Genomic DNA, 137,404 nt, shown 5'->3' with positions numbered 1-137,404 from the left:
CTGTGTTCTATTGACCCTCTTGGACCTCTCTAAAGATCAGGCCTCCATGATTATCACACTGAACTTGCCCTCGTCACAGCCATAACTTCAGCGAACCAGGTTCTCTGCCCGCCTCTTTTGGCATCAGTCCTGGCCTGCAGGGGAGGGACACCAGTGAGCAACTTACTCATGGCCTTGGTGAATGGTGTGTTCTTCAGTCTCCCCTGAGAACATTGTCTTCTTGCCTAACGTACCATATCCATTCCAGAGTGCCCGCTCATTTCCCTGAGCCTTTCAGCCCCTTCCTCTACCATCTTTCCTGGCAATTCAGACATTTCAACCTCCCTCAGCCTGAGCTATGGCCTTTGCCTGGCTTCAAGAAGCCATCCTAGCAATAAGCTTAGCCCTTCTCCCGGGGTCCTCGGCAGGATGTGAAGTCCTGTGTCATGCAGCTCCCTCACCCAGTCCTGCAACTCTCCACAAATCCAGGCCCACCAGCACCCCCAGCCCCTGCTGGTGTATGTGAACCAGATCTCCCAATTCCTCTGGGCTCTAGTCCCCTTCATTCTCCATCAGGTCAGCATGTCCCCAGCCAAATTATGCAGCGACTTAACTCTGGCTGTCAGCTGGCAGCCAGGAAGGGAGTTAGAGGTGGAAAAGAATTAGGGACCCCTGTTGCCTTGTGTGAGGGGGAAGACCTCGGTATTGTCTACCCCCATGGGGCTGGGGGCTCACACTCTTGATGTAGCTGGTGAGCCACCTCTGCAGGCTCTGAGGGCCAGAGAATTTCAGGGATTCAGAATCTTCCAGAATATCCACCCGGAAGTCCCTATCCCACATGTCACGGTCCTACCGACCCGCATTGGCTGAGCATTCAACCATCTTTGGTGCTCAGCCCCCCAATTAAATCCTGGGCTTCATTTTCAGCTCTTTTTTCTTTACCAACCATGCAAAATGAAGGCTTCTTTGTAAGGTGCCAAAGAAACCCTCTGGCTCTTCCACTTAGCTTTCAATTTCTGTTAACTGTTCTCAGATTTTCATTATGTACCTATAGATCACCAATGCAACTATCCATTTCCACTTATCCACATGTGTGTATACACTTATAAATATGTTACATATAACATATATTTATCAGTTACATATATATGATTCTCCTCTGCATACCTTCCCAGTGCCAATCTTCCCAATAAGAGAATAATTCTTCTCCACCCACGTTCCCCCAAGTCACCACCAGCTCATGCCGGGCTGTCCATACTCACCTAACTCCTGGGATGTGGCCCCCATTGACAGCTGGGTGATGGGGTGATTGGTCCCCAAACTCCATCTTTATTTACTGACTGAGTTGGAGCTAGGAGGGCCAGTGTCTTGGGGCAGGACTTGTGAGAAGGCAGCAGACGCCAGAGAGGGCGGGGAGAACTCGCCGACTACAACGCAGACCCGCTCTGGTCTCAGCCTGCCCAGCAGGGAGCTCTGGAGCACAGACGCCCACTAGAGAAGGCCAGCCTTGTGCCAAAATGGCCAGCCTTGTAACGCCACCTGAAAAGATGTGGCCTCAGCTGAAGACTGAGATTGGTTCTGAAGGAGGCTACAGCTGAAGCTGTCAGCTCACCACACTCTTGGCAGCGGGGTGGTGAGTGTTTTCTCGAAGAGCTGACAGGAACGTCTCCAAGCAGCCACACAGACGATGGCAAGACCATCTGACAGCTGTTTCTGTGCAAGCCTGTGCAGGGTGCAGTCAAACCATGGGGCCATCTCTCCTGTTGTTAAAGTGGTGTTGGGTAGAAGTTTACCAAGACGATAAGGTGGGGAGGGGATTTTGCAGACAGAGGGAACCAAATGTTCACAAACCAACGCAATGTAAAACATGGGAATATTCTCGAAAAATACAGAGAATTTAGTGGAGCTGAAGCATAAATGTTGGCAGGAGGTAGAAATGACTGGAAGGAGTGACTCACTGACTGGGGGATGAAGGAAGGGAGGAGCCTAGGACGATGCCCTGCTTTCTGGCTTGGTCATCCCTTTTAGCTGCTCACCTTCTCCCAAAAGACACTGGTCCATGTGCTTTGTCTTTCTCCACCAATTTCCTCTTCCCCATGACCTATGGTCTCTTCCCCCCTCTGGCCCAGGTCCCTTACACCATTAGACATCCCTCATCCTCTACCACCTAATGCATAAGTATGGGAGACAACACAGGAAATAGGCCCCCCAGCAGAGACTGCCCTGCATTGTCTGGGGGGAGGTGTGGGGTACAGCTCACTTGTTCAGCCCCTGCCCAGACCATCACTTATCCCTGATCTGTGGGGCTCTCAGTCCTATAGAAATGGGTGGTCCAACAGGTAAGGCCCTCCCCAGTCTGCCCAGACCTGCCTGTCTAGCCTCCCCCTCTGCCCATTGTTCTCCTCTTATGATTTCCCACCCCAGGGCCCCCCCTCTGCTTGCAACATCCAAAGCTTCAAGGCCCAATTCAAATGGCACCTCCCCACTGATGTCCCCCACTGTAAGTGTCTCTGTGCCTGATCTGTACTGGCTTCCCACGTTGTCCTCTCCACTCCCAGCTCTGTGTTGTGGGCCTCTTATGCCCTTGTTGGTATCCTTTGCCAGATGTCAAGAACCCAAAGACAGTGTCCGTTCCAGGCAGGGCCGTGCTCTGAGTGGGGGAAGGGGAGTGCACAGGCAGGGGCACGTGCAGAAAGACAGGTCCTGGCCTCTTGGGGCAAGAGAAGCCGAGTGTCAGTGGCCCCACACCACTACCGCCCACCCAGAGATATGCCCAGCCCAGCCCAGCGCCAGCCTCATGGTTCTTAATATCTACAGGGATCAGTGCTCTCCCTTCATGATTAATCACTGCAACCAAGAGCCCATCTCGCCAACAGGTCACACCCTTCCCATGCAGGGCTTACCAAATCCTCTCGGCTGCCTTCCCAATGGCCCCTGGTCGTGCCCTCTTCCAGACTGAGGGTCCCAAAGGATGTGCCTCGGTGTGATCCCAAGGAGCTCACTCACCAAGGTTTGGTTCCCAACCTCGGGGGTGACAAGGCCCCAGGACATCCTTGCACCAGAGGACACCAAGTGACAAAGCATTATGTGGGGTCACTTCTAAACTGGGCTCAGGAGTTTCTCAGAAGGAGAAGTTGACAGAGAAAGACAGATTGTGGCTGAAAAACAGGCACCAGGTTATGTAGCATATTTGCAGCTATGTTCTTTCTTTTTTCTGTTCTTGCAGAGGGGAAAAGATGCAGAAATAAACAGATGCTAGGTATGGGAAGCCCTCCCTTGGAATAACGGACAGTGGCCCAGGTGAAGTCCATACTAACCAGTGACCTCGGGCAGGTTACTACTCTGGGCTTTGCTCCCTCACCCATGAAACGGGCATCAAATGGGTTGTTGTGAAGATTAAGTGAGGTGATGTATATACAAAGTGCTTAGAACAGTGTCTTGGCACGTAATAATTGCCATTATTATTTGTATTGCTTTTCCTAGGATGATTAGAATTGCGGCAACGTGTGTGTGTTGACATATTTAATTAAAGGCCCAGAAAGGTATTGAGAGCATTCGCTTTCAGATCGAAAGGATGATTTAATCCACTCTAGCCTTGTGCAAACCATGAACAATTAAGCAGTAATTGAGAAGGTTAGCAAGAAAGATAATTGAGACTCTGCATGTTTGTGTTCCTTACAATCCTGTGTGTAATGATAGGTTTTTATATTTAGAGCAGAAAATTATATGCTTTCTAATTTTAATGAAAAGTAATTTGTAATTTAAATGAAAATCATATTTGGTGAGGTCATGAGCTGTGAGAAATAAATTAAATGAGTTTAGAAAGAAAAAACGATGAAAAAAATTGAATGGATAGCATGACCCCAACTACCTAATGTTAAAGCTCCTACATTTACATCTGGAAAGTACAGCACGGTTTCTGACTGGTCCAGAGCTAAGGCGCATATATATCAAGAGTCATCTGACATCTCTTCTACAAAAAGATCTATTTAACATGAAGAATGAGAGGCTTGTAATGGTTAATTTTTATGTGTCAACTTGACTGGGCCACCAGCGCTCAGAAATTTGGTTAAACATTACTCTGGCTATGTCTGTGAGGGTGAGACTAGCATTTGAGTCCACAGGCTGAGTGAAGCAGACGGCCCTCCTCAGCATGGTTGGGCCTCATCCCATCCAGGGAGGGCTGAAATAGAACAAAAGGAAGGAGGAATTCACACTCAGTCTGTTGAGCTGGGACATCTCTCTTCTTCTGCCCTGAGACTGGGACTTACACCATTGATGCTCCTGGTTCTCAAGCCTTCAAACATGGACTGAAGCTACACCACCAGCTCTCCAGTTTGCAGATGGAGATCATGGGACTTCTCAGCCTCCATAGTCACATGAGCCAATTCCTCATAGCAAATCTCTATATGCATATATATATGTACATAGTGTGCATATGCTATCTATATAGTATAGAATAGTATATAGTGTGTCTGTATAGTATACAGTATGCTATATGGGGGGGTGTATGTACCATACATGTATATAATACTAACGGTTCTGTTCCTCCGGAGAATCCTGAGTAATACACCTGTGTACCTGTGTGTGCATGTGTGTGCATGTATACAGACATATATGTAAAAACACAAAGAGATGTGTTTTTTATATTATCATTGTTTTCTAAGGTGGAGGTTTAAACATCTGTGGACATTTTAGACAGGGCAGAATGGCTAACAAATGCTGAAATGTGCCAAGGAAATAGGCCCACTCAGAATTTCCCATGATGGAGAAAAAGACTGGTAGAGCAAACCAGGCCTGAAATGATCCCCAAAGGTTGGTAGTGGCTCTGGGTACAGCATTCATGATACCTGATACTCAAATACACCCCAGCGCAGTCCTCCTGGCCTCAGGGAGATACATCAAGACAAAAAAAAAAAAAGTCTGTGCAGACTAACTGAGTGGATGGTCTACAAAACTCCCATTCCCTTTGGAGTCCCAGCGACGGCTCACACGAAGACAGCACAGGTGGGAGAGGCTCTCCCCATCACTGGTCGGAGTAATGAACCTGCCCGCGGCAGAGGCCGGTGTCCAGCGCTTTGCCCCGGCAGGAGCTTTCTGACACAGTGGGGCCCGGGGCAGCTGGGGCGTGATGCCCGCCATCAGATGGCAGCAGGGGCGGTGTGCCTTGGCATGGGCAGCCTGGCCAGAGCTGTCAGGGCTCGCAGCCGCAGAATCAAGGCTCAGAAGCTGCACCCCTGCAGAGCAAATTGTGGCCCAGTGCCTAGCCACACCTCTGCCCTTACAGACACTGAAAGACCTGGGGAAAGGCGGCTACCCAGGGGCTCGGGAAGGGTTGGGAACTTGGCTGTGAAAGGTGGTGCGCCTGAGTTGTCTTCACGGGCCCGTGAAACCTGGCACTCCAGTTAGAGTAGTGAGAAATGATAAGTACTGTCGAGTCCCGTTCACGGAGTCCTGCCTGCGTGCCAAGTCTGTCCCCTGCATTCTTCCGCGGCCGAGGCTGCCGGAAAGGTCGCGGCTGAGGAAGGGAGCAAAGTCGGGCTGTGAAAGTATCGCTCTATCCTGGGGCCCTGCCTGCCGCGTCAGAGAGGAGCCCAGCCAGTCCTCAGCCGCCTGAGAGCAGACCTGGCCCCCCACCCACACCCCCCACGGGGCCTGTACGCTCCTGCTGTGTGATCTGCAGAGCCAGGCCAGTGGCCTATGCCAACAGTGGAGGGGTGCACATGCCTCGGAGGCAGAGTCACTCGCATTGTCACTCCTACCCCCAGGCCGAAGGCTGGCCAAGGCAGGGGCACTCTGTGGGACACCTGACTCCAGGACTGGTCATCCGTTACATGGGGCTCTACTGTGCAGGGATGGTGTCCCAGGCCCTCTTCAGGGGCCAGAGGCTCCTCTTCCTCCATACCACCAAAGGGGCGGGGCCCGAGGTAGTAGTGACAGGTCCGTGTAGAGGGAACCCTATAGGTGAGAGCTGGCTCTCTCCGAGGAAGAAGGCCTACTCTGCTCTACAACTCACCCCTCATACCTATGGGGGTGATTTCAGCTGCTGGATCCAAAGCTCAAGCCACACTGCCTCAAACAGGAGACAGGATTTAGTGACCTGAATCACCAAAAGGTCTAGGGCAGAGAGAATGTCCATAGGACGTTGATCCCCAGGCCCTTACTCTGTTTTCCACCATTTCTTTTCACGACATGTGGCAACACTTGCCACTCACATTTTGAATAGGATAATTGAAAGGAAAAACCCCTCGGTATCTTCCAGGATTGCACATATCTGTCCAACAGCATTAGCTAGAGCTGGATCCATGCATCCCTCTTTTGTGTATACGTCTATCATTTCCTGTCTCTTGACTTTCTGTCTGGTTCTCAAAAGAATCCAAGACCCCAAAGAGGTTACAAGCCATTGCCTAAAGTGGAAAAAACATTAGTTCATGATAATTGTCCTTAATTCTAAATGTTGAGCAAATGCTCAAATTCTGTTTATAATCATAAAAATCTGGATGTGGCAGAAGGCTCATTCTGACTCCTGTGGAGGCTGGAGAAATTCTCAGAGCACAGAAAAGGCAAGACAGGGGGCCCTGCTGGAGCAGAGGGAAGACAGAACTGAACACATGACCAAGTAGATTTACTCCTCTTGGGCCTCAGCTAGCTTCCGATGGGAGCCAATGCTTAAAGAGGAAAGATTCAGAGTAGTTTATCAGAGCTCATTCATTATTTGCGCTCCTTGTAATACATAAGTATTTCTGTTTATTCTTAGGGCAACTGTATGGGCAGAATAATTCTCAACTTAGCTTTCTTGTTATGTTTGTGAAACCCTAAAATGAAAGAACTCCACATGAAATGCGAATTAAAATCACATTGAGATCTATCTGAATATCTAAAATTAGAGAGACAGGCTCTACCAAACACTGTACCAAGTGAGGATGTGGCAGCAACCAGAACTCTCTACATTGCTGGTGGGGATAGAAAATGAACCAACCACTTTGGAAAACATTGGGACGTTTCCTCAAAAATTAAACATACACCTATTATCTCTCTCAGAAATCTACATTGGAGAAATGAAAGCACATGTCCCTACAAAGACTTGTACACAAATATATATAGCCACTTTATTTGTGATAGCTGAAACCTAGAAGCGACCCAGATGTCTACCAACAGATGAAAGAATACTATTGTGCAATGAAAGGGATGGACGACCGATACAACAGCATGAATGAATCTCAGAATAATAATGCTGAGTGAAATAAGTCAGACAGAAAAAAGAGTACATACTGCATACTTTCATTTACATAAACTTTTAGAAAATCCAAGCTTTTCTATAGTGACGGAAAGCAGACCCATGATTGTCTAGGCACGCGGGATGGGGGGTGGGGTGGAAATTACAAAGGTCCACAAGGAAATTTGGACGGTGATGGATACATTCAATATCTTGATTGTGGTGATGGTATCAAAAGTACATCCATACTTCAAAACTCATCGAGCTGTAGCAGGCACGGGAGCCAGCCTCCGAATGCTCCCCAGCCCCGCTCAGGACCACCCTGGATCCCTGCCCACTTGTGCTTCTCATCCTACCTCTCTGGCCTCCTGCCTCCTCCGAGCAGCCCTCCCTCCGTGCTCGACCTCGTTCCCCAGTGCAAGACGTTGGCCTGATCCACTGCGATGCAGTGCTGAAACTAGATGATGGGCATTTAAACAACTACTTGGGCTCTCCAGTAAGAGATTGTGGTACTTCCCATGACTGATAGTTCCATTTGGTGGGCACATTAAAGCTGGCATGAGACCAGGCAGGAAGGTGTTGGTGGTGGGCACCGTAGACCTCAAGCCGGAGTGCTTTCCATCAGATTGACTTCTGGTGACTCTGAAAACCCTCCCACCAATGTGGCAATTGAACGCAAAGCTGTGTTCAAAATACAAAAATTCCTGAATATCTGAGGAACAGTCAGCCATCCCTTACTTTCCATCCATCCCAGACCAGCCATTCAGGGTGGAAATTCTTTGTGAACACTTACGTTTCAGAGTGTCTGTGGATGGACACCAACTTTTTTATTTTTACCACCGCATTCAAACGTTATCTGCAGTTGATACCATAAAGATAAACGGGGACCTCCAGATCACTAAGCTTGGCTGATATCGTTTAAACCATATCTGTTTCAAATAGGATCAGGGGCAACAACTATCTGCCTGTAGGTCCAGAGAAACTGGCCTTGCAAGATCTGGAGATTTTAAAAGAAAATAAAAACAAAAAGCAAGTTTCACTGTCTCTTCCTTCTGTGCAGCTTAAACCCAAAATGACAACTTCAAACTGTGGTTTGCCCTTAGGAAGCTGTCAGAACAAAGACACTGAGCCATTATTTCCAAAACAAAGCAATACATTTATGCTGAATTTTATTCAGACTAAACTAAAAAGAAAAAAACCTTATCAAATTGTATACTTTAAATATGAAGTTTATTGGCTATATATTACACCTCAATAAAGCTGTTTGTTAAAAAAAAAAAAAGAAAAAAGAAAAAACCCCAAGAGTGGGGAAAACGGGTGAAGGGGTTAAAAACTACAAACTTCCAACTATAAAATATATAAATCATGGGGATGACACGTACAGCATGGTCACTATAGTGAATAATATTGTATTGAATACTTGAAAGTTGCTAAGAGAAGAGATCCTGAAAGTTCTCATCACATACACAAACACATAATTTGTACCTATGCGTAATGATGGATGTTAACTAGACTGATTGTGGAGATCATTTCACAGTATATACAAATATCGAATCATGTTTTACAACTGAAACTAATATAATGTTACATGCCAACTACATCTAAATTTTTTTAAAGGAAAAAAATAACTCCTGGGGCGCCTGGGTGGCTCAGTCATTAAGCGTCTGCCTTTGGCTCAGGTCATGGTCCCAGGGTCCTGGGATCGAGCCCCGCAGCGGGCTCCCTGCCCTACGGGAAGCCTGCTTCTCCCTCTCCCACTCCCCCTGCTTTTGTTCCCTCTCTCTCTCTGTCTCTCTCTGTCAAATAAATAAAATCTTTTAAAAAAGAAAAGAAAAGAAAAAAAGAACTCCTAATGTCCACTCTACCTGTCCCCTTTTCCCTCTCGGAACCTTGCGTTTAGGGTCTTGTTTTTAAATTTCCCCCTTTTCTGCCCCATCACTCCTTCAGTTTAAATCATCTGCCTAAATCAGGCAGGACTGTCCTCTCTGGGCTGGGCAGTAATGTCCTTCTTTCATAGCAATGAGAAGACAGTTTCAGGACTCAGTTTCCAGTCACAGGATTCCTTCACCCTCTATGTCCTCTCATTGCACCAAGCAGTACCCGGATGTTAACCCCACCAATTTGGCCCTATGCCAAAGCAGTTGTGCATCTCAGAGCTGGGATGGTTTTCCTGGTGGCAGAGTAAACAGAAAGGAGTCTTTTCTGGAGAGCAGGGTCAAGCTCTGAACAACAGCGATATACCTGTTCCAAGAACAGAAAGTGTTACTGCACCTGTTATTACTTTCCCCAGGGCAAAAATTGTGACACCTAATTGTGCATTTCTTGCATCATTCAATGTCAAATGGAAACATGTCCCCTATTCATGAAAACTAAGAAAGTAAACAAAGACTGCTCCTAAACAAAGATGGATTTATAAGGGGGAATTACAAGTATTTCCACTATGCCTCTTGCTATACACATTTCAAATAGAAACAATTATCCACTCTGCTAATTCCATCCGCTTCCTATAAAAAGGACAGATTCCGTACATGTGGGTATCAGGAGCCCTCAGGTCAACAGAGGACATTTCCCAAGGTCCACCACCAGAGCCCCCACCCGGCTGGTTTTCATCCTCTGCAAGTGCCCCTCCACTCTGCCCGCCGCCCTCCACCGCGGGGACTTGAGCTTTCTCTTCACCCCAGCCCCGCCCCGGCTCCTGGGGCCTTGGCCCCGCCCCTCCCCTCCAGGGATGCAACTCGCGGAGGCCGCCGGCAACCCCAGGGTTGCTCTTGGGACCTCTTCTCAGGTCCGGTCCTGCCACCCGTCTGCAGTCTTCCCCCTCCTCCCCCCTCTGCCCTTCTCCCAGTCTCCTTCCCATCGGTTCCTTATTTTATCCCAACTTGGTAAGTAGGGGTAACTTCCTAAATTCTCTCCTTGGCTGGCTTTCCCTCTCTGTGTGCACAAGTTCTTAGTATCTTTTTCCCTCCCCTGCTTCAAGCTTTATGTTATTCAAATGACTCCCAAATCCACAGGGCTAACCCTAAGCTCTCTTTCGAAGCTTGAGATTCACAGATGGTGGACTATAAATAAGGTACATTCCTAAGAAATGAAAGACAAGATATTCTTTTTAATCTGCAACTCAAAATCATGAAGCGGTCCCTTGGGGGATCAGAAACTGGAGAATTCCTGATGGGGTCGGTCGGAAGAAAGAAAACACAGAACAAAACGTGGAAAGGAGAGCCCCATGCCAGAGGAAGGGGTGCCTGGGAGCTGGACGGGGCCAGGGCAACTCAAAGGGAGAACTACCCAGAAGAACAGTGTTTGGTCTCTATAAACCAGCCCCTGCCCACATAAATACAAAGACTCAGCCAGTCAGAGGCCAGCCGGGGAATCTCCCTCCAGGCACCTTGATGTATATGGGCTTGGGTCAGAGAGACAAGGCATTGTGCCATGACTGCCAGAAACCAGAGTGCCCACACCCACCAGACCAGCCTCTGCCGCACCCTGTCCTCAGGGGACACCCCCCCCCCCGCCCCCGCTCCTATGCACTCCCGCCCCAGGCCTGTAGCACACACACAATCTGGGTGACCTCTCAACCCCAACGGCCAGCATAGGCAAAAGTCAGCAAACATTTGAGTAAGGCCAACACCGTGAAAGGAGAACAGACAATAAAAAGGAACTTACAGAAGCAAAGTGTCATCATAGGGAGACTTATATATCATCCAGATCCTCAGAGGAATAAGTGAGGGTCTGGCATTCAAGAAATAAAAGTAGACAGGCTGTGAGGGAAAGGAACAATGGGAAAGGAAGAATTAAAAAGACAGAAATGCAACAATGGAAATAAAAAACGAAGCCAATGAGCTGATAACAAAATAATTACAGTTTACAAGAGCTGCTGAACTGGAAAATTGGGCTGAGGGATTCTTCTGGAAGAAGAGAAGAAGAAAAATACAAATTAATCTATTTCAGAGATTGGGACAATAAAATCTGAAGTTCCAATAGCCCTCTAATAGATGTTCCAGAGGAAGAAAACAGAACAGAGGGGAATTTTTAAAGAAATGTTAAAACTACAAAATGGAACCGAAAATAATATGATACTGTGTTCCCATCAGTCACTACTGACAACTCATACTGTTTTACCAGATGTGCTTCAAGTAATTTTTTCAAAGAAATAAAACTAAAGATAAAGCTGATGATCTGATGGTCCTTCTGACCCTAATTCCTCACCCCCTCTTTGTTCCTGAGGGCAGCCATCCCATCATGAATTTGTCTGTTTATTTCCAGCCTGTTATATATACAAAATGCATGAGGCTTTTGTCTGTGGCTTTAAATTTTACTTAAATTATAGTATATGTACCTAAGTTTGTGCAGTTCGCTATTTTTCACTCAACAGTATGTTTTAGTGCTCTCCGGTTAATTCCCCTGGACTGCTGTAGAATATTTCCTTGTATTACTGACTATACCACATTTTTGAAAGAGCACTTTAGTTATAGATGGACTTAAGCAGTAGTTCCAAATATTTACTATCATGAAACAATGAAACAATGTAATGATATGTGCCTTAGGCACATGGGTGAGGGTTTTCCAAGCATACATCTAGAAGTAGAATTGTAGGGTGATAGGGCGCCTGGGTGGCTCAGTCGTTAAGCGTCTACCTTCGGCTCAGGTCATGATCCCAGGGTCCTGGGATCGAGTCCCACATCGGGCTCCCTCCTTGGTGGGAAGCCTGCTTCTCCCTCTCCCACTCCTGCTGCTCGTGTTCCTGCTCTTGCTATCTCTGTCTCTGTCAAATAAATAAATAAAATCTTTTAAAAAAAAAAGAATTGTAAGGTGATAGTATACGCACATGCCCAATTTTACTAGATTCTGTCAAATTGCTCCTCAGTTTATACTCCAGCAAGCAGGATATGGCTGTCCCCATTTTCCATCAACCTCACCAAGACTTAATATTTTCAGACCTTAATTTTGCCAGTCTGATGGATGAGAAATTACACCTCTTCATAATTTGTATTTGCATGGCCCTGATTTCTCTTAAGTTTGACCATCCTTTCATAGTCAGTTGGCCATTTGGGATTCCTCTTCTGTGATTTGTCTCTTTGAATCCTTTTTTTTTTATTGAGCCATAACTGTCATATAACATTATATTGGATTCAAGTATATGATTGGTGATTTGATATTTGTATATATTGTGAAATGATCACCACAGTAAGTCTAGACAATATCTGTCATCACACAGTTAACAAATATTTTTTTCTTGTGTTAGGAATTTTCAAGATCTAATCTCTTAGCAACTTTCAAAAATGCAAATCAGTATTATTAACTATAGTCACCCTGCTCTACGTTACATCCCGATGACTTATTTATAACTGGAAGTCGGTACCTTTTGACCACCTTCACCCATCTTGTCCACCCACCCCTCACCCCCCCCGAATCATTTTTCAATTCCATTTATAGTGGAGGCTTTTTGGTACAAAAGTTTCTAATTTTAATCTAGTCAGATTTTTTCAATCTTTTGCAAGAGATACTTTTTAAAGAATGGATGAGTATTTGTCAAAGCTGAAAAACTCAAGTCCTCAGAATTGAGAGGCAACACCTAGCACTAAGCAGGATGAATATAATAAATGCCAATGTAGTTGGACACATTGTAGTGAAACTTCCAAATATGATCGTAGGAAGGTGTTGTGTTTGGGGTGGGAAGGGCCTGTGGTTTGTACCCGTGTTTGCGGTGAGACCAGAGGAGCGGGTACCCGGAGATCTTGCACATTGGCTGGTGTCGAGCTGTCTGTGGGCAGCCGGCCTTTGAGCCAGTCCTGCAAACAGAATTCTGGAGACTCATTAGGGAACATGGATGGAAGGCTTGTGTTTTGTTTAACACAATAACTAACAATTTAGAGTTCACAAGATACTGTTTACATATTAGGGCAAACCATCTGAAATTGCCATTTTTGGACAATAAGGAACAATTGAATGTTGACCATTTCCTAAGATTCAATCTAACACACGATTTCCTTTCATACTCTCAACTCTGTGAGATGCACATTAACTTTTTTTACAGATGAGCAACCAGTGGGGCAGGGAGCTTGAGTCTGCCCATGGGGGTCTTTGAAGACCTAAATGGCCCAGGTTAGTCTGTCTGGCTCCTTCCTGCCGGCAGGACTCTGGGCAGCACTGCCCCCATCTGGGCAATGGGAAAAACACTACATGTTCTCTCCCGCAAGAAGATTAACAGTCGCAGGGGCCATCTCTCTTCTAGGGAGATTAGGCTCAAGATAATCAGTGGCAAGAACTGGTTTTCACCGAGAGAAGCTGGTCCTGACATTCTGACAGCAAACTTCAGGCATAACATATGAGCTGGAGAGGTGTGTCAGGGCCAGAGAGCACAGTGCACCAGAGCCCACCCCGTGAGTGAGCGGGGAAGGGGGAGATGGTTGTGTGGGTCCCATGGCTAACTACGGTGCTCAGAGCCCTAAGTAACTGGTGTGCTGTTTCCTTGCACCACGAGCCTTCCAGGAGGGACCCTTCAGCCTGGATGACAAGTCCGGCAGGCCCGATGTTTTCCTTCTTAGGAGAGGGCCTGTGGTCACTTTGGGTTGCAAACACAGCCTCAGTTCAGAAATGAGAATACTAATGCCAGGTATTCATCAAAACTCTGGACTTATTTTTACCTTCTGTCCTCTCCTCCCCCAGCCCGGGGCCTGACCAGCTGGGAGCCTAACGTGGGGACAATGTAGAGGACTTGGCTTCTTCTCTTTTTCCAGCCAGCCGCCCCAGCCGGTTGCCATGGCTACGACTGCTGGCGGTCTGTGGGAGCAGTCGGGGAAGGGGCAGCAACAGCTGTACACTGACTTCAGGCTTTCTTGCCAGACAGATGTTAAGCTCTGCCTTTTTCTCACCGAGTGCTTGAATGCCCTCCCCACAGCTTCCCCACTTGGCTTCTTTCTCCTGAGCTCTCTCTCGTACTTGGGGATGTGCCTCAAGTTCAGTCTCATTTCCGGGGTTCATCCAAGGCCCTTTCCTCAGCCCCTTGGCATGCAGCTAAAGCCTTTAGCTAGTTCCCGTACCCCATGCTTCCTGTAGCCCCCAAAACCCTGGGTAGTAAGCTGGTCCCCACATGGTAACAGCAGCCCTACCAAAGCAGCTAGTGAGAGCACCTTCCAGATCTCCCAGGTGGGACCAGAGCCCAGGCAGCCACACCTCAGCTGCAGAAGTTACACATTCGGCTCTTGGAGTAGCGCCCCGCTGACACTCACCCTCACTAGATCTAAGGTATGGGACCAGGAACTCACCCCGTCCAAGATGGCGCTCCCGGCACAGCTTTCTTTCCAAGATGGCGTTCCCGGCACAGCTTTCCTCAAGGAAATGCCCCTGCCTCCTCTATCTCTACCTTCTCAGAGTCTCAACGTGAGCAAGGGGTTTCAAAAGTCTTGGGACAGAGTTTTTGTTATTTCCCTAGAAAAATTTCTCCATGAGGTGACTTGGCATCTTGCTTTGGATTTTCACAACCATAATACATATTAGTGCCTGGTAAAACTTTTAGTTTTAAGGCTCTGTTACATTTATATGCATTGACTCTTTATGTTCATAAGTACAGATAGTATTTTCCACTTTAAAGATAAGGAAAACTCATCTCTAGGGCTTAAAGAGGTAATGCCAAGGTCATCCAAGCCATCAGGGACGTAACTGGGATTCCAATCAGGTCTGACTGGTGTCATCTGGGAGGGTATGCGCTCACTAGCCCCAAGCCCAAGCCCAGATGTAGAATTCAGAGACATGGAGGGAAGTATTTCCTTCATTTAGGACCCAGGCCCCAGGTCACCACAAGAGGTTCCTACCTACCATAGAGCTGATGGAGGTCAGGTCCTGTGGCCTGGCCCTGCCCACGTCGTCACAGGACACATTCTGGGACCTAGTTTCCGAGAGAAGGCTGGGAGGACTTGGGTTGTGGGAGAGACCGATAATTATACTGATCTGGCAACTACCCCATCTCAATGTGACTTTGACTCGAAGTAGGGTGCCAGGAGAGCTGACTCACCTAGTCTAGCATCCAAGCCAAACACTGCAAGGAAAGGGCTCAGCTCAGCCAAGACTGTAACTGCAGGAGGACGGGGCTCTGTGCTGGGATCCCAGCCATGCCTCTGCCTCTGTGTTTTCTCAGTGTGCTTGGGCCTCCTTTTCTCGGTAATTCTGTGAGACTCAAAGCCAGGCATGCTGAGGCTTCAACAGGTGGTCCAGAACCACACAGGAAGGTGTTGAGAGGTGAGCGATGGAGGAACTGACTTAGCTGGTCCTTATAGGAGCAGGAGGATAAAACCCTGGCCATCTCCCAAGATGGGCTTTGTTTGGTCTCCAAGGAGGTTCAGTCTGTTGGGAGTTTCCAGCACAGGGGATTAGTTCATAAACCACGGTCCATCCACAATGAAGTGGTGACTGAACACCATGACATAAAACACCGGATAACATGGAAAGATATTTACAATATATTATTCAATAGTGAAGACTGTGTAGAGCAGAATCCTATCTTTATAAAAGCAGCTTTCTTGGGCGCCTGGGTGGCTCAGTCGGTTAAGCATCTGCCTTTGGCTCAGGTCATGATCCCAGCATCCTGGGATCAAGTCCCATGTAGGGCTCCCAGCTCTGCAGGGAGTCTGCTTCTCCCTCTGTCCCTCCCCCCACTCATTCTCTCAATCTCTCTCTCTCTCTCAAATAAATAAAATCTTAAAAAAAAGAAATATATATATATATATATATATATATATATATATATATATATATATATATAAAAGCAGCCTTCTTGCTTGAACAAGGACTTCTGAAGGACTGGCTGGAAATGTGCAGTTTGGGTGCTTGGCTCCATTGATCACTCTCCCTATTTATCCTCAGGCTGACCCAACATGTAGGGTCAGGACACGGTCCAGCCCCTTCCACTTCCTAGAATCAGAGCCACTCACCCCCATCTCCCCTACATCCTCTCCCAGGGATCTGTTGGCCAGTCTTCTACACCCTCCAGATACAAATGGGATTGCCATACCCTGCGCCATGTTCCCAGACAACTGGGCCACTCACTGGACACCCATTAGTTGAATGCTCCCTTTGGTGATTCCAGGAAGCCCCATCCAGTCCCACCCTCATTTCTGTTGGGGACTACATCCCTGAAGCCAGAATGTGTTTTGACACTTCCTGAATGAAGAAAAGAAACACACACACACACACACACACACACGTTTAAAGTAGGGCAATCTACCTTGAAACAAAAACAAAAACACACATATAAATATTGTTTTGTTTTTGTTTTTGCAGGCAACTGGCTCATAATAGGTACGTTACTCTGCCACTAGGATTAAGCGTAATCCATACTTAGGTCTGAAACATTTCTCCAAGGAAACAATCTGCAGAGATGCCTCACAGCAAAGGTAACCTTTCAATACTTGGTGCATGTCTGCCTGGCTTCTTCCAGTCACAAACCTTGGCACTCCAGGAGAGGGTCTTGGCAAGGCTCACATAACTAAAAACCTGTAGGGAGATTTCTCAGGAGAGGGGAGAGAGGTCAAACAGCCAGCTACTACACACAGAACTGTTCTGATTGTAGCTCCAAAATTACAGGGTTTGGATTCTGTTGGGTTTGTTTATTTTTACTCTTATTCTCTCCATCAGAAGGAAGAACTGACTTCCCCAGATATGTTATGCTTGTATATGTATGCTTAGAAAACATTTTGGAAGGAAACACAACGAAATGCCTAAAGTAGTTATGGCAAGGGCTTGGAATTCTTTTTTTTTTTATTTTTTTATTGTTATGTTAATCACCATACATTATATCATTAGTTTTTGATGTAGTGTTCCATGATTCATTGTTTGTGCATAACACCCAGTGCTCCACGCAGAATGTGCCCTCCTTAATACCCATCACCAGGCTAACCCATCCCCCCACCCCCCTCCCCTCTAGAACCCCCAGTCCATTTCTCAGAGTCCATCGTCTCTCATGGTTCGTCTCCCCCTCCGATTTACCCCCCTTCATTCTTCCCCTCCTGCTATCTTCTTCTTTTTTTTTTTCTTAACATATATTGCATTATTTGGTTCAGAGGTACAGATCCGTGATTCAACAGTCTTGCACAATTCACAGCACTCGCCATAGCACATACCCTCCCAAGTGTCTATCACCCAGCCACCCCATCCCTCCCACCCCCGCACCACTCCAGCAACCCTCAGTTTGTTTCCTGAGATTAAGAATTCCTCATATCAGTGAGGTCATATGATACATGTCTTTCTCTGATTGACTTATTTCACTCAGCATAACACCCTCCAGTTCCAACCACATCATTGCAAATGGCAAGATCTCATTCCTTTTGATGGCTGCATAATATTCCATTGTGTATATATACCACATCTTCTTTATCCATTCATCTGTTGATGGACATCATGGTTCTTTCCACAGTTTGGCTATTGTGGACATTGCTGCTATAAACATTGGGGTACACGTACCCCTTCGGATAAGGGCTTGGAATTCTTATTTTATTGTTACCTGTGTTTTCCACAACGAATGTGTTCCTCCTCTACTTTGCCAAAGAAATCGAGGCCATTGGCCTGAACTGTCTTGAACTCGTGTTGCCTTCTCTCCTTGATGTCCACACCCATCTCTGTATCCACATCCACCTTCCCCCTCCTTCCCTCCAGAATCAGAGACCAAGGCAAACTCTCCTGCTGTGTCCTTACTGTCGTTGTGTTCTTCCTCTGCCTACTAGGTAGAACTGCTCTATTAATACATTACAGAGCTGAGATCAGCAGCAATACTCTTGACAAATAAAAATAGCTCAAGAAATGGTAATGATGATATGGTTTGGCCTTCCATTGCCTCAGTTTCCTCATCTGTGAAATGGGGTAAGGATCGTACTCCCTCATCGAATTGCTACAAGCATTAAATGAGTTAGAGTTATGTTAAGCACTTAGAAGAGCATCTTGTACATAATAGGTAGTGTATAAACGTTTGCTAGTATTATTATTCCTAGTACCAATTAGTATCGTTTGTATTAGTATTAGTACATTCCTGCCAAAACCTTGATTCGTCAATTATGTCCCCCTCCCTCCCACATGTTAAACCTCTCTCTCTCTTCGGATTCCCTCCCTATTCAAAGCCAACTCTGTCCAAACCCCCACCCCAGCCTGTGATTTCAGTGACCTATCTCTCCCCACCCTTCAAGTCCAGGCACCTGGGGAAAGTGGGTTTCGAGATTCACTCCATGTTTGCTCACATTAGCTCACCATGGCTCAGGGTACAATGCAATCTGTGTCCCCTCCCGCCTCTCCAATGACCACAACTGGCCTTCTTTCACCAAATTCAAAGGACCCTATTCAGTTTTTATCTTTCTGGACCCTTCTTCCTTATCTGACCCACTCTCTTTCCTAAAACTTGTTTCCTCACCTCTCCTGTTCACTACCTTCTCTGGACTCTCGTCTCAGCCTCCGTGCCTGGATTCTTTCTCTCCACTCAGTCCTTAGATGTTTGATATCTAGTTCATAAACCACGGTCCATCCACAATGAAGTGGTGACTGAACACCATGACATAAAACACCGGATAACATGGAAAGATATTTACAATATATTATTCAATAGTGAAGACTGTGTAGAGCAGGATCCTATCTTTATAAAAGCAGCTTTCTTGGGCGCCTGGGTGGCTCAGTCGGTTAAGCATCTGCCTTAAGCATCTGCTCCCAGGGGTCTGTCTGCAGCCACCAGCCCTCCTCATTCTGCTGGCCCTCCCCGGGGAAGCTTATGCACTGCCACACCACGTACCTACCGTCTTTCTCCTACACAACCAGATCTTCGCTGCGGCCCTGGCCTCTCTTCTAAGCTGTAGACCCAGATATCCTAGTACAAGCTGGATCATTATACCTAGGGGTCTCACAACGCTGTCCAAAATTAAACTCATCATCTTCTTAAATCTATGTGTCCTTCAGGGCGCCCTTTTTAGACACATCAAATGTCAGGTGGTGACTCACCAGCCCCATCCCCCAGGGGAGAGGCTCAGAAACGTCCTTGGCTTCTCCCTCCAGTCATGCCTCGGGTCCGGCTGGGTTCCTATCCCTGGCTTTTCTGAAGCCCATCTCCTTCTCTCCACAGGAGACTACGTCAGATGCAGGCAGTCAAAGCATCATCTTGGTCTCTCCGTCCACCCTCCTCCCAACCTTCTTCCTTTGGCACTCCCCTCTTTCTCCATTTACACATTCAGTCCATCCGTCAGTCAGTCAGTCAACAAACACGGTTGAACATCCACACTATGCTAGGCCCAAGGAATATAGAAAGGAAAAAGACAATGCCCCTGAGGGAGCTCAGGATTTAGGGGGGAGCCCCAGTGTCATGAAATAGGCACACACAAGGAACTCAAGGGTCGTCGTATCTGAACCGACATTCACGCAGATCTGGATTATTATGATTTTTACTGTAACAGTTCAAAGAAGTAAAGACACTAACATATCTTACATTTAAGCCTCCAACCCCCAGTTCTATCGAATTCTGACATGTATCTTTCCCTTGTATGTTTATACTGTGTAAGATATATGTGTAACTATATATAATATCCATGTTTTCAACTTCATGTAAAATGTATCACACTCCATATGTCATTTGACAAAGTGGTTTTTTTTCTTTGACATCAGATTTTTAAGATTTTTCCATGTTTATACATGTAGCATTTTCACTGCTCTGTAGTATCCCCTTTATTTATTCATTCTCCAGTTGATGGATTTATAGATGATTTCCAGTTTTTCCCTAATATGAGCAACATTATAATGGATTCTCACCCATGTACATTCCTCCTTGTGCGCACGTGAGGATTTCTCTAGAAATTGAAGAGCTGAGGGACAAGCACATCTGATTTATTAGACATTGCCAAATTGCTCTTCAAAGTGATCATACCAGTTTACTCTCCCTCCAGCAGCCTGTGAGAATTTCTGTTTATCTACTCTACGTCCTTGTAAATGCTTGTAGTATTCCTTTTTTATTGTTGCCAATCTAATGGGTGTGTAATGGTATCTCAGGTGGTTTAAATTTTTATTTCCTCATTTATTAGTGAAGTTGCCCATTCAGATCTCCTTTTCTCTTAGTTGCCTCTTCATTCTCTAGGCATATTTCCCCGTTGTATTGTTGATCTCTTTCCTATATGATTTGTAGGATGTTTTTACAAATTGTAGATACTAATCTTTTGTCAGTTCTTTGTGTGGCAAATACCCTCCCCTGGTCTCAGCCTTGTCTTCGAGTTTATTTAAAATGTCTTTTTTGAAAAGACATCGTTTGTTTGTTTGCTTGTTTTAAAGAGAAGGAGAAAGGAGGGAGGGGCAGAGGGAGAGGGAGAAATAGAATCTCAAGCAGGCTCCACACCCAGCGCAGAGCCCGACATGGGGCTCGATCTCACAACCCTGAGATCATGACCTGAGCCAAAATCAAGAGCTGGACACTTAACCAAGTGAGCCACCCAGGCACCCCAAAAAAGACATTGTTCATTTAAAATAGGTAAAACGTGATTCATTCCTTTTATGATTTATTTTTGTCTCCTATTTAACAAATCATTACCTGCCCAAAGGTCATAAAGAACTCTCCATATTTCTTCTAAAAGTTTTAAAGGTTAGCTTTCTGGTTATTTATTTTGGAGTATGGGACTAGGAATCTAATTTGATGTTTTTCTGTGTGGATAATCAATTTTCCAAGCATCACTTATTTTTAAAAGTAATTTCTTTCTCCTGTGGATTTAAAATGCCAGCTAGTATTTCCATATGTGCGTGGGTCTCTTCCTGGGCTCTCTGTTCTGATCACCACCCCACTCTTTAATTACTATTCCCTTGTAACACCACAAAGTCTTGTTATCTGGTAGGTTAAGCCTTCCTTCCATCCCACCTCCTTGTGTTCTTTTCCAAAATTATCTAGTTCTTGTTCCTCATATGAATTTTAAGATCGGTTTGTCAAATACCATAAAAAAAAACTTCATTGGGATTTTAATTGAAATTTAGTTGAATTTATAGATTATTTGGGAGACACTGGAATATTTAGGACACTGAGTCTTCTGATCCATGAACATATGTCTCTTCGTTTATTTTCAGGTCTTCTTTTGTATCCTTCCCACAATGCTTTATAATTTTCTCCATAAAAATTCTCCTATCTTCCATTAGATTAAGCACTGGGTACCTCATACTTTATCTCCATTATGAAGGAGATCTTTGCTTTTCCCATTACATTTTCTAACTGGTCATGATTGATGAATAGGAAGACCAGTAATTTTTCTCTGTTGACCTTGTGTCCAACAATATTGCTGAATTCATTTAATACTTCTAATAATTTCTCTGTAAATTTTTTAAATTATCTATGTAGACAGTTATAGTCTGTAAAAAAGAACACTTGCATTTCTTCCTTTTCAATTCTTACACCTCTTCTTTTTTTTCTTTTACTGTTGCATAGGCTAGGTTCTCCAATGTGGAAAATGCGTGATGAGAGCAAGCATCCTTGTTTTATTCCTGAGTTTAAAAGAAATGCTTTGAAATTGTGCCATGTGAGTATGCTTGCTATTAATTATTGGTGGATAACCTTTATCATGTTCAAATAATTTCCTTCTATTCCCAATTTGGTAAGTTTTATCATGAATGGGTGTAAAATTTTATCAAATGCTTTCTCTGCATCTGTTAAGACAATTGTGTATTTTCTCCTTTAATTTTTTAATATGGAAAATCACAATAATAAACTTTCCTAGGTTAAACATTCTTACATTCTGGGACAAACTCTAACTATACTTTACTTAATTCATCTTGCTAGTATTATATTTATGATATTTGCATTTAGGTTCTTAAGTGATGGTATCAGTTCTGTGTTACTGCATAACAGTTATCCCAAACTAACTTACTAAAACAATAAGCATTTATTATCTCTCAGTTTCTGTGGCTCAGGAATATGGAACAGCTTAGCTGGGTGGTTCTGTCTTGGGGTCTCTTATGACGTTGCAGTTAAGACCATTGGCCAACGCTGCAGTCATCTGAAGTCTCGACTATGGCTGGAAGATCCACTTCTAAGATGACTCACTCGCATGAACAGCAAATTTGTGTTGGCTGTTGGCAAAAGGCTCAGTTCCTCATGGTGTGGCTCTCTCTGTAAGGATATTTGAATATGCTCATGACATGAACTGTCTTATTCTAAAGTGGACTATCTGAAAAGGCAAGGCAGAGAGACTTTAATGTTTTTTGTTTTTTTATGAACTAGCCTCCAAAGTTACACATTGTCACTTCCATCATGTCCTGTTGGACACACAGGCAAGCCATGATTCAGTGTGGTGGAGTACTACAGAAGGATATTAATACGAGGAGGTGAGGGGTCATTGGGAACCATCTTGGAGGCTGGCAACCAGCGAGACTGGTTTATCATTTTCTTTTCTTGACCTGACCTTGTTTGGTTAGTATCAAGAATATACCTGCCTCAAAAATTAAAATCCCTGGTTTAATTCTCTGAAGCAGGTCTTTGAAGCTTCAGAAAAATCTTCCTGTAAAATTCATGTCTTCTGAAGGGGGAGACGTTTGATTAATTATACAATTATTATTGGTTATTTCAAACTTTCTATTTCTTCTTGGGTCAAGTTTGATATTCACATTTTTTATTATGTTCAGTTAGCCAGCATATATTACATTATAAGTTTTTAGTGTAGTGTTCAAGATTATTCACATTTTTTTCAAAACATATCCATTTCCTCCATGTTTTCAATTCCATTGACATAAAGTTGTTCTTTCTCTTACTATTTTTTAAAATTTCTATTCTATTTCTAGTTATGCTAATTTTTGTTTCTCATATTGTCTATTTATAACTGTTTCCTTTTCTTCCTTGATAAGTCTTGCTGGAAGTTTATCTTTTTGTTATTTTTTCTTTTTCAATGATCCACATTTGGGTTTTTTTCTATTTCATTAATTTCCATTATTTTTACTATTCTCCACACTCTCCTTAGGTTTACTCTGTTATACTCTTCTAGCTCCTTGTACTGATCGCTTAATTAATTCTAAATCTGTCGTTTGTAATAAATGCCTTAAAATTTAGAATTACTTCTGTTTCACCCTACAAGGTTTGACATGTAGTACTTTTGTTATCATTTGCTTCTGAATATTTGGTCATTTCCATTGTGATATCTTAACTCATTTACTTAGGAGTGACTTTTTATAGTTCTAAACATGTGGAATATTTCATACTATTTTTATTGTTAGTCTCTGATTTACTTTAATTTACAAAGAACACAATTTGCATGATGTTGACTGACATCCTCTCTCATGTGGGTATGCAGCTATTAGTTCATAATTTTTCCATGAGTACTTAAAAATATATATGCTCTGAATTTGTTGCACATATTAGACTAAGCTTAATAATTTTGTGGGGAAAATCATCCATATACTTACTACATTTTTGCCTACCAGATGTAGCAGTATCTGAGAGAAATGTGTTGAATTCTCCTGTTATGAACAAAAAAGACAAAGGAAAAAAAAACCAAAAAATTAAATTTTTTAAAAATTTAGAAAAGGAAAAGCAAAAAAAAAAATAATAAAATAAAATAAGATCTCCTGTTATGGGATGTGTTCATTTCTCTTCATAATTCCATCAATCTTTGCTGTACTGTTGAGAGCATAGAGGTTCGTGATTGTCATATCTGCTTGGCAAATTGTTTCTTTCCTTACTGTATAATAGGAAAAAATAATGTCCTTTTATTCCTTCACTATTTATGCTCTTTGCCTTGATTTTTGTCTGATATTAACATGACTACACCAACTTCCTTTTGAATAATATTTGCATAATACATGTTTGTTCACCGTATTATTTTTAACCTTTCTGTTTGGTTCCGTTTTGATGTGAGTCTTATAAACAGCCTGTGTTTGGTTCATCTGCTTTTGCCCATTCTGATCATCTCTGAATTTAATTGGTCAACTTAATCCGTTTATATAAAAAGTGGTTACTTAAGTATTTTAATGTATTAATACCATTTTATTTTGTTTCTGTTTAATAACTTTTTCTCCTTTTCCCTTTCAAAAATTCTTGCTGTTTTCTGCTAGACTGATGAATGTTTTTTATATTCTCTTATTTTTCTTCTTTTGTTTGAAAGGTATATATTGTATTTTAATTCTTCAGCTCATTCTTAATTCTTAATTTTTATATCTAATCATAATTTATTCTAACAAATCTAAAATTGTTCCAATTTCTTCTTCCTGTACATCAAGGACATTATCACACTTTACCTGATTATGACACGTGTCCTTAATCTTTTGTCATCTAGAACAGTGCTGTCCTATAGAAATAAAAAACAATCCATATATGTAATTTTATATCCTCTAGAAACCACATTTTATTTATTTTTTTAAGATTTTATTTATTAGAGAGAATGAGAGAGAGAGAGAGAGAGCATGAGAGCGGGGAGGGTCAGAGGGAGAAGCAGACTCCCCGCCGAGCAGGGAGCCCGATGTGGGACTCGATCCCGAGACTCCAGGATCATGACCTGAGCCGAAGGCAGTCGCTTAACAAACTGAGCCACCCAGGTGCCCCCACATTTTATTTTTATTTTATTTTAAAGATTTTATTGATTTACTTGACAGAGAGAGGGAGAGCACAGGCAGGGGGAGTGGCAGAGAGAGAGGGAGAAGCAGTGTCCCCGCTGAGCAGGGAGCCCAATGCAGGGCTTGCTCCCAGGGTCCTGGGATCATGACCTGTGCCAAAGGCAGATGCTTAACCAACTGAGCCACCCAAGCACCCCTAGAAGCCACATTTTAAATAGTAAAAAAAAAAAAAAGTGAAGAGAAAGTTACTAATATATTTTATTTAACCCAATATATCTAAAATACTTTTAATTTCAACAAGCAATCAATATTGTAAAATACTAATGATATATTTTACATTCTTTTATTCATAGTAAGTCTCAGAAATCCAATGTGTAAGTGTAATACATCTCATTTTTGACTAGCCACATTTCAGTTGCCCAATAACCATATGTGGCTAGTAGCTACCATACTGAATAGTAAAGGTCTAGGTTTTAGTTTTACCTATTATTTAGGGGGAAAAATTGCATATTTCCATTTACCCCAACTCCTTTCCAAATCTCTATTTTAGAACCTTCTAAAATTGTTTTTTTAAGGAAATAGAATCACAAAAGGAGGGAGACAAAGGGACATCAATAATTTGGAATCTGAAAAGCAGGTGGACAAGGAATAGCAGACCCAATATACAAGAAGAAGCTGATACCAAAGTCAACTATATAGGAAATGCTGGAGCAAACTGAAACAGTGTGCACGATCCTGAAAATTCCTAGTAACTGGGGACACTAGGTGTCTCTGAGAGTAGGGATGTGGGTGGGACTAAATATAGGATGATTGGTTTAAAATCTGTACGAGAGGAATTATCCCAGTGGGCTTCGAGAACGTGACAGGCAGGCTGACATCTAGAATACTCTCCTCTGGGGAAGCTGCCCAACCACAGAGAAAAGACTTGCATATTGACATTTGTGGGCCCATGGGAAAATGACCTAGCCAGACATTCTAGAATGAAACCCACCCAGACAAACCCCTCCCATGTACACATGGCCTCCAGTCAGCTGTTCAGTGCTTTATCCTAAATATTGACAAGCAAGGATTACCAGACATGTGAGCTTCCTCTGTGAAGACATATACATACATACATACATACATACATACATAAATTGAATTTGGGGAAATAAAGGCAATTGGGAACAGGGGGGAAAACTGCTTTAAAAATCTATAATTAATATCCTTAGGGAGATAGGCAGAGATATGAAGGTAATAAAAATATAAGAGAAAAAAATGAAAAATTCAGAAGGAGTTTTGGAAATAAAGCCAAGGAATCTTCCTGAAAGTAGAACAAAGAGAGAGAGATTAAAAATAGGAGAGAAAAATAAAATCTTTAAATGATCAGTCCAGAAGACCCAACATCCAGATAATAAGAAATTTACAAAGAGAAAATGTAGAGAGAAAAGTATCAAAGAAATAATTCAAGTACAACTCCTAGGAAGAAAGAACATGAGTTTCTAGAATAAGAGTCTCCATGTTCTCAGGACAATTAATTTCAAAAAGACCCCGCCAAAGCTTATAATCATTACATATCAAACAATAAGAATAAAACAAAGAGTCTAGAATTTTTCCAGGAGGGAAAAAAATGTCCTACATAGAAAATCTGGAATCGGGGTGCCTGGGTGACTCAGTCAGTTAAGCGTCTGCCTTCGGCTCAGGTCATGATCCCAGGGTCCTGGGATGGAGCTCCACGTTGGGCTTTCTGCTCAGTGGGGAGTCTGCTTCTCCCTCACCCTCTGCCTGCCACTCCACCTGCTTCTGCTCTCTCTCTCTCTCTCTCTCAGATAAATTAATAAAATCTTTTTTTAAAAATCTGGAATCAAAATAGCAATGAATTTCTTAACAGTAACACCAGAAGCTAAAAGATAATGGAGCAGTGTCTTCAAATTCTGAGAAAATTATTTCTGACCCAGAATTACATTTACAGCTGAACTGTCACTCAAGTGTGACCATGGACTAGACATTTCAGAGATGAAAGCTCTCAAAAAACGTGCCTAGGTCTTATACACCCTTGCTCAGAAAGGCACTGGAGAATACACTCCATCAAAATGAGGGACTAAACCAACAAACAAAAAGACACAAGATACAGGATGTAGGCTAAGGGGTTCCCCAGGGTGATAGAGAATGGATGTTCCAGGAAGACAGCTGTACAGCAGACCTAGAGTGTAGCCAGCCCAGACAGAAACAGGAGAACAGATGGTTCTAGGAGATGTCCCCAAGAAAAAAGAGGAAGTTCATACATTACCTGACATGTTCAGGCATATTGAGAGGAAATGAGTCACCCATGAAATGTAAACAAACAAAAAGATAGACCATTATTATCACCAGAGAAAACAAAAAGTTATACAAGAAAAGAAATGTTATCATAACTCAATACAAGGTTTACAAATAGTATTGATATGGTAATACCAATATGAGCACTGAATAACCAGAAAGTATGAAGGAATTACCTTGAAAGGGAAGGGGTTGGGGATTTGGGAGGGAGAAAAATAATACCATCTTCCATAATAAGAAATCAATATATAATATCTAAAATGAAAAAATAGGGGTGCCTGGGTGGCTCAGTCAGTTAAGTGTCTGCTTTCAGCTCAGGTCATGATCCCAGGGTCCTGGGATCAAGCCCTGCACTGGGCTCCCTGCTCAGCAGGGAGTCTGCTTCTCCTTCCCTCTGCCTCTGCCCCCTCATTCATGCTCACACTCTCTCTCTCTCGAATAAATAAATAAAATCTTTAAAAATGAAATGAAATGAAAAAAATGGGGTGCCTGGTGGCTCAGTCCATTGAGTTTTGGCTCTTGGTTTCAGCTTGTGTGGTGATCTCAGTGTCATAGGATCGAACCCTGTGTCAGGCTCCATGCTCAGCACTGAGCCTGCTTGAGATTCTCTCTCTCCCTCTCCCCCTGCCCCTCCCCCTCAATCAATCAATAAATAAAATCTTTTTTTTAATTTCGTTAAAAAATAAATAAAAAGAAAAATAGGAAAAATATAAATAAGGTATATAGAAATATAGAGGCAAATAACAACAAAATACTAGTTAAAACTGTTTGCCTTTAGGGGTTGGGAACTGGGGTGGGGTTAGATGGGATAGGGAGCTGCAATTTTTCTTTTTTTTAAGATTTTATTTATTTATTTGACAGAGAGAGAGACACAGCGAAAGAGGGAACACAAGCAGGGGGAGTGGGAGAGGGAGAAGAGAAGCTTCCCGCTGAGCAGAGAGCCCGATGTGGGGCTCGATCCCAGGACCCTGGGATCATGACCTGAGCCGAAGGCAGACACTTAACGACTGAGCCACCCAGGCACTGGGGGCTGCAATTTTTCATTCTAAGCTGTATTAATCATCTATTGTTGTACACCAAAACTAATCAGCTTAAAATAACAATAAACATTTCTTCTGTCCCTCAGTTTCTGTGAGTCAGAAAATTCAAGAGTTTCGCCAGGTGGTTCTGGCTCAAAACATCTCCTAGGATTGCCAGGGTTGTAATCATCTGAGAGCCTGACAGAGGCTTGAGAACCCTCTTCCAAAGTGGTCCACTAACATACCTGACAATGAGTGCTGGTTGTTAGCATAAGGCCTCAGGCCCTTGCCATACAGACCTCTCCTTGAAGATGCTTGAGCACCCTCACCACTTGGCAATTGCCTTCCATCAGAGAAATTGAGCCTAGAGAAAACCAGGTGGAAGCAGCAATGCCTTTCATCATTTAACCTCAGATGTCACACCTGTGATATGCAGTAAATAAGCAATATGTTCTGCGACATCCTATTGATCACAAAGGTCAGCCTTATTCCGTGTGAGAGGTACAACACAAGGGCATGACTACCAGGAGGCAAGGATCACTGGAGGCCATCCTTAGAGCCATAGAGAACTAAGTGAATTTTAAAAATGTGTGTATCTTTAAGTAAAAATGAGAATTTTTTGTTTTTGTTTACAATCTATGCTCATTTAGATTTATCAACATATTTTTATCAATGTCTATACTTAACATTGTTTCTTGTATTCTTTCTTTTCTCTCAGGGTTTATTTTTCTTCTTGAAGTACATCCTATAATCCTTCAATAAAGGTCTGTACTCTTTATGAATAGAATGTCCCTTTCTGCCTTTCATTTTAATTATAAGTTAGCTGGGTATAAAAGTCCAGTTGGCACTTTGAAGTTACTCCTCCAAAATTTCTGGCCTTGGTTTCTGCTGAGGCCAGGAGTTCCTCTGTAAGTAATCTGTCTTTTCTCTCGGGTCTATTGTAATGTCTTTCTCTCTTTGCCTTTGATTTTCTGCAATTTCCCAAAGAAAATTTCTCTGCTACTTCTTCCTCATAGACTGCTTTGCTGTGGTTCCTTTCATTTTCTTCTTCTGAAACTCCTATTGGATATACATTGTTTGCATACAAGCTATCCCTCATGTTTCATAACTGTTCTTATATATTTTTAATCCTTATTTTTGTGTACTATGTTAGTATTAATTCTTAAATAATGTTTTCCAACTCTCTACTTCTCTCTTGTGTCTAGTCTACAGTTTATTCTGTCTACTGTGTTTTCTTTTATGGTGATCAAAGTTTTGATTTCCAAGATTCTAGTCAATTCTTCTATATCTACTTATTTCCTTTCTGTCTGCCTCCTTCATTTCCTGGTAATTTCCAAAGGATGTTGAGCCTTCATTTGCCTTTTTAAGCATCCTAAACATTATTTTTAATTCTTTATAAGACTTTCACAAAAATAATTTAATGTAGAATGAATGAATTCATATTCCAAATGTTGACTGTTTTTCTTACCAAAAGTATTTTTCATATATTTTGGTTTACAACCTCGGTGAGTTGGAGAATTTTTTTTAATTTTGTTTTTACTTCAAATTTTTGCTCTGTTCCCGTCCTGAGCTGGGACCCCAGGCCCAATTGAAAACCAGGTCCTATAATAGCATTTCAGGGCTCCCACTCTGTTGTGGTATGAGATCACAGATCCAGGCACATAGCCAGAGGGTGGCTTGGCTCAGCTCCTAGTCAAGAGTCTGTCTTAGTCTTCCCACATTTCAAGCCCCAGGCTATACATAGACAGCTGGCTTTTTTTTTTTTTTTTAACTTGCCTCTTTTCACAAGCAGAGGGAGCCTTACCCCACCCCTGGCTTCAAGGAACCTGGCTGTTCTCTGTCTCACACGGAGCCTTTTGTTCATTACCAGGAGCCATGCCTCTGGCTGCTATTGCTGCTTCTAGACCCCAAGTCCTCCAGGCCCTCAAACCCCACTCACCACTTTGCATTTCTGATCTGCTTCTGATATACAGAGATAGCCATCTTGGTTTGGGGCGCAAGTATGTCCTGCTGTTTATCATTTTCTTTCTATTTTATTTATTATTGCTATGTATTTAGAACAGAGGGAGTAGGCCACAGCGTGACTCACAATGGCATCTCGGCTAGAAACTGAGAACTGAACTGCATGGCTGCCATACCTATAGAGAAGTCCCATGTCTCCTTCTTGTAAATGGAAGAAGAGAGATCATTTTATAAAAACTCAGTAGGCTTTTATACATGAACTTTGCTGGGAATACTGTCTGGAAACGAGGGGTCCTGAAGGAACACATTTCATCCTCCAGATAAAGGAGTTGGAGTCCTCAGAGCAGAACCGGGCCTGGAGATAAGAGCAGGGAGGGGCCCTGGGACCAGTGGGCCACTGAAGGGGAACCGAGGTGCACCTTCCCCTGGTGGCCATGAGAGGAAGCTGCAGTGTTTACGCCAGGGAAATACCACAGGAGCTAAAGTTTTCCACCCACATCCCATCCAGGCAGGCCTGGGACCTGTGGAAACGGCAAAGGCAGCCCGAATATGTCAGTTAGGCCCCAGGGTGGACTTCTCCCTGCTGTCTCCTCAGCTGTGCCAGAACAGAGCCCATCCTCCTCAGTGCTGTTCTGGGAAGGTCGCTACTTCCTGGCTGGCCCTTCAAAGTATCAGAACCTTAACTCTAGGGGATACTTGGTCTGGAGAGCTCTTTGAATGGGTTCCTTCACTCCAATGTCCCAACCCCCCCATCAAGGCCACACAGAGGACTATGGGAATACAGTCTGTGCAGTGGTCCCAAACCTGAGTTTGGGAATTTGATAGACCTGACTCTGAATCCCACCTCTGTCACTTACAAGCTGTGTGTCTCCAGGCGACTTACTTCACCTCTCTGTGTCTCTATGTCTTCATCTGTAAAATAAGGGTAATACTGTATGTACCTTAATGTGTTGCCGTGAGAATAGAACCAGATAATCAGATAACTCCCTGTCTCCCCGTATGAGGCCCCTGTTTCGGAGGTGCCTGGGCTCTTCTGGCCCCTTCCTATCCCATTCCTGAGACCTGCAGGCTTGGATCAGCTTCCTCTGGGTCTTGGGCAGCAGGAAAGGGGGGAATTTTTGAGCAGGAGCCAGGCCCAGATGGAGCCCACGCTGCAGAGGCCCCACACAAAGGCCAAAGTCCTCCAGCCTAAAGCTGTCCCTGAGAACCACAAACTCACAAACATACCGCTGGCTGCTGGTTGCCGAGGTGTCTCCTGGTTAACTATTTCTCACTCAGGGGACTGCAGACATACTCTCAGAGAATATACATGAAATTCTGGAGCCCCTACCAGAGGCACAATTCCAGCACAGCCAAGCTGGGCGTACAGCAGGTCAGGGAGTAAATTATTAGGCACCTGCCCTGTGTTTGGCGCTGAGGCTCTAAAGAGAAGGAAGGGACTGCTGCCCTCAGGGCATTCACGGCAGGATGGGAACAGGGACCAGCACGCTCTTTGATAACTTCTTTAAAGAGAGTTGTGTGGGGGCGCCTGGGTGGCTCAGTCTTTAAGCGTCTGCCTTCGGCTCAGGTCATGATCCCGGGGTCCTGGGATCAAGCCCCGCATCGGGCTCCCTGCTCAGCAGGAAGTCTGCTTCTCCCTCTCCCACTCCCCCTGCTTGTGTTCCTTCTCTCGCTGTGTCTTTCTCTGTCAGATAAATAAATAAAATCTTTTAAAAAAATAAAAATTAAAAAAAATAAAGAGAGTTGTGTGTAGCAGGAGCATAGATCAGGGCCAGCCTAGAATAGTCAGGGACAGCTTCCCCGAAGAGGGGTTTCCAACTAGGTACTTGACTAGGGAATAAGAATTTGCCAGAAACAAACGTCACCAATTCATGCAACATGTTTTTATTCAACACCTGCCGCCCTCTCCTCCAGTTTCAGTTCTGTGCACTAGGATTCCATGATGATGAAGAGAAAAGCAGTCCCTAAATCTTGGCCTGGCACTCACAGCTAGGCTGTGGTGTTCTCCTGTTGAATATAAACAATTTCACAGAACATCAACATCAGACAAGGCCACTCTGTGACCATGATGAATCTAGACAAAAACAAGCCCAAACCCTATGAGCCCTTTCTGACATCCCCATCCTGAGAAGCCCACATGCCCCGTGGTCTGTGTTCTCCTTCACTGCCACCAGCCATAAATCCAACGTGCCCCACTGCAGATGGGTTCCCGGTGGTCTCTGGGTGGAGGGCACTGACAGTGATGACCAAGAGGTAGGATCTGAGGGAAGACAATGGAAAGAGGGGCGGGCCAGGTGGAGACATGTGGGAAGAATATTCCAGGCAGATAGAATAGCTAGTGCAAAGACTCTGAGGTGAGAATATGACTGGCATATTTGGAAAATAGCAAGAAGGCCAATCCAACTGGAGTAGAAAAATCAGAGTAGGCATTCCAGGCACAGGTAATAAACTGGGCAAAACTTCAAGTTCATAGGCCATTTCCTGGCAAGTATGGGCAGTTCCATGTGGTCCAACTAGAAAGCCAACATGTTTTGTTTCGGGGAAGAGGGACAGGTCCAAGGGAAATACAGAATGAAGAGCTTTCATTGCCTTTCTTGAGAGTCTTAGTAAGATAACCATGGATCCTAATGCTCCGCTGGAGCCAGTCCTGATGGCATTTTTTCTTTGGTATGGTAATAAGGTACATAGATTGATACATTCTCTTTTTGAACAAGGGCTACCAAAGGGAATTCCCCTTGTTCATGATGCCCTACTCCTGTTATCACCAAGGGAGAGGAGAAAATAGAGGCCAATTCCCGGGCCTTTCAGGTGACCCTGTCAGCTCATCCTGTGGATGTGTGTCCCCTGATCCACCTGTCCTTCGGCTATAGGTCGAATAGGATTACCCAGGCCAAGCATTTGTGTGGTCCAATGTGATTTAGTAGTGAGGGATATTGAACAGATTTTATCACCAGCTGCAATTTATGCCCCAGAAAGAATACCAGAAAAAAAGAGTCTGCCTTCTTGTTGCTGGCAAAGTAAACCGGAAATTCCCTACAGCAGCTCAGGGCTGCAGACCACAGGTGTGAAGACACACACACACACACACACACACACACACACACACACACACACACACACACACACACACACACTACACCATCACTGAGCCCCAACCCTAAGCAGCCCAGGGCTCAGGACCGCTCAACAATGAAAGTTTCCCAGAGAAAAGGGGCTGAACGTGATGAGGTGGTAACCAGTGCTGTTTCAGCATTGACATTTAACTGAGAACAAAAGATACCACATGCCTTCTCTCACCAATCTCTTCCTCCTGACTTGTGACCTTTGCCTCTTCCACTCCAGGTCTCTTAAGCCATCATGTGTCTCTTCCCCCACCCCGCCCGGTCCACCCGGTGCATGGGGCCAGGAGGCAAGCCCACAGGCACGGCATACAGGCCTTGGGTCCCAGGCGAGGGCAATGACCATTCAAGGCCAAGATGGATGGAGTTGCCCACGGGGGTGAGAGGTAAGGCCTGTGGTCTCTCAAGTACTGCCCAAGGCAAAACCACCCCTACAGTAGGCAGACTCTGGGCAAATAAATTTTATGGAGCCCTGTCAACATAAGGAGTTTGATTTTATCAGGTATTACCAAAATGCTGGGGATGAGCTATACTGATTATTGTCCAGTCAGAGTCCATGAAGATTGCCCATAATATACAGGCACCAGCCCTTCCTGTCCAGCACAGGAACCTTCTCGTCATGTTGTTCATGGTCAAAGTTGTCATTCATGGCTAACTTCACGAATCTTCCTGGGAGGAAAAATGTAGCAAGGCTGGTATTTCTCACAACGCCTTGGCTCCTCAGAACCTGTCTATATTGACACAATATAAACCTTCCTGCCTCTGCCATTCCCTAATACCAGGTATTTAATGCCACCTCCATCACCACTCAGGACACTGCGTCAACCACAGCACAGCGCTGTGTGCTGGCTTCCAGTGACTCTCTCAAAGGTTGGAATGCTGTTTCCTCAAACGTGGTCACAAATACGAGTCTCACCCAGAGTATGCAAAAAAAAAAAAAAAAAGAGCAACTATTAATTTTCAGATTATGTTAAATTTGCCCCTGGGGATTTTATAGCACAAACAGAGTAGCACATCTTGCAACCACGACTTCTCTAGAATTCTTTAGGCCATATTCACTGAATTCCTAGAACCCTATCTTTTTCCCCGATTGACCACGCCCCTGCCTTCCACACACCATGGGAAGGAAAGGTGAGGAGCCCCATGGCCAGAGTGAAAAGAATAGTCTCATTCACGATCACCATAACCAGCGCAGCAGGTAAAGACTTCCATGGGAAAGGCTCCTTGCGGTGAGCTGGTACTGAAAGTCCTTGGAGGAGATGAATGACATGGGGTGTAGAGGTCCACAGAAGGCTGGGGGGGGGGGTGATGACCTAGTGCCATTGGTAGGGTGCCCAGGGAACACCTGCTGCCACGCCCACCACCCTTGGGTGCTGCAGCCCTGAGGCAGCCCCGGGACTGGAGTGCTGCTGGACAGGTGAGCCCAAGGGTTGGCAGTTGACCATCGGTAGCCCAGAGCCTTGAATTTGTCTTGTGTCCCAAGTGACTCAAACTCATGCAATCCCACAAAAAAATACTGTGCTGGCTAGCAGGAGGCACCCGCTTACCAGGCTGCCCTCCTAGAAGAAGGGCCCATAGGACACCATTGGTATGAGTTCTGGAGCTCTTCAGGGCCTCTGGTTCACCCACACCTGGAGTAGAGGGTCAGAAACACCACAAAGGAGAGTAATAGGAGCCAGGGCTCCTCTGGGTCCTGGTCCAGGCATGGAGTCTACCAGGAGGGGAGCTCTGGCTGTTCTTGGTCTTCAGAGGGAAACAGGCTTCTGGATACCCTGACCTACACAGGCCTAGTCCCAGCTCAGGGCACCAAGCCCAGTCCAGACACCCAAGCAGGGGTTAAAACATTCTGAGGAAGGCATTCAAAAGCACTGGGCCCTCTGAGGCCCCACCGGGGGCAGGGAACTGCTTCCCCACATCTAAGGGCAGTACTGGCCCAAGGAGAGAGTTTACCTCCAAGCCAGGCTGCCGCGGCCTATCTGTCCAACCTCATACCGCCACCTCATATCCCTTCTCCAACCCCATTCTCCCCCTTGCAACTTTCCACCCCAGGGCCCTGAGGCCTTCCCTTCGATTGCAATGTCTAAAGCTTAGAGATCCTCCAAGGCTCCGTTCAAATGCTACCTCCTCCGAGGTATGCTCTGTTGTCCCAGCTGGGAGCATGTCTCTCCCCAGATCTCCACGGACCTCACATGTTGTCCTCATCACTCCCTGCTCCATGTCATGGGGATTTTAAGCACACCTCCAGTCTCTCTTGCTAGACGATGAGAACCCAGAAGGCAAGATCTCTACTGGGCAGGGCCTTGGTTAGAATGGAGGGTGGGGAAGAGCCCAGGAAAGGAGCAGCAGGGCCCAGAGGACGGAGACAGGAGCAAGGGTACATAGTGAAAGACAGGCCCAGGCATCTGCAGGACAAGAGAAACCAAGGCATCCGTGGCACCCATACCACTGCTGCCCACACAAAAACGTGCCCGTCGCAGAAGGACACTGACCCCTGAGAAATACTTCTGGAGTGCCTGCCTGGCTCACAATGGTGCTCTCTATCTGTGAATTTCTCTGCCCACCTACTTACCCACAGCCCACAGAGGGGGATCCCCAACAGCCACCATTTCCCCCTGTGACTCCATTCTCTGGCTGAATTCCCTCTGCAGTGATTTGGGGCTCACACACAGCCAGGGAGTCTCTGAGCATGGCTGGGACTGAGTATTTGTAACACCTACCCCCCCCGAGCAGTGGGTACACCACCCCGTACTTGGAAAGGCAGCAAAGACCAGTATCCAAAAGAGGGAATTAAAGCAGATGGGCCCAGATGGGGGTATCGGTCAGGTCTCACACAGAAACAAGTGACAGAAACCCAGTTCAAACCAGCTGGAGCAAAAGGGACACTCTGGCTCATCAACTGTGAAGCAAAAGAAGGCTTTGCTTCAGGCGCAGCTGTGCCCATGTGGCAGGGCTCTGTCCCTCTCTTCACCTCTTGACTCTGTTTCGCTCTAGTTCTTCCCCATCAGAGGTGCAAAGGCCCTGGGTAGTGCCAGGGAAAGGAGGATTCCTCCCCTCAAGTCCACAGATCTGCCCACAGGAGGCCAGCCGACAACCCTGCAGTGACCTCACACTGGCCCCGAGCCAAGAGGTATGGGTCAAAGAAGCCTGGTGGATGCCCTCCCCCACATGTCTGTGAGCGGCTGGGACCAGAGTGGGCTGACAGAGGTGCCCCCCCAGTACCAAGAAGGGGTCGGGTCTGGGCAAGCAAGGTGAGCCCCGTTCAGAGCTATACCTGGCTCCTCACAGCCTCAGGAGGCCAAGCAATCCCCTCCACCCCCAAATACATCTTTTCCTTTTGGTTAATCTTACTGAGGATGATCTCTGTTCTTTGCGACCAGAAGAGCAAGACCACCCCAATCATATATGTCTACAGCAGCATAAGAAAGGGTCCAGATAGTTATATCAAAATCTTTTTTTTTAAGATTTATTTATTTATTTATTTATTTGAGAGAGAGAATGAGATAGAGCATGAGAGGGGGGAGGGTGAGAGGGAGAAGCAGACTCCCCGCTGAGCAGGGAGCCGGATGTGGGACTCAATCCCAGGACTCCAGGATCATGACCTGAGCCAAAGGCAGTCACCCAACCAACTGAGCCACCCAGGCGCCCAGTTATACCAAAATCTTAATGGTAGTTGTTTATGGATACTGAGATTACAGGTGATTTTAGTTTTCTTCTTTATATGCCTTTATTTTTCCCAGATTACATTTATTTAACTTTTATTGTATGAGAACTAAATATTTGGTATAGCAAAAACTGTAGAGAAAAACAACAGATGTTTTTCAGCAAGAATCCCGACACTCGTGTATCATGGTAATTGACATCTTGGCTTCTTACCTTATACACACACACACACACTCACATACATGCACGCTGTGGCCTGTGGAGTTACGTGACACCACCCGGTAGGTACCCTTGTGCCAACTAAGTTGTCACAAAATGCTTGGAGATATTAAAAGAAGCGCTTTACACCCCATGGGAAATAACTTGAACTCTAATTGTATTTGGGGTTTACATGTGTACCGACAGCAGTAATGCACAGGTGGGTGGGTGGTAAAGAGATCCCACAACAACAGAGGCCCGTAAGTGGAACCCCAGGAAAGAAATCACCACGAGGGAGGAAATGGGCCAGACTCCACAGCACAGTGAGAAGGTCAGGGGCAATAGTGAGATCAAGGTTCCTGGGAGGCTGCTCCTGAGCACTCCAAACTCCCCTCATCCTGCTGGCATGCAAAGATCTGACATAAAGGGGCGCCTGGGCGGCTCAGTCATTAAGTGTCTGCCTTCGGCTCAGGTCATGATCCCAGGATTCTGGGATCAAGCCCCGCGTCGGGCTCCCTGCTCCGCGGGAAGCCTGCATCTCCCTCTCCCACTCCCCCTGCTTGTGTTCCCTCTCTCGCTGTCTCTCTCTCTGTCAGATAAATAAATAAAATCTTTATAAAAAATTTTTTAAAAAAAGATCTGAGGTAAAAACAGAGGGAGGATGTATCATGAGGAACCTACTCAGCTGTGTTACTTTGGAAAGTTACTTCTATGTACCTGGTTTTCCTCATCTGCAAAAGGCGGCTGGGATGATAATACTATCGACCTGGTGTGGGTGTTTGGAGAGTGCTCCTCGGTCCATGGTAACAGTCAGTGAATGGTCATGATGGTGACGATGAAGAAGAAGAAGGCATGCCTCATCCCAGAGACTGCGGAGTAAAACCGGGGCCGGGGGGTGATGGGGGGAGAGGAAACCACCAGTAGGAACTCAACCATGGGACACAAACATAACTTCCTCTTCAAAATGCTAAGCTGAAGTAGGAGGATTGGGAGCCCCAGAGACCGGGGATAGGTGACAAGGCACTCTTAGGTATGGGTGGAAGAGTGAGCATTGCCCCATGACCCAAAGACGGAGGGTGAGAGTGGGTCATCGTCTGCGCATGGGCAGCCCGCACCAGAGGCCGGGTGCAGGGGGAGCCAGAGACCGGAGGTCAGAGGTGACCGGCAAGCAGCAGGGATAGGAGCCGCGGCAGGGTGGTGGGAGACAGAAGACAACAGAGCAGAACTGAGGAGCTGGAGCTTGAGCTGCAGGGGGCTGCTCTAGCTTAACTGGGACACACACACCACCCTTCTGGACCCCAGGACACCTAGAGAAACATGATAAGGAGAAGGCTTCGGCCCTACCTTTTGGCAGGGGATGGCAACTAAACCAGCACACTGAGGGGACGACCCAGCAGCCTTGCCCGGAACCCACAGGGTATTTAGGAGACTTCTGTGGGAGATCCCTGAGCCCTCCAGTGCCACCCTAGGACAATCTTCTCATGGGCAGGACAACAGACTGTGACCATTGCTCCTGGCCACGGCGTACCCAGGGTACCGCACCCTTCCCTGGCAGGCTGCTCGGAGAAGGGCTCTGCACTGAGGAAGAGCCAGTGTACCTCCTGACCAAGCCGTTAAGGCCTGCCTTTCTCCTCATCCCTCGCTTGCAGCACAGTCCCCTGGGGAGCTTTTGAAAGCTGTTGCTGCCAGAACCCTCTCCCACCACCCAGAGACTCTGGTTTCAGGGCCAGGCATAGGTGTTTTAGGAAAGGTCCCAGGTCAGAACTTCTCCTCCACATAATCCATACCTTGCAGACCTCTTGAAGACGTACAACGAAACAGACACGACACGCTAAAGAGTGCCATGAACTGGGTGAGGCCCCATGAAGCCCTCCTCAGGGGAGACCTGCATCCTGGGCACTGAAATCTCTTAAAACTGAAACGATCCTTGAATCCATGTCCCATGAGTCACATTGCATCTGAGCTCTCGCTCAGCCACTTACTAACAGTGTGTCCTTGTATGCCTTATCTAATCTCCCTATGCCTCAGTGTCCTCTTCTATAAGGTGCGAATGACAGTACCAACCCCAGGGCATTGTGGATGGAATGAAGAAAGCGTGGCACAGGGCACACACCTGATGAATGACAGCCATTGTCATTCGTTGTATCTTTACCCCACGCAGGAAGGACAGAATGAGCATGTTAGCAAGGCTGCCATAACAAAGCCCCAAGTACACCACCAGCTCGAGGAGTACGACGGTTGGGCAGTCGGGTACCACTGCCTGCAACGTAGCAGGTCGGGACCAGATGAGACACCCTCCTTTGTACCACTGACGGGCTTGCCCGGATTCATTACTCAACTCTGCTGCCCCCTACTAACCTTTCTCTTCTTATTCCTCTTTCCCCATCTTTACTTCTACTTTCTTCCTTCTCCTCTTTTCTACCTGCTCTTACCCTCTTTGTATCATCGAGTTTTATGAGTTGTAAACAAAAGAAACCAACCCTTCATTAAAAGCCAAACAGGAATTGCTAGGAGAAAGAAGAAGGAGGAGGGACTCAAGGTCTCGGCACCGACATCTGTGCACGTGCCAACGCTGTTGACACAATGAAACGCACTTGCCACGAGCCTCAAACCTCGGTCACATATTCTCATGACTCAAAATCCCAGGAGAGGGTATCCAGTTGTTTAAGCCCAACTCCCCTGCCCATTCACAGCTGTTCCAAAGAGGGACAAATGGTTCCTTCGGTTGACACAATGGACCGTGGGCATGATTTGATCAAGACCCCTCTGAGTGGAGAACTCAGAGATAGCGGGTGATCTCTGAGCTGGGTGATCACCCGGGTGATCTTCCCAGGAGCGAAGAGGGCTGGGAGATTTGACTGACAGCCTCAAAATAACAAGTGGTCTCTACATTACCATTTTTTCTCCCATTTGTATTAAAGTATAATTTACATACAATAAAGTTCATCCTTTTTAATATTCACTTCTGAGAGGTTTTGACAAACGCACACATTCAAGTCGACACCACCACAATCAAGATATAGAATCGTTTTGTCAGGCCCAAAGAATTCTGCTGTGTTTCTGTGTGGTTGACCTCTTCCCTAGCTCCAGTCCCTGAGAACCGCTGATCTCTTTACTGTCCATATAATTTTGCCTTTTCTAGAATGTCATACATGTAAAAGCATACAGTATGTAGCCTTTTGAGTCTGGCTCCTTTCACTGAGCATGATGAATTTGCGATTCATCCATGCTATTGTTCATATTAACAATTCATTCTTTTTTATTGCCAAGTAGTATTGTCCCATTGAATGATAGACCATGATGTGTATCTCTTCACCTCGTGAAAACATCTGGGCTGTTCCCAGACGTTGACAGTTATTAATAAAGTTTCTATAAATATTCACATACAGGGTTTTGTGTGAATATAGTTTTCATTTCACTAGGTAAATACCTAGGGGTGTAATTTCTCCATTGTATGGTAAGAATGTGTTTAACTTTATAAGAAAGGACCAGACTGTTTTCCATAGTGGCTGTACCATTTTTCATTCCCACCAGCAATGTACAGCAGTTCCAGTTGCTCTGCATCCCCACCAGATGTTTTGTCTAAAACATCTTTTTTGTTCTTTCCTCACTTCATCCATAGACCATCATCACTACAGACAAACATACCCCGGACATCAGCTGTGTACAAAGCCCAGAGATGAGCAAGGGTGCCCCCTTCTCACCCTCTGCTCTCCCCTTCTATCCAGGGTGCAGAACCCTGGGCCAATCTGGGTGCTGAGGATGCTTGGGTGGGAGAGGCTACCCTCTTTCCAGGGACCCTAAAGGAGGACCACTGCAGCCACGGACAGTTACTGGCTGGCCCTACTCCTTTCCCATGAAATGCAACTCCAAGAACTCTAAATCCTAACAAGCCCAGACACCCGGCGGGTTCATTCTCAGAGATTTATGTTTAAAAAATGCAATTTGTGCTTCCGGATATGACCCAAAGGGAAATACAGAGCTCCTCTATGAAATAGTCCTGTGGAAAACCTGAGCCATAATCCAATCAAGACTCCATACTTAGCTTTTAGTTTATGAGAAACATAGGGGATGGAGAAACAAATTAAAAGGCACTATGAGGAGGCAATAAATAAATCTAGATTGTGGATCATTCTGTAGAGACAGATAATCCGGTGTCTCCCACAAATCAATGACATGAAATAAAGAAAGGGAGGGGCTGAAATAGAATGAAAGGATTTGAGAAACAGTGTAAGAACAAAAGATACTCAGCCAAAGGCACTTAAAGAGGAATTCCAAAGTTAAACATAGAATTATCGTATGATCCTACAATTCCACTTATAGATATATACCCAAAGAATTGAAAGCAGGGACTCAAACTGATACTTGTACATCAAAGTTTATAGCAGCATTATTCATAATAGCCAAAAGGTGGAAACAACCCAAATATCCAACAACAGGTGAACAGATAAACAAAATGTGAAATATACCTGCAGTGGAAACCTTATAAATTTTACACTAAGTAAAATAAGCCCCACACAGAAGGCAAACATTGTACAATTCCACTTCTGTAAAGTGCCTAGAAGAGGCAAATCCAGAGAGACAGAAAGTATAATTAAGGTTATTGGGGACTAGGGGGTGAAATGGGGAGTTATTTTTTCATGGGTACAAAGCTTCTTCTGTTTGGGATGATGAAAAAGTTCTGGAAATGAATGGTGGTTATGGTTGTACAACACTGTGAATGTACTTAATTCCACTGAATTGCACACTTAAAAGTGGCTAAAATGATCAATTTTATGTTAAATATATTTTACCACAAAAGAGGAATTCCATTTTTTATTCACACCTTGAAAAATATTAAAGGACACCCATAAACCCAGTCGACGGTAACATGTTAGAATCTCTGCTCTCCTGTACACTCCCTCTCACCCACATACCACTTCTCAACGCTTCCCACCTCCAGCCCTAGAGCCTTCACCCCTGTACCCTACTTCTCCCACCATGTGATCAGGTAGATTGGCTTAGCTTCACTCCCAGCAAGAAAGAATGGCTCCTCTCTGGGCTGGGAAGGGGAATGCGGATGAGGCTGGGTATGAAGGACTCTCTTTGACAGAGGAAAGGCTGTGGTCACACCCACAGTAATAAGTTTTGTCCCTTCACATAATGGACGCCTGAGAACTCAGTTTCCTCCACCCCAGAATAACTTCACCCTTTCATGGGCATGCAGAGCACTTGACACCTCCCTGATGATTCTCACACCCATCAGATCCAACCATAGTATTGTCACTGAGTGCCAACTCTGTACCAAGCACCTTACATACCTTTCCACGGTCCTTTTAACGATCAGGCAGATAAGCATTATTATCACCATTTTGCAGGAACTGAGGCTCAGTCCAATGTCAAGTGACTTGCCCAAGGTTCACACAGCCAAAGAACGGCAGGCCTTGGATTCAAGCCACTATACCTAGCTGCTGCTAGTTCAAGACTCACTGTGTATTTCTGAGAAGTTTTCACAAACAAGTAACCTGAGGTGATGCAGGTCAAGTGACCAAAAGGGTCATCAACAGAGCAGGCTTTTCTTGCTCCTCAGGTCCCTCCTCCCTACGCCCTCTCCCCACAAGAGCCTCCCTTCTCCTCACAGAAAGTCATCTAATGAGCCCAAATCCACTCAGCTGAGTCTTCTTGGCAACCGAAAGGAATACACATGTTGCAAACTATTAAGGTAACCACAGCTATGCGGAGAGAGCTGGTCCGGCTTTGGAGCAGCTTCTGACTGACCTCAGGGGAAGCAGCCCCTCCTCCCCCAGCTTCGCATCCTGACTCCCTCTGACTGCCACTTTTCAGCTCCTCACGGCTCCCCGCTGCTCCCAACTGTGGTTCATTGTAGGTGTCCCAACTCATTCCCTGTTGCCCCTTACCCTGAAGGAAGAAGGACGGAGGGCCAAGTTGGTCCCACCAAGATGGCACTCAGGCTTCAGCCGCCACCTCCGGCTTCACCCAGATGTGGATAAACAGGAACTGTCTCAAAACTCTGACAATCCGAGGCAAAGCTCATGAGATGTGTGATAATAGGGCCAAGCAAAGAAAAGAGGGATATAAAAATATGAACACAGGGTGAACTCAACAAAACACACACAAGGAAGAAAAGACTTCAAAAAACTTTGTAGGCTCCACAAAGGATTTTTCCCGGGCAAATTTTCTACTTCAAGCAACATTATTTTTATAATTAAAAAAGATGGTTCACTAGAAATACCATCTGCAATGTTCAAATAAATCATGGCATATTAATGTTCAGAAAAAAAATTAGGGGAAAAAAATCAAAGGTAAATGAGGATTGTTGCCGAGTTGGCATTTTAATTTTATTAAGCGATTGCCATTAAATTTCCTTCATTTTACGTTGTTCTGTTTGCCAAAACTTTTCCAGTGAAGAATCATTACACTCATAACCAGACAAAAATAAAACACTACTTTTTTTTTTTAATCCCACCAGGAATTCCCTTCATTCATCTATCTCTGAGGGAAAATAAAAAAGCCGCTCCTGAAGGTCTCCGACGGTGCCACTTCCATTGGTACTTCAGTTGGAATCTATGAGAAAAAAGTTCCTTCGTAATGACCTCAGCCTTGCTTTAAAAAAAAAAAAAAGCCTCTAAAACTCATGAAAAACACAGTTGATGTGAATCATATGTCTGAGTGGCGAAGTTCCCGCTAAGCCGGGAGAGTGCACAGATGTGCAAGACAGAAATTCCCCCTCACACAGCAACTGCTCCTCCGAGGAGCAGCTAAAGGTACATAGCCCTGACCCTCCGTCACTGTTCCTCCCTGGAGGGCTGGCTGTCAAGTCCCCGCTGCCCTCCCCGCCTCCCTTCAGTCATCCATCCTGTACCTTTTCTCTAACCCTCTCCTTGTCAAAAAAGAACAGGATCTGACCGTAATCATTTGTATTTGTTGACTGGTAGATTAGACTCTAGCAGATGACCTAATATCTTAACCAGTCGTTTGCGTTTTAAAACTCCCATCCTCCAGTTGTGGAAAGAAAAACATCTACTAAAGGAATTCCAGGCATCAGCCAGCAGGTGCAGTAATGTTTGTGTCAAGGGGAGAGGGGGAAGGGTCCTGGGAGTAACTCTGGTTTAGACCTCCTGGGACCTGCTGGGGGAGGTCAGGAAAGGTGCTGGGCCTTTCCCCAGGTGGGCTCCCCACTCCCCTGGGAGGACAAGTTGGCACTGGTCTGGTTCCAGCTGCTGGAACCGCTGGGGGAGAATGAGGCATTTTTTTGGCCTCCAACATCTGGAGTCTGCCCTGCTAGGAGGAATCCACCTGGTACCTCCTCCCGCCATGTTTCCTTTGCTCTCTTCTTCCACATTAGCCCCTTTCCTCAGAGTTTCCAGGAGCCCATTTCTGTCTTCTGGCATGGGACTTCTTTAGGTGGCATTCAGTGAGACTTTCAAACTCCAGCCTGCCTGGTCTGCCAACCTGGAAACCTATGTTTCATGTGACATTTTGGCCTCTAACATTTCCAACCACAAAATATGTGCTTAAATTGCAACCTCTGCCTTGGTAGAGTATTTTACTGTGAGGTTCCTTTCCTGAAAAGAACCTCCTGCCTTCTTCCTCCTTTTCCAGATTCGCAAATGCCTGGGTGGGTTGTATCTTGTAAGCAAACTCATGCAGGCATAATTGACCCATTAATGTTTGTGGCCTAATTGCACCTGGCAGTAGATATTTCTTTAACTCTTACTTGACTCATATTTCATCTTTATATAGTATATAATTCAAGCATTAGAAGAGATTTAATACAGTTGAATCAAGAGCCCATCCTCTATTCTTGTGGAAGGTCCAGTTTGCTCCCTAATATTCCAAGGGACTTTGTTTTTTTCAGCATCCCCCCTCGCTCAGAGTTTAGCTATCTACAGACACATAGATTTCACAGGTATCTCACAATTATGGCAGGTCTCTTCCCTTCTCTTCTCCTGACAGGAAACTTAGCTCCATTCATAACTTTATAAAAATCATTACATAGCCCCCATGGTTCATTCCCTCCCCTCTTTCAAGTCTTTATTCAAATGTCAGCCTTACCAGAGCATTCTGTGACCATCCTTATCAAAATAACCCTCAGATCCTCCTCCCCCACTTTCCCTGCACCTGCTTTTTTTTTTTTCCATAGCACCATCCTCTTCTGGCACACTATATATTTGACATATTTATTGCATTTATTGACTGCCTTCCCCAACTAGGTTATAAACTCCATTCAGGCAGGGCTTTTTTTTTTTAAGATTTTTTATTTATTTATTTGACAGAGAGAGACACAGCGAGAGAGGGAACACAAGCAGGGGGAGTGGGAGAGGGAGAAGCAGGCTTCCCGCGGAGCAGGGAGCCCGATGCGGGGCTTGATCCCAGGACCCTGGGATCATAACCCGAGCCAAAGTCAGATGCTTAACGACTGAGCCACCCAGGCACCCCAGGGCTTTTTGTCAGTGTAATTCACTGCTGATTCCCCAGCACCTAGAACAGTGACTGGCACAATAAAGATGCTCAATAAATATTAATTGAGTGAGTAAACTGCTGTGAGGCATTGGCAGCATTGCAGATTTGCTGAAAATGTGGCGTGATGGACTTGTCTACATCCCTGCAACTTACAGAGGGCCCTGGACCAACAGCAGCAGCTGCAGCCTGGCCTGGGAGTTTGTCAGCAATACTGAATCCCAGACCCCAATCCAGACCTCCAGAATCAGAACCTGCATTTAAACAAGATCCCTGGGCGATTCATATGCACATTAAATTTTGAAAAGCACTGGTCTGTATCACAACAATGTGAACAGCTGAAAGTTGGAGCTTACACATCTGTGTTCTGAAAAGTCTTTCTCATACACAAGAAATAGGTAACAGTGGGGCTCTGGGGAAGGGACCGGGTTGCCAGGGGAATGAGGATGGTAGGAAGAAACTATTCCCTAGGAATCATTTTGTGCCTTTTGCGTGCAATTAGTAGCTATTTAAAAGTAAGTAAATTGATTACTTGTAAGATAGAATGCATAATTAAAGGCCTTCTGCTACTTCTCCATGGGATGCTTCTCCCTGGCCTCCTTTCTCTGTAGACTCTTCTCTTGCTGCCTACCATCCCCCACCCCGACTCCCTCTCCAGATTCGTATAAAGAGGCCTCTACCACCACCCACTTAGCAGGCAGGAAGGACTAAGAAGGTCCGGGTTTTAAAGAACAAGTTCCTTGCTTCTTTAGATTCACGTAAGGCAGAATGAAACAGAAATAAAAGGCAACTGAAAACTCTGTGTTCAAACAAACACAGACATAAATGACAAATGCAGTATGGACGCTTCACTCTCTCACATATAACACACTTCAGACGTGCATACGCATGACAACACTCCCCAAAAGCACCCGAAAAGACACAAGCTTGCCCCTGCTTCCCTCTCATATTCCCTCATCACCCCTCAGAGTCGGGGGCTGATCAGGACCTCAGGCCTCTATAGTGAGCACCCGGGCCACCAAGAGCCACCAGGAAGAGCAGCAGCAGCAGCATGCTGTGCATGTGGCTCCTCAGGGTGCCCTTGTCATGAGCGTAGAAAGTCACAGCCATGGCCACCTGTGCCAGTCTCCTGTGCCGCTTCACCAGCCACGCCAGGCTCCTCTGGTCCACCAGCTACTGAGCAGGAAGAACCTGTCCATGGCAGAACCGTCTTCCTAGTACCCGTGCTGAATGCAGATGCAGATCTGCCCCTGCATGGAGAAGGACTCAGTGGGGCGCTTATTGGCAGCTCCCCTTCCACTGTCACCTGCTACTTCCCCATCCCCACCCTCCTTGTCCCACCGCACAACTCAAGAGTGACGAGTCTCTGTCCCTGCAGTAGGACCAGGGACTCAGCCAGGCATGGGGGATTCCAAAAGAGGAGGAGGCTGTGTCTCAGCCAAGGAGCCAGCCGAGCCAAGGCACGAGTACAAGAAAGCGTGGTGAATGATTCCTCCCAAGGGACAGCTGGGGCCCTGGCTGAGGGCCACCTGTGCTGCCCACATGAGGATGGGATAACCTTCAGACCCACCCAACACCCATCAGCCGAGGAGCTGGGACCCCACTGATGGACTCTAATCAATTTGCTGCAGATCAAATCATTCAATGCCAATCTGCCAAGTTCTCTGTGTTGGTGAGGATTTTTTCAAAACTTCTGGGGTTTTGCCTCCCCTGGCATTCTAAATGCAAAGGGTCATATTTCCCTTGAACGCAATCTCCTGCTTTCCCTATTTGTGCAAATTTACTTGTGTTCCAGCTCCAGAGGTTATCATACAAATACCCTCCACTGGGTCAAGGACAGTCATCACTCACCTCACAAATGCGGATAGACATGTTGCAGGGACGGGACCCAGGGAGGGGACAGGGCAAAAATTTCTAAAACTTAGAAAAACACCCAAGGATTTTGTTCCCCCCAGGGATTTTTAAAGAGCAGTTATCCAGGGGTTGGAATTCTTTCTAACAGGTGACTTTTTCTTTCTTTCTCAGACATTTGTGTATTACCATAATTATTCACAATTTACTTCTGCAGTGAGTAAAAGTAATGCTGGCAGCCCCTTTTGTTCATGAAAACATATATCAAAGGCCAACAGTGTTATAAGGGGGTGGGCTCCATCCTCAGGGCATAATCGTTACACAATCCCTAAGAATTCCTCCCCCATTTGTCGTCTTCTTTTTAACTGAATTGTAACTGGCACACGATATGCTATCAGCTTCAGGTGTACAATACTTCTGTCATCTTTATTTATTTTTTTTTTTTAGATACTTCTGTCATCTTTAACAATGCATTGCTGGTATTCCATACAATATGGACACATTGTCTCTGACTACCTAGAATATGATGAGCTAAAATGTGTCCCTTCCAGCCCACCTGGTGAGCTCCCTCCTCTTCCCAACTTTTTATGACTTCATGAAACCTCCCCCTCTGCCTCTTTCGTTGTGTCAGAGAGTCACATTTTTTTCTGTTTCCCATTACTTTTGTAAAAAGAGGTGGAACGCAATAAAACAGTTGTTCAGAAACTTTTCTGGAGGCAACCAATTCTTCCCTGGAACGCAGGCTTTCACAGAAATGGTGCCCAAATGGAAGGAGAGTAGGGCCCTGACTCCCCACTCCCAGGAGGCGCCTGGGCCGCTCCGCCCTCCCGGCCCCATTGCCCCCTTCTGCCCCGAGGGAGGCACCCTCACGGGTCCACTGGCAGGGTGTGAAAACTCTGTTCCTAAGTCATCACTATCGATTATTCAAATACCTGCACAGACACTGCTCACCGCTTGGAGACTTGGCCCCAAAGAGGACTGGTGGCTGCGGCGGCGGTGCCACCATGCTAGAGCTCCAAGTGGCTGTTCCTCACCTGACACCAAAATCTGATGTGATGTGACACATAAACCTGGCAAATGGTGTCACCGCAGCAGGCGCAGAGGGCCCTTCATAAGTCAAAAGCGGAAAAGTGGAGGGCTGTACATGAAGGAGATTTCTCCTCACTAAACAGACATGTCCTCCATCCCTCCCCTGGCCACACAGAGCCCCCATACGACCTTCCATCTCTTGTTAGCCCTGAGGCCCTGGCAAACCCTCAGCGAAGCAGAAGGCCTGACTGACCCACAGTGAGAGATCAACTGTAAATCCTACCAGCAACTGTTCTGAGCACTGACGTAGGCTACCCAGGAAAATGGGCTTCTCCTCGGGTGGTGGTGATGTAGTTTGAAAGGGAAGGCTCTGAGTCTGTGCAGTTGCCTAAAGGGGAATGGCTGGGGTGCCCTCTTGAGGTCTCTGCAGGTCAGGGCTTCCCGTTTGTCTGCCGCGTTCCTCAGATGCAGGGCTGGCCTTCCATGGTCACCACGCCAACTTCCTGGGGCTCGGCAGGGCCTAGGAACTAGCCAGCCTTGGGGGGGGGGGGATGCAGGCGATGATGGGAGAGGTGTTTCAGGAACTGTTGTCTGAGGAGAACACTGCTCTGCCCAGGCACCCGGCTGCCATCCTCTGACGCCGCTCTGAAGCCCTGATGGGTCCTGCGGGGCAGGGTCCCGGGGGCAAGCCCATCGAGCCACCCTGTGGACGCTCAGTGCCTCTGCCCTTCCTCCCTGTCTTGTGAGCATCGGTAGCAAATTCAGGTCAAACTGAAGGATCCAAATTTCCTTTTCAACCCTTCTTCCCTCGAAACTCCCTCGCCAGGGAGGACAATACTGTCAGCGCATCCGTTTCTGGGCCAAATCCTCCATCACCCCACACCTGGCCCTGTCCTCTGTTCCCTGCGTTCAGCCCCGTGGCAACACTGCTGCTTTGTCTTCCCGATCTGACCCTCACGATCCCGCCCCACCCCCCCGACCGCCGGGGCTCTGGGCCAAGTCCAGTTTCCCCCATCCTTATCCTCCCTACGTCTCCAACCAGCCTCCCCACTCCCTCTGGGCATTCAGCAGAACATCTCTTAATTGAAACCCTTGGCCACACTCTTCCCCAGACTGCTCCCTGCCTTTCATTTCAAACCAGCTCCAGGAACCCTACCTCGGTCACCGTGCCTTTCCTAGTAACGTGCACTGGGCACAGAGCTGCGATTGTCACAGGCTCTGACCGACTCCTGTGAGGGAGATAGCAGTTTTACAGAAAGGAAACAGGGACTCTGGAAGGTTCAGTAACTCAGCTAGTTAACAGCAGAACTGGAGCTCCCACGGGCGAAGACAATAACGTCTTAAGCACGCACGGCATGCCTCACCCTAAACAAGAAGCCTGTGATTGCCCTTTCCCAGTACCCGACTAAGTCATAAAATGCCATAATTCACATTATCCCACATTGTTTATACAGAAGACAGATCTGCAGGTACATACATTGCTAGCTCTCTACCCTGACACTCTTCTTTCCCTCGCGCCCCCCACCCCCAGCTCCGTGGGCATGCCCAGTCGCTGATGGCAGGAAGGGGGAGGCAGGGGCAAGGGTCCTATCTTATTCTGTACATCACTTGGTCCCAAGATAAGCTCGGCCAAGAACAGGGCGAGGGCCGATTCCAGTCCACTCTGATCCAGATTTGCCCCCGAACTGGTCTGGAACACAATTCATTTCCAGAAAAGAATAACAGGGGCGTGGTTGCCTCCCTTGAGACACAGAAGATCGAGGCTGGTGGCACTTTTGTTTCTCTCTTTGGAGCCATTTCAAACATGGGGTCAGCAAAATGCCAGCCACGGGTAGGCCAGGGGAAACCACACTTGTGTCGGGCTGCCTGAGTTCTTGAGGCTCTGGTCCACGTCAGTGACAGTCCCGGGCCCCACCGTGACATCCGGGCAGGCCAGCCAGCGACAGTGCCGCCCCTCTCCCTCTCCGGTCTCTTCACGCTCCCCAAGGCTCAGGGGGAAGCCCCTGGAGCCAAGGCTCCCACTCTCAGACCTTCTCCACTGGGCCGACTCAGGTCCCTGATCACACACAAAAAAACAATTTAGCCTTGAGACTGGAAAAAAAAAAAAGTTTTAATAAATACAAAAATCTCCAATAATGACTCTGCTCAGCTCAGGGGCAGCAGGAGTGAAGTGGGGGGACCCTTGGTGCTGAGTGAGGATAAATTAAAAATCCCAACAAGCCAGTGACATTATGTACAGAGAGAAAGGGGTTGGGCTTCCAAGGCAGTGGCTGGAGGGTGACAGGGCAGGAGTCGGAGTGGCCGTGGCCTTGGTCTGCCCTGGCTGCCCCTTCCCCTCGTGGAGGTGTGGTTCCCAGAGGTAGTGGGGGGAGGGAGAAGAGGCAGAAAAGAGGGGCCAAAGGCACTGGGTTTCCCACAGGAGAACGCAGGGTCCTTGGCGCCAGTCCTTCCCCCAGCCCAGGCCCCGTCCTCTTGGTCATGCGGCCTTCTGGCTGCTCCCTAGGAGCCTTCGGCTTCTTTCTCCAGCTCTGGAACCGTCCTTGTCTCTGGGGCTGCTGGAGACAGAAGGGAGTAAATTTTGGAGCTGTGTGACCTTAGCCTAGCTGCTTAATTCCTCTGAGCTTCAGAAATCTCACTTGTAAAGAAAAAGTAATCAATACCAAGTCCACAAGGCTGCTGTGTGGTGGAAAGGAATGGCACCGGTGAAGCAGATGGCGTGGCTCCTGGCAGGTGGCAGGTGCCGCCTTCCCCCCCAGGCACCCCACGGACAGCCCCCTCACTTACGCCGCCGGGGTGCGCAGTGGGGGCAGCAGCGACTCTCCTTCCCTGGACCGCAGGACAGTGGCAGTGAACAGTCATCCCGCTCACAGTGGGGCACCCCTGCCTGGTGCAGGACAGAGCGGATTTGCAGGGTACCCAGAGGCACAGGGACACAGCAGCCTTCAGCCTTTTCGGGGAAGCCCACTCCCAGGAGCCTGCCCTCCCCGGAAAGGTCTCCCCACTCTAGGCCAGGCCCCCAGTGCCCACCTCACACAAAGCACACTCCCCACTCACCCCACATCTGCAGGTGATACAGCTCATCTCCCCAAAGGGAGGCACCGAGGGGTGCCAGCTCTGGCTGTCTGGGAACCACTGCCCTGCAAAACGGCAGCCCCGGGGCCCATCGGCCTGCATGGGGTCCCCCAACTGGGGGTGGGCCCCTGACCCCACTGTTGGAAGGGAGGGAGGGAGGGAGGGAGAGCTCAGCAGATGTGAGTTCTGTGAGGGCCACCCAGGTTTTATTTGTCTTTGAATCTCCAACACCTAGCAGTTTCTGGCACTTAGTAGGTGACAAATTTGGATGAGAGGATGGCTGGCTGGCCGGCCGGCCGGCCGGCTGGCTGGCTGGCTGGCTGGGAGGATGGGAAGATGGGAGGATGGGAGGAAGGATGGACGAATAGATGGCTAGAAGGTTGGTTTGAAGGAAGGGAGGAAGGGAGAGAGGGAGGAGTGGATGGATGGGGCAGGAACTGGAGCCCTTCTTAGCCCACTAATAAAGCCATGCACATTCTTTCCAAATGCATTTAGAGTTCTGACTCCAGGCTGGGCATGGAGCAGTGCTCAGTAACTGCTGAATGAGCTGAGAAGTCCCTTCCATCCACCTTCACTATGCATCCCCTCACTGTGTACCCCCTCACCTAGGACAAGGCAGCGAAGCACCTCATCCGCCCCAGGAAGCCTCCGTGCCCACCCCCCTCACCTGGACACTGTTTGCAGCAGTCAGTGGGGTTGGCACGGACAGGCTGGGCGCAGGCTAGCCGAGGACACTGCACCTTCTCACAGTGCACCTCTCCAGTGCCCCCCTGTAGGGATCCATTGAGGGAGGGTGTCAGAAAGGAAAAGGAGCCTCCTGCTTCCTCCCTCTCCTTTTCCATCCCTCAAATGTCATACTGCCATGGCCCTTCACTCAGAGGCCCTGGACTGGTGCTTTATACACCCGAACTCAAATGTTCATGGTAGCCCTGCAACACAGCTGCTCTCCTATCTGCTCATAGGAGTGGAAAGGGGAGTTCAGGGAGGCACAGAAATTGCCAGGGCTATACGGAGCGAGTCAGCAGGCTGAGCCAGAATTCACACCCACGTCAGCCCTTCCCTTTTCCTGCAGGAAGCTGACTCTCAATGCTCAAAGGACTTTTCATAGTGCTTTCATCCTTCAGCCTTCCTTACCCAGGCTGGGCTTTCCTCTTCTGGCAGCCCCCTCCCCATCTCTGCAGACCCTGCTGGGTTATGGCACCAGAGAGGGTTGGGCGGCCATACCTTGCAGGTGCAGACAGCACACTTAATTAAGCCAAATGGGGGCACGACGGGGTGCCACCGGGTACCCGCTGCCCGCCAGCTCCGGTCACCATCAAAATAGCAGCCTGGTTGGGGGGGGAGGGGACAGGGACAGTGCCCAGCTGCCATGAGTACTGAGCTCATTGGCTGGGCCCACAATCAAGGCTGGAGTCTCAGGCCAACCCCACACTAGTCTAACCCCAGGGCCCGTTTGTGGACCAATGACTCTAATGAAGCCTGTCAGATGTCATTTGGAATCTGTGCCCCTCAGCCTCCCTTCACTCCCCCCCCATATATATTTTCACCCTTTTGTCCCCCTCCTGGTCCCACCCAACAGCTCCGCTGGATTCCCCACCCCTGCATGCACACTTCCGGCTCACCCTCTCCAGGGTCTCTGGTCCGTGAGAGCCCAGGCAGGTCTCTGACATCTTGTTTCTCTGTGGGGCCAGAGAAATAGTGAAGGCAGGGGATGGCCACCCCCCTCCCCCCCCAGAGGCCTCATCCCCCACGGTGGACCCTGCACTACCCGCTCCACTCAGGCAGGACACTCACCTGGGCACACGGGGCAGCACTGGTCCGGTGCCTGCACCGGGCTGGGACAGCTGGGCGGCGGGCACACCACGGGGTCACAGATCACCGTGCGTCTCTGCAAAGAGAGGTGGGGGGTGGGGAGCGGGGGCTTGACTGGGACCCTTGCCCCAGAACCTAGACCTCAGTGCGCCCTTCCGCGGTGTCTTACCTGGCAGGTGCACAGCGAACAGAGCGGGTCATAGTTAGGCGCCCAGCGAGCCCCATGGGGGCGCTGCTGCCCCTCGAAGTAGCAGGTGTTGGGGTCTCGCAGTCGCCCTGCGCCGCCGGGTTTGGCTGGCGCGGGGGCGTCCGGGCCAAGCACAGCAGGCAGCGCGGGCAGGGCGGCGGCTGCTGCATCCGAAGCCCCAGGCGCCCACGCTCCCTCGGCCCCCGCGGCCGCCAGCCGCAGGCCGCCCACCTCACATTGGTTGGCGACGTGCACCTGGGAGGAGAGGCGGGTTGAGGCAACGTCTGGGGCTCCCCCTCGTGTCTCCACCAGCCCCGGCCAGCCCAAGACACCTCCACCTCTGGAGCACCCCCACGCCCCGGGAAGATGCTAGTAGGCCAACAATCAGCCAGCAACCAGGGACAGGGTGGTCTGCTGCCAGCCTGGCCGTGGACCTTGTCGGGCTTCATCCTCCCAACCAGCCGGGGAATGTGATACCACCGCCGCCAGGGCCCAGGGGCTCAGAGAGCTCGGCGACTCAGGCAAGAGCACACTGTGCCCGCCCAACTCTGAACCATCCCCAGCGGTCCAGACTGCCCGCCTACCTGCCCCCGGAGCTCCCCTTGGGGGCTCCCCTTGGTGGTGATCAGCAGGGAGGCAGTGCCCTGCGCCAGATGCCGCAGCAGCTCAGGTTCCAGGTCCTTTACCACGCCCTGGGCCTGTGCGAGACAGGATAAGGGATGGCAACAAGGTGCTCTAGGGCTGTGCCTACTGTTCTTGATTCGCAGATGAGAAACTGAGGCATGGGCAGGTGAAATAAGGTCTTCAGGAAAGTGAAACCCATTAGTGGTGGTGTGGAGCTCAGAAGCCAGGTCTCTCTGACTCCAAGTCCCTGGCAGCCCACCCCATTGGAGGGGGCTTGCTCCATCCCACCTGCTCCTCTGGAGGTCCCGTGCGTTACATACTATCCAAGAGAGAAGGATGCAGGAAGGAGAATGGACGCTAAAGAGCTGAGTCAGATTCATAGCCAGGGCTGTCTGACTCCCGAGCCCAGGTCAGCTCCGCCACGCCAGGCTACCTGCTCTCGGCCTCCCCCCGCCACAGGCCAGCACAACCCTCCATGATTAAAAAAGCAGATCTTTTCCGAGCTGCCTCCACCGTCACGTGCTCACCTCCGGGCCGTAGAATCCCTTCAGCAGCCGCCGGGGCCCTGGCATCCCAGGAGGCCCGAGGAGGTGGGCCGTGACAGTGCCCTGCTCTGAGCCACCAAGCCCAGCCAGCAGCACTTCATAGTGCAGGTGACAGTGGGTATCCAGGGAGAGCCAGGCATGTCCTGCTGCCTGGCTCTGCACAGGGGGTAACACCAGGGCTCCTGCCAGGGGCACGGGCAGTGCTGGATCCAGACAGAGGAGAGGGGATAGCTGAGGAGGTGGCCTAGAGCAGCCACTCCCTTCTTCCCAGTATTCCCCCATCTCCTGCCTCTTCCCCTGACACGCATTCCACACGTGGGCGGACACTGTCCATAGGCACAGGGCTGGGGGGCAGCAAGTTTTAGACCCCTGCACCACGGCCAAGGAGAGGGTCTCCCAGCAGGGCCACCCTCTACACCCCCACCTTCTCCAGATGCCAACCTGGGGCTCAGGCACGAAGAAAGATACACCAGGCTCTGGCCCCCGGCACCTGAGTCCCCGACTCGAGGACACCAGAGGGTGGGCGAAGCCCTGGGGCACTCACTCTCATGGCGGGCGCTGTGTCCACTATAGGGCAGGGCAGACACGTGCCCCCGCAGTTCTCCATCTGGGAAGTCCTTGGTGCCCACGTTCAGGAACAGCTCATTCTGCAGCAGCATATGAACCCCTCGGGCACCCAACCCAGGGCAGATCCCCACAGCCTGGGGGGGGCAGGGAAGGAGAAGCCCCAGCTGCAGCCTGCCAGATTCCCGACGAACCCCTCATCAGCTTTCACACAAGCCCAAGATTCTGGATGCCTTTCTGTGTTTTGTGCCCCGTTACATCCAATGCACACACGCATGACTGGATAGCACCTCACAGGCGCAGGTTCAAGTCCTTCCTCTGCCCCTTCCTACCTATGAAACAGTCTTGAGGAGTTATTTAACCTCTCGGATCCTTCACTCCACCGTCTAGAAAATGGGAACCATGAGGGCCAAAAATAATATAAGAAAGGCAATAGGTGCAGTATGCAGCACAGAGAAAGGCTCAGTAAACGGCACTCATTGTTACCACATTTTTAATTACGTGGTCTCCCTGTCCAACTCCTCCTATTTGATGTGACATTGCTGAGGATGGGGGGCACATCTGATTTTCTCCATATTCCAGTCCCTAGCCTGAGGCTCCCTAAAAATGTGTCCAGGGAATCGGTGTGTCAATGAGAGAACCTGTTAGTGAGTGAATGACCCCGAACCTCCCTGCTCATCCAACCCGGCTTTCCACGCCCCTGGGCACGGGCCCTGTGGCCTGGCTCTGCCGACAGCACTCACTGTGTGTCCTCCCGGCTGGAGTCCGGCCATGTGGCACAGGACCGTGCGCTGGTTTCTCCGCTGAGGCTTGGTCTCCAGCGTCATGGCCACCACCTCACTGCCTGTACCCACCACTTGCACCTGGGGGACAGGGTGGGGGAGGACAAATTGGAGTGGCTGAGAAGGCCTGAGGCCCGAACCATGCAGGCCGAAGCCCCTCTCGCCCGTGCCGCTCCTGACTCTTACCTGGTAGATCAGGGAGCCATTTCCTAGCAGTGTAAGGCTGGCTGAGCCAGCTGCACCCGTCTGAACTGGGATCAGGGCATCGGCCCCGCAAAGGACACTTTGCAGGACTGCAGGGGGACAAGAAAGGTGGAGGCAGGCTTGCCCCACGGCTGCTCATCCCTCCCCAGCCCCCACGATTCCTCCTATACCCACCCTGGCCACGTGTTTGTGCCTTTCAGTGTTATGTGCCCGGGGTGCCAGCCCCACCCCGCCTCACCATCGCAGCTCTGCCTGGCAGCGATGTGTCCGCTGATGCGCGGCCCTGGCCCACCTGCCCTCTCCAGGGCCATCTGTAGCTCCCCCAGCACCAGCCAGTCCATCTCCTGGGCCGTCAGGTTGGGCAGCACCTCAGCAAAGCCTGGCTCCTGGGGACAGAGCAAGGTATAGTGGGTGCAGCAAAAGGCCAGGGCAGGTGGCAGCAAGAGCCAGAGCCTCGCTCACCTGGACTGAGGCATTGGCCTGGAGCTCTCGCAGTAGCTGGCCCTGGTGTAGAATCTGGAGCCACAAGGAAACCTGGGCTGGTCCTGCAATGGCCACACGTGTGGATACCTCTGAGGGATCGGTGCTCTCCCTACCCTCCTCACGTGGCCCGCCCCATCCCACTTACCCCCACTCCTGGATTCCAGCAGTCCACGGAAGAGCAGCAAGAAATGCAAGGAGTCCTCCGTGTCGCTGAGAGTGAGTAGGGCGATGCCCCCTATGCCAGGCTGTGGGGGACCTTCTAGGGTCAGGATGGCACTGAAGGTCTCTGGGGGAGGAGGAAGGACCATGAGAGCCCATCAGGAAGTCCCCTCCTCGGCCCACTCTGTTCCTGGGGATACAGAAGACTCAGAACTTCACGTCCAGGGGCCATTTGCTCCCCTCACCTGCAGCCAGGGCCCGGTGTCGGATGAGAGGCCCCCAGACCTCCCCTGAAGGGTGAGTGGGTGTCACAAGTGCCACCTGCAGCTGTTCTGCCCTAAGGAGCCGCAGAGACAACCGAGGCACTGCCCGCCACACCCCACAGACCTGGAGCAGAGAGACAAGAAGGCCCCACTCAGACAGTATGCAACACAGGCCCTCTGAGAGGCCCAGCTCCGGTGAGGAAGGAATACGGGAAGGAGCCCCAAGCCCTCCTAGGAAGCTTAGGAAGGGGGCCTTGGAGCCAGATGCTGGGGTCCAAGTCCTGGCTCAACCACTTACTAGCTGTGTGACCTTGAGCAAATCACATTCTGCTACTGAGCCTCAGTTCCCTCATCTGTAAAATGGGCATCACAATGTCAGTGCCTTTCTCTCACTGGGCTGTGGTGAGGACCCACGGAGGCAATGCAGGGCCCGCTGGCAGTACAGGGCCCAGACTGGGTAAGCACCCATAAATGGCATCATCTCACCAGGCCATCTCGCGTGGGGGCTGCAGGGTGCTCAAATAGGACGCTGCCAGCCGAGTCGGAGAAGCGGATTCGAGTCGGGCGGTCCAGCCTGGGAATGAGGATGCGGTGAGCGTCGGCCAGGAGCAGCTCCTCCAGCCTCTCCCAACTCTCCTTCCCCAGTCCCCAGCTGACCCCTCCTCCCACCTTCCCCTTTCTCACTGCCTGTAGGAGATGGAGAAACGCAAGCTAGAGCGCAGCAGAGACACTCGGGCCCGAGCCACGGCCTGCGACCTCGGCCCTGTCAGCAGCGCCACGAAGTCTGCGAGGAAAAGATGTGCCAGGGTGTCGGCGCCCGCTGCGGCAGCCCGGCCCCGACCACAGCCCCAGCTCCTGCCTGGCCCATACCTACCCGTGTGGCCGTCCCCTCGCGCCCGGTCCTCAGAGCCCGGCTCCCCGCGGTCGCTGTAGCTGCGGTGCTCTGGGTCCCGCGGGTACTCGAAGGCCAGGCCCGTCGGCGGCCTCTCGGGAGCGCCGCGCTCTAAGCCGGGAGTGGGAAACCCGGGCTTCAGCTGGGCGCTACGAGGGCCGGCCGGCCGCTCCATCTGCTCCGGCCGCGCCAGCCGCGGGGCTCAGGACCAAGCGTCACTGCCCTGCCGCCCTCCCCTCACCGCGGCGCCGGCCTTACCCTGGGGGCAGCTCTGGCAGCAGTGTCCCGGCAGCAGCCGCGGCTGCACGCACGCCAGGGCTGGGCACTCGGGTTTGATGTGCTTGCAGCTGACCCTGCCCGGGCCCCTCGCGCGGCGACCCCACTGAGGCTGCTTGTGGGGAAGACGGGAAGAACGAGTGAGTGCCAGACACCAACTGGTGGGACACCCCCCCCCCACCCGGCGATCAGGGGAGAGTCATGGGACCAGACCAAGGTCATCCCATGGAGTCAGACCGCTCCGCTTCTTAACAAGCTCCGTGACCCTAAACAAACTACTTAACGTCTCTGGGCCTTGGGGTCCCTATCTGGGAAATGGGGGAAGTAATAGTGTGTATCTAGCAGGATTATTCTAGGAGTTAAGTGAGAGACCGATGAAACAGTTGGCAAAGAGCCTGACACATAGTGGGTGATCAACAACAGTCAACACCTGAGACTTGAAAGAGGCGCTTCCTCTCCACTTTCTCCGCCAGAAAGATATACATATATATCTCCGAAATACCTGCAGACTCGCTTCTTTCTGCTCAGCAGCTCCGAGTCCACTCCGACATCCCGGGGACCCGAGCGCCCCCCCACCCGCAAGGGCCCCGGCCACGGCAGTTGGGTTCACTCACCGCCTCGCAGGCGCACAGCACACAGCGCATCACCCCGAAGGGCTCCCCCAGGTCCGGGTGCCACGTCTCGTCCAAGGCATAGACCTTCCCGCCGAAGGAGCAGCCTGCGGGGACGGGCTTGGCTGGCGGCCGCTGTCCCGTTCCTGCGGTGTGCCCGCCCTGGGCGCTGCCGGCCGGGCCCTGGGTGTTCCCCGCCCCCCCCACCCAGGCCCCCCGCACGCTGCGCCTCGCGACCCCCGCCCACCCTCCCTGGCCGCCTGCCGCGCTGAGCCACCTGCGCCCGGCGCCCCCTCCGGGCGGGCGCAGACTTGCCCAGAGCCGGACTCTCTGCCTGCGCGTCCCCCGGGCCGCCCACCTACCTGCCGCTCCCCGAATGGGCAGCGGCTCCTTCTCGGGCCGGATGGGCAGCGCGGGGGGCTCGGGGCCGGCGCCGTGGGCCGGCGGGCAGCCGAGCAGCAGCAGCCCGAGGAGCAGCAGCGGGGCCGGCGGGGCCGGGAGGCTCGGCATGACGCGAACGGGACAGCTGGGGAGGCGGGAGGGAGGAGGGAGCAGCAGAGGGAGGAGGGAGGTGGGAGGAGGGCCGGGCCGGGGGCGGTACGGCGGGAGGGGGCCGGGGCCAGGGCCCGGGCAGTGCGGCGAGGGGCTCGTCGGGCGGCGGGAGTCGGCGCCGGGCCGGGCGGGGCGGGAGGAGCGGCCGGGAGGAGCGCGGGCGGGCGGGCGCTGACCCGGGCCGTACGCGGCTCTAGTGCCCCGGGCGCCGGCTCCGGCCCGTTTTATGCCCCGCGCCCGGCGCCCCGGCCGGGGGGCCTCCTCCTCAGCAAACGGGGCGGTGGCGGCGGCTCGGCGAGGGGCCGGGCTGAGCCCGGGGGGTCCGGCCCAGCAGCAGCGGCCCGGATCGCGAGTGGGGGAGGGGAGGGAGGGGCTGGGACCGGGCAGGGGAGGAGGGAGGGGCTGGAGGGGAAGGGGGAGCGGAGGGGGTAGGGGGAGGGGAGGGACCAGGGGGCGCGAAGAGGGGAGAAGAGGCGGGTCTGGAGCCCCCCGCTGCTGGCGGCCACAGGGCGGCTGCACCAGGAGGTGCGTGTCCGGCCCAAGACGGGAGCCCCAGGCCAGGGAGGGGCAAAGGCTGGGCCTGAGGCCTGGGCCGGCCACTGGGCTAGTACTTGGTTCCTGCCGGAAAGATGAAGACTTGTCTTTTAAGGATGACAACGTGCAGGAAAGGCCCGTCAACTGATCTCCCCTAGTGTGGGCCCACAGCACCTCTCAAACCCCACACCACCCACACTCATTGCCTGGCCTGTGGCCCTATCTCTTCCCCGAGGTCTTCCCTCACTCTACTGTTCCCCAGGACAGGAACTTAGCCAGAAAGAGAGTCCCCTTTCTGTCTGTGACAGTGTTTCCCTCCCTACCGTAACCTGTCCCGCAGGCCCATCCAACCATCGCTGTCCCCAGCCTGACATCCTCTCTCACCCTCTTCCCTTCACCCAGGGGACCCTCTGCCTCTCCACCCCACCCCCCAACCTCCTTTGTCTTGGTTTCCTGGTCATGCCTGCCTCCCTGCCCCCCCCCACACCCATTCACCCACCATCCTCCCAACCATCCCAGCACCCTCCTTCCTAATCTTGGGAGGCATCTCGTCTGGCTGAACTGGAGAATTCCGGGATCTAGGCCATACTCCTTAGCTGACAGCCCCATCCCTGGGAGGAGGAGCAGGAGGGGAAGAACTGGGGTGGGGGTGATGGGAACAAGGTCAGGCCAGGAGGCCCCTGAGGACAGAGACTGTGAGGAGACTGGGATTGAGGGGAAAGCAAAGGAACTAGAACCAGGGCCAAAGGAAGAGGGGGGCCAGCAGGAGGTATTTGCGGGGGAGGTTCAGCAGCTGTCTTTCCTAAGACAGGGACACATGGGCCTGGTTATTCCTCTTGTCACATATGGAGTGGTAGGAGATGGAAGGGGGAGAAAGACAGGGCAAGCTCAGGAGAGCTTGGGCACAGAGGTAAGTGGCCTTAGCTGTCTGAGTCACTGCCCCCCCCCCCCCGGCCCCGCAGAGGGGCACCTGAGCCCAGCCTAACCACCCCGCAGTCCTCTCAAATGGTCCAAACCCTTTTCCTATAACACTGACCAATGACGGGGTCATTCCCTAATACAGGCAATACCCACATTCCCACTGGGAAAGGGGGAATAAGACACGACCCCCACAGGATTATAGGAGAGAAAGGCAGGAAAGCAAGAGCCCTAGCGGGTCTCAGTAGCAGGTGTGTTGTCCAGGGAGAAGAAATTTGGCCAGTCAGGAACTGAACAACGCACCAACCTAAAACCAGAACCAGATCTCTGTGCCTCTTCCGCAGGAACAAAAAGATCCTGCCAGATTTCTCCTGGGGAAAAAAGACCTGTTCCCTTCCCATCTCCTCCCCCCAGCCAGGTCCCAGGTTTCCCATCTCCTAGAAAAAGATGGATCCCCCTGTTGAAATCCTCCCTGTGGTGTGTGTGGGTGGAGGAGCTGGGCTCTGCTAGTGGACCATGGTCCAGGCAGGGGCTCCACGTTCAGTGCGGGTGGGAGGAGAAGGCGTCACTTCCGGGGGCCTTCCCCAGTATCTGGTGGCTCCCTGCTCTCTGATTGGGCAGAAGTGTCCTGGGCAGGCCTGTGACCCTACTGCTGTGGAGGGGCTGTGCCCCAGCACTACGTGTCTTCCTACCCATCGGCTCCCCAGAGTGCTGCCTGCTGTGCACCTGGGTCCTGGAGTCCTTCTCTACCCGGTGAGTGGCAAGCAGGGTTTGGAGTTACGTGAGGGTAGGAAGGATAGGAAAGAGGAATTGGGCTCACAGCTGGGGGAGGGGCAGGCAAACTGGAACCTACAGGCACTGACCTTTGTCGAGAAGAGTGTGTAGCCTTCCCAGAATGGGAGGAGCAGGACAGAGCAGGGGTAGGGGGTGGGGTGCTGGGTTCTGAGGGACCGATCACAGACTTGGAGGAATATAGCCCTGTCCTGGCGGGCCCTAAGGAAAGGGGACGTGTGCCCCGGGAGAAAATAAGAAAGGTGGTGCATTTAGGGCTTAGGGCATATAGCATCAAGCCAGACACAGGCCCAATCCCCATTCTTACCCAGTTGTTCTTAGTTAGCTTATGGTTCTGAATCCTGGGACTGGGGAAGCTGGGCCCAAGGAGAGGGTAGTGGGAGGAGGGCTCATGCATGTTGACAGACCTACAGGAAATCCCAATATTGAATCAGGTGCAGGCCTCTTTGCACAACTTGTCAAAGAAGGAGGAGGCCATGTGGGGGGTCCTGTGAAGGAACTGGAAGGGGTCTGCTGAGGGGGCAGGGAGGAAGATGTGGGCTAGGAGTTGGATACGGTGGGTGTCCAACACAGGGTAACCATGTAAGGTGGGTGCCTCGCTCAGCAGGTACCTATTGCTGGGCAAATTGCCTTGGGTGGGAAGTCCCAGGACTGTTAGCTCCTCTCTCCGCCTCAGATAACCCAGTATTTTAGAACTGGGAGTGCAAAGAAAAACTCCAAGAGGCTTATGGGTGGGGGTAAATGGAGAGCGAATGAGCGGTTAATTGCTCCCATACCACCTTCTCATAATCTTGTAATCACCAACCCCTAGGAGTACAGTTTTGTTTTCCCCAAGTCCTCCGCCCCACTCCTCCAGCTACCCCTCAACACATTGCACATGTTTGCTAGCTCCTCATGCTCACCTGATATCCCGCTTTCCAACCTCTTCTCCCAGGCTCATGCCACAGTACTCCTATTCCCTCTCCCCATCCCCGATTTTCTCCAACCAAACTGAGGTTGCTCGGAATTTGGGGCCAGTTAGGGTGTGTGTGCGTGCACGCGCGCGCGCGCGCTTGCAGTATTCCATCCTGCTGCTCTCGGCAGGGGCAGGAGCACCAGCCCCACGTCAGACTCACTGAGGAACCCTGACAAAGAGGAGACACCACATGCCGCAGTCACAAGGAGACCTGGGAGCAGTCAGAGCGCTAGCAGTTCCGGGCTGGTCAGCATCTCATGCCCTCCCAGCAGCTGCACCGCACACCGCCCCACCCCGCCCCGCCACCAGGCAGTCCTTTCCTTGACACCTGATTCAATGTTCATTATTCCTGTCACTTGCAGGATAGATTCCAGACCCTCTTCCTCAGCCCACCTGTGCCCCACCGTGCAAGAAGAGCCGGAGCCCAAGCCGCCTCCATGGCCCCAGGAAGGAGTCAGGGGAGAGGCCCCATCCAGGGAGCCGCTCCTTCCAGACAGCCTGGCCAGAATGGAGCCGACTGGTAAGAACACACCTGCGGGACCTAGGGCCAAATCACAGAGGGGTTCAAGAGGAAAGAGAAAGGAGATGTGCTGCCTCCAGGGTGGAGGGCGGAGGGAACCCAATCTCCCAGGATTTGAGGCTTCTGAAAGGTAAATGCCCTGGATTTCAGGTCTGGGTCCTAACTGGGAATTCCTGGACTACCACCTGACAATGATTTCTTCCTCATCCACCCTGTCAACCTCACTTTTCCTCTTCTAAGAACTGCTCCTCGTGGTCATGCTTCTCCTAACTGCAAGACTGGATCTGTGCCTCCCGGCTCCTCCCGCCTGTGACCCCCGTCTCCTAAATAAACTGCTTCGCGACTCCCATGTCCTTCACAGCAGACTGGTGAGGATCTCCCAGCACTCTCCCCTCTATCCATTAACTCGTTAGATACCCCTCCTCCCATCATTCCCTCTCACTCCCAGACCCGATCACTGTTCTTCCCATATTGTCCTTGGTGGGACCGCCACCTCCCCATCACCACTCCTTGATGAGGATGATGATTTGCGATCTAGTCCACTTATAAAAGCTCTAGTCTGGACATGTCTTACTCCTGGTCACTGGGTCACCACCCCCCCTCCTTTATTTGAGCTCCCATCTCCACCCCACCCCACGACCAATCTTTTTCACTAGAACCAGTGTCCAGACGTTAACCCTTTGTCCACACCTGTCCTGCTGCCTGCTGTGGACTTCAGCTTGGGAGAATGGAAAACCCAGAAGGTAAGAAAGCCATCCCTTCCTTTGGTTTCCCTAATTCCTGTCTTCATCAGTTTTCTACTGCTTCCCATGGATTCTTCAAAATTCCTGAGCTTCCTAAAAATATCTCACCTTGCGCTTGGCCACCCTAACCTAATCTACATTCCACTATGATGATATCCTCTGGACAAGATGGCTTGCAGTCCCAGTATGTGAAAATAGCTTCAAAGCTGAACACCCAGAAAAGCTGGATAGAAGTCTCTCACAGCCATGCCTTTGACCTACTCCCATGCAAACTTCTCAAGCTGGCATGAAGAAGTAAGACTGATCTGTCATCCCCAGATGACACAAAACTGGGAAGCAGAGGTAAAATAGCAAAAGATAGAATCAAGATTCACATTGCTGAAAGGCTAGATCAAAAACAAGGTAAAATTTAACAGAGATATACAACAAATTCTACATTTACTCAAAGTAATCGAGTAAAGTCCTATTCCAGCTTTCAGGCCAAAATGCCCCCACTTCCCCTTATATAAACTTCTGGCCCTAGAACTTCCTATGAACAAGATCTGGGAGGACTGAGTTGACCTCAGACTTAGCAGGTAACACTATTAAAGCAGCTATTTTAAAAGCTAGTGATTCTAGGTGGCTTTAGATGTTTAGCATCCACCTTGTGGAAATATTCCTAAAAACCTTTAAGTGGCCTGCACTTAACAGTACTGAGTTGAGTACTGGATACTCTCCTCTAGACACATGCTAATTTATTCAGAGGGACCATATTAAACTGGCATGTGTCCAGAAGGAAGAAGCAACCTGAACAGTGAGAGGTTAGAAAACACATTCTGTGAGGAATGGCTTAAAAAAAAGAAAAAAGAAAAAAGCCTGTCTGATGAATTTGGAGAAAAGTTGTAAGTCTTGTGGTATAGCTGGACATGCTTTAGTCTGAGGCTCAGGAACCTCTGGGGAGGGAGCACTCCGTGCAAGGTCAGCTCTTCTACCCTCAAGAACCCTAGAATCCCCTTTCTTCCCTCGGGTCTTGGCGGGGGCGGGGGGGGGGGGGGGGGGGGGGGGGGGGGGGGCGGAACTGGGCCAGGGACGAAGGGCAATTCCTAGGGATCCCTTGCAGTTCCAGCCCTGCCATTGATCAGAAGCCCCTTTCCTTCATCTTTATGATCTTTGTGATGGTCTCATCTCTCCGCTACGTTTTTTTAAAAATCATGATTTTAGGATTTTGTAGCAGAAAGAGTAGATTGGCAGCACTAGAACCGAGAGGTTAAAAACTATAATAGTGCAGATTCCAACGTAGTGTAAGGGGGGAAAAGAACCTTTCTGACTGAAGTTAAGGGTAAGACCAGGCTGGGTTACCGGACACTGGAGTTACTCAAGCACAGGCTGATGACCAATTGTCGGGAGACTGTGAAGGAATTCCTGGGCTGGGTGGGACCTTGGTCCTGTCCAATTCTCAGCTCCTGTGATTCATTCCGCTGGCTACTCCTAGGGGCTCCCCACCCGCTATTAGCATGCCCTTTGAAGCAGGCCGCTTCTCCCTTCCATCTCTTTTGCAGGAGAAGACCAAGGCACAGGACGTTCTGGGAGCCGCGACCCTTCTGCGGGAGGGAGTAATGGCAGCACGGAGACAGCTGGGACCCACCTGCCTCTCATCCCTCCTGGGACAGCTTTCTGGACAGGTCCGTCTCCTCCTTGGGGCCCTGCAGGGCCTCCTTGGAACCCAGGTAAGTAAGTCCTGAGTCAAGGGAACTACAGAAACTGTCCTTTGCTGACTCAGTCCCTTTAGAAGACCTGAGGGAAAAAGGCAAATTCTGGGAATCATGAGGGTAGCACAGCTGACCAACTAAGGAGTGTTCCCTCCCAGCCATAAAGGGAGCACCTTTATCTTTCCCTGGAGACGAGGGATGGCATGATATCCAGCCCAGGTCTCTGGCCTCAGGCCCATCCTCTGCCCTCAGCTTCCTCCACAGGGCAGGACCACAACTCACAAGGATCCCAATGCCATATTCCTGACCTTCCAACAACTGCTCCGAGGAAAGGTGCGCTTCCTGCTGCTTGTAGTAGGGCCCACCCTCTGTGTCAAGCAGGCCCTACCCACGACAGCTGTCCCAAGCAATACCTCTCTATTGCTCACACTGCACAAGCTCCCAAACAGGACTTCTGGATTGTTGGAGACAAACTCCAGTGTCTCAGCCAGAACTACTGGCTCTGGACTTCTGAAGAGTCTGCAGGGATTCAGAGCCAAGATTCCTGGTCTGCTGAACCAAACCTCCAGGTCCCTAGACCAAATGCCTGGACACCTGAACAGGACACATGGACCCTTGATTGGAACTCATGGACTCTTTCCTGGACCCTCACCCATGGCCCTAGGAGCCCCAGACATCCCTCCGGGAACTTCAGACATGGACTCCCTGGCCCCCGACCTCTGGCCTGGATATTCTCCTTCCCCAACCCATCCTCCTACTGGGCAATATACACTCTTCTCTCCTTCACCCACCTCGCCCACCCCCCCCGGGGCCAGCTCCAGCCTCCATCTCCTGACCCCACTGTCATAGCCAACTCGACCAGTCCTCTTCTAATTGCAGCCTACCCTCACTTCCAGAATCTGTCTCAGAAGGAGTAAGGTACTCCGGCCCTGCCAGCATCAGCACTGTCTCCATGTAAAGTTCCCTTTCCAGGAGGGGAGGCCCTGGGAGTCAAGTTATACCAGATTTCCTGCTTTCACCTGAAACCCAAAGCCCTGCTAACGGGGGAGACACAGGACAGAAAAGGGGATCATTTTTCACTGTATATTGTAAAACTTCAGAAGCTATTTTTTTAAACTATCAATAATATTCACCAGAGCAGCTACTTATCTTTGGTCTGTTTTCTGCACAAATTTACAACTAATTCTCTACATGCTCTTTTTCATACAACAATTCTGCAAAGGGCTGGACCAGCCTGACTTCTGAACGGAGGTAGAGACTAACCTTATGTTTAGAAAACAGGGGAAGAAAGCTTTGGTTTTCTACTCAGAACTAAGGTTAGTCTCTTTCTCCCCTTTACTATCATTCTCAGCGGGACTCTGATCTCCTTTTCTAAGGAGATCCTTACTCTTGAAAAATGAATGAGAAGTAGTCTCTCAGAAGGGCTATCTTTACACAATCAACAAAACTGAGCCTATATAAATAAAGGATAAATAAGAACACCCAAAAGCTAACTGAAAAGCAAGGGAAAGAGGTTCTTCAAGGGGCAATAGATCTCCCCCTTCCCTCCCCTCCAAAAAAGTTAACAGGAAGCCTCAGAGAGCCTCGCACCCCAGGTAAGGCTGTGCAGACAGTTCAGTCAGGACAAAACCTGGACGTGACAGCTGAGCAAACAGCAAGAGCTTCAGCAGCTCAGCAGGAAGCCTCACCAGGCACGGGTTCCTGCCTCCCTCCTGTGGAGGTCAGGGGGAAGTGCAGGAAGTGGCAAGAGTCAGTCTCCCAGGGCTCACACAGCAGGAGGGACAAGTACAAGTTGAAGGCTCATTTCCCAATTCCCAGAAGTCCACAGTACCTAAAAAGCAGCTCTATGTGACCACCATGAACTCTGCTAAGAATTCTCTAGAGAAGAAGCCCGGCTTATGGGGCTTTGCAAATAAATGCCACCGTGGTGCTTAGGAAAAGGTTTGTGTTGCCCCCAAAAAAACTCCATTGCAAAGGTCAACCCTACATCTAGAGGCTCCTGTAGGAAAACTAACAGAAGCTTTTTCCTCTTCCCTCCTCCCCCGCAACTCCCCAAAGGAGAGGAAAAACTACCATGTAGGTAGAAAAGCCAAGATCCCAGAGTTCCAAACACCGCCACAAATACCCCGGGACCAGTAAAGGTATTCCAAAATAGAAGAAGGAAAGCCAGTGTGCCAAGAGCTTTATGTAGGTTACCTTTTATAGTGCTCACACACCTCTATCAGGCTGGGGATGCTATCAGTCTCAGAGAAGCCAGGCACGTTCTCAGTGCTCACATAGCCTGTGAGCAAGAAAAGAAGAAACAGCCTGGGCTGACTAGAGCCCATACGGTCCCTAGTGTGATGCACTGTCCAATAGATCACTCAGTAATTGTGCTTATTAGAAAAGATGTTCAAGTCCTGAGGGAGGAAATACATCAACAATTAAAGAGTTCTGAGTAGAAAACCAAAGCTCTTGGACGGGGAGACCAATTTAGACATCTCCAGGTGTCCTCCTCTCCCATCATGGACGGAACAGTTGCCACAGAGAAGGAATCAACAAATGCACAAAGCTCAAAAGTGTTGTTCAGATCTCAGAGGGTGTCAGTTTTTGGATGGGAGAGAACAGTTCTTCCACACTATCAATTCCAGCATGCCGTCAAGAGAACGGTAAGTGGAAACTGTAATCTACTGAAATACCAAACTAGGCTAAATGTAATAACCAAATGAAGAACTTTGTGGCCCATGAAAGAGTTAGCACCCGGGACAAGATATGTCAAAGGGACCAAAGGCAAAAGCTTCAGGGTTCTCAGCACAGTCAGAGAGACAAGGAAGGCAAAACAGCAAGGAGTATACATCTAGTAAGTTCCAGGCATCCAGGATTGGCATCTGACCTATTTTAGGGCAAATGCAAATAACTCATGGGCTTTTCCAGTGAACTAAGCTGTCCCTATTGAGAATCTAACCCTTCCCAAAACTTCGTCAGGCTGATTCTATCCCTTCTTCCCTTTCCACAAAATGCAAAAAACCATTACAACCAGAACACCCTTCTCTCTATCCGACTGCATGCCAGTTCCCTCTTCTGCCACCCCAGGGCAGCCAGGATAGTGTGCTATGCTACCCCACAAACTATTACTGAGAATTAGGTTCTCCGACTCTAACCTAAGCCCATCCTTCTCAAACACCCCCAAAAATCTGACTCCATGTAAAAGTTCTAGGAGTCCACAAAAGTTCATCCCAACCCCCACTGCATCTTCTATCCCCCCACATAGTAAACCAAAGAAACACCTTTTCCTCCCCCCCTGCAGAGATCATTCATTTTCAGCCCATTTCCCTAAATACTATTTCTAACACCTCATGTAAAGACCTGAAAATGATGGGGAAGGAAACACCCCTGGGCATCCCAGCAGGGGGACAGGCTCCCCAGGCAAAGCCAGATCAAAAGAGAAAACTCCTTAATACACACTCGCCATCTTTCTGGATTGCTACCCTGAATTTCCCAGGGGAAATCAGAGCCCAGGATACTTTCTCAGAGACCTTGACTGCCAGGCTGAAGAGCCAGCTCATATGCCGGAGTCCTAGTAAGCATCACCACTTCCTCAATTTTGTTCTTGCCCAGTTTTAAGTTAGGGACTGTAGTCAGGCTGCTCCTTTGTCCTGGGTACTGCCACTGGACTGCCAACCTCATTGGTATTGCTGCCCTGTCCACTGCACTGGTCTGTGCGGCAGCTGCCTGTTCAGTGTCACTGGTGAGAACCCCCACCCCCACCCACTTACCCTCCCCTCCAGGTCATCAATGGAATGTCGAGCAGACACCTAGCTCCTCCACCTGTTCCTACAACCACCAAATCTGCTCTTCCTACTCTCCTCGTAGTCAGGTCCCAAGCCAGCATCTAAAAGCCTCCACCCAAAGCTTCCACAAAAATGAACATTTCCAGGCTGTGCAAGTGACTCATTCAAATCAACGTGATCTGACTTCCTAAGAGACTGAAAGTGTTGGAAGGACACAAGCAGGGCTCCTTGCCAATTCAAAATTCTATGCCAAATGGGTGGTATCTTCCGGGGCTGGGGTGCCCTCAAGAGCCAAAAGCACAATACTCTCTCTCCCAGAGAGAAAATCACATTGGAGAATAAATGTTGGGGATAGTCAACCAGGAGGCTTAGATAACCCTAAACCCAGATACCAAAAGGTCAGAATAGATCCTACATTGACATGTGATCATCTGGCTGTGGGCCAGAAATACAATATACCACAGGCAAATTGGAAAAAAATGATTTTAGAGTAATGGAAAAGATTTTTTTTTTAAGGTGGGGAAAACAGTCTGAAAAAGTAAAGTTTAATTAAAAAATCATATACACAAACAACTTCTGATTCCTTTTAAGCCCTCCCACTGGGTCTTTCACAGGCAAGTTTCCCATTGAGCCCAGACCACCTAAAGAAGCACCCCCAGTGGCCAGCCAGCCAGCCCTTCCCGAACAGGTGGTCTCAGGCTCGAATGGACGTCCAAGTCCTGAGTGACTAAGCAGCAAGGTTGGCTTCCTGGGTGCTTTAGAAGGCCAGTTTCTTCATCAGCAGATAAACTCTGGAATCCACTTCAAATCCATGCAGGTTGTTGGCATCACCCTGCAGCCTCATGAGCAGGCCACCATAGGACACGTAGGCAGAGCTGAAACAGAAGGCCCCAGTCTCATGAGGTTAAGCTCTGGAGCAGCAGCGACCTAATGGCTCTCCATCCCAGCTTAAGAAAAAGAGGCACCCTTCCAGTGTTCTGTCATTAGGAACCAAAATTCAGACAAGGATGAATGCACAAATTTGTGCAAAGAAGTGTTCTTTTTATCAACAAGAGTGAAAAATGCTACACGCCCACAATAATGGAAATGGTCAAATGAATTAAGATATATCCATTTACTGGAATGTTATGCAGCTATTAAAATGTTTAGGAGAGGGGCGCCCGGGTGGTCAGTTGGTTAAGTGTCTGCCTTCGGCTCCAGTCATGATACCAGGGTCCTGGGATCGAGTCCCGCATCAGGCCCCCTGCTCAGCAGGGAGCCTGCTTCTCCCTCTCCCTCTGCTGCTCCCCGTGCTTGTGCTCTCTCTCTCTCTCAAATAAATAAGTAAAATCTTAAAAAAAAAAATTTAAAAAAATGTTTAGGAAAAGCTTTAAATTGACATGGGGAAACCTGTTTTACAAAACTTGAAGAAAAAGAGCAGAAGAAAACATTGTAATAAACGTGATCTCAAAGAAAAAAGTACACAGGAAAAACCCTAGAATATTTAAAGATGTTTATGTAAAAGATTCCCTCTGGGTATGGAATTATAGGTGACTTTTTTTGCTTCTTCACATTACTTCTCTGCTTTTCAAATTTCTTACAAAGGGCACATATTGTTTTAATAAAATTTTAAAGAAGAGAAAAAATAGTTGGGCAGGGAAACCAAAGAACTAGGGATTGGATTCCAGAAGAGCAAAACACACACACAAATAAACAAAAACAAAAAAGCCTAGCAGTTTAATCACTTAATGCTGCATCTAGTTCCTGGGGAAGAAACCTTCCTTTGCACTTCACATAGCAAGATCATCAGTTTCTCATTTGGGCCCCTGGGCCCCAAGGTCCAGACAAAGGGCCAAGTGAGCAGCCTACATTTCAGACTGGAAACTGTTCCCACAAGAGTTTCTTTCTGGGTCCCACCTAGGTCTGAGGGGCTTGGGGAGAGAGACCCAAACCAGGAAACATGAAGCATGGCCCAAATTTTCAGAGCAGAGCTCAGGTTATCAGAACAGGGCTGGGGGGCAAGGGTTCTCACAAGACCATGGAACTTACAGACGCGTTGCTGCTTCAGTAGAAGTTTCGTCGCCCTCAATCCTGTATACTTTCCCATACATTACATACTCAAACTGGTCAGCCCTGTGGAACAGTAGTGGCAAGGTTATTCTTCAAAGTAGTTAACAATAACAAGAAGCCCTTTAAAAACGGTAACTGGTAACTAAGTGTCAACATTCTAACAGATGTTTTCCAAACACAATGCCATTTAGTCCTCCCAGGGACCCTATGAGCAAGGTGTGACCATCTGTACTTTACTGACGGGGAAACCGAGGCTGCAAGAGGTTAAGGCTATTCAATAAGTAAGTGGCAGGGCTGAGATTGGAACTCCATCCAAAGCCTTTCCATCACACCAAACTCCCTCTGAAGATGCAAAGCTCATACAGCCTGGGTCACTCAGTGGTCATCTCCTCAGCGATCAATAAGCTACAACCCACAAGCATGTAATCACTGCCCTGGATAAACACCTGGCTGTTTGAATTCTTAAGTGCAGCACTTTCCTTAAGGTTGCTCAGATTCTACTGATAATCATTTATTCCACAAATTAAATAAGGATCTTTCTATACCCCTCATCTACTTAGTCCTCAGGCATATTTCAAGTACTCCCTTCTTCACTTCCTCACCTGGAAGGTCTATCATCTGTGGGGTTGTATTCACCGTCATCCAGGGTACCATCTTCATATAAGGTACTGGCTATGACCAACCGGAACTTGTCACCTGAAAATCATGGCAATATCTGAGGCTGAAGAACAGCTGGAATGAAAAAAAGCCTCCTGCAATTGCCTGTGTTCAATACTTACCCAGGTCCACAGGGTAAATCTGAATGTTTACATCTAAGATCAGGTCCATCTTGAAAGACTCACTCTCACAATGTAGTCGAGACACTGGAGGGAAGTAGAGAAAGAGTGGCATGGGTAATTGCCAGGCCCAGGGCAGACCCTGCAGACCCCACTCTGGAGGATTATATGTAATTGAACACTCATTCTAACCCAGTCTGCATCCACTAGCCTCTCATCTGCTCCCAAAGAAGTGCAGACTCAATCAGAACCAGATATGCCAGGAGGACAGGGGAGAAAACTATGGCAAGTGGACAGAATCTCAGAAAAGAATCAAAGGTCCTCTGGCAATAAATAATATCCAGGTTCTAGACCTGCCTAGGTGATTAAGAAACAACCTGACTGAATGGCCAAAATTAACAAGTCAGGAAACCACAGATGTTGGCGAGGATGCGGAGAAAAGGGAACCCTCCTACACTGTTGGTGGGAATGCAAGCTGGTGCAGCCACTCTGGAAAACGGTATGGAGGTTCCTCAAACTTGAAAATAGGGGCGCCTGGGTGGCTCAGTCATTAAGCATCTGCCTTCGGTTCAGGTAATGATCCCAGGGTCCTGGGATCGAGCCCCGCATCGGGCTCCCTGCTTGGCGGGAAGCCTGCTTCTCCCTCTCCCACTCCCCCTGCTTGTGTTCCGTCTCTCTCTGTCAAATAAATAAAATCTTAAAAAAAAAAAAAAAAGTTGAAAATAGAGCTACCCTACAACCCAGCAATTGCACTACTGGGTATTTACCCCAAAGATACAAACGTAGTGATCCGAAGGGGTATGTGCACCCCAATGTTTACAGCAGCAATGTCCACAATAGCCAAACTATGGAAAGAGCCAAGACGTCCAACAACAGATGAATGGATAAAGAAGATATGGTATATATATATATATATATATACAGTGGAATATTATGCAGCCATCAAAAAATGAAATCTTGCCATTTGCAATGACATGGACGGAACTAGAGGATATTATGCTAAGCGAAATAAGTCAATCAGAGAAAGACAAGTATCATATGATCTCACTGATACGAGGAATTCTTAATCTCAGGAAGCAAACTGAGGGTTGCTGGGGTGGTGGAGGGTGGGAGGGATGGGGTGGCTGGGTGATGGACACTGGGGAGGGTATGTGCTATGGTGATCGCTGTGAATTGTGTAAGACTGATGAATCACAGACCTGTACCTCTGAAACAAATAATACATTATATGTTAAAAAAAATAAAAGAAGATAGTAGGAAGGGAAAAATGAAGGGGGGGCAAATCGGAGGGGGATGGGGGGATGGGTTAGCCCGGTGACGGGTATTAAGGAGGGCACATACTGCATGGGGCTCTGGGTGTTATATGCAAACAATGAAGCATGGAACACTACATCAAAAACTAATGATGTACTGTGTGGTGACTAACATAACATAATAAAATTAAATTAAAAAAAAAAAAAGAAGAAGAAACAACCTGACTTTGGGCAAGTTACTCATTCATCCAAAGGTTTTGTCTTTCTGTGCCAGGTGCTGTGCTGAGTGGACTATCAGGACTCTTAAGAACTGGTGTTTGTCTTGAAGAACGTCTCAGTCTCCAGGCAAAGGAAGAGACAGACACCAAGGAGGAATGATTACTGATCAATGACAGAATAAAGAGATGTATAGCAAGCAGGCAATTCTAACTCTGAGAGGACGTCACAAAGAGCTAAAGATTCTTAGGACAATACAAGAATATAGGCTCTGAAGTCGGACTTACTCACTGTGCAGCCTTGGGTAGGTTACTTAACTTCTCGGAACAAAATGGATTAAGACACCAACTACCTCATGGTGGCTCTTGAAAGGAATAGGTAGGACAAAATGTATGTAAGGTGCACGATACAGCGCCTACCACAGAGTGGGGAGCGATTAGAAAAATGCAGTCTACCAGCACCATGAGAAAAGGCCACCCAAGCACAGGGCACAGCCTGTGTGAAGCCAGGCCGAGTTCCGGAGTCTCCGTGTTCCCATCTATACAGTGTTTCCTGAGGGAGATTCCTATGTCAGGAACTGCCTGTAGGGGCAGGTCACGTGGGTTGGGTGGACAAAGGGCCCAGGGGCGTGTCCCCGAGGCGGTTAGCCCCTTCCTCTAAACCGCCCCTACGTCTACGTACACCTTACCTCGGTCAAACTTCTTGCCCTCCGGGTCAATGTCTTTCACATCAAAAATATCCTCAAACAGGATGCCCGCCATGGTGAGGTGGCCACGAGAGTAGCAGAGGGGCTGGGAGCGCGACCACGCCCAGGGGTACGCGCTCCCCCTCGCGTGGAGAAAAGGAGAGAGGGAAAAAGAGAGTGCCTACACAGCGGCAGCAAGGAACTAGAACAACGCATGCGCACGGACATGCAGTAACGCTACCACTTCCGCCGCCTGGCTCTCGGGGCTGCCTAACTTCCGCCCCTAATGATTCTTTCCGAGAGGCCTCAGGATTTAGGGCGGGTCTCATGACCGGATAACTCCGCCCCAGGGCGGGGACACGATTAGTTCCACCTCCGGCCGAGGTGGCGCGGTTCCTCGCTGGACGCTGAGGCTCTACTGCGCCCTCTTAAGAGTCCGGGTCGGGAAGACTGGAATGCACGGGGGGCCTACCCCAGCCAGGGACCTTGATCCTTGGCCCAGAGAAGCCCGGCCCAAGCCGTACACTGCTGGTCTGCGTGCCCGCCTAGGGCACAGTCCGCGCCGAGGGCGGGCGGAACAGAACTCCGTTCCCAGCGCGCTGACCCTGCAGGGCACAGAGCCCCGTTCCCCCAGCTGGCACGGAGGCCTAGCCCGGCCCAGGCCGGACCGGCTTGGCCCTGCTGGATGTCACCCGAGCCGGGTCCGTCCAGTTTGGGAATTTGCCATGATGTCACTATGGGGAAGAGGAAAGCCTGCACTTGTCCCCTCCCCTGGTACGGCACCCTCCCTTACCACTGCCCTCTTCCCCTGGGCCCTACTCTCTTCTACTCTGCCTCTTCAGCCCGGCATTAACGCCAGCCATCACACTGCTCTCTTCCTCGGGAGCACTGGCTCTTCAGCTTGGGACTACCTGCTCCCCGACCACTGCCTTCTCCCTCCGGACGCTGATCTGTGTGCCCCTTCATGTTGGCACTGTCCTCGCCCACGGATACCAGCTCTTCCTTTATACTGCCCCTTCCTCTTAGGTGCTGGCTCCTCACACTGCCCCCTTTCTGGCACTGCCTCTGCCTCCCACATGCCCCTTCATCCTGGTACTGCGTCCTCCCGCACACTCCCTGTTTCCTGGGCACTGGCCTCTCCCCTAACACTATCTCTTACATTGCCCATCCACCCTGTGCTCACCCCACCCTCTGCTCTGTCCTTCTCCAGACCCTGATAGAGAACGCAGAGCCCCAGCAGGCTAGGCTGTTCCCCCATGATGGCGAGTCGTCAGTAGCTACTTGGGTTTCTCCTCGGGCCCTGCCAGGCAAAAGCGACCTCTGTACCCCCACGCCCATCTTCCAGGAGCGGCCTCGCCGGCACCTAGACATCTCTTCCCTCGGGCCTCACCCCTTCACTTTTCCTCCCCACCTCCACCCGGGTACACCCCCCCAGGCCGGGTTATTCCAGGTGCGACTTCCTAGGGGAGTCGCGGAGAAGAAAAGGAGGAGGGAAGACAATGAGACCGAAGTTCTCAGTTCCGAGCATCACCTCCTCACCCCCGCCTTCTGGGCCTAGCGTCCCCCTCCGAGTCCCCCCAGCTTTGCTCCTCACCCTCGACAGAGCAGAGGGGCCTTGCCAGGCCCGTCTGAGCCGCTGACCCCCCTCCGGAGAAGCAAGAGAGGGCGCCACTCCTGAGAGACTGAGCCCAGAGTCTGATTTAGACGGCTCTGCAGCCCCGGGCCCCAGGCCCTACCGCCCCGGCGTCTCCAGCCCCTCCTGCCCCGGCTCCCCGCGCGCCGCGGGCCGGGCCCGGCCCATCCACGTGCCAGCGGGCCCGCCCCCACTCCGGCACCCCACGCCCCTCTCAGTCCCAGGCCTTCGCGCAGAGGGGGCGCCAGCTAGCACGTTCCAAGCGCCCCCTGCCGCCTCCCCGGAGCCTGGGCGGCGGCCCCAGCGCAGCCCCCCGCCCGGCTGGGTCGGCCCCCGTGGATGGGCGGGCGGGCGGAGCGGCAAGGAGGGCACCGCCCTCGGCCCGCCCGCCGAGGAGGGGACGCGAGCGGGAGGCTGAGCCAGCAGCGCCTGCCCGGGGCCCGCCGCACTCTGTACTCGGCCGCCCGGGCGGCAGGGACGGGACGGTTGCCCGCGCCGGCTCTGTGGGCCGGGAACGGAGTCCGGGCCCGGGCCCGAGCCGCAGCGGGAGGCCAAGAGGGCTGTAGGCAGAGATGGCGGCCGCGGGGGCCGCGGCGGCCGCGGAAGGGATGGAGCCGCGGGCGCTGCAGTACGAGCAGACCCTGGTAAGCCCGAGACGAGCCCTCAGGAGTGCGCTCCCGGACCGCTGCTCCGGGTTACCCTTGGAAGCGCGAGGCCCGGGGGCTTACCCTAAGCCCGCCCTCGCCTTCTGAGCTGGGGAAACTGAGGCTCGAGGGCCTGAGAGGCTGGAGGGCTAAAGGGTGGAAAGCTGCATGCAGCTGAGGCGGGGGGGGGGGGGGGGGCTGCAGAGGACAAGGACTTCAGGTGCTTATCCCAGGTGTCCTTCCCTTTACCACCCCTACGTACACACGTTTTCTTTGCTCCTCTCCCTCACCACCTGGGCTGAGGTCTCAGCACCCCACTACCCCTCCCCAGCACCACTCACACCCTTGAACTTTTTCTCTTTTCCCTCCCATTTCCACCATCCTAGACATTCCCTCTGCCCCCACTAAGTGCGTGGCACTGCGCTGGAAGTAGAAACAAGAGTGTGTAGAAAGATGTTCAGACCCAAACCCAGCCCCAGCCCTTCCACGGCGGGGGGTTGCTGGCAACCCAGCATTGGCAGGAACCGCTCCGGATTCTCTGGGGGAAGAGGTGGCCTGTCACCCCAGCTTTAGGGAGGATGTGTCAAGCAGGAATGGGTGTGGGAATTGGGACCTTTGTCCATGTTGACTCTGGGTATCCAGCCCCCACCCACCTCAGGGGTGTCCCTTAACCTCATTAGAAGCAGGGGTCCTGGGGCTGTGAGCTGACTCATGGCCACCATTGTAACTTAGTGTTTAAGAAGCCTTTTTTTTTTTTTTTTTTGCCCCTTCTTGTGGCACCGGGCAGAGGACCCAAACTCGAGGGAAGGGAGTGGGCCCTGTGGCTCCTTTTCACCAGCTTGGGTTGGAATTTGCCCAGGAAGGAGGCAGGAAGGGAATGTCTCCAGGAGGAGGGGTCCTGGGCTGTAGCTGGGGCTGGGAGGTGCCCGTTATGAGAGAGAGACTGGATGAAACAGGATGACAGGGAGAGGTGGCAAGGGCGGGGGTGGAAAAGGGAGAGGGGCAGGCCTTGGCGTAGTGGTGCTGCACTGGCTGAGAATGGGGCTTCGGTCAAGGAAGCCAGGCACCTGACCTCTGAAATGGTGTCTCTCTGTTGCACCAGCCACATCTCCACCTCCTCCGCCTGGTCTCTATCTCTGGAATGAATCCTCAGGGTCACGCTCTCTCCCCAACACCCTCTGCTCCAGCCTCCCCCCCCCCTTCTCCTTCTAATCCCTTTGTCTTTCTCTCACACACTCACCTCCCCCTCCTGCACTGTGTCCGCCTCTTTGTACTCTACTTCTTTCTCTCTTTTCCTCCTTCCTTCTTCCCCTCTCCTCTCCTCCTTTCTCTTCTCTGCCCCTTCCTCTGGCCGCTCCTTTCCCTTTTCTCCTCTCTCTGCCTCCCTCTCCTCCCTTTCCTCCCTATCACTCTCTCTCTCTCTCTGTCTCTGTCTCTGTCTCTGTCTCTATCTTTCCCTCCCCCCCACCAACCCTAGCCCCAACAGGAGCCCTTTGTGTCCCGAAGCTCTGCGGGTGGCAGCCGGAATCCACTCCTCTCCCCACCCCCCCCACACGCCCAGCTTGGCCCGTCTAGCTGAGGCTCAGCGATTCTCCCGTCCCAGCACCCCAACATCCCCAGTCATAGCGCAGCCATCGGCTACCGCCGACCCCCGACCCACCACTGGACTCAGGCAGCTCCAGAGTGGGGCTGAGGCCCCCCAGCACTCTCCGCCCACCCAGAGACTTCCCACTCCCAGCTGGGCTGGCAGTAGGGGCGGAGAACGGGGACAAGGGGATTAAGGTGGGTGGGAAGGGTGCAGCTGAGTGGGTCACAGGCTAGAGGCCCAGCAGGAACGTGATAAGGATTGAGGCCCCGCCTGCTCCTAGGCCCAACTCAGCTGCCCCCAGCTCCCTGAGGCCCTCATTGTTGTTCCCCTTCCGTCCTTGACCATCCCTTATTCTCTGCCTTTCCCTCCTCCCACTTGCAGCCTGCCTTAGGTTTTTCCATCTTTTCCTCCCCTGGGGCCCTCCCTCCCACCCCTCCTCCACGCTCCCAAGCAGGCTGGTAAGAAGAGGACCAATTATTCTGCCACCCCCGGCACTATGCCCTGTACCTTGGCTGTCCCCATCACTCTGGCCAGGACAGCCCCCACAGTCTGCAGTGGGCCTTGTTTCCACACCCCAAGCCAAAGTGGGAACTGGGGGTTCAGGAGAGGGCCCATCATGTGAAGGCTGGGAGAAGGGGGGTGGACGCAGTGGTCCCCCGCTCAGCTCACATCTGCTAATGCCCCCATCTTCCCTCTTGGGCAGATGTATGGCCGGTATACTCAGGACCTTGGGGCCTTTGCCAAAGAGGAAGCTGCTCGGATTCGCCTGGGAGGGCCTGAGACCTGGAGGGGTCCTCCTTCTCCTCGGCCTCCCCCAGAGCTCCTGGAATACGGACAGAGCCGTTGCGCCCGATGCCGCAGTGAGACCTGGGTTGGGGCAGGAGACGTGGCTGTGCATTGTGCAGTGCTGTGCTGAGGGGGCTGGGGGCCGTAGAGCTACCCGCTGGGAGGTGGGAGGTTGGGGGTGGGGACGGAGGTAGGAGCACTTTGGTGCTAGCCTGCCGGTTCTTCCCTTCCCCGCTCGCAGTCTGTTCCGTGCGCTGCCATAAGTTCCTAGTGTCCAGGGTTGGTGAAGACTGGATCTTCCTGGTCCTGCTGGGGCTCCTCATGGCTCTGGTTAGCTGGGCCATGGACTATGCCATCGCTGCCTGTCTGCAGGGTAAGGACAAGGGCTGGCAAGGGGAAGGCTGGGAGGAACGAACCTGCTTCCTCCATGCCACACTTGTCCAAGTGGCTTGGCTACTTGGTCCCTGACCACGTTCCCCAGCCAGCCTGACTGCCCCCTCTTCAGGCATAACCACTGCCCCTCCCATAGGCCACAGGTTCTTGCCTCCCCTCTCCAACCGACCCTTTTACCCGTTGTGATCTTTGTCCCAAAGAATGTCCTCTAGGGCCCCCTCGCTCCGCCTTGTGCCCAGGCTCTCTGCAATCGATATTCCCCGGGACAGCTTGTCATATCATTATGTCCCAGTGGCTAGGTGGGGACTGGGTGTGTGCATCTGGGGTCCAGCAGCTCGTCTTCTCCCCGCAGCTCAACAGTGGATGTCCCGGGGCTTGAACACCAGCCTCCTGCTGCAGTACCTGGCCTGGGTCACCTACCCCATCGTCCTCATCACTTTCTCAGCTGGATTCACACAGATCCTTGCTCCTCAGGCTGTCGGTACAATAAGAGAGAAGGGGAGGGCAGAGAGGGGAACCTCGTGAAATGGGCACATCAAATGACTCTCGTGGGACCATAACCCCTCCAGGGTCCGGCATCCCTGAGATGAAGACCATCTTGCGCGGGGTAGTGCTGAAGGAATACCTCACCCTGAAGACCTTTGTAGCCAAGGTCATTGGGCTGACCTGTGCCCTGGGCAGCGGGATGCCCCTTGGCAAAGAGGTAACTCCGGGTTGGGGCAGGAAGGAGTCCCTCCCAGGGGAGAAAGAAGACAGGCCAAGGTCAGGGTGTGGCCCTTACCCACTCACCACTTGTCCCCACCCCACCCCCACCCCCCAGGGCCCTTTCGTGCATATCGCCAGCATGTGTGCTGCCCTACTCAGCAAGTTCCTCTCCCTCTTTGGGGGCATCTACGAGGTGAGGGGGAGCCCTGGGAGAAGGCAGAGGGGCGGGGCGGCCTGCTGGCCGTGCTGACAGCCCGTTTCCACCTCCACGGCTCTTGCCAGAACGAATCCCGGAACACAGAGATGCTGGCCGCTGCCTGCGCCGTGGGAGTGGGCTGCTGCTTCGCGGCACCTATCGGAGGTAGGCAGTCGCCGAGCCCCGCCGCCCTGCCCGTGGCCTCCCGCCCTCTGCCCCTCTCAACTGGGCCCGGGCCTCAGGCGGCACTCTTGCCCCCGCACAGGCGTCCTGTTCAGCATTGAGGTCACCTCTACCTTCTTTGCTGTGCGAAACTACTGGCGGGGCTTCTTTGCTGCCACCTTCAGCGCCTTCATCTTCCGGGTCCTGGCAGTCTGGAACCGTGATGAAGGTGGGGGGCGGTGGGGGCTGGGGGGTGAGGGGAGCCCCTGGGATGGCCCGGGTGGGGGCCCGCAGCACTGCCCCTGCCTCGGCCTGGTCCTCTGCTTGCCTTTCAGAGACCATCACGGCTCTCTTCAAAACCCGCTTCCGGCTTGACTTCCCCTTTGACCTCCAGGAGCTACCTGCCTTTGCTGTCATCGGGTGAGGAGCTCAGGGAGCCGGGGTGCATCAGGGACCAGGAGGTGAAAGAGGGAAGACCCCCCCCTTTGACTCTGCTGCTTCTCCCCTCTCCAGTATTGCTAGTGGCTTTGGGGGAGCACTCTTTGTCTACCTGAACAGGAAGATTGTGCAGGTGATGCGGAAGCAGAAAACCATCAACCGCTTCCTCATGAAGAAGTGAGTTGGATCTGGCGTCTCCTCCCTAGGCCTCTCTGGGTCGTGCAAGGGTGGGAGGGCCAGTGACAGGTGAGATGGCAAATAGTAGTTAAAGGTGCCAGTGAAAGGCAGCACTTCGTTGAGAACATCAGCCAATGGTGTTTTCCAGGATGATTGAACATTTTGGCTTTTATATGGATTACCTCAGAATTGGCACTTCTGAATTTTTAGTCAAGGCATCTTAGTTCAAAGAGGAAAACTTCCATGGAGCGCCCGGCCGGCTCAGTCGGTAGAGCACGCAACTCTTGATCCCGGGGTTGTAAGTTGGAGCCTTACATTGAGTGTAGAGACTACTTAAAAATAAAATTTTAAAATATATATATTTTAAAAAAAGACTAAGCCTTCCTTAGGCTCTTGGCCTGGCTGGATGGCAGCACTCCCTGGAGAGTGTTTGAGCCTTAACTTCCCCCTGTTGAAGCCATGGAGACGGGTGAGATTTTTTTTTTTTTTTATCTCCAGAGCATAGCTTTTCTCATTTGTGACCTTGAGGATTAGGAGTGGGGAGGCCTGAGATGTGACTTCTGTTGGGACTGACTCCTTCAGAGAAAAGGCAGCCCACTGAACCTGCTCCCTCTGGCACCTTTGGTCAACTTCTTGAGTGGCCCCAGCTTTCCCCAACACTCACCTTCACTCTAAGTCACCACAGAGAAACAGAGAGAGGCGAAAACTTCTCCACACTCACACAATGCGCCCTTCAGCTGGGGCTTCTGAGAGCGTGGGGAGGAGTCACAGCTCAGAGGTGTCTGAGAGAGGGTTGGGGGGTGGGGGGTGGACCTTCTGCTACCTACCTGGCGAGTCACGAGCTGACAGAAAGGCATTTGGGCTTATAATAACCCCAGATGGCCATCACCCTTGGGGCCATCACATCATGAACAGCAAAGGGGACCTTCTGTCACAACTGTGTGCTTTTATGTAAGGGCCAAGACTACTGTGATCTCAGCCCTGAGGTATGTGAGGGCACCCAGCCTATCACCAGTCTGTAGTAGGTACACCACCCATGTTTGATGCTATAAAACCTACATCTCTAGACGCCTGCTCTTCCCGGCTCTGGTGACCCTGCTCATCTCCACTCTGACCTTCCCCCCTGGTTTTGGACAGTTCATGGCCGGACAGGTAAATCCAGGCAGAACGGACACTCGTGCTCTCCCTTGGGGTACATCCCTTCTAAAGCCAACAGCCTTTGCTCCCCCGTGGGCCCCTTCTCTCCATCCTGGCTGTTCCCCAGCCTGAGGCACACCTGTCCACCTATAGCTCTCACAGAAAGAAACTCTGGTCACCCTGTTTGACAACCGGACATGGGTCCGCCAGGGCCTGGTGGAGGACCTGGAGCCGCCAGGAACCTCACAGGCCTGGAGCCCACCACGTGCCAACGTCTTCCTCACCTTGGTCATCTTCATTCTCATGAAGGTAGGGCTCCTTACGTGTGTATATATAGCTAACGCTGACCTGGGCTTACAAGGTGCCGGACACTGTTCTAAGCACTTTCCAACTTTCCATATAGTAATTCCTCTTAAGCCTCACAACAATGCTATGAGAAAGGGCACCTGAGTGGCTCAGTTGGTTAAGCGACTGCCTTCGGCTCAGGTCATGATCCTGGAGTCCCGGGATCGAGTCCCGCATCAGACTCCCCGCTCAGTGGGGAGTCTGCTTCTCCCTCGGACCCTCCCCCCTCTCATACTCTCTCTATCTCATTCTCTCTCTCAAATAAATAAATAAAATCTTAGGGCGCCTGGGTGGCTCAGTTGGTTAAGCGACTGCCTTCAGCTCAGGTCATGATCCTGGAGTCCCGGGATCAAGTCCCGCATCGGGCTCCCTGCTCAGCAGGGAGTCTGCTTCTCCCTCTGACCCTCTTCTCTCTCGTGCTCTCTGTCTCTCATTCTCTCTCTCAAATAAATAAATAAAATCTTTAAAATAAATAAATAAATAAATAAATAAAATCTTAAAAAAAATTAAAAAAACAAAACAAAACAATGCTATGAGAAAGGTACCGTCAGGAGCCCTGTCCTAAAGATGGGAAGTTGAGGCCCAAAGCGGTTACATAACTGGCCCAGAGCGAGACGGCAGAGTGAGATTTAAACCCAGGCCATCTGGTTCTGGAGCCCTCGTCCTTCCTTCGCTTCTGGGGGATTCTGGGATAGCTGGGAGTTTGTGCCCGATAAGCAAGGTAGGCTCCTCAGGGTGGAGCTGGGGGCTGCGTGGGGCCTGAGGGTGCCTCTACCCATTTGAACTGCCTCCTGCCCACAGTTCTGGATGTCTGCACTGGCCACCACCATCCCAGTGCCCTGCGGGGCCTTCATGCCAGTCTTTGTCATTGGTGAGTCCTCGGCTGCCTGCTCTCCTAGCCTGCACCCTTCCCACCCGCTGGCCGTCCCCTCTCTGCCTGGGAGCGGGTTTTGGTCCAGCCCCAACCCCCACCCCCCTGACTGTCCCCTGTACTGAGTGACCCACTGACCCTCTCTCTTCCTAGTGCCCCCCGCCCTCCCCCTCCACTACCTGTTTCTCTTCCCACCCCCTCCCTGAAGGAGCAGCATTTGGGCGGCTGGTGGGCGAAAGCATGGCTGCCTGGTTCCCAGACGGGATTCACACTGACAGCAGCACCTACCGGATCGTGCCCGGAGGCTATGCAGTGGTGGGTGAGTGCCCCAGGTCCCCCTCTCTCGGAAGACCCCCCCACCCCCAGGCCGGCCACCATGTCTGAGGTTCTGGTGCCCCCTGCTGGCAGGAACCAGGCTTCCCTCAGATGCAGAAGCCAGTCTCCAGGTCTGTACTGGGCGGCCCTGAGGGCCCCCAGAGGACCATCTCTGGGCGGGGAGGGTCATCTGGGGCCTGGGCACCCTGAGGAAACTGAGGGTGGCTATCTCCAGGGGCCGCTGCACTGGCAGGAGCAGTGACACACACAGTGTCCACGGCCGTGATTGTGTTCGAGCTCACGGGCCAGATCGCCCACATCCTACCCGTCATGATCGCCGTCATCCTGGCCAACGCCGTTGCCCAGAGCCTACAGCCCTCACTCTATGACAGCATCATCCGGATCAAGAAACTGCCCTATTTGCCTGAGCTGGGCTGGGGCCGCCACCAGTATGGAGGGCTGGGCGACAAGGGGGGTGCGGGTGAGGGTCAGAAGGACCCCTCAGACCCACCTCCAGCAAGGTCCTCAGACAGTGAAGCTAGAAGACCAGCCACCCTGCTCCCTCCTGGTCAGAGCTGCCCCGTCCACATGCTGGGGGAGCCATGGCTGGCCCCACCTGATCAGACTCCTTGGCTCTTAACCCTCATGCCCACAGGCTAGGGCCTTCTTTATGGCCCTGGGATGTAGTGCTCTGGGCTACCCTCCCCATCCGGACCACAAACCAAGTGCCTCCTGTCTCTGCCCTCAGGCAGTACCGGATGCGAGTAGAGGACATCATGGTACGGGATGTTCCCCACGTGGCCCTCAGCTGCACCTTCCGGGACCTTCGGCTGGCACTGCACAGAACCAAGGGCCGCATGTTGGCCCTAGTAGAGTCCCCTGGTAAGACCAGGAGGGGACCCCAGTGCTAGGGGCATCTCCCAGGGTTGCCACTCAGGAAGGGGGAGGGCCCAAGGAGCTCAGAACCAGTCTCCTTGGTTCCAAAGGGAGCAGGCCAGCATTTGCCAGCCAGGAGTTCCCGCTGGTGTGTGGCCTACGTCCGAGGCCACACTCTGGGTGTGAAAGAAGGCCAGGGGGTGGGTCGGAGGACCTCACCCCCAGCTCCTGAGTCCTCCCACCTGCTCTGTCCAGAGTCCATGATCCTCCTGGGCTCCATTGAGCGCTCACAGGTGGTGGCATTGCTGGGAGCCCAGCTGAGCCCAGGCCGCCGGCAGCAGTACATGCAAGAGCGTCGAGCTGCCCAGGCCTCTCCACCATCTGATCAGGAGAGCCCCCCTAGCCCTGAGACCTCCGTCCGATTCCAGGTGAGGAGGAAACCCCACAGCCACACAAACTTCCTAAATGTCATGTAGACTGATTGGGAGGGCGACACAGAGGCAATCTGGGGCCATAGCCTCACCAGCCCCTTCCTTGCCCATGCAGGTGAACACGGAGGACTCAGGTTTCCCTGCAGCCCGGGGAGAGACTCACAAGCCCCTGAAGCCTGCTCTCAAGAGGGGGCCCAGCAACACCATGAGCCTCGGGGAAAGTCCCACAGGTGAGCCTGTCTCCCACTAACAGAGCCAGAACCCAGCCCTTGAGATTTTGCTTGAGCATATCCCAGGTAAGAGGCTGCCCAGATGGGCCAGGGGTAGAACCAGGATACCTCTCCTCTCGCCCTCCTCACCTCTGCTGGTCCTCTCCCTCAAAGATGACATTGCACCCCTCCCCACCCCCCGCCTTGTGTTTGGGAACACAGGGAACATGGAGCAGGCAGGCATCGCCCTCAGGAGCCTCTTCTGTGGCAGTCCACCCCCTGAGGCTGCTTCAGAGGTGAGTAGTTGGGAGTCTCTCTGTCTCTTTCTTTCCAGCTCTCTCTCTCTGACACTGAGACCACCACTCCATTTATCCTGCAAAGCCTGCCTCCATTCTCCCTCCCCTTCTGCCCTCCCAGATGTCAGCTCTGTCCCTGCTGCACGCCCTTCCTCTCAGCTCCACCGCTTACCCTCACCTCCCTCCCTGTAACATCAATTCCTCTTCTTTCTGGCTCTAACAAAGTTGGAGAAGTCGGAATCATATAACAAGCGCAAGCTGAAGCGGGTCCGAATCTCCCTGGCGGTAAGTGCTCCCTTTCTTCCTGCAGCCCAGGAGTACTAACCGGGGAGGGCTGGGGTCTAGCAGCGTCAGCCTCCCCAAGCTGGGGGTGTACACCCACCTCCACCTCCCCCCAGCCACTAGCTGCCAAACTCCCTCCCTCTCTCCTAGAGTGACTCAGATCTGGAAGGCGAGATGACCCCTGAGGAGGTAAGTAGTGTGACTGGACTCTGGACCCTCGTTCTGCCTGGGAGTGTGCAGTCATCATCTTGGCGGCTGTCCCCATGGGAGGGACCGTGGGGTGGGAAAAGGGGCAGGCCAGCTTTCAGGGAGGCGAGTAGCTATTGGCACCTTCCCCTAAATCCTCTTAGTCTCATCCTCTCAGATTCTGGAGTGGGAAGAACAGCAACTGGATGAACCTGTCAACTTCAGTGACTGCAAAATTGACCCCGCCCCCTTCCAGCTGGTGGAACGGACCTCTTTGCACAAGGTAGGGGCCGTGGCCCCTGGTCTGGGGCTGGCCTGGGCTCTCAAGAGCACAGGGTGGGGATCTAGGTCCTCCCACAGTTTGGACGCAGGCCAGTGGGGTAAAACAGGACAGCAGAGGGTGGGCTCTTGGCTGAGATGTTTTTCAGACACACTGCCTCAAAGGATGGGAGGCCAGGAGCCAGGGCCCCTTAGCCTCTTCCTGCCTACCGTGGAGCCAGGCATCATTTTTCCCCTGCTCAGCCTTGCCCCCTGGGAACTCTGGACCAAAGCAGCAACAAAGACAGGGTTTCAGCTGGGTGGAAGCCAGAAGGCCAGGAGAGGGTCAGAGGCAGGCGGGAGACTGCCAGCACCCAACAAGGCTGTTACACCCACGCTGAAAAAAATGGATGAGAAACAAGCAGGACAAGAAAATCTAACAAACAAGCTAACAAACATCCAAGTAGGGGTGGGGACACTGCAGAGAAGAGATAAACAAAGATGAGAAATGCCCAGTGGGGGGCCTGGAATGTCAGACCCCAGAAAGTCTGACTTAATGTAGGCCAAAGGAAAACTGGTAGGGACACGGGACGATAGCTCAGGAGAAGGGCAAACCGGCTTGCAGAAGTGGGGAGAAAACTTGAGTGCAGACAGGTTGGTGGAGGCTGAGGCTGACGCCGGAGGGTGGGGGCTCCCCAGCGTGGAGCAGCAGCATCATCAGGCATCTTCAGGCTTCTAAGGGAATGCAGGCAAACCCGGCAGGGTGCTGGGGTAGAAACCAAGTATTTTAGCTAAATTGTGCACGCCTCCAAGGCACGGGGGCTGCCGGCAGCGGAGGAACACTCCCAAGGTCTGCAGCCCCAGCAGCTAGCTGAGGTGCAAGCTGTGCCGAAGAGCCAGCCTATCTCCGACAAGCAGGGGCTGGGCAGAAAGCACAGGGCACAAAGAAACAGAAAAGCAGAAGGCAATAACAACAACAACAACAAAAAAAAAAGCAAAAGGCAATAAAGGAACTTACAAGCCTTTGGGTAAAGACCTCAGATCAAAGCGACTAGGAAACTACAGTGCAGTTGCAAGAAAAAAATCTATAGGCCTGAGAATACACTGAGTTTTTATTTAAAGCCTTTCTTCCTAAGACCTCTAAAGCTTTTCTATCATCTCACTTAGTCCTCAAATATCCCATAATGATGATGGTGATAAGAATGTTGCCGTTTTTTTAGTGTCTGCTTCTGTGCCAGGAACTTGCCAAGCTCTTCATGTTTAATTTAATCCTCATAACAAGACTGTGAAATAGATATTGTGATATTCCAGTTTTTACAGATGAGGACGTTGAGATTCAGAGAAGTTAAGCAAGTTGCCCAAGGTCACACAGCTAGTAAGCAGCACAGCTGGACTGGAACCCAAGATGGTCTGACCCAAAAGCCTGGGGACTTAACCACTTTAATACCCGGGGAGACTGAGGCAGCGAGGAGGTCCCTTGCCTGAGTCAATAGAGCAGAGTGAGGCCCAGAGCCCAGATTTCCTGGCCCCAATCCCAGGATTCTTTCAGATGGCCACGTTGTTGTCGCTCTCCCTGTCAATCCACTGTTCCCAAGCCCAAGATGTGCAGGCCCTCCAATGGACTCCCCGGTGTCTAATTAAATTAAAATAAAAAAGAACAAAGTGGGTGTTTGTTACAAACTTAAAAATCAGAGGAAGAGAAGAAGCCTTTGAGGAAACGACCAACAAAAGTACAAAGAACTGGAAGCGATAAGAACATAAAAGATTAGAATTCAAAATGTCCTTGCAGGCCTGAGGAAGCAATTAGTAGTAGCCTAATCAAGTTCAGGAGGAGAACATTCAGGAGGAGAGGGAATTCACTGGGAACTATTTAGGAAGCCGCGAGTCTAGAGCTGGCCAGCCATACCAGCTAGATGCCGCATTCATTCTGAGGTCACCCACAGACAAGCAGTGGGGGGAGGCAGGAGAGGCTGGGGTGTCAAAGCTGGGCCAGCCAGGCTTTACCCAAATCCTCAGTCCGCCATGTGTCAGCTAGCTGGGGAGCCTCGGTAAATTTCTTAGCCTCTCTGGGCTTCACTTTCCTTATCGGTAGAATGGGGATCAGTACCCTAGCAGAGGTTTTTCTTTGGATGAAGGACTTGATACAGGATATTTAGAACAGTGCTATTTAGAACTCCTAGTAGGAGTTCTAAAGTTCCATATCTGTGAGGAATGACTCCTACCACTGCTTGTACTGAGAGGCGGACAGTGGGGGACTTTAAAAGGTAGTGTAGCGAGGGAAGGATTGACGTGTGTAAGAAATGGACGTTTTCAGAAAAAAGATGAGTGATTATGTGAGGCTGGAAGCTGGAGGGCCTGGCAGAATCCGAGGCTGAAAAGACCAGCTGGTACAGCTTTGAGAAGGGTCTTGTGGGCCATACTGGGGAGTCTGGGCTCTAACTCAAGTCTGAGAAAGCTCATAGGATGGCAGAGCCAAGTGGGAGGGAAGGGAGACCAAAAACAGACCCCATGAGGATGTTGTGGAGTCAGAGAGGATGGCCAAGATGTTCAAGAAGCAGATCAGCAGCGCTTGGTGACTGCCGGGGACCAGTGGTTTGCAAACCTAAAAGGCACATCGCCTGCCAGAAGCTCATTCTCATTAGGACTGTGGAGAAAAAGAAGAATCCGGGGAATGATTTAGTAGGATACTTGGGAGAAGATAGAGGGATTATTAAACCATAAGAAGACAAAGCTACAGGATTATTAGGCCAAGAAATCTCATAACAAAGATGTGTTTCCCTTTGAAGTCAGATGAGGAAATAAAAGGAAAAGTGCAGCACGCAGGATTGAAGTTGGATATGAGGAAGAACTTGCTAGTAACCACATGACAGTTGTGAGAAAGGTATTGAAGGAACACAGAAAAGCTTACTCTAAAACTGAACTTCTAACTGCTTTTATAAGTATGGTCATGCCTTAGTTGGAGAGTTAGTTAAGTTCTGGAAGTCCTTTAATAAAAAAATTCAGCACCTGTTTAAGAAAATATTTTTAAAGCTTTCAGACGGTTATAATGAGTTTGAGTAACTGGTACTCGAAAAGCTGGGTTATTAATGCCCATTTTGATTCAGACACTAAGCCAAGAGGCTTAAAAGTGAACTCAAAACACAGCGATAAGTGATAGGCCCCAAATTCCAGGAAGGGCCGTGTCAGTAGAGTGTTTTTCAAGACATCTGGCTCAAGAAAATCTACTTAGAACACAAGGGAAGCTGGTTGACAATTTCTGAGCCCTCGGGGATTACATGTAAAAGTTGAGGGGGAGAGCCCAAACCAAGAAAAACATGGGAGCATGTGGATGGCTGTCGCTTCCCTGGACTTCAGGCTCCATCTCAGCAGCACCTGGGATGCTACTTGGGCCCCAGAAGAGCCAAACTGTATGCGAGACATAGAGAGCTTCAGGCCACAACTGACGTGTCGGAGCCCAGGGGAGGGGACACTTTAACTGCCAGCCAGCTGGAGGCAAACGGGAAGCATGTGTCAGCCACTAAAGTGGGGCGAGAGGCACGGAGCCCAGGGCCGATACCCCTAAAGGCTACGGATACCTCCGTGACTGACTGGACATCTGCACAGGGACTGGCGCTAAGTCTCCTCCTCCCACAGTGTGATGAAAAGCTCCTTCTGGAGCTGCAGAGTCATCGCACCACTGAGCCTCATGTTGCCCCTCCCGTAGAATGGGTATCATTCTCAGAACAGGACTGAAATTAGTTGCTAATTTCAGGAAGCCCTAGCCCAGTGCCTGGCCAATCATTAGATGTCACATTTGAACAGCTGTTCTCTCCTCCATCATCCTCCTTTCCAACATGGGACGAAGAATCCTTCCTCTGTTTCTCCATCAACATAAGCAACATAAAGATACCCATTATCAAGTTTCTGAGGCCTGGCTGCTGAAACATTCTCATTATTCTTTTCCCTCCAGTGGCCCTCCCTTCCCCCCCACCATCTATGGCACCCCTCCTGTTCCCCACCCCCCACCTTGTCCTGGGACCCTCTGGCCAGTAACTTATAGAATTGTGCCCTTGCGCATGACTTCCGGTGTTTTCTCCCGACCCCGCAGACTCACACCATCTTCTCGCTACTGGGAGTGGACCATGCTTATGTCACCAGTATTGGCAGACTCATTGGGATCGTCACTCTAAAGGAGGTGAGATGATAAATGGCCATCAAACCATTTCTGCTTCGAAAAAGGCATGCAGGCTTTGTGTCCAGCCCACCTGAGGGTGGAGTCTGAGCAGGGAGCACAGAGTGCACACATCCGACCCTCTCCCCTCTCCAGCTCCGGAAGGCCATCGAGGGCTCCGTCACAGCACAGGGCGTCAAAGTCCGGCCGCCCCTCGCCAGCTTCCGTGACAGTGCCACCAGCAGCAGTGACACGGAGACCACGGAGGTGCATGCACTCTGGGGGCCCCGCTCCCATCATGGTCTCCCACGGGAGGGGAGCCCTTCTGACAGCGATGACAAGTGCCAGTGAACCCAATGAGTGGCCTAGGATGGCAGTGGCAGTGGCCGTGGCAGTTGGCCAATCCTGAAGCTCTCCTATTCCTTCTGCCTTGGGAAAGGAGGTGGCTACACTAAAGGCTGGAGCCCTAGCCTCCCTTCCAGGCCTGGGGTGGTGCCAAGCTCCTCCTGGTTCGTCCTACCTGGAATCTGACCGAGTGCCTACCTGCAGCAAGTATTCCATGGGCAGGAAGATCAGCATCCCCCCTGGCAGGATAGGGGTGGAGTCACTTGACCCCTGCTCCCCCTCTGAGGGGAAAAGGGGTAGAACTAAGATGGGTTTATACTGGAACCTCCTCCAATGACCAGATGTATATAGAGATTTACAAAGATTTTTATATTAATTTAATAAAACAAATTCTTAAATAGAACAAAATAAACACCTAATGAGCCACTTATATATAGAACGCCTGTGCCCATCAGCTCTTGTTCTTACCTTGGGCCCTCTTACCTGCCAAAGCCTACAAGGCTCCGAATTCTGCAGCCACCCACATCCCCCGCACCCACCAAACCCAGAGCTCACTGTCTGTGGAATACGGGATCTACAGAGGCCTCCGCTGCTTAGTTAGCAAAATCCTAGCTAGGGCACAGGCCCTCAGTACTGTAGCTTTGGCCTTTTGTTCAGCCAAGAAAGGCACTACTCTCTTCCCTCCCCAAGGAGAGACACTCCCACACGACCAACCGTCGCTCGTTGGCACCATTTCTGCCGGGCTCAGGCATCAGTAGACAACTGCCCAGCCACCCGTATGGCCCCCTTGCGACCCTCTCCGGGAGAACAGCAAAGTCACAGCTCCGAAGCCACCAGAGCCACCCACCCCTTCTGCCAGCTCGGCTCTAAGGAGAACTTGGTGAATGGGGGCAGCCAGGCAGGCTGGGAGCCGCTGGGACCCTGCCCACACATCGTACAAGGGGCCAGGAAAAGGGTGGAGGGTACATGCTTTCATCAATCCAATGCCTCCCAGAGAACATCCGACTGAAAGAACAGACCAAAACCCCTCTTTCTTTAGGAAAAAGAAGAAGATTTAGAGGTGATGGAGAGGCGAAGCACAGCACGAGCCCAGCTGGGTGAGGGGCCCTTGGGGGATGGCTCAATCCTAGGCTCCAGGAGGGTAAGAGCCAGCCCGTCCTGGGGTAGGGGTGATTCTATCGAGCACTGCACATGGACTCAAGAGGTGGAGAGAAGCAGAGAAGAGAGAGGCATGGGGAAGGGGCGGGGGGGAGGGGCGGGCTCCCTCCCGTTCCACCCCACACGGCCCAATCACAACCACCCCCTTAGGGGTTCACATCATCCAAGGAGGAAATGTGTATGTGGCGTTTTTGATTTAAGAACATGAACATCACTGTCTGCCACAGCTGTAGCCATGCCCCAGGGGCCCCGGGCAACCCCCGGCAAACCCCAGGAGTGGGGGCAGGACATGCGCCCCCAGCCTGGCCCCTGCCTCCTCTCCAAACACTTTCATGCAAAACACACAACAGAGGAGTGAGTGCTCCCAGGAGCCCTCTAGGCTTTGGAGCTCTGCCGGAAGCCTCTTGCCCGCACTTGGGCACAGAGGCTTTGCCCCCAGCAGCAGCCGGGAGACACATGCCACCACCAGGCATGATTTGGGTCACTGTTCCTCCGGCTCTGCCTCGTCCTCGTCTAAGGACACCACCCCTGAAGAAGCCACATCAGAGGCTTGCCGCTGCCGTTCCCAGCTGCCCGGCGGGCAGAGAGGCTGGCAGTCCTTGCAGGTGGCTGGCTCCTCCTCGGCGGGGGAAAGGCAGGACTCCATGAGGGGCGAGCTGTAGAGCGAGTCCTGGGCCTCCAATGGGCCCAGGCTACGGAAGGCACTTTCCCGGCTGGGGGGCAGTGTGGCGAGGAGCAGCTGGTCGCCCAGCAGCTGGGAGGCCAGGCGGGCTGGGGAGCCCAGCAACCCGTCCTCCAGGCTGCAGAGGCTGGAGCACAGGGTCTCTGGGGACACGGTCTGCGAGCAGTCGCTCTCAGGCTCCACAGAGCCCTGGCGCACAGGCCTGGAGAACCGGGGGCCGGTGAAGAGGTCCTGGAGGTGGGGCCCCAGAGGCAGCTGCCCGGCCATCTCTGCAGGGGGAGAGAAAAAGAAGATAGCCCTACCTGCCCCGTTTCAACGGGCCCACCTGGAGGGAGCCACGTTCTCCCCACTCCACCCTCGGCGCCGCTAGCTCTGGGGGGAGAGGGTAGGAGCTCACTAACTTCGCCTCTCAGCACCTCCCGCTTATTGTGGAGGGAGAGTTGGGGAATCTAATAGACCTACTTATGGGGTTGTTGAGAGAACAAAAGAATGCAGCATGCAGTAAGAGAGCAATAAATGCACAGATACCACACACGGTCATGCCACTGGTTCCCTGCACGAGGGGAGCCTGTCCAAGGCAGTGAGTGTGGACTGGAGTTCAGCCCACACTCTGCTCACCAAACAGCGAGGCCTAGCATCGGGCTGCGCCCACCAGAGAAAGAGGTGCTTTTTTCTAATTTGCACAAAGGTTCTACGTGGGATACTAGTGGCCTTGGATAAATGTTAGTTGTTATCATCATACCAGGGGTCAAATCAGGCCTGGAACTCAATCAGACAAGAATGTTTGTGGTTCAGGGCTCCATCTTGGCCTCAGGCATCCAAATCAGTCACCTCTGGACCACAGCAGAGGTCTAACATATTGCCAATCTGCTCTACTGTATTGCCCTTGGAGAATCTGTTAATTAGCTGGACGGGTGGGGGCTGGTGGAGGCAATCTTCAAAGGCAAAGAAGTATGGGGCGGTGGGGTGTTGTGAGGCATGAGCCCAGAAGCTACAGAGAAAGTCAGCCATGTGGTCCAGGAAGAATCGGAAGATGAAAGGAGGGCCGTGCACAGCTGCACAGCCCCGCAGGGTCCCCTCTGCAAGCGCTAGCCCAGAGAAAGGCCCAGAGGCAGGTCTCAGATGGAATTCAAGGAGGCTGAGCCTGAGCCAGCATGGCCCTGTGGGCAGTCCAGGCCCAGCACGCCTTCCTGTTTGCCTGGGGCCCCAGCCCTGGGAGGTGCTATGCTGCCGGCTCATCTGTGCTGCCACAGCTGGCCAGAAGGCTGCCCCGAAAGGGGAAGGCAAGGCACAGCGGACCCCCCCCCCCACCCGCCCCAGAGATGCAGCTGCCCAGAAGGTGTCAGTGAGGTCTCTGGACCACAAGACCCAATGGCACAGACGGGCAGAAAAGGCTCAGCACGTGGGCTAAAGGAACCACTCCATTTGTAGCTGCTGACTGCCCACCCACGAGCGAGAACAGCCCTCTTGGCCCTGGAAGGTCAAGGCACAGCTGGGACAGGATCTGCCCCCACCGTCCCCTTCCGAAGGCTGAGCTCAGAATCACAAGGCCTCTCGGGCAGGCCCATCCCAGCACTGGCATTGCCTACCCCTTACCTGAGTCAGTTCCTCCAGCAAAGTCCTCATCATAAGATTCATCGGTGGAGTCCTCACCATCCACTGAAGACCAGGCCCGGAGCTTGGCTTCTGCAATGGCAAACTGCTCAGCCACTCCTGTCAGGGAGGCCAAAGAATTTATTAGCAGAGAAGGTTCCTTAGCAGGATTCATTAGCTGAAGGACTAAGACTAGGGCTCAGGCTGGAGACAGGAGAGAGAAGAGATGGGGGTGTGGGAAGAGCATCCCAATGACAAACGTGTGGCTGACCCCTTCCTGTCCCCACCTGCCGCAAAGCGAGCCTCTTGTTCACCCTCGCTGAGGTCCGAATAGGAGGAAAAGGCTGATTCCAGGGCAGCAGGCGAGTCGCTTGGCTTGCTCCAGCCCTTCCACTCAATGAGGTGAGCCACTCGGCCCTGTGCCATGGCGGTGGGCTTGGTCACGTGGTCCTTCACCACCTGAGAAATACCTTCAGGTGGGGCAGAAGGAGGAAGCCTGGTGAGGGCACAGGCCAGGGAGGGAAGTGGAAGGCTGGTGGTAGTTAGGGTCCACATGTGCCTTTGGATGGGAGGAGGGAGCTGAGATTCATCTGAGAAGGGGAGGAAGGGGGAGATCCCCGCAAGAGCTCACAGGATACAGCCCCCAAGGGTAAGTGCAAAAGGAAGAAGGAAGGACAAAGTGGCCAGAGGTATGGGAGGGGGGTGCGTACCATGCAGGGAGGATCTGGCCAGCGCAGCAATCTCCTGGATAGTTAGGGCTCTCCGGGACTTGGGCAGCATCGCGACTGTGTCTCCAACATTCACCTTGGGTGACAGCATCAGAGGGTCAGTGCTCCTCTGACAGCAGCATCCCCCTCCATGCCCACAGCCCACCCAAGGTGCCAAGGGGGTACGGGAGCTGGGAAGAGATGCCAGGGCAGCACATATGTGCCAGTGGCTGCTGGGGTATGTAAGACGGAGAGTAAGAAGCCAGGGCCAGCAAGCCGTGTCCTCTCAAGGAGCAGCAGAGATTCAGGCTGACCCGAAGGAACAGAACTGCAGCTACCACCCCCCACCTCCATCTTCCCAGCTCCCAGAGGGGAAGGAGGCAGGCTGGGAAGTCAAGAACCACGGGGTGGGGCCTTTGAGAAGAAAAAAGAGGAAGGGAGAAAGCTACGGCATCAAGGACTTCCTCCAGGTTCCCTCCTCTTTGCCCCTCTCCCCCTCTCAGTCTTCCAGCTGTTTCTACAGCCTACCAGGGTCACACACTCAGCATGACCAAAACCAAACCCAACACCTTTTCCCACATCTGGCCCTGTTTCCTGACTTCCTTACACAGCATCACCCAACCATTTGCCCACTCAGCATGGCTCCAAACCTCAGCATTACCATCAACTGTCCCCTAAGCTTTGCTCATCCTTTCTACCCCCACTGCCACTGCTCTCCCTTCCTCAAGCCCTCAAGACCCCATGTTCAGATTAGCACAGTTGTGGTCCCCCAAGCTCCTTCAATTCATGGAATTTTCTCAGCCTAGAACGTTGTGTAAGTGTTCCTCTCCCTCCTCCCCAGGGCTGGCTGACTCTTTCTCATCTTTTGGTCTTGGCTGAAACATCATTCCCTCAGAAGGCTCTTCCTGGCTGCCCTACCAGTTGTCCAACCTCCCTCTGTAACAAGGCATCATCCTCTATGAACGTACCCTGTGTGTGTAATCATGGTCTACTTCGTGTGTTTCCTTACTGGTCATTGGTCCCCCTCACTGGTCTTTAGCTCTTGGAGGAATTTGGTCTCTTTTGGTCACTGCTGCACGCCAGTGTTTAGCACAGTACCTGGTACAGAGTAACCTTTCTAAATACATCGGCTGAATGAATGAGGCAAAGTATAAATGTAAACAAATAATTTTCCCCAGAGTGTAACTGGTCATATGTCACATGTCCCTATTTAAAATCTTTTCTGGGCTCCTCCACTGCCCAGTGAAGTGCTAGCTTCACAGCCAGGCACTGAGGGGGCCCACTCTGTGAGCCCCCTGCCCCCTTCAGGCCCTGGAATCCACCACCTAGACCCTCTGCCCAGGAAAACCCCACTTCCACCTTCCCTGTCGGCAAACCGCCTTCTTGCCTCCAGGCAAAGGAACCCAGCTCTCCCCTGGGCTAAGAACGCCATCCTTGCCTGACAAAATGCTCTCTACCATCTAAGGCCTGACTCAAGTGTCACCTCCTATTACGTTTTCAGTCCAGTTTTCTCTCTTCTTCAATACCCCCACCCCCACGCCAGCATTGCCCTTGCATCTCTCCTGAGGGATCCCGGGATGGCAGGGCCTGACTCTGATTCACCTGGGATCCTACCTCCACCCTGCACCTGGTTCAGTGTTCCTTGGCAAGCCTGGAAAATGTTTCCCTCAATGAATGAATGAAGTCAGAGGCACATGCCCCCTCCCCGGAATTGCCTAGCTCTCCTGATCAGGTTCCCACCCCTCACAAGAGGGGCTCCAGCTGCTCCCTTGACCTCAGGCCCACCCTCTGCTCCCCCCCCCACCCCCACCTCAGTACCTGGCTTACAGGGGCCCCAGGGTGGCGCCGTTAGCTTCCGGCCAGGCCTGGGGGGAGGAGCACCTGCTGGGTGTTTCCTGGCTTGCTCTCCCTCCCTCCCCTCACTGCCCCCAGCCACTGCCATCCGTGCCGGCGCTCCGCGCAGCTGCGGCCCAAGCCCAGAGAAAAGGTGTGTGTCTCCCTGGCAACCCATCACCATGCAACAGGGTCTCCCGGGATACGGCCTGGGATGCGCTGACGTCAGCGCCCAAGGCGGGAGCAAAGCCCGCCCGCTGGCACGACGCCGAGCAGAGCAGACCGGCGCGGGGGCGGCCTTGGGGCCCCGCTGGCCGGATAGCGCCTCCGCTCGCAGGAAAAGGGAGCCAGAAGCAGGCTGGAAAGGCGGGGGTGGGGGATACAGATCCCCTTCATGTGAATGCGGCCCCCCTTCCCCCTACCAATACCAGGGGCCCAGCACCTCTGGCAAGTCCTGGCTGTCCACGGAGGAAGGGCGGGAGGACCGGCTCCAGCCTCGGAGGGTCCGAGCAGATCCCAAGGAAGATAGAGAGAGGCCCCGAGGAAGTTCGATCCACTCCACAGCCCAAGCGGGGTCCGAGGCCACTGAGGGGTGGGGAAAAGGCTGTTCACCTGGGTTCCCACTTCTGCCAATATCCCCATTTTCACCCGGTGCTGCCATATCATTTCTCCTCACCCCTCCCCCACCCCGCAGAACATCAGCAACCACCTGGTGCTCTCCACAATTCTGAAAACCCCTATTCCACATTCCTGACCTTCAGGCCCCTGGGGCCACTCTGTGGCAGCCCACGGCCCCCCTACCTCCTCTGGATGTATTTTTGCCATCAGAACCCTAGGGATGAAACCTAAACTTTCATAAATTCTCAATCTTGGGTTTCTCAGCCTTACCCATTCCTCTTGCAAAGCACACTGCGTTCTTCCACCACCATCGCCATCCTCCCCCCACCACCACCTTGGACCCTTTACAGGCTTGGTGCCTTCCTTCTCTTGGTTCTTTCCTCTCGCCAGCATCATCTGGTACTCAGCTCTTTACTCTTCTTTTCTAACAAACCCACAATTTTTTCTTACTTTCACCCCAGCCCCCTAAAGCTTTTTTCCTGATGCCCTGTCTGGCCCCAGCCTGGTGGTTCCTGTCTCATCTTGGTTCCCAATATCTAAGCCAGAGTAATTTTCCTTTTGCCACCTGAGCACCCTACTCCTCAGCTTCCCCTCACCTCCCAGATCACAGCTACAGTCCCTGGTCTCACCTCTGCGACTTGTCTGACAAGTCCATCGTCCTCCGGGCCCTTCACGCTGCCACAGAAACATTTTGCCCAGCACAGAAATCATAGGCATGCTGGCTGTGTTGATGCAGAGAACCAAAAGCCCAGAACCGCTCCAGGCTCAGCTCCCAGTTCTATTCTTATTTTGGCTCCGGATGCTGAGCCAGTCCCCTCCCCACTTGGAACCTGTGCCTAGTCACATAAGGAGAACACTCCTTCCTCTTGGCTTTGAGGAGGTGGGAGTACAAGGGGCCCAGCAGAGCTCTCTGGAGCTCAGGAAGCTGAGGCCCATCCCCTAGACAGTGCCAACAGGCAATGTCCATCCCAACTGACCTTTAGCTGGAGCAGCCGTCTCTGTCCCTGAGCCTCAGCCAGCTGGTGGTCCCCAGAAATGCTACCAACCAGAAGGAAGACACAAGGTTACAGGCCATCCCTGGCCCCCAGCTGGTACCTAATCAGGGCTCTCAAAGCCAATCCTAAGGTCAGCCAAACTCTCCCCTGACTACAGGAGGGAATGACTTCCTGAACTCCAAGCCTTAGCAGGGCCAGAGGGACCAGAGCAGCCTGCTGCTTCTCAGCTTCCAAAGTCAGGAGGTTACTTTAGGACTACAAATCCCATAATTCCTCATGGGAACCCAAAGAGAGTACAAATCCCCGCCAGAGTCTTAGCTCCAAAGAATCTCAAGTACCAACCACACTAAGGCCTGTATGACTGACTACCTGCCCTGGAAGCCCAGGACCCATTCCAAACCCAGCCCTCCAACCTGACAAATCCCTGCCTGGCCTTAGGCTTGGAGAAATCCATGACACTTAAGTAGGCTGGCGGACCTCAGATGCATAGGACTGAAGCCAGGCCCCAGCGTGCACCACCATCCATGGGAACCAAGACCCAAGCAGCAGGCATCAGCAGTTGTAAGAAGCCCTAATGGCCTCTCTCTGGGCTCCTCTTTCCCCCCACAAGGTACGATGATTTGTTTTTGTTGGGAGTGGGGTAAGGAACTAAAACAGTTAAGGTGATCAGGTGCTCACAGGTGCCCCAAATGGGGCCTCAGTCCCCTTCATCAACCATCTGACTCTGAAGGGAGGAGTTAAGTTTTAGCCAAAAACTCGGTAGTGGGGTGCTTGACGGGCTTTGCAGGCTACCTCCTTAAGGGGGTTGGAACACAGCTAGGAGAGGCAGGTTCCCAGCATAGGGCCACTCCCAGGGCAGAGGTGAAGAGAGGTGTGGGCCGTGGGGGCGGCGAGTGTGTGGGCGTGGAAGGCCAGTCGCCATGGACACCTTGCCCCTCCCAAGGCTGTGCGCCTCCTGCCCCCTTCAGCGTTGGGAATCCAGGCGGAAAGACCACGAGTCTACCCTGCAAAGCCCAGAAGCAGTCAGGCCGTGGCAGCAAAGCCGAGTCGATTTGGCCCCCTCCCCGCTCCTGCCCTCTCCTTCCTCTTGCCTGGCCCGCCTCCCCGGTGCAGGCTCCTCCCTCTCCCGACACCGGCCCCCTCCTCAAGGCCCCCACCCACCCGTGGCCCGCGCACCGGGCAGCCGCAGGCCAATTCCCCAACCCGTGCCTGGCCTCCACCTCTTACCCTGACCCGCCGGACTCCGAGAGCCGATACAGCCCATGGCCGGGCACCCAGGCACGCTAGCCCGCGCTCGGGGCCCGGGCCATCGCCTGGCAGAGGGTCGGGAAGCGGCCGCCACCGGGGAGGGGAGAGCCCGTGAGAGGGGAGGGGTGGGAGCCGCGCGTCCGCCGCCGCTCCCCGGAGAGGGAACCGGGCCGATGACGTCAGCGCGGGGGCGTGGCCATCTGCGTCACCATCCAGGGCGGGCGGGGCGAAATACGTCACAGCCACGCAGGGGCGACCCGGGGCCGAGTCCGGAAACACCTCGTCCTCTCCTCCCAGGCCCCACTGCGGAGCGACCCTTAAGGGGAAGGGTGGACGGGAACTCACTGGGCCCCCGGATGCCAGGCACGCCGCATGGGGACGGTCAGACTCCTGCATCCAGCCCCCCCCCTTTTTTTTTTAAAACAGATGAGACCTTGAAGCCATAAAGGACTTCTCCGGCTATAAACATCTTGAAACCCAGGGCCTCCTCCACACATAGGGGTCTGCATCAAATTCTGGAAGTACCCCACAGCTGTCTCTTCTCCCCTACCAACCAACAAGGCACCCCACCATGTCCGTTTCAAGGGTCCAGCCCCCCAGGAAAGTGACCCTCCGACCCCCAAAATCATGGACAGGGGAAGAGGCAACAGGGGTGCCAGGTTACAGGGGACAATGCTAGAGTGCCAGCTCTGGAAAGGAGGCTGCCCACCTATCCATACCCCTTCTCCAGAGGGAGCAGGCCATGAAGCAGGGAGGCAGTGAGCTTAATTGAATTCATGTTTAATAATTACAGGCACCGTGCCCCCCCCCTTCCCCCTGCCCAGGCAGCAGCAGGGGTGGTGCAGGGGCTGGGGCATATGCCCCCAGCAGCGAGGACGGCAGTCCCATGAGTGATTTTCAGAAAATAAAAAAAAGACCCCAGGGGCAGGCGGTGGTGCCCCCCCACCAAGACACACCAAATTTCAAGACTTTATATATAATATATCTCTGTGCCCCAGGGGGGAGGAGAGGGACACCTGGCAGCATCCTGGAGGGGGGGCCCCAGGCAGCCCCACGACATCCTGCCTCTTCAGCCATTTTATTAGCTCAGACACATCGCACTACAGGCACCCATTGCCGCCGCCGCCGCTGCTGCCGCCCCCCCCCTGCAGTCCGGGCGGGTGGCCGGGTCATCCGAGTGTCCATGGGGCTCCAAGTCCCCCGCCCCACCCGCCCTCAGTTGTGGTCAGACTCCTCCTCCTCCGCCTCACGAAGCCACTTGAAGAAGGCTGTGACAGATTTAAGGGCCACGCCCTTGCCCTGTTGCTCAGCAGGGTCCTTGCTACTCTCCCAGCTGTAGAAGGCATCCTCTTTCACCACATCCTCGTCATACAGCGTGTCAAAGAACATCCGAAGCAGATCTGCAAGCAGGCAGGACAATAGCACTTAAGAGGAGTGCTGCCCACAGCCACCCCATTCCACTCCTAGGCTCCACTGTTCAAACAAGGGCCTGACCCACCATCCCGGTATTTGTGTGTCTGACCATTCCAGAATGACTAGGTGGGTCTCTAACAAGATGTTAACCTCTTCGCGAGATCGGTGCATGGTAATGAGTCACAGAAAAACCTTACCAACCTGCCCAAGCTTCACCTCAGCAGCTTCACTCATGATATATTTAATGAGAAAAACTATACACGGAATTGGTACCTCTCAATTTAAGGAATGACATTAAGTCCCAGATACATCACTCACCAAAGTCAAGCGTTTATAACCTGGAACGTTCACTGGTCCCCATTAGATGCTAGCAAACTGGATCCCAATTTCCTCTTTATTTTCCACACATCTCCTGAACATACACATCCTCTCTGGCCTTGACACTTTTACAGGTGCTGCATCCTTTGCCAGGAACTTCCTTTCTCTTGTCACCTTCCTACTGAATTTCTTTAGGCTCAACTCCAGCACCCCTTGCTCGGACCCTCTTTCTCCCCATCCTGACTACTAGTTAAGCCTTCCCAAGCACTTGTCCTATAAGCCCTGAACACAACCTATCCCATACCCCCACACTGCCCTGCCAAAGGCAGGCCAAGTAGCGAATTCACTGTCTTCTAAAGCAAGCCTTGCTCGAATCTGGAGTCCAGCTCTAGATGAAACGCTGACAGCCATCTATGAGAAGCTGCAAGCCAGTATGTTCCTCAGGGTACACACACCCTCAAATCCACAACCACCGCCCCCCAGACCCATTGTACAGCAGGAGAGCATTTATCCCATTTGGGGATAAATGTGTTAAACTTGTGTTCCAAATTCTATGCACACCCACCCTGGGGACCCTACACAATCAATTATCCACTCTGCCCTATATTTTTGAGGCCAAGTTTCTCCCATCTAAACACAAAAGGCCTCCCTTACAACCACCATCTCCTACAGTGAAACAAAAGATTTTTGTCTTTGGACAAGAAATTAACTAAATTCAAAGATTCTGTCTACACTTGCTGTTTTCCTTTCTTCCTGTGTCAGTCAAGCATTACTCAGTCCTTTCCAATCCAGACTGCCCCCTGCTCTACCAAATATGCCCGAGTGACCTCCGTGTTTTTACACCAAAGGCCCTAAATGTTCAGGTCTGCTCCTATGGAATTCTCAAGAAGCATCTAATGTTACAGACTACTTCCCTCTCCTAAAGTTACTTCGTCCTTTGTTCACACGACCCTGTCGTCCTCTGATCCCTACCTGTGGGTCCTCCACTCGAACGTTCTATCGCAGGCTCTCATCAAGCAATCCCGTATCCTCTGGTAACTTGCATGTGTTGCCCTGTGCCAGCTTCTCACAGATTGGCCACCAACCCGGACCTCTTCCTTTCCAAATGAATTCCCGTACCCAGCTGTCTACCTGACATCGCTGATCACCCCTGCCCAGGGACCACAAACTCATCATGACCAAACTCAACCTGATCCAGTGTTCCCAACCCCCCCCGCCAAGGCAAATGGTACCATGCCATCCCCTCACCTGCTAAATAAGCATGCTGGAAGTCCTGTAACTTCCCCTCTCTCATGACCTCTCATGACCTCTCCCACCATGCCAGGGTTATGTTTTAACTGTAACCGCACCACTCCCAGCTCCAATGCTACCAGCAAGCTCGAGCCACCAGCAACAGAACCCGCTCCTAATTTGCTGCTCTTGCCATGTTCACATTCAACCCATTCCAAACCACTCTTCCTACTAATGGCCAGGATGATCTAAAAACTAAAATTCCACAAAGCTTTTTCCTGGCCTTAGGCTGAAGGCCAAAACTCGTCCCACAGCTTAGACAGCCCTGCAGGACCTGGCCCATGTCCATCTCTCCAGCCCCAGCTTGCCTCACACACAACTAGCTGCTATTTATGCTCGCCCACACTGGCCTTCCTTGGGCACTTCTTTTACCTGTGTCAAGTCCCTTCTGCCTCAGGGCCTGCCTTTACACACAATTCCTTCATTTCAAGTAGCCCCCTCCCCTTTGTCATTGGGCTGACGTTTTGTCAATTCCCACCCCCCACTTGTCATCCCTTACGCTAGGTGTCCCCAGAGAGCACCCCACAGGACCCATCTTCAGCCACTCATCACCTGTTAGACTCCAGGCCAGCATGAGAACCGTGCTTGACTTAATCACTGCCAATGTCCCAGTGCCCTGGCACAAACCTGTTTGCCGAACGCACAATCTCAGGCATGTTAACCTAAACCTCAGTCTCCCAACATGGAAAAGGGGTAACGGGGACATACTTTAAACAACAGCTGTGAGAATTAAATAAGGCAAGGAAAGAAAAGCCTCTCAACCCCCTGCCAGGCCACAAGAGCACTGGGTCCTTAGAAATCGTTACTGTTTTTCACCTCCGTGCTCCTGGCATCGAACAGCTGGCTGGGTACAAAATGGCAGCCAATTAACCTTCAAGGCTGAGTCTTACCTCCTTCCATTTGTAGGCCAGAAAACAAACCCGTGCAGGGGGAAGAAATCAACCACCAGGGCATTCTGCTCTCCAGGGACCACCCCCTCTCTTGGGTTGAGACCCTTTCCATGACTGCCCCTGCTCCCTGGCAGCACCCCTACCCCCACGCCCTGCAGCCTGGCTCTTACTGGCGGGCTGTTCTAAGGTCACTACAAGGGCCTGGAGGGCGTAGAGCGCCTGCAGCTCCTTCTGCTCATCACACAGGTATTTCTGTAGCAGTTTCGCTCGCACTTTCAGCACCGTGACATCCACGCGGAGGGGCGTCTCAACTACAGGGAAGAAGACAGAGTTAAGTGGACTAATGCACCCTCAACCTGGTCCACAACCAGGAGGCAAAGACCAAAACCTCCCTCCCTCCATTTGTCTGCTGGGCCCACCCTTGCCCCACCATCTCCCTGGCTCCTCTTACAGATAATTGCAGAATAGCAGACAGTTGTCATGAGGGCTCGAACTAGTGTGTTGGATGCTACCTGCTGCTCACTCAGGTTGGCCTGTGCAGACGAGAAACAAAAGGCCCCTAAGTTCTGAACTATGCCCCTACCCGCACACCAAGAACTGCCTCTCCTTTATCCCTCTCCCCCAATACCCAGGAGAAACATACCTCTATCCAGTCAAACACCCGCTGGTTACTGCTGCCCTCCTTCAGCAGCTTCTCCAGCTGCCTGCTCAGCTCCTCGGAGGAGAGCATCCTTTGGCCAGGGGCTTCTGACTCCTCGCCCAAGGTATACTCCACCTTCTACAAAAAGACCCACAGTCAGGAGGTAAGTGTACCACATGAGTGTTTTGAGGGAAGAGGAAAAAGAATGGCCAGTCCCAAATGCTAGAATTAGCCTAATTCCAGCTACAAACCTGTTCAGCGACGAATGCACTGACATCCTGGCCTTCAGGTAGAAATTCCTTCCAGCTGAGTCCGGCCTCTCGCCACAGCATCCCCACCTTTTTGGGACTCTGGAAAATGCAAGACCAATTCAGCAACCTTCTCTCCCTCCAAGACCTAGCTCCACAGATGTCACCCAACAAATATTTACTGAAAGGCCACTAGGTGCCCGCCAGGGGCTCAGGATGTTACAAAAGTACCAAACAGGCAGTCTCTCCATGCCTACAGGCTAGTACTGGACAGACAGCCAAAAAAATCACCCAAAGACACAAGAAATCATCTACCACAGTGCTAGGAAATGGGGGGGGGGGGGCGCGGCAGATAGCCTAAGAGCCTCTACAGAAGAGGTCAATTAGCTTTCACAGAATTACCTTTACTGAAAAAGGTAAACAACCAAATCCACACTCCTCTACGATTCTTCTTCTAAAATAGCTTACTCTTTCATTATTCCAAGCAAACAAATGCTCGGGAGTGGACAACTTCTAACAAATATGCCTTTTTGGTTACCAATTCCAGAAAATTTTAGAAGCAGATATACCCCCACAACCCTCACTGCAAATCAGAATTCCTCACATAAACAACAGGCTGAGCCCATTTTCTGTGAGGGTACAAGAGATTCTGAAGACATTACTCTTTATAACAGCAGATATTCAGAATGATGACAGTGACGCTTAATAGGACTACCGTAATTCATAAATTTTAAAGATGCTCATTCTAATACACTGAGTCTCATCTCACAGTTGATACATTTAAACAAATGACCATAAATCTTTTCTTTATTAACAGTGTAGCAATAACATGTCCTACAACCTGCTGCACCACAGATTCAATGAGATACACATAGTTCAATATACCTCTTTTTTTTTTTTTTAAAAACAAACTACCCTAATACAGGCTTCTACCTAAAAGGATTAATAGGACGCTAAAAAAACAATTCCTTTCCACTCAAGTCTACCTGTCCAGGCCCCAGGGGCGGCTAAACTCCTAAAGTGCTCTTCCCAGCGCTCTCGACCACGGAGTGCCCCACCCACTTGCCTTTCCCGTCTTTCCGTGACATTTGCTAGTCACCACTTAACTTTCACAAAGCAGTTCCAGCACCCTTCTGGGAAAGCTTTCTGTCAGGAACATCACCAAAGAGACACTCCTTTGCAACCTCACAGTACCCAAGACACTCCATTTCAACTATTTCATGCTTTACTTCACATTGTTTTTATTAAGCTGTCATTTCTTACTTTTCTCTTCCAGCTGGCTTCCTAACTGTGTTTTATTCACTGTGGTATTCCCAGTGCCTAATATGTGGTTGGTAAATGTTTAAAAAAAAAAATGCTAGTTGAATGAATGAATCAATCAATCAAGGACTTAGGGTCTTAGATTGCTGGGGTTTTTTTTGTTTTTGTTTTTATCGTGCTTCTCCCCCAGGCTTGTCCAGAACTCACGACAGGAACCGGTCTGAGAGTGCCAGCCTCATCGTTTCCTCTCCCAGGTACCAACACAGCATACCATCACCATTAACCCCATCCCACCAAAGGGCCATGAGGCACCAGGGTCACCGCAACCAGCCCAAACCGCATGGTGGAAGAGAAGTCCTGACACATCACCCCCAAAAGGCTCTCACTTACCATGCTTTTACACAGAAGCCCCAGGATCTCCAGCAACAGGGAAGTCGCTTTGCCCAGGGGTCTCAGAGGTTTTGTAATCTCCCTACAGGGAAAGAAAAATACAGTGAGTGTTGATGGCCTCCAAAGCCCTCTCAGTACACTACCCCATCCCTCCCTAAACCCAGGCATTGCACCTGCATATATGCCTCCCCTCCCCAACTTTGTCTTTACCTCCCCTGAATCCCAAAAAGAGAGCTTACCTGAACAGCTCCCCCATAGGTATCCCACCTTCCTGAAGGATGGGCGTTACGAGTTCTGCTAGGTAGAGCCACACGTGGGGGATGTCAATTTCCATGTCTTCAGCCAATTCTAAGATTTCATACAGCCTGCAAATGGAATTCAAAGTCAGGGCATTCTAGGGGAACCTGGGTGGCTCAGTCGGTTGAGCATCTGACTCTTGATTTTGGCTCAGGTCATGATCTTGGGGTCCTGGGATCAAGCCCCATGTTGGGCTCCACACTCAGCAGGCAGTCTGCCTAAAGATTCTCTCCCTCTCCCTCTCTTTCTAATAAAAATAAATCTTGAAAAAAAAAAAAACGTCAGGGCATTCTAGGAAAGGTAAGCCGGACCCCTACTCTCCTCCCTGGGCAACATGGCATTGTTAAAGGATCAACTGCGGACCCCGCGAGAACATTTCCTAAACAGGGGGCAACTATCTCAAGCTAAGGCCACACTCTTGTCCTTGCATGGTACACCCTAGCTCTGCCAAAAGTCACACTGACCAGGATGACTGAGGAACCTACACTCTTATCCGAGGTTGCATGCATCCTACAGAGAAGGGAAGTCTGTGGGTCTGTAAAAGCAGAAGGCCCTCAGAAGCCATACCCTTGGTAGTACTGAGCAGTGGAGAGGTGCCCGGCCAAAAGCAGCTGGTGCAGCAGCCGCCCCATATGCTCACGAGCGATGGTGCTGCGCTCCAGTGTTGACTCAATGCCATGCCGCACGAAGATGAAGAGCAGGGAGGGTGAGGCCAGCTCCTGTACGCACTGCACTGCCTCCTGTAGGGGTGTGGGCAGGAGGGAGAGGGCAGTCACCGTTTGGTCCCGCCTGCTCTGCTGTCCCTCAGACCCCCCCCCCCCCCCCCCCCGCGGAGCCTACCTTCAGGTCATTGAGATGGAGGTATTCCTCAATGATGGCCTTGGATTTCTTCTCCAGCTCTTCCTCAGAAAGCGCAGCCTTCGGGGGGCTCACCGGGGGCAGGGTGGCTTCTCGCTTCACTGAAGGGGAAGGACAGATTGAACACCCTTTAGTTCTTTTTTTCTCTTTTAAGACTTTATTTATTCTAGAGAAAGAAAAAAATAGCTCACAAGCAGAGGGGGAGGGGCAGAGGAGGAGGAGCAGGCTCCCCACTGAGCAGGGAGGCCAATGTGGGGCTCCGTCCTAACCTGAGCCCAAGGCAGACGCTTAACCCACTGAGCCACCCACGCGCCCCATGGACACTCTTCAGTTCTAATTTTCCTAGGCCCGGAGCTCTGAAGATTGGAGACTGGCTAGACCCAAACCCACACCTTTCCCTTCCCAGCCCCTTACCGGCATCCCGCCCGCGGTCCCGATCCTCTGTGAGGCTAGCTGCCTTGCGGAGTCCCTCAGGCTGGGAGGGCCGCTCTCTACTCCGCTCCTCCACTTCCTTGCTGAAGCTCCGCTTGGTGGCAGGTGTCCGAGAGCGATCGAGCCGGTCCCCACGGTCACCTCCCCGTTCACTCCGCTCTAGGCGGTCTCCCCGGTCCCCAGCTTTCTCACTTCTTTCCCGACTCAAGCTACTCCTAGAGAAAAAAAAAAACAGGCATGTCACCTCTCACCTGTACTGCCGAGGTGCTCTCTCGTATAGCTATCATCCAACATGCTGAGCTACCATCGGGCCTAGTTCCTGGCATCAGGAATGTGCCCCAATTTAGCTAGGGGCTCTGAGCAGCACAGGTGTGAGGATTCCTATGGCAACCACCGAAGCCCATCCCAGCACTCCCCGTGTGAAGAATGGAGACACCCAGGAAACCTCACCTCTGTACCACACGTCTGCCATCTGTGCTTTCTGTAGGTACTGCTTGTTGAAGGGCTGAGAAGCGGTTCAAGGTGCTAGTAGCTGGACGAGCAGCTTCTGATGCTGGGGAGGCAGAAAGCCCAGATCAAAATCTCTTCCCACATTCTCCCATTCTGTCTCCTACTTGCCAGTGTAGGACACTTGGTCCTACTCCCAACACAAACAGTTCATTCAGTCCTAGTCCCGAGCATAGGCCTCCTGTTATTACCTAACCACTTTGTACCAAAAGCCTCCCCTACAAACAAGGATCTGCCCTCAAGGAAGAAAAAACAGCCACCCAACTCTTTACAGTGGCCTCCATACCTGCATCGGAGGGCTTGGCTCCTGAGCCCCCACTGCTGCCCTTGCCCCAGCTCAATCGTCCTCCAGGTGCAAAGAGCTGGTTGTTAGAATCAATGGAGCCAGGCTGAGGAAGGAAAGGGAACGGAGACGTCAAGAGTCTGATCTGGCCAAAGCCCACTGCTACACAGTAGCAAATGGCCTAGACCAGGGGCCAGGCAAACTTTTCCTGTAAAAGACCAAATAGTAAATACTTCAGGCTTTGCAGGCCGGACAGTTTCTATTTCAACTATTCCACTCAGCCACTGTTGCACAAAAGCACTCACAAAGGATACTTAAGGGGAATGAATATGGTTGTGTTATAATAAAACCAAGAACACTGAAATTTACATTTCGAATAATTTCGTATTACATAATATCATCCACTTTATCTTTTCCAACCGTTAAAAAACCGTAAATGCCACTTGTTAGCTGTGGAATATAGAGAAGCAAGGAATGGGCCAGATTTGCTATGTGGGTTTGCTGACCACTGGCCCAGACAGATGTGAATATATACCCCCTTGAGCTGGCAGTCCCGTCTCTAGCAATCTAACCAGTTAGTCCAAGAGGAAAAATTCAGCCGTCAGCTTTCCAACTTCAGAAAGTGAGGGGACCAAGATCCTAACCTAGGCTCACTGCCTGTTTGATCCCTCTTTACCCTCCCCATGACCACCACCACTCCCTCCAATACACCACCCACTACCTTCGTGATCTTGGTGAGTCGTGAGGTGTCGATAGGGCGGCTGCCCTTGCTGATGGGGACTGTGTTCCAGCCACCATCATCCACAAGTGGGAGGCCACGGCCTGGGACAAAGAGGAGAGACAGCATATTGCAATAATGAGTACCTCCCAGCACCGCTATCGCCTGGGGCTGCCCCCAGCCCCCCTTCCTCAGATCCTCAGTTCCATCACGTGGTCTCAGTGGCCCAGACACGTGGCACTAACAAAAAATCATCAGTGGAAAGTGTAACCCCTCACTGTGCCCCCCTCCTTAATCTGAGCCTCAGACTCACTAATGGGTGGGCCTGGGGGGCCGCCCCGACGCTTGTCGCTGCCCTTGGCCATTAGCTGCTGCACTTTTACGTGTTCCCAGTGCTCCTCCATCTCAGCCTCCTTGTGGATCTGGTCAATGGTCTTGGGACCCTGGTCCCCACGGCGTGGCACCCAATTGCTCTGTAGGGACAGAAGACCAGTCATAAGGTAATTATATCAGAGGCCCAGACAAAGCAATGCTGGGAACTGGAGGCTATGGCATATAGGCAGCAGACCAGCAGTGGGAAGGAGAGGACACACACCCGTCGCAGATCCAGCACATCTTGCAGCATAAAGCGGATTCGGGATGAAGTCTTCTTTTCCTTAATGATTTTTTCCATCTGGTTGAAATACTGATCCATTCGGGGCTAGGAAGCAGCAAAGGGATCAGGTCAGGAACTTGTAACACCTCACCTCCAAATGCAGACCCGGCCCCTCCTCAGACCCTCAACTCCATCACTGTGGCTCGGTGGCCCACACACAGCAGCCCGGCAAGGAGTTTCTGAGTGGACAGCAGGCCCCAGGCACTTCTGCCTGTTCCATTCCACATCCCAGGACCCCTACCTTGGCTTTTTCAAAGTCCAGATCTTTGCCAATGGTAGTGAGCAGACGACAAAGGCATTCAAGGGACTCTTCGTCATGGTTCTTAAGTAGTTTAACTACACAGTCATGCATTATCGCCTCTGTTAACATCTTCAGCTTGAACAACTCCCCAATAAACTTGATATTCCCTAAAGAGCGCCGCCGGGCTATGTCTCGAGCCTCTTCCAACTCTTCCTTCAGGCGTCCCCGTTCCTCTGCCTGCCAATTATAGGGCAGAAATCCATCAAAAAGGTACCCAGACACTGGACTAAAACCCTTCTCTCCTCCACTACCTGGATTCCTAACCCTAGCTGCAAGTATTCCTGTCTTAAGGCAGAGAAACCCCCAAAACACCATCACCCCCAACCCCCTTTTACCCCCCCCACCCCATTCTACAGCCGAGTAGCAACTGGGTGGATGGACAGTGGGCTTGGTGGGTTTTCTCTTACCGTAGCAGCTTCATCCATCTCTTTTTGCTTCTTCTCAAAAACCTCATCATCATCCTTGTCTTTTTCAAACTCTTTTTGACATCGATTCAACAACAGTTTTCGGAAGTTCACAGTCACTGTTGGCTTTTCTGTAGTGGGCACTTTCAGCTGTATGTCAAAGAGAACATCACATTTAAGCTGGTCCAGAGCGGGAGGGCCCTCCAAGGGTCTTTAGCTACCTAACCTAGGAAGACCCTTGGCCCCCACTCTGCCACCTCCTGGCTGCCATCAACAGCACAGCCTGGAAGAGAACCAAGCAGCTGGACTCAAGGAGTCCTAGGAAAAGAAGTAGGAAATTAGACCACAAGGTTCAGTAACAGTGGACACTAACCGCCATGAGGCAGCGGCACATGTTGGCATAGGCCACAGAGAAGTTGGGCTCTGAAATGGCCTTCTCGAAGATAAGATCAATGACCCCTTTGAGGCGTTCCTCGGTGTCAATGGCCAGCTGCGTCACCTGCTTCATCAGCTGCTGGAACATCTGGGGTGTCAGCTTATTCAGGATGGAGCGCACCCTGCGGAACAGGTCCTGGGAGAGGGAACAGAGAAGACTCAGAATCCAGTGAGGTTCTCAGAAGAGGTTGCTGGGCGGGATGGGAGAGGTTGTAGGGACTCAAGTAGCCACTGGTCATAAGGACGACAGAAACAAAGAGAGCAGAGCTGGCTCAGAGGGCAGACCTTGAGAAGAAACAGCAAAAGCAGCACTGGCCAGTACCTGGGTTTTGCTGCCGTCAGCATCCTCCTCGCCTCGATCCTTATCAGCAGCCGTCCGCTTGCTGCTGGGTTTCCAGGCTTTCTCCGCTTTGTTCAACTTTATATCTTCAGTCATTAACACTGTGGCAATGATCTTGCGGGGTTCCTTTCGGGGGCCCTGTTGAGATCGCCGGGGTCCCAGACCAGCCTGCTAAGCAAGGGGTGAGGACGAGTGAAGACACAGAGCGAGTCAGCACAACCTGTGCCACCGCTACCGCACATCACCAGGCCGGACTCCCCCTCCCCGCAGCAAGACAGGGGAGCCATTCCCCAACCCCCCCCACCATCTGTCCCCCTAGCCAGTCCCACTCACCGGCCCTCGGGGCAGCTCCCCACCTGGCCCACCCCTTGGGGGCCCACGGTTGCTAAGGGCTGGTCGGCCAAGGTTGGCAAAGGAAGGAGTGAAGTCTGGACCACAATTGATGCCTGGAAGTCTAGTGGAGTCCTGTGACCGCAGTGGTGTTTTATTGGCCTGCAAAGAGGACAGGGAAGGCATGAGAAATACGCTATGGCTCCTGACTACTCTTTCAGGACCTCAGGCTCCTCCCCAGCCAGCCAGCCAGCCCAAACTGACCCTCCCCCTCAAGTCTACCAACCTTATCCAACACCACATCGCTGATATGGGGCAATCCCTCCGGCTTCTGCATACTGGCAAAGATGAACTGAAAGCCAAGCAGGAACTCACGATCATAACGCTTTTTCTCCTCAAGGTTTAGAGGCTTCCACTGATCTACGAGGAAGACGAGATGAACCAATCATACCTTTGTCTCCTGGGGCCCTGGAAAGAATACCCAACCCTTCTCAACCCTTTCTTCAGAATTTTTTTTTTTTTTAAGATTTTGTTTACTTATTTGAGAGAGCGAGTGAGCAGAGAGAGAGACAGAGAGAACACGAGTGAGGGGAGGGGAAGAGGGAGAGGAAGAAGCAGGCTCAGGCTCCCCAATGAGCAGGGAGCCCGACACTCAGCTCGATCCCAGAACCCTGGGATCATGACCCGAGCCCAAGACAGATGCTTAACCACCTGAGCCACCCAGGCACCCCAGCATACCTGACTTATACTCATACTTCTGTTCCCCGGGCTGGATGTTCTCAGCATTGTGAATTTTGTCTTCCTTTGAGTCCCAGGTCTCATCTGCTTCCTCAGGCCTCAGGGGTGCACTGCTGCCCTCAGGCTCTGGACCAGGACTGGTGCCCACAGGAGGCTGATTCTCCACTTCTGGTACTCCTGGGCTCACCTGTAACCATAGGACATTCCAATTTGGTTGCACTATGACTAGTGTTCATACCCAAACTCTGCTCTTTCTGCTCCCTTACCTCCTTGAAGGCATCTAGAATATCTCCCACAGCCTCCTTCTTATTGAGCTCCTTAATTTTCCGTCTCTTCTTTGGCACAGACACCGCCACTATTTGGGGGATAAGAAAAATGGGAGTAACTTATGGAGTACCCCTAATCCCTGGGGAAATTAAAAAAAAAAAAAAGTAGCTACTCTACAGTATTTCCTCTTTCCATCAACACCCACTCCAGATTTAAAATTCCTTAATCTTGGAATTTTCTCTCTTGGGTTCCATCAAAGGGCTTCTATGACCCAGACACAGTGGCACAAATGAGAGGTCATCACTACAGAGAAAACCCCACACCTTCCAGCCCACCCCACTTCCACCATCCAGCCACACCTCACCTTGGGTGGCGGCTGCTGCCTCCAAATTCTGAGACAGGTGGGCTGCAACAGGGGTGCTCTCTGGGGGGAGAAGTTCCTCTCCTCCTTTCTGACCTTCAGCGTCTCCTGCTTCTCCTTCTTCTTCCTCTTCTTCCTCTTCCTCCATTTCCTCCTCCTGAGCTGGGGAAGTAGCTGGAGGAGCCAGAGCTGGAGTGGCAGAGAGGACGGTGTGGGAAGCCACTGACGCTGTCACCTCCTTGGCCTGCTCCTTTGGCTCACTGACTGGGCTTAAGTCCACAGCTGGTGGCGAGGGGGCTCCGTTGAGCAGTTCCTCAGGTTGGGCAGTTGGAGCAATGGGCATGGGGGATTCGGAGGGACAAGCTGGGGGAGGGAGAGGAGCAAGCTCTGGGCTCGACTCCACCTCTGGTTCCAAATCCTCAGATGGGACCATGCCATTTGGTTCAGGAAAAATTTCCTCTTTGTGAGATGCAGAGGGGGTGGAAACCTGGAGAGGACTGGAAGAGAACTCAGATTCTGGAATCGGTTTGCTAAGTGTCACTTCTACTTCCAGTATGGGTTCAGCAAGGGGAGTGGGTTCTGGAGAGAGGCAATATGGCTCCCCAGTTTCACGGGGCATAGGGCTGGATTCTTCTACAGACATTTGGATCATCCCCGTTGTCACAGTGTCCCCAGGAATGGAGAGGACTGCGAGATTAGGCTCAGACCCCGGTTCCAAGATTGGGGGTGGTGATGGGGTCGGACAAGGTGATGAAGGCTGGGATTCTGAAGGGCTATGTTCTGGGCCAGGCAGCCCTGGTCGGCTCCCAATGATTGCTCCCTGGGACCGGTCATCTGCGCCACAGGAAAGACAACGAGTAATTAGAGGCACATCTTCACTGCTGTTGTGCGTCCTCCTCCCAGCCAAGACATTCCCAGCCTAACACCCACCCCTGCCATCTTATCCCACCTAAGCCTTTTCCCTTCTCACCCAACATCTGCTCCACTCGCAAAATCCCACTACCTAAAACCTAAGGTCATTCTTCTCTGGCACCCAGGTCAAGTTACTCCAACTCCTTAGCACGTGAAATCGTCACACTCCTTTTCCCCATAAAAGCTCTGCCCCACCTGCTTACCTACCTGGCCGAACAACAACAGCAACCTGGGGTGTCTCCCCATTAGCTTGAGGCTCCAGACCACCTCCCGTCTGCAGGACACAAAGGATTACCAAGTTTGCCCCGATGAGGCCCGCAACCCTTCTCTGTTAGAGCCATTTCTACTTTAACTCTGCCTAAAAACCCAGGAAAGCAGACAAAGAAACCCCTTCGTTGAAAAAAAGATCAAAGGACTTGGGAACCCTAGTCAGAACAGGCATCCTAGCCAGGGCCTCACTCAAAGATCAGACAATACCTGGGGAGGGGTGGGTGTGGAGGCGGTGCGGGCCCCAGACATGATCTCCTCCGTGATATCCTTCCCTCCTTGGTTTGGATCTCGAATTCGGATCTGGGGAAAGAAAGCTCCGGGATGAATGGGAAATAGGAGGAGCCCACCTCTCCACCCTGCCCCACTCCTAGGACTCCAGGCCAACCCCCCACCCCCCACTGGGAAGCAGGTGGGTGGGTGCCAGAAACCCCATGAGTTCTACTGTCAACCCATCCAGCTCATCTTGTACTCCCTACCCCGGCCCCCACCCCTAAGAGACCCTTGACCTCACAGAGCAGCCCCGTACATCACAATGCCCCTCCCTCCCTCAGCCCTGCCCCACCAGCAGTCCCCAAGTCCCCGGCTGCACACCATGGGGCCCAGGACCCCCACCTAGCACCCATACAGCTCACTTGTGGCTAGTCTGCCTGATCTCTGGGGGCAGGGCCCAGATCCAGTGGGTGGAGCCAGGGTGACTCAGCGGCTTCCCCAGCCCTGGCACCCTATTCTGGGCACCACGCCCAGGGCTTGAGGATTGAGCAGAGGCGGAGGCCTCAAGAGCTTCCAGGACTGGGAGGTGGGGGGTGGGGCCACAGAAAACAAACCATTTCCAAGACCAGCCACCAGAAACCCCAAACCAAACGTAGATCTTATGGACCCCCAGAACCTGGGTCTCTCAGGAACTCCTGCACGAGCCTCTTCAGTCTTCCCATGAGCCACTTCTACACTGAAGTCTTAGTCCTTACAAAGAACCTGAGCACTTCACAGATCTCCATTCTCTAACCACTCCCAGCCGAAGATCTCCTTCCTCAACTTTCTGCTCCCTGACCCACAATGCGCCCGACCTTGATTCTCCCTTTCCCCGATGTCCCAGAGCCCCTTGCTGTTACTCACGGTCTTCCGCTCCCTCTTGGGAGCAATCTGGGGTGGCTGGTTCATCAAAACTGGGGCGGGGGCCACACCAGTGGGAAACTGCTGCACACCCTGGGCTGGGTAGTAGGCGCCAGCTTTTGGGGGGCAGGGGGGGAAGACACAGAAAGGAAGAATGGTGGCAGCGTCAGGGCCCAACCATATACAAATGCCTGCTTGAACGCCTCCCATCCCCAGAACCTCTCATCACCCACAGCCGGCCCCTTGCCCTGCCCCACCCACCTCCCCAAGGGAATTAGGTGTCTATCAAAGCTGGGGAACCAGTCTGAACTGCGTTTACAAGAATTCCTGACACTGACATACACACACCTCGTAGACAGGCACTCCTTCCTCACCACATACCAGTTCCCACTACCAGGACTTCGGTTTCTCTTCTAACCTATAAGGTATTATGTATGCCCCCAACCTCCAGCAACACACACACATGTATTCTGAGGGAGCAGCAACTACTTAACCTGCAACAGAATCAGGTCTTTGGCTGAGAATGAGAAAAACAGATTTGCCAACCCTGTTCCACTCAACCTGAGTCCAGTTCCAGTCTCCAGCCCTTTGCTAAGGGGCAAGGAAACAAAGAGTAACATTATGAACCAGGCCCAGGATGTGGAAAAACTAATTCCTTAAAGCAATGGTCTCCAAAATGGGATGTGTTCTTTAATCTCATCCATAATCTCCACTTGTTTTTGACAAGCAACATTAAGTGTGTTGTTTAAATGATGCATACGTATAAACAAACAAAAACATACATGTATTAGAGGTACATACTCAAAATTTTTCCTGATGATCAAAAAATTTTGGAAACCACTGCCATAAAGAACAGACTAATCCTTTCCTAGAATATAAATGAAAAACAGCTACAAAACCTCCCAAATCCATGTTACATGGGCTCCCACCAACCATGGAACAAGTGTCACAGGGAATGTTTACTAAGAGGCCCTCAAAGTTGTGCCTGATCCTAAATTCTTGCAAACAGGGAGGACGCCCAACTCTCATCAATAGGATAAAACGCTCTGCCCTGCCCCCTTACCGCCCCCCAACACCAGTTTCACATTAAGCACCAACCCCTACTACCTACTAACCCTATCATTTCTAGACCAAGAAACGAGCCTAGGAAAGGTCTAGGAATTCGTAGGCGAGTTTAGATGCTCCCTGCGACTCTCTCACCTGACCCTCCCCTGCTTACCGTAAGTCCCAAACTCTGTAGGGCTTGCACCCGGATAGAAGCCTGGGGCTCCTGGCTGTACAGGATACTGCTGTGTCGGAACAACATATGTGGAACGCCCCTGGTGGGGAAGGGGGAGGAGGAGGGGAGAGGAGTTGAGGGAACTCTGAGTACCATATCAGACTACAAAGAGAATGCAGGGCAAGACAGGACAAGCCACTGTGGGCAATGACCAGAAGGGAAGTCACACCTCTGCAGAAAAGATGCGACTGGAGGGTCAGGGTACGGGAGAGGGGGGTTGGGGTTGAAGGTTCCATGGCTTCCAGCCCCCAAGCCTCCAGCCTCACCTGTCCAGGGATGTAGTAGGCCCCTTGGGAGGCTGAGTAGGAGATCTGGGAAGGGATCATCATTACTTGGGATCCAGCAGGGTAGACATGGGCAGCTGGGCCAGGGCGGGCGGGGGCTGCACTCTGCACTCGGGTGGCTGCACTGCTTGGGGGCTGGGCCCGGCTAGGGTAGAAGTGCTGTCAAGAGGGAGGAAGGCAGTTGGCGTTGGGAGAGGGAGGAAATGGACAGCAAAATGGCAACTCCACAATGTCTCTAGTCTGGAGAGAAATACTGGGGGCTTTGCAGCACAGGGGCCAATCCTAACTCACCTGACCAACTGATGGTTAAGCAGCTTCTTGTACTCACACGAAACCTTCACATTCAGGTACGCACTTTGCACACCATGAACATTTACTCCCTCACCGCCGTGCATACTCACGTCACCTCTACCAGGCTACCCTTCTGCAAAGGCTCCCTAACACCCAGATGCATCATGCCTAAGTAAAGCCCTTTTGGGCAACATACTCCCCAACATGCATTGCTCCACCATAAGGTACAGAGAAGCTAACCACTAACATGCAACAGTCTCCCAGTTCTCAGATATGCAGTCTGCCAAGATCTAGCCTCTAACATGCATCGGTTGGCATCAGACTTGAGGACCTCAAACAGCAAACAATGTCCCCACCCTGAAGACCCATCCCTGTGTCTAGCCCTTGACTAGGGTGGAGGTTAAGGGTGAGACCACAAGAGGGTCCAGGATCAGCAAAGGGGTATTACCTGCAGAGACCTGAATCCTCCCTGAGAGCACATGGGGGCAGGAAAGAAGAGAATTATCCCCAAGGTGATGAGGAGGAAAACAAAAATGAAGGAGGTAGGACACGAATGCTCCCACTTAGTGAGGAAGAATTTAGAGAACAGAGAAAGGCAAGAACCACCTGGAGCGTTTATCTTGCCATAGTCCAAAGAGAAAGAAGGGAAGGGGAATGGGGCACTCATGACCTCCCAGGAAAAGGAGGAAATAGGAAAACAGGAGTTGACAGCAGGGCCCAAAGCACTGCTCCCAATTCTCAAGGCACCAGGACCCCTAGTAATGCCACCCCCACTGACTCCATACTCCCCAAGGGGCCAGCCACCATAAGTAATCAACAGCACAAAGTGCAGAGCCGCATGAAAGAACACAGAGCAACTGTCAGGAAATTGGGGCAGGTACACGGCCTCCATAGTTTCCATCCTAGGCCCAAACTGGCCTAAGCTTTCCATGGCACCCACCCAGGCCCCCTACTCCCCTCCCCACAGCCCCTCACCTGGCGGGGCTGAGAAGGCGTGTTCATTTGTGTCGCTTGTGGCGTACTGAACACCACCGGTGCTGTCTGCCCCGGGGGAAACGCTGGCTGAAGGGGGGAGACCAGAGTTCAGCAAGAGGGGAAACCCGGGTGGGGCAGAAACCTAAGCTGGTAAAGTAAGGGGAGCAGACCTGTGCCAAGAGCTTCAGCAGTCCACATGCCCCCTCTTCCCCATGACAGCCCCTGGTAACAGCCCAGAGGCCCTGTCTCAATTTGGCAGCAGGAAGCTGCACTTTGCCCTGACACAGATGGGGGTGGGAAAATCCAGAGGTTGGAACCTGTTCCTGACCAGCTGCCTGATCTCTCCCACCCCCACCCCAGTCTCTACTAATTCCTCCCTAATTACCTGTGGGAGTCCAGGGGATGGGGCAGGTGGGGGGCCTGTGGGCTGTGGAGCTTTGTTCATTTCATTTGGTGCCACATCAGGGTCCCCCCAGCACCTGTTGGGAAAGAGTGGAGCTCGGAAAGGGGAAGGGACCCAAGCTTAAGGCAAATGGAGTGGGGGAGGGGTTGAAGCAGCAAAGGCTAGGTCCCACACCGAAGTACCAGAGGCGCGAAGAGGGGGAAGGATCCACCTTACGTCCCCACCAACACGTTGTCAAACCCGCATCACCTCCAACCACCCCCCTGGTCTGCTGAAACAGCCCCCTCACTCACCCCCTCGGTTAAGAATAAGTCCACGGTGCGGCCTACAGGTTCTGGGCATCCGAGGGCCTGGGGTTGGGAGGTGAGGGGTATCAACCTGGCTCCGCGGGGCCCAAGACCAACCAGACCGGAAATTCCAGGTCTCGCTGGCACCAGGCTCCCGGATCACAAACGGAGCTAGCAGCTTCGGCCGTGGTGTCCCCACCCCCCACCTGGGGACACCGGGTTCGGGGCCAGGCCCAGGGGCACACAAGGAACGCCTGCTGCGGGTGGCCGCGGGGGCACCCTCACGGGGCCAGACGCGGGGCCTGCCGCCGCCCAGGAGTGGAGGCCAGGAAGGGCGGGAGTCGGGCCGTAAAAGGCCAGGCGGGCGGCGGCCGAAGAAGAGCCGGTTCCTAGCAAGTGAGGGTCGGCCCGGAGGGCGGGCGGGGCCGGGGGCTCCTCCCTGCCCGCCGCTGCCGCCTCCCTCCCCTGCGCCCTCCCTGCGCAGCGCCGGCCAGTGCCAAAGAACAACGTGTCACTTCCCGGCGGCCGGGCCGCAAAGGGGGGAGGGGGCGATGGGCCGGGAGTCGCGGTGCCTGCGCCCGCGGGGCCCCCTCGGGTCAGGCCGAGGTGGCACTTCGCGGCCGGCGAACCCGGCACCCTACCAGCCCGCGGGGACCGCATATTCCGGCCCCGCGCTCCCCCACCCCCACCCAGCAGCCAGGCCGGGCCAGGCCGGGCACACGTGGGCCAGGGATCGGGCCCTGGCGAGCCGGGGCCCGGGCTTGGGCCGCGGGGCCAGGGCGCCGGGGCGGCTGCGCAGGGTGGCCGGTCCCGGCCCGGATGGCGGCGGATGCGGGGGGAGGGGGTGGGGGGGCCGGGTCGGGCCCGGACATGGCGGCTTTACCTTCAGTCTCCTTCAGTCCGCGCGGCCGAGCCCCACGCAGCCGCACAGACGTAGTCCACAACCATTTCCGGCTCCCCGCACAGATCCCGCTCGGCGGCCACCGCTTCTCCGCAGGCGCAGCCGGCGCCCCCACGTGACCGGCGCAGAGGGCGGAGCGCGCCGGGCGCCGCGGAGTACAGATTTGCCCCGCCTTGTCATGTGACAGTCAGTACCCGCCCCCTTGCCCCCACCCGAACTTTGGAACTTCCAGGCCGACCCCCCTCGGCGTCTCTGTTCCGCGGTTCTTAAGTTCATTCATTCTTTGAACAAGCATTTATTGAGTGCATACTAAGTACTGAGTGCTGGCGGCCGAGGCGGCGGGGGGGGCGGCGGGGGGTTGCTGAGAATACCGAAATTTATTAAAGACTCAGTCCTGCCTAAATAAATCATAATACAAATATGAAAAGAAATACAAATTATGCAGCCTTCGAAAATAAAGTGATTGAAATACCTATTAAACTGAATGCTAGGCTAAAAGGACTGAAACATCCTAAGGAATTAGTACGAGTAAATTTGCGTTACAAACATCAGCCACTCCCAGGGAGAGACAAAAATCCATCATGGAAAGTTCAGAATAATGACGGAAGAAGTAATCCCAAAACTCCTGCCATGCAGCCAAAAGACTTTTGGCACCGGGAGGAATTGTTCTAGAGGCAAATCCACGTACTCAGATAGCCTAGGTTTTAAATCTAAATTCTGCTACTTCCCGGCCATGTACCTATTACCTACCTACTTAATAACTTGTAAAATGGGGAAGATTTGAAACCAGGCAGTCTGGCTCAGTCCGAGCTTTTAACCACGGTGCTTTCTCTCACAATGATAACATCCACACTATTGGATTGTGAAGATTAAAGGAGTTAATTCATGTGAAAAGGGCTTGAAACAGTGCCTACGTACCTGGCAATGACACTCTTGTGCACGATCTGTGGTGGTTGTGGGTGTGTACATGTGCACACATATAATCTCAGAAGGTAAGAAAACATTTTCTCTGTACCAACGATAACGTGGTCACTTAATATATATGACCTATGTGATCTCAATCTTCACAATTTCCTATAAAACAGGTTCCATTCAGGGGCACCTGGGTGGCTCTGTCCTTAAGCGTCCGCCTTCAGCTCAGGTCATGATCACAGGGTCCTGGGATCCAGCCCCGCATCGAGCCCTGCATTGAGCCCTGCATCGGGCTCCCTGCTCCGCGGGAAACCTGCTTCTCCCTCTCCCATTCCCCCTGCTGTGTTCCCCCTCTCACTGTGCCTCTCTCTGTCAAATAAATAAATAAAATCTTTAAAAACAACAACAACAACAACAACAACAACAAAACGGATTGCATTCTTCCCATTGTATATGAGGAACTGAAGCTCCAAAGGAGAGCAATATAGATTCATGGAGAAGGAAACATAGTGAGAATGAGAATGCAGATCTAGTGTTCTCTGACTCTTCATTTTGGTTCTGTGACTTAATCATGTATGACTCCTTTCTCTACTCTTCTAATTTCTTTCTCCCTAAGCAAACTAATATATAAAAATCAATTACTAAAAAAAAAAAATCAATTACTTGCCTACATGACAATCTGTTCCTAACTCAGAAACCTCTCTCTCGAAGTCCACTTAGAACAAGGTACCACCTAAAAGACATCTCCACCTGGTCATCCCACAGGCATCTCAAATTGTGTATGCCCAGATAGGAACTTGTCATCTCTCCCTACTCAAAAGTCCTCCACCTCAACCCCATACATGTTGGTGCCCATGTATTCTTTTTCAATGAATAGTGCCCAACCTGAAAATCTGGGATTCATCCTACATTCCTTCCCATCCATGTTCTACCTCTAATCAGTCACCAGGTCCTCTTGTCATTTGGATCAAATTCAAGTACTATTATCTTAAAAAAAAAAATCTTTCTTCTGCCCTTCCCCACCTCTAATGCCCTAGTGCAAGCATTTATTTCCTTTGCCTGGTCTCCCAGGCTCCATGGTGAGCTTCCTTACCCAGATAACTGATATGACTTTCCTGCTCTCACTCAGTGGTCTCCATTGAGAGAACAACAAAGCTCTTCTAAACCTGATCTGAGCCTGTGTCTCTTTTACTGTATCTCCTACCACACTTTTTCCTGGCCCTGTACACTTGGCCAAAGCAAACTATCTGTGGTTTCTGAAAATAAATAGCTTTTCCGCTTTCCTTCTTTTTGTACTCCCTTAGCGATATTCTACCCTTTTCCTCTGGACAAACTCGTCTTCCTCCAGGTCTCATTTTCCCTCAAAATTTTCCCCTGACCTACCTAGGCACTTAGGCTCTATTTCAATGATTCCAGGGTACTTTCCTCACACCCCAGTACAGTATCGATAACAATATATCACAATTGTTTTCTTTTCCATTAAGTAAGCTTTTTGAGGATAGGGTTTTGTTTTTTTCTGGTATCTCTGCATCCACACAAACTAAAATAATGTCCAATGCAGAGTAAAGCTCCATTGATATTTGTTGCTGAATGAATGACTGAAATGTAAAAGGTTGAGTCATTATGAAAATTTTACTCTAAAGCACAATCACTGATTTGGGAACGAATTATTTAGACTGTTTTGCTACTTACAAATCACTTTCTTTTTTTTTTTTTAAGAAGGCTCCACACCCAGCATGGCACTCAAACTCCCAACCCTGAGACTGAGTCGCATGCTCCACCTACTGAGCCAGCCAGGCATCCCTACAAATCACTTTCTAATTTTTTTTTTTAACATTTTATTTTTGGGGCACCCGACTCTTGGTTTTGGTTCAGTTGTGATCCTCAGGGTCATGAGATCGAGCCCTGTGTTGGGTCCCACGTTCAGTGCAGAGTCTGCTTAAGTTTCTCTCTCCCTCTTCCTCTGCCCCTCCCCACCACGCACTCTGTCTCTAAAATAAATAAATCTTTAAAAAAAAATTATTTTTAAGTAATCTCAACACCCAACATGAGGCGCAAACCCACAGCCCTAAGATCAAGAGTCACACGTTCCACTAACTGAGCCAGCTGGGCGCCCCTCCAAATTATCTTTACATCACCACCATTGGGTATCAAGGAAGGCAATTACGATATCCCCATTTTACAGGTAACAGAGGCTCACCAGACAGGCTGATTAGCTCAGGACCACAGATCCATTAAAGGGGTTTGACAGGTCTACTGACTCCCAAGTCCAGTACTTCAACTTTTGTACAGGTTTTATACAGGCTGCCAAGTAAGAAGGGAGAGAAGACAATAGAGACACTAATCCGAAGTTGCCATTCTCCAGCTAGCCAAGACCTTGGACTACAAGGGGGTCTGCAAGGCTCCAAGGCTACAGACACAGATTAACGTAATAACGGCATAGGCTTTGGAGTCAAACAAACTTAGATTCCAATCCTGGCTCCAACACTTACCATGTGACCTTGAGTAAGTTACTGAACCTCTCTCCAAACTTAATATTCCTCACCAAAACACAGGGATAATACCTACCTCTCAAAGCTGTTTTGAGATCTCTGAAGTATGTAGAATAATTATTCTTTCAACATCTATCGAAGACCTAGTAAGTGCCAGGCACTGCTCGGAAGCTAACCCCACAGAGAGTGTTGGTTAGTTACCACGATTACCTGGCAGGGCCCTATGCTCTGCAGCGCATCCAGAGGGGCCCAGGCCCCAGCTGGCAGCATAGCTATACTCATACCAACCCCACCAGGAAGGAGCACTGAAGATCAAAGGTGACTGCATTCCAGGAAGGAGGCTACTCCTTTTTCCCATTGCTACACTAAGACGAAGGTCGGGGTCAACCTTCTTTGGTGCACCCAATTTCTACAAAGACAGCACAGAAGTAGATGTGATCAAATCTCTCCAAGAGCAGCCTTCCAAGAGAGACAGAGGATCACAAGAGATAAAGATGTCCCTTTCAGGGGCACCTGGGTGGCTCAGTCGGTTAAGCGTCTGCTTTTGGCTCAGGTCATGATCCCCGAGCCCCAGAATCAAGCCCCACATTGGGCTCCCTGCTCAGCGGGTAGTCTACTTCTCCCTCCACCCCTCATCCCGCTCTCATGCTCTCTCTCAAATAAACAAAATCTTAAAAAAAAAAAAAAAAGATGTCCCCTTCATTCAGTAGTACATAAGTTTAGAAAGTAAGGCTGACTCCGTTGCTTCTTGGAGCAGGGATCCTTGGCCCCAAGTCAGGGAATGACGGGGTTGAGGTGGGCGTGCATTGGTGGGGCTGGGGTGGGAAGAGGATCCACAGCCCCTTCGAAAGTTATTTGTAACAGTTTGTATTACAATTTGTGTATATGCACCTCCTAGAAAGAAGATCCCTTACACTGATCAGCTTCTCAAGGGTCCATGCCCCTAAAGATGAAAGGAGGTATCCTTGGTGATGGGATTCATCACTATTTTAAGATGATTAGGAAGGAGGGGAGGGGCGCCTGGGTGGCTCAGTTGGTTAAGCGACTGCCTTCGGCTCAGGTCATGATCCTGGAGTCCCGGGATCGAGTCCCACATCGGGCTTCCTGCTCAGCAGGTTGTCTGCTTCTCCCTCTGACCCTCTTCCCTCTCGTGCTTTCTATCTCTCATTCTTTCTCTCTCTCAAGTAAATAAATAAAATCTTTAAAAAAAAAAAAAGAAAGGAGGGGAGAACGGCAAGGAGTTTAATTTGTTCCATTCAGGACAGCCTCCCTGCTAGCCTAGGCTCAGAGCTGCTATAAACAATGGCTTCTCACATCAACTCCCCACCCCGGTCAGGCCTCCAGCCACAATACCCCAGAAAACACACATAGAGGGACCTTGGGGATAAAGGTCTTTATTCAACAAAGTTATCTCACTCGGTAACAAAATAACAGGAGGTTAACAATTCCCCCAAAGGTCTGGAGCAGCGGCCACGGCTGGCAGCAGGAAGCACAGTCTGCTGACATACCAGTGGCAGCTCAGAGCCCCTGGTAGCCACTTAGAGGTCATAGTTGGGGTTCTTCCGAAGGATAACAAAACCTTCCAGAATGGGGGTGACAGGAAGAAACTCCTCAGTGGCCAATTCTGCCCGCTCCCCGTGGGCCAACAATACTGGGGTTGTGTGTGTCTGGAACCCCGTGATAGTCTTAGGCTTGCCGGCCTGGCCCACCACATCCACTGCCTGTAGGGTGAGAAAATTGAAATGGGGGTGTAGCAGATGGGGGTGTAACAACAACCCAGTGCCCATACCAGTTTCAGAGAAGCAGGTATGTGTGCACTCTCCAAGTTCTGGAGCCCTCCCATCTGTTCAACCCCTCACCTGGCCCACACGGACAGACACTGGCAATGGCCGCAACTCCTCATCGAACGTAACCAGCATCCGGGGCTGCATGGCAGCCACCAGCCCATACAATACATAGTGCGATTTGCCCAGGATTACTGAGGGAAGAACAGAGGACAACAGTCAGATGCATCAAGGCAGGCCTGACCTCAACCTTGGGACCCCACTCCAGCCCTGACTCTTGAACCCCTTATTGGTTCAGCTGAACCCACATCCCTCCCCTCATACACCATACCACATACCAGAGATACTCCCACCTTATTCTGCCCACAGACTACGGACTTAATAATTAATTTCCCTCAGTCACTTAGGAACAGACACTGGGCTCAGCATTTCATCCTCAAAAAAAAAAAAAAAAAAAAAACTCTCTGTAGGCCAGATCAAAAAATGTGGGAGATGAGTTTCAGAAGGCCCTTCACAGGCCCAAAGAACATCAGGAACCCAGAGTGGTACGGAACTAACTTGGAGTCTGCTCCTAAATTACAAGGTGGCCCTGGTAAGTAAGGGTGCCACTATAGGAGTCTTGACAGGAACTCACTGTTACGGACATCCAGGAAAGAGACAAGCACTGTGAGTAGCCCAGCCACGGCCACTTGACTCATAAGCTGCCGGTCACTGTGGTAGGGGCAGAGGGTGAGTGTGCCCTTCCCTAAATGTGTCAAGCCCTGGGGAAAAAAAAAAAAGAGAGAGAGAGAGAAAGAGAGAGAGAGAGAAAGTAAAGGTCATATCTGAGGAGACATCACCTAACCTGGCCATATAGAAATCCCACAACTCATTCACATCCTCCCTCCCAGACAAACTCAAGGTCCCCCTCATGTTACTACATCTCCCCCCTTCCATCACCACGGATACCACCCTTGGCACACTCGGAGGAAAAGAGCTCTACTCTTTACCTGTGCCAGGCGCACCATGAAAAGGTTGTTGGGGTCCTTGGCATGATATTGGGCTAACTGGCGCAGCATCGCAGCCAGACGGGCATTATTGGTACCTGGAAGTGTTAACCAGCACGGACTTGGAAAAAAGGCCTTGAACATTCCTTTAGCTACTTCTGATCTTTTTTTGACCGATACTCACCGCTGCCCACCATGCCCATGGCGAAGATGGAGTTGTAGGAAACTTCTGGGTCAGCATCGTGAGAGAACTTGCTTAGGGTATCCAGGATATTGAGTCGTGGATTTGAAACAGAGATTAGGGCCAGTGCTAAAGGCACAGCCCGTCGGAGAGTAGGCTCCCCATACCTCAGCTGGCGATAAAAGAAAATAACGGGAGCATCACAGGAAGCGCAGAACAAACTCAGCTATAGGAGCAGACTGATGAGTAAAAGGGGACTTAATCACGTTTTGGGGAACAGGCATATCACCAAAAGACTACTTCTCTGCCGAGAAGACCCGTCAGGAAAGTCTCCTCTGGGGAACTCCAGGCACCGACACCAGTATACTCCGGCCTTCTCCACGCGGTACTCACCAGGTGGCCAAAGGTTCGCAGCGCCATCTCTGCACCGATCTCCTCCCCCATGGCAATAAGGGCAATCCCCAGCACAGCCACTCCCTGCAATGCAAGAGGCCGCAGAGCCCAGTCAGCTCACCCTGGGCTCAAGCCCCGCGTGAGAAGAAACAGCTGTCCTGTGGGGGCTCCCTCACAGAACGCAGCCTCGCATCCTCTCAACACGCAGCACCACCTGGAGGGGCTCTGAAACGAACGCAGCCCCAGCCGCCCTGCCCGCCTGCACACTTATCAGGAGCACCCGGCTGCCCACAGAACCTGATGCGCCCCCATGTCGGCAGGGCCCTCCTTCTTGTCTTTGTCCTTCTTGTCCTTCTTGTCCTTGTCTTCCTCTTTCTCCTTGGAGTCAAAGTGTTCGCTACAAATATGCAGCAGCTGCTGCACCTTCAGTACGTTCCCGGAGCCTGCAACACGGTGGTAAGGGTGAGAGGGGCTAAAACGAAGGCACCCCCCCCACCCCACACCCACTCCCCCCCCCCAAAAAAAAAGCTTATTCCAAGAACAGGAGCAGCTGAAGAATCTAAAGCAGGTCAGAACAACTGAGAAAGGAGAATAAACAGGAAGAAAGGTCCAAGAGAGAAGTGAGGCGTCACCGGGGCAGCACGAAGGCGCACACCTGCGTAGGCACACACATCCACTAGCGTGTTGGCAAAACTGCGGAACGGCTCGGACACAACCTCCAGCGCCGCCAGGATCGCCTCGATGGCCTCGCCCTTGCCTACAGGACAGATTCAAGGCGTCACGAGGACGCCTGCTCCCATCCAGCACAGTTTTTAACACACAAGCCCTCCCTGTTGTACCCAGTTCCTGTCGGCCTTTGCCCAGAGAGATATCCCCTCACCCAGATGGTTGAGGCCCAGTCCGAGAGGAAGCCAACGGGCATAGGTGTCCTTGAGCTCAGTCTCTGACTTCTCCATGATGGTCTGAAGGATAGTGGAAGTGACATCTCCATTGCAGGATCCCACTGCTATCATCCCACAGGCTAGAGCTGTCACACCTGCCACCTAGAGATAGGAAAATCAGTATCATACATGGTAAGCTATTGAAATAGCTGTTTAACTATCCTGATTCAAGACAGCCAATTCCTACAGGCCACACTAGGTAATAATGCCTTTCTGATGGTAAGTCAAAGAAAGTAACAAGAGCAACCACTCACTGAATATTTACTATATATCAGCCACTATGCCAACTGTTCTGTGTACTATAAACAATTAACATTAACATTTAACCCTCACAACCCCATGAAAAAGGTCCTGCTGTTATTCTTTTAATGATGAGGAAAATGAAACCTAAAGGGATTGTGTTACGTGTCCGAGATCACACTGCTTATAAGCAGAGGTGGCATGATTTGAACTGAGGTCTTTCTGACGAAAGCTATGCTTTTAGCCACCATACTATATGTATCCATCACTAGAACGACTGCATAATTAAGAAAATTTAAGGATGGGGGTGCCTGGGTGGCTCAGTTGGTTAAGCGTCCGACTCTTTTGTTTTGGGCTCAGGTCATGGTCTCATTAGTCATGAGACCTGAGCCCTGCGATGGGCTCCACGCTCAGTAGGGAGTCTGCTTGAACTTGGAGATGCTCTCCCTCTGCCCCTCCCCCACTCGGGCAAGAATGCGAACCCTCTTTAAAATAAATGTATCTTTAAAAAAAAGAAAGAAAGAAAATTTAAGGTAGCCAATGACTAAAACAATGAGTGAGAAAGAATCAGCCATCCCAAGCTGGATTGAGTTACTCCCCGCTCTAGTCTGAGTACTTCCTCACGGACCCCAAGGGCTGGAACTCAATATCAAAATGTTAGCTCTTTAGCCTCAATACCACCTGAGGTTTAAAATTCCAGCTCCAAAAGATTTCACTGAAGTGATACACACATCCCCCATAAACACCCACACACACTTCTTTCACTACTTATCACAGAGAGTGGTTAAGACTCAGAGCACCTTCCCTGCCTCCCCTAAATGTCCAACAGCCTCTCCTCACCTCCATACTAGACTTGGAATCTCCCATCACAGGGAGCAGCAGTGTTAGAACATCTTCACGATTGGAGCCAGCATAAGCCAAGCCTAGCCTGCAAAAGCCAGGAAGAGGCAGTCCCAGACACACAACCAAAGACAGGACAAGGAAGGTACAAAAAGAGGATTGGTCATTTTTTCATCATTTCAATAGTCACCAAGGGCCAAATACTCAACAGACAGGGTGGTAGTCCTTGGCAACACAAAGGTGAAAAGGACCCAGTTCCTGTTTTCACAAAGCTTACAGGTTGAGTACTCCCACAAGAAGCACCAAGAAGCCTTACCCAAAGATGGAACCAAGTCTCATAGTGTTGCTGTTGTGAAGAACATAGTCTGAGAGCAGTGCCAGAGCGGGGTCACACTCATTCCGGACCCCAGAGTTCACGATGCCACAGGCCAGAAGGGCTCCTGACTGCAAAATGCAAACAGATTCTTCACTCAGGTTACTCTACCTTCCACACCACAACGGACACTGTAATTTCCACCTTACCTGGAGTTAAAAACCAGGTTCACCTTATCAATGAAAAGGAGGCCCTGAGGGCCCTAGAACATGGCAGGAGAATGTCCCCATTAGTGGGCTATGCCCAGACCAACCTTGATGTAGTCCTCAGAGGAGTACAAGTACTTGTCAATCTGGGTGAGGCCACCATCCACATCCCACAACAGAATCATGCCAAGGGATGCAGCTGCACTCAACATTCCTATACCAAGGAAAAAACCTGTCAGTCTTAAAATGGTCCCACCCTAAGAAAGTTGTTACAAAGAGCTCTGTAAAAAAACAGCCCTGGGGATCCCTGTCACATTAACACATGAACCTAGAAGGATAATAGAAATGAACAAGGCAACACAAAGATAAAGTAGCCACAAAGTTATACCATGGTCTTTGTTCTTGTAAAGCCATTTGTTGCCGTCATCAGTCAGCAGCTTGTCCTGGCCAAAGGCGGCGTTCACAAAACCATTCACAAAAGAAGAGGCCAGGTTCATGCGGGCAGAGTCCACTTGAGAGCCACTGCCCCCAAACCCTGCACAGGAGGGAGAGGAAAGAAAAGGAAAAAAGGTAAGAGTAGGGCAAGGAAGGAACACAGCACGGTGGCTACTCTCTGGCTCTGAACTGGCCACTTGGGATCCTCTATCTATGCCCCCAACAGTGACTTGGAGAAAAGGTACGTGTGAATTTTTAGCTCTATGGGATAGATAAACATGTTGGGCCAAGCCATCACTCCAAATACAAGGGGCATAATTAAGACTCCTCCAGTCCTGGGCGCCTGGGTGGCTCAGTTGGTTAAGCGACTGCCTTCGGCTCAGGTCATGATCCTGGAGTCCCGGGATCGAGTCCCACATCGGGCTCCCCGCTTAGCGGGGAGTCTGCTTCTCCCTCTGACCCTCCTCCCTCTGTCTGTTCTGTCTCTCATTCCCTCTCAAATAAATAAAATCTTAAAAAAAAAAAGACTCCTCCAGTCCTCACACACATGGAGATGACTACTCACTGTTGTTCTCTAGGTGGGTTTTATAGATGTCATCAGGCACCTTGGGCTCCATGATGTCCAGCTGAAGAGAAGTCAGAGAGTCACAACTGCTCCCCCACTATTCCGCCACCACTGTCCCTTCTGCTATCCCACTGAATGGCGATTCTAACCAAGGAGAGTCTAGTCAAAGTTATAGTCAGGGAGGTGAAATGCCAGGTAGAACCACAAACAAACCAACAAAAAAGCCTTGATGGAAAAGGGCAAAGAGTCTCACCTCCCGAGCTAATGCCAAGAAGTTGCTGTTGAGCTGTACATTGGACATGATCTCTGTCAGGTCCTCATACTCCTCCACATCTTCACTAAGCTCCAGAAACACCCCATGCCGGCCAAGCATGAATGCCATCTGCTTCTGTACTACCCTGTGGGAGAGAGCCATCACATCTGCTCAGCCCGCATCCATTAAGAAAAGTCCCTCCAGCCTTAACCAGAAACTACAGGTCCCAGCTCTTCATGCAAATGCCCCATCCATGAGCTCATCTCTTCCTTTGCCAGATTCCTCCCTACATACACATCCTTGCAGGAGGTGAAGATGTCTTCTACCAGCTCCATGTCATTGAGCATCAACGCCAATCTCAAAGCTTCAGGAAAGCGACTGAACTTTCGGAACACACCCAATGCACATCGCAGGAGGGCAGAATTCTCAGGCTCAGGCACGTAATTCACACAACTACAAAGATAGATATTAACAAAGCAGTCAGGAAGTTCCAGACATTCATTTACCCCATTTAATTCGCCTCAAAATGAACACAGAATGCCTACTATATACCAGGCATTTTGCTAGATGCTTGACTACCAAGGAGACATGAAGTCTCCTTCCTCAACAAGCTCACAGAGCTCAACAAATCAACTGCAGCCTGATGCTAATGATGCTGAGAGAACACAGGAGGCACAACTGAGAGAAAAATGCTGGGGAGGCCAGGCCTTCCAGCCACCGCCACCACGTTCACTCACCTGGTAAGATAAAGGCAGACCTTTGCATATGCGTTCTCGTCGATGTCCTTCTCCAGCATATCCACCTGCTCAATTTCCATGAGCAGGTCACAGGCCTCGTGCTCTGCATTGTGGGCCATGTTGTAAGGGACGATCTCCTTCACCAGGGTCAGCAGTGGTTCCCGTTGTGTCTTTTCCGCATCATCCAGCTCCTGCCACTCCTTAGCCACTTCCCCTGCGAGATGCCTACGGATAGCCCAAGACCATTAGGGGGGTACAGCTTCACAGGAAGCACTTCCGTGGCCTAAGGAATTCAGTGTTTGGGAAATGCAATACTCTCGTACTCCAAGACAGAACTCACAATTACGTCTCAGAACCCCTTTGGATTCTCAAGAAGGAAAGGTCTTACCTGACATACTCATGACCCCAGGATGCCAATTCCTCCTGGGAACCCACCAGCCGATACTTGAGGCACTCACGTTCCCCACTCATGGTCATGGCCAAAACAGAGATGATGTCAGCAGCAAAACGCTGTAAAGAAACCAATGCTTTCAAGTCAAATCCAGGGTAAGGGGAGTGGACATTATGGAGTTAAGACTACTGTCGCTATTCCCCAAGTTAAGTCGTAACTATCCACCAATCTTTGTGTTAGAAATTTACATACTTTATGTAAGCTAAGCCTCAAGATAACTAAGGTTGGTGTTGTTATCTCCCTTTTAAACCAATATGGCTGAAAAATTATAACAAGGGGAGAATGGAGAAAGATGGAGACTCTTGAGTTTTATCCTAGTTGCAATAATAAACTATTAAAAGGTTTTAAGCAGACAACATTTTCACAATCTAAAAAGATCCTTGTGACTGCTACATGAAAAACAACCTGTAAAAGTCAAGATCAAAAAGGAGGCAGACAGTTAGGAGACTGCTGCAGTTGTCTATGTTGACTGCAGATTTCCTGGATTACCCCTGTACTAATAGAGAAATGATTGAACTAGGGGTTTTTAAAGATTTTATTTATTTATTAGAGAGAGAGAGAGGGAGTATAAGCAAGGGGAGCGGCAGGGAGAGGGAGAAACAGGCTCCCACCGAGCAGAGAGCCTGACACAGGCTTGATTCCAGGACCCCGGGGACGCTCAACCGACTGAGCCACCCAGGCGCCCCAGGGGTTTATTTTAGAAATGAAACAAGTGAATGCACACGGAGTATGAAGGAAACAGAAAAATCAAGGTTAAACATAAGTCTAAAATAGATCACAAGTGGCGCCTGGCTGGCTCCAGTCAGTAGAGCATGTGCTCTTGATCCTGGGGTGGTGAGTTCGAGCCCCGCCCTGGGCACAGAGATTACTTCAAAAAAAAAAAAAAAAAAAAAATCACAAAAGAGAAATCCCAAGATCCACCATAAAAGACAGAAACAGTGTATTTTGAGAAGGCAATCCTCCTGTCAGCTCTTATGCCAGTATTTTGACTATTATAGCTCAGGTCAACCGGCTTGGATCTCAGAGGTCTGTTAGGCTTCCTCTGATTCCCCATGAACCCCACGGTCTAGATGAAAAGGAACTTTTAAGCTAGGCCTCCACCATCTTCTGAAACAGTTTACCTTATTCTCCCCAGGGGCCATGTTCTCATAGATTTCCTTCAGTTTGCCATAGTGTGGACGCAGAAATTTGAGAGGCTTGGGCACTGAAGTCATCGAAGTTGTAGAAGATCGAATTTGCCTCCGCAGTTCCTCCAGGGCTGGTCGGTACAGGGATGTGTCCTTCTCCTGATCAGATGTTAGAGCTCAGAGTCACATCTCTCAAGTCATAACCCAGAAGTGTTTAATTAACAACTCCCCTAGGAAAGTAACTGTGTCTTACTCATCTGTGATTCCCCAACTCCCTGCTCATTGCCTGGTACAAAAACAAATGATCCCAGTTAAGAGTTGAAGAAAAAAGCTACAGAATCTTTCAAATATCCTTTGTAATTCTTTTCTCTCACAACATCCTCACAACGCTAACCCTAAACAGTCCGTCTTTCCTTATATCTCATAGAGCAATTGTTGCCCCCAAATAGAATGAAACAAAACAGGCAGGAAAGATCCAAATATGTACCCACTCATGTCAACACCATGACTCACCCCCAGTCGTTCCACGAGCATCTCCAGTTCATCCTGAAGTTGTTTGTCCTCTTCAGACTGAGGGTTGGGGGAAGAAGTTCATCAAGAGAAGAAATCCCAAACACATCCTCCTCCCATTCACCCTGGGGAAGGTAGAGAGTGAGCCTGCCTCCTTAGGAGGGACCAGGTGGTGACGGAAAGAGAGCAGGAATGGCACCCTGGCTGTTCGACCAGGCTGCTTGAATGCCGTACTAAAAACAGGGGTTGACAATGACCAGCCCGGGGCCCATCTCACCAGTCGGTGGTGAGGGCTAGTGGGGTCGGCGGAGGCGACAGCGCGGAAAGGAAGATGAGGGGCAGAGAGTGCCAGGACCCCCGAGGATCGCCCCATCCGCCCTCTCCCGGAGGCTGCGGGGCCGTTGAGAGTCGCGCCCAAGGCCTGCGGAGCCGCGGTGACTCAGCCCCGCGGCCTCCTCCGCCGGGTCCCGGGGCCGCGCCTCACCAGCTCCTGTTCTTTGTCCTTGTCGCCGGCATCCCGCCGCTCCTTGCCGCTCGGCTTCTCGTCCGCGACGCCCGGTGCCGTCGCTGGGGGTTGCTGAGGCTGCAGCGGAGCCTTGTCCCGGCCACCCTCCTCCATCTCCGCCGCCACTACCGGCCGGCTGCGCGCGCACTGCTCGCACCGCCCCGTTTCCCATATGGCTTTGCGCACGTGGCCCACGGCGCGCCCGCCTCCTGAGCGCGCCTGCGACCGGAAACGCGCTGGGACCCACCCACTCCCGCCACCTGGGAGACCCCGCCCTCGGACCCCGCTCACCGAAGAAGCCCCAAAAGTACAATTTCTGGTCCCCAGCGCGCGCTAAGGCACTACCCCGGCTTGGACTGTGAGTTTCCTGAAGGCCACGCGACCGTGCAGTCTGTGATCTGAGTCCACTAGCTGCGCTGCGGTAGGAAATGAACAAGCTGCGAGCCGAGAGACCGCTCCTAGGGTCTCCTCTCAGAATAGTACCCACAGTGACACCCCGGTTGGCTGCGTGGTGGGACAGACGAACGAGATTCTTCAAATCTGGCTTGCTTGATTGCCGTCTGTGTGAAATCTGTAATCTGTATCTACTGCCCCGCACACACCACGGCGGAATATTAACCTCATAACGTGTGTGTCGTTCCCCCCCCGCCCTCGTTGAAGGAGAGTGCTCTGATATTACCGGGAGGATACGGCTACCATCTTAAATCCACCTGCGGAGCCTGGTCGAAATCAATAAATAAAATATAGTCCTATGCTCCAATGCTGAATTCTGGAACTAAAAACAGATCAAGGCAAGGTCTTTGCCTTCAATCTCTGTCTTTTGGTCTGCCTCTCCCTGTTTTGACTTAGAAGGGGTGTGACGGACACTGCTTATGTTAGAACTAATTTTGAACGATACATAATGTTCTCACAGCCTTTTGAATTTGGTAAGGCTGTGTCCATTTCACGGAGGAAATCGTGTAGTAAGTAGTAGAATCAGGATTTGAGCCTTGATCATTCAGTGTTCCAAGCTCTTGATTGTTTCAAGCAAACCTCCATGTTTCTTCTTCAGTCTGGGCTATGTGTATGCATCCAGAAGGTGAGAAAAGAGGAAGTAACTCCTCTCCCTCATCTGGTGGGAACACTCACCATTTGGCATGGAGCCTATATTGTGGGTTCTGAGGCATTAAAGAATGCAGAACGTGTTTGTTTTTTTAAAAAACAGCTAGCACAGCATGGTTAGCGCTGAATGAATGTTGGCTAAATATATGTATAGATATAAATGTATAGCCCATTTTAAAACCTGTTGTTTTCATTCAGTGCTTGGATTCTGGGGACGACCTTCCATTTCCATCACCAGTGGTTTTCCTGGCCCTGGTCCGCTCACAGAAGTTGGGCAGTCGATGGCTGTTCTACCTATTCTATCTCTGGCTTTAAGATGTCCATACATTGTCATGCTTTCTTCAGTCATCTGTAGATTTCTCCTAAATCTCTCCTTTTTCCATGACTTCCTTCTATTAGATCTCAGATTTTGTCTTTTATACCAGTTGTATCCCAACCAGTACCTTAGAGGAGATCGGGTGATGTTGTGGCTCAAAGCACAGTCTGTTAATAGCAGATGCCTCTGATAAAAAGTATATGTTTGTTGTACTATGTTTCAACTTTTTTGAAATGTTTCAAAATCGGGGGCCTGGGTGGCTTAGTCGGTTAAGCATCTGCCTTCTGCTCAGGTCATGATCTTAGGGTCCTGGAAACAAGCCCCATGTCAGGCTCCCCACTCAGTGGGAAGTCTGCTTGTCCCTCTGCCTCTGCCCTTCCCCCTGCTTGTTCTCTCTCAACCCCCCTCTCTCTCTCAAATAAATAAATAAAATATTTTTTAAAAAAAGAAAGAAATGGTTCAAAATAAAAAGGGTGGGGGCTCAGTTGTTTGGGCGACTGCCTTCGGCTCAGGTCATGATCCTGGAGTCCCAGGATCGAGTCCTGCATCGGGCTCCCTGCTCAGCAGGGAGTCTGCTTCTCCCTCTGACCCTCCCTCCTCTCATGTGCTCTCTCTCTCTCTCTCTCTCATTCTCTCTCTCAAATAAATAAATAAAATCTTTAAAAAAATTAAAAAAAATAAATAAAAAATAAAACCACATGAAGCCTCTCACTAGCTGGGATACTTGGGCAAGCTTCCGAACCTCTCCCAGCCTGGTTTCTGCCTTTATGACATGTGAGTAATAAAGTATCTCCCTTGTAAGTTGTGTGTTGAAAATGAAATGAGACAACATATATAAAGTGCCTCGCTGGGTTTCTGACAACTGGAAAGAAGCCAGTTGTCATTTTCCAACCACCTCAAATCTGCAGGGCAGAGATATTCTTGTCCCCTGCTCCCCACTTCCAAGTACTCAAGCCTCCAATCCTCTCCAGCCAAATACACATGTCTAGCAGTTATTTCCAAGGCCACAGGATAATACTGATGTCCTGCCTCCCTCAAGCTTCATTTCAAATTGCCCTCCCAGAAGCACTCCGTCCTACCATTTGGCCAAACTCCCAGCCTTGTGGCCAAACTGCTCTCTAATCGGTGGCATCCCATCACCTGTCCCTTTCCTAGCACCTTCCTTCAAATTGCATCCAGAAGCTACCCATGCTGTCCCCAAACTCATGGCTTGAGCTGTAGAGCTACACATCTTATGGTTCCATTCATTTGAGAACCCTGCAACCCAAAGCATCATTTACATAACACCTGAAGTGCTCCTGGCAGGACACAGCATTGCAGCATTTCCACTGGGTTCCTGTTTTCTTTGTGTGACATTTCTCAAATAGATTGCACTGTGACCCTTCTGACTTTTAATCCCCAGGACTGACTGGATGTTACAATCTCCTCTTTTCATAAGTACTGTTACAGCTTCCCTTCTTCAGACTCTCACCTCTCATCATGCCCCTTTCACCTGATCACCCTATCACCATTTCTGAACATGCCTTGCCCCTTCAGGAAGATTGGCCTTTTCACATTGCTATTCCTTCTGTATAGAATGCCCTCCACTGTTTTCTAGCTAGCAAATTCTCCCATCCCCTGTACTACAGCTCAATGTCGCCTGTCTAGGAAGCTTTTCCTGTTCTACTCTTCAGGTTATGCATTTCTTCCCTGTGCTCCCACCATGCTTGATACATCTCTCTCTCTCTCTCTCTCTCTCTCTCTCTCTCTCTCTCTCTCTCCCTCTCCCCTTAGACTCTGAGCTATTAGAGGACAGGAACTGTTTCTTATTCATCTTTTGTCGCTAGCACCAACCTAATGCCTGGCTTGTGGTAAGCCTTGATAAATATTTATTGAATGAATGAATTCATTTTGCATTCATCTTCAGATCATCTTTACGTATAATAATGGCCCATCGGGGGCTCTTTAGAGCTCGGAGCTGGGCATCAAGAAACTGTTGGGATTCTCTATTTGTGAGTCATGATAGGCCCACTGAAACTGTGCTTATTTTATGAGAGACTGTCTTCCAAACTAAAATTTCCAGAGTGCTTCCAAGTGTGAAATCACACTGTTTGACATATGTTGCCTTATTTTGCGTGGGAATTGGTCAAACTTCTCAATGGGACAGTGTAGGGTATGGCCCAGCACCTTACCAACAACTGCTCTCATGTGTCCACCCAGGAGCACCACCCTTTTTTCCCCCTTCTGCTTTAACACACCAGAGCATATCACAGATGCATATTCATCAGTTTGTCAGGGCCACTAAGGGTGAAGGTTACATCTGTCAGCTGAGGTTCACCTTGCCTTGCCTCTGGAACCAAGCACCTGCAGAGTGTTCAACAAACAGGTGCTACCTGGCTTAATTTCAGCTCAACATGTGTTTAGGTTTCCTGCAGCTACCTGGTTGTCACATATGCCTGGTCAAGGAGAACTGGGTGACACGGAAACGCACCTGCTAGTGGTGGTCTGTGCAATGACACTGACCAGAAGACAGATTTCTATGCAT

General features: G+C 51.0%; 7 protein-coding genes, 1 long non-coding RNA gene, 3 other non-coding genes and 1 pseudogene across 45 annotated transcripts; 4 read left to right on the top strand and 8 right to left on the bottom strand.

Annotated features, from left to right (window-relative positions):
* The first annotated feature begins 5,813 nt into the window (after positions 1 to 5,813).
* Positions 5,814 to 8,107, top strand: LOC113915929 (annotated as a pseudogene).
* A 5,337-nt stretch (positions 8,108 to 13,444) lies between these two features.
* Positions 13,445 to 21,706, top strand: LOC118356762. Its single transcript, XR_004819929.1, has 3 exons — positions 13,445 to 13,575; positions 16,472 to 16,584; positions 21,615 to 21,706. It is a non-coding gene; the product is annotated as an uncharacterized LOC118356762 (long non-coding RNA).
* A 28,718-nt stretch (positions 21,707 to 50,424) lies between these two features.
* Positions 50,425 to 59,307, bottom strand: CHRD (chordin). Of its 15 annotated transcripts, none has more exons than XM_027585065.2 (24): positions 59,160 to 59,282; positions 58,801 to 58,904; positions 58,169 to 58,301; positions 57,893 to 58,021; positions 57,703 to 57,802; positions 57,505 to 57,592; positions 57,001 to 57,142; positions 56,742 to 56,882; positions 56,576 to 56,658; positions 56,352 to 56,499; positions 56,096 to 56,202; positions 55,871 to 55,990; positions 55,108 to 55,264; positions 54,546 to 54,766; positions 53,979 to 54,092; positions 53,377 to 53,649; positions 53,190 to 53,283; positions 53,018 to 53,074; positions 52,620 to 52,723; positions 52,063 to 52,165; positions 51,378 to 51,532; positions 51,108 to 51,207; positions 50,984 to 50,999; positions 50,662 to 50,878 (listed from the first exon to the last, which is right to left on the bottom strand). In XM_027585065.2, exons 2-24 carry the CDS (start codon positions 58,828 to 58,830, stop codon positions 50,800 to 50,802), a joined length of 2,694 nt encoding a protein of 897 aa, XP_027440866.1. In that variant the 5' UTR covers positions 58,831 to 58,904; positions 59,160 to 59,282; the 3' UTR covers positions 50,662 to 50,799. The 15 variants fall into 15 exon arrangements, 12 of the variants coding, with proteins under 12 accessions (XP_035584630.1, XP_035584632.1, XP_035584631.1 ...); XM_027585066.2 differs by having other exon boundaries at positions 50,662 to 50,875; XM_035728742.1 differs by having other exon boundaries at positions 50,680 to 50,878; positions 51,108 to 51,203.
* A 983-nt stretch (positions 59,308 to 60,290) lies between these two features.
* THPO (thrombopoietin) lies at positions 60,291 to 66,703 on the top strand. Its single transcript, XM_027584200.2, is given in 9 exon segments — positions 60,291 to 61,308; positions 61,311 to 61,352; positions 61,355 to 61,554; positions 62,911 to 63,068; positions 63,309 to 63,436; positions 63,725 to 63,811; positions 65,350 to 65,517; positions 65,752 to 66,306; positions 66,309 to 66,703. Coding segments are annotated over 9 exon segments (1,506 nt in total). The 5' UTR covers positions 60,291 to 61,248; the 3' UTR covers positions 66,417 to 66,703.
* A 3,069-nt stretch (positions 66,704 to 69,772) lies between these two features.
* POLR2H (RNA polymerase II, I and III subunit H) lies at positions 69,773 to 74,553 on the bottom strand. The gene is made up of 5 exons (XM_027584204.2): positions 74,252 to 74,553; positions 72,098 to 72,181; positions 71,921 to 72,014; positions 71,298 to 71,381; positions 69,773 to 70,144 (listed from the first exon to the last, which is right to left on the bottom strand). Exons 1-5 carry the CDS (start codon positions 74,322 to 74,324, stop codon positions 70,027 to 70,029), a joined length of 453 nt encoding a protein of 150 aa, XP_027440005.1. The 5' UTR covers positions 74,325 to 74,553; the 3' UTR covers positions 69,773 to 70,026.
* Positions 74,554 to 76,111: 1,558 nt separating this feature from the next.
* On the top strand, positions 76,112 to 90,895 carry CLCN2 (chloride voltage-gated channel 2). 4 transcript variants are annotated; one of them, XM_035722336.1, is made up of 24 exons: positions 76,112 to 76,525; positions 78,817 to 78,973; positions 79,141 to 79,272; positions 79,645 to 79,773; positions 79,862 to 79,995; positions 80,113 to 80,190; positions 80,280 to 80,358; positions 80,459 to 80,584; positions 80,691 to 80,775; positions 80,869 to 80,970; positions 82,038 to 82,122; positions 82,261 to 82,416; positions 83,254 to 83,323; positions 83,532 to 83,642; positions 83,874 to 84,087; positions 84,387 to 84,520; positions 84,770 to 84,942; positions 85,061 to 85,175; positions 85,377 to 85,450; positions 85,676 to 85,735; positions 85,883 to 85,921; positions 86,083 to 86,201; positions 90,264 to 90,350; positions 90,483 to 90,624. In XM_035722336.1, exons 1-23 carry the CDS (start codon positions 76,454 to 76,456, stop codon positions 90,343 to 90,345), a joined length of 2,526 nt encoding a protein of 841 aa, XP_035578229.1. In that variant the 5' UTR covers positions 76,112 to 76,453; the 3' UTR covers positions 90,346 to 90,350; positions 90,483 to 90,624. The 4 variants fall into 4 exon arrangements, with proteins under 4 accessions (XP_035578229.1, XP_035578228.1, XP_035578227.1 ...); XM_035722334.1 differs by having other exon boundaries at positions 76,114 to 76,525; positions 86,097 to 86,201; positions 90,483 to 90,895; XM_027584189.1 differs by lacking the exon at positions 76,112 to 76,525 and adding an exon at positions 77,931 to 78,307 and having other exon boundaries at positions 86,097 to 86,201; positions 90,483 to 90,895.
* Positions 90,896 to 91,025: 130 nt separating this feature from the next.
* Positions 91,026 to 99,669, bottom strand: FAM131A (family with sequence similarity 131 member A). 5 transcript variants are annotated; one of them, XM_027584197.2, is made up of 7 exons: positions 99,485 to 99,637; positions 98,240 to 98,300; positions 97,087 to 97,229; positions 94,815 to 94,908; positions 94,392 to 94,574; positions 94,108 to 94,224; positions 91,026 to 92,780 (listed from the first exon to the last, which is right to left on the bottom strand). In XM_027584197.2, the coding sequence occupies exons 4-7, from the start codon at positions 94,882 to 94,884 to the stop codon at positions 92,311 to 92,313; spliced, it is 840 nt and encodes a 279-aa protein (XP_027439998.1). In that variant the 5' UTR covers positions 94,885 to 94,908; positions 97,087 to 97,229; positions 98,240 to 98,300; positions 99,485 to 99,637; the 3' UTR covers positions 91,026 to 92,310. The 5 variants fall into 5 exon arrangements, with proteins under 5 accessions (XP_027439998.1, XP_027439997.1, XP_027439996.1 ...); XM_027584196.2 differs by lacking the exon at positions 98,240 to 98,300 and having other exon boundaries at positions 99,485 to 99,669; XM_027584195.2 differs by lacking the exons at positions 98,240 to 98,300; positions 99,485 to 99,637 and adding an exon at positions 97,892 to 98,202.
* Positions 99,670 to 100,269: 600 nt separating this feature from the next.
* EIF4G1 (eukaryotic translation initiation factor 4 gamma 1) lies at positions 100,270 to 119,709 on the bottom strand. 13 transcript variants are annotated; one of them, XM_027584074.2, is made up of 34 exons: positions 119,575 to 119,709; positions 118,698 to 118,754; positions 118,387 to 118,480; positions 118,002 to 118,088; positions 117,475 to 117,495; positions 116,718 to 116,894; positions 116,392 to 116,491; positions 115,176 to 115,288; positions 114,270 to 114,362; positions 114,000 to 114,066; positions 112,884 to 113,714; positions 112,519 to 112,607; positions 112,253 to 112,439; positions 111,801 to 111,934; positions 111,518 to 111,676; positions 111,167 to 111,355; positions 110,783 to 110,980; positions 110,413 to 110,559; positions 109,946 to 110,182; positions 109,645 to 109,749; positions 109,363 to 109,522; positions 109,053 to 109,153; positions 108,335 to 108,437; positions 107,992 to 108,094; positions 107,524 to 107,756; positions 107,092 to 107,210; positions 106,819 to 106,991; positions 106,194 to 106,319; positions 105,955 to 106,036; positions 104,308 to 104,406; positions 104,060 to 104,194; positions 103,868 to 103,949; positions 103,587 to 103,727; positions 100,270 to 100,905 (listed from the first exon to the last, which is right to left on the bottom strand). In XM_027584074.2, the coding sequence occupies exons 3-34, from the start codon at positions 118,444 to 118,446 to the stop codon at positions 100,721 to 100,723; spliced, it is 4,836 nt and encodes a 1,611-aa protein (XP_027439875.1). In that variant the 5' UTR covers positions 118,447 to 118,480; positions 118,698 to 118,754; positions 119,575 to 119,709; the 3' UTR covers positions 100,270 to 100,720. The 13 variants fall into 13 exon arrangements, with proteins under 13 accessions (XP_027439875.1, XP_027439877.1, XP_027439878.1 ...); XM_027584076.2 differs by having other exon boundaries at positions 111,167 to 111,352; XM_027584077.2 differs by lacking the exon at positions 117,475 to 117,495.
* On the bottom strand, positions 109,237 to 109,312 carry LOC113919114. The gene has a single exon (XR_003518842.1). It is a non-coding gene; the product is annotated as a small nucleolar RNA SNORD66 (small nucleolar RNA).
* LOC113919115 lies at positions 109,817 to 109,893 on the bottom strand. The gene has a single exon (XR_003518843.1). It is a non-coding gene; the product is annotated as a small nucleolar RNA SNORD66 (small nucleolar RNA).
* Positions 112,760 to 112,828, bottom strand: LOC113919116. The gene has a single exon (XR_003518844.1). It is a non-coding gene; the product is annotated as a small nucleolar RNA SNORD66 (small nucleolar RNA).
* Positions 119,710 to 124,371: 4,662 nt separating the features above from the next.
* On the bottom strand, positions 124,372 to 133,619 carry PSMD2 (proteasome 26S subunit, non-ATPase 2). 2 transcript variants are annotated; one of them, XM_027586382.2, is made up of 21 exons: positions 133,443 to 133,619; positions 132,962 to 133,018; positions 132,443 to 132,607; positions 131,259 to 131,380; positions 130,871 to 131,095; positions 130,428 to 130,586; positions 130,134 to 130,278; positions 129,881 to 129,941; positions 129,269 to 129,415; positions 128,988 to 129,094; positions 128,678 to 128,805; positions 128,362 to 128,449; positions 127,221 to 127,383; positions 126,996 to 127,097; positions 126,638 to 126,783; positions 126,341 to 126,424; positions 125,951 to 126,119; positions 125,770 to 125,864; positions 125,415 to 125,541; positions 124,856 to 124,974; positions 124,372 to 124,717 (listed from the first exon to the last, which is right to left on the bottom strand). In XM_027586382.2, the coding sequence occupies exons 1-21, from the start codon at positions 133,575 to 133,577 to the stop codon at positions 124,535 to 124,537; spliced, it is 2,727 nt and encodes a 908-aa protein (XP_027442183.1). In that variant the 5' UTR covers positions 133,578 to 133,619; the 3' UTR covers positions 124,372 to 124,534. The 2 variants fall into 2 exon arrangements, 1 of the variants encoding a protein (XP_027442183.1); XR_003518455.2 differs by lacking the exon at positions 125,770 to 125,864 and having other exon boundaries at positions 124,375 to 124,717.
* Positions 133,620 to 137,404: the final 3,785 nt, after the last annotated feature.

This window comes from Zalophus californianus, chromosome 1 (genome assembly GCF_009762305.2).
Source record: "Zalophus californianus isolate mZalCal1 chromosome 1, mZalCal1.pri.v2, whole genome shotgun sequence".
In the NCBI taxonomy this organism is placed as follows: Eukaryota; Metazoa; Chordata; class Mammalia; order Carnivora; family Otariidae; genus Zalophus; species Zalophus californianus.
This window is presented reverse-complemented; position numbering and strand designations above follow the sequence as displayed.

Coding starts and splice junctions, on each gene's coding strand:
- PSMD2 (XM_027586382.2), bottom strand. CDS start 133,577: ATGGAGGAGGGTGGCCGGGACAAGGCTCCGCTGCAGCCTCAGCAACCC. Junction 132,608..132,961: donor TGCTCGTGGAACGACTGGGG/GTGAGTCATGGT, acceptor ACATCTGATCAG/GAGAAGGACACATCCCTGTA. Junction 124,718..124,855: donor TGTCTGTCCGTGTGGGCCAG/GTGAGGGGTTGA, acceptor CTCACCCTACAG/GCAGTGGATGTGGTGGGCCA.
- FAM131A (XM_027584195.2), bottom strand. CDS start 97,979: ATGCCTATGATTTCTGTGCTGGGCAAAATGTTTCTGTGGCAGCGTGAA. Junction 94,225..94,391: donor AGAGGCTCGCTTTGCGGCAG/GTGGGGACAGGA, acceptor CCTCCCTGACAG/GAGTGGCTGAGCAGTTTGCC. Junction 92,781..94,107: donor TGCTGGAGGAACTGACTCAG/GTAAGGGGTAGG, acceptor CTCCCCCTGCAG/AGATGGCCGGGCAGCTGCCT.
- CLCN2 (XM_035722334.1), top strand. CDS start 76,454: ATGGCGGCCGCGGGGGCCGCGGCGGCCGCGGAAGGGATGGAGCCGCGG. Junction 76,526..78,816: donor TGCAGTACGAGCAGACCCTG/GTAAGCCCGAGA, acceptor CCTCTTGGGCAG/ATGTATGGCCGGTATACTCA. Junction 84,943..85,060: donor AGACCTCCGTCCGATTCCAG/GTGAGGAGGAAA, acceptor TTGCCCATGCAG/GTGAACACGGAGGACTCAGG.
- EIF4G1 (XM_027584074.2), bottom strand. CDS start 118,446: ATGAACAAAGCTCCACAGCCCACAGGCCCCCCACCTGCCCCATCCCCT. Junction 118,089..118,386: donor CATCCCCTGGACTCCCACAG/GTAATTAGGGAG, acceptor TCCCCCCTTCAG/CCAGCGTTTCCCCCGGGGCA. Junction 106,037..106,193: donor CCTATGGGGGAGCTGTTCAG/GTAAGCTCTCTT, acceptor CTTTCCCTGTAG/GGAGATTACAAAACCTCTGA.
- CHRD (XM_035728737.1), bottom strand. CDS start 58,830: ATGCGCTGTGTGCTGTGCGCCTGCGAGGCG. Junction 54,767..55,107: donor ACACAGCGCCCGCCATGAGA/GTGAGTGCCCCA, acceptor GTCTGGATCCAG/CACTGCCCGTGCCCCTGGCA. Junction 50,879..51,107: donor CCACTGCGCACCCCGGCGGC/GTAAGTGAGGGG, acceptor TTCTGTCTCCAG/CAGCCCCAGAGACAAGGACG.
- POLR2H (XM_027584204.2), bottom strand. CDS start 74,324: ATGGCGGGCATCCTGTTTGAGGATATTTTTGATGTGAAAGACATTGAC. Junction 72,182..74,251: donor GGGCAAGAAGTTTGACCGAG/GTAAGGTGTACG, acceptor ACTTCCCTCCAG/TGTCTCGACTACATTGTGAG. Junction 71,382..71,920: donor ACAGATGATAGACCTTCCAG/GTGAGGAAGTGA, acceptor ACTGTTCCACAG/GGCTGACCAGTTTGAGTATG.